The 144,179-nt window shown below is 38.7% G+C and overlaps 2 protein-coding genes across 6 annotated transcripts; one reads left to right on the top strand and one right to left on the bottom strand.

Annotated features, from left to right (window-relative positions):
* The first annotated feature begins 50,733 nt into the window (after positions 1–50,733).
* On the top strand, positions 50,734–124,409 carry KIF2A (kinesin family member 2A). 5 transcript variants are annotated; one of them, XM_055331603.1, is made up of 21 exons: positions 50,734–50,862; positions 93,691–93,785; positions 94,289–94,408; positions 96,785–96,839; positions 98,240–98,362; positions 98,938–99,038; positions 100,998–101,093; positions 102,749–102,803; positions 103,186–103,348; positions 105,682–105,772; positions 105,884–105,947; positions 106,501–106,592; positions 106,960–107,102; positions 107,475–107,679; positions 108,429–108,539; positions 110,013–110,080; positions 113,267–113,380; positions 114,268–114,418; positions 117,673–117,774; positions 120,005–120,140; positions 122,702–124,409. In XM_055331603.1, exons 1-21 carry the CDS (start codon positions 50,799–50,801, stop codon positions 122,785–122,787), a joined length of 2,235 nt encoding a protein of 744 aa, XP_055187578.1. In that variant the 5' UTR covers positions 50,734–50,798; the 3' UTR covers positions 122,788–124,409. The 5 variants fall into 5 exon arrangements, with proteins under 5 accessions (XP_055187578.1, XP_055187575.1, XP_055187574.1 ...); XM_055331600.1 differs by lacking the exon at positions 113,267–113,380 and having other exon boundaries at positions 98,240–98,305; XM_055331599.1 differs by lacking the exon at positions 113,267–113,380.
* A 1,447-nt stretch (positions 124,410–125,856) lies between these two features.
* On the bottom strand, positions 125,857–137,889 carry DIMT1 (DIM1 rRNA methyltransferase and ribosome maturation factor). The gene is made up of 12 exons (XM_055331604.1): positions 137,665–137,889; positions 136,992–137,065; positions 134,572–134,658; positions 132,938–132,999; positions 132,753–132,846; positions 132,618–132,667; positions 131,612–131,735; positions 131,393–131,485; positions 130,135–130,199; positions 129,183–129,246; positions 127,901–128,007; positions 125,857–126,382 (listed from the first exon to the last, which is right to left on the bottom strand). The coding sequence occupies exons 1-12, from the start codon at positions 137,741–137,743 to the stop codon at positions 126,340–126,342; spliced, it is 942 nt and encodes a 313-aa protein (XP_055187579.1). The 5' UTR covers positions 137,744–137,889; the 3' UTR covers positions 125,857–126,339.
* Between the last annotated feature and the right edge of the window lie 6,290 nt (positions 137,890–144,179).

Below are 144,179 nucleotides of genomic sequence, written 5' to 3'. Positions count from 1 at the left end.
AGATAACATAAATGAACAAATACCAAATAAATTAAAAGTTCAGGTGTATGAGACCTGCCGGCATCCATCTAACAAATGTTCTGCAAACATTTTTTTCCTATTGTATGTAAGGGAATTCAATATATCAATATTTCATAGTGTTAGAAACAGAGAACTTTGATTTTCTGGTAGACAACACCTAAAGAAGTCTGATATCATCTCCGTTAAAAGCCAGCATGTCCCTGGGCTATTTAGGCATGCAAGATTCTCTTTATTAGTTACTGTCTCATTGTAAGTCCCAAAAACCCAACTCAATTAATTTAGGGGGAAAAAAAACAACTACAAAACCGGTGATTAGTTCATGGAATCCAAGAAAGGATTGAATGACCAACGCACAGGAATGATAGCCAGCCTACTAAGTCCCAGAAAGGACTCAAAACCAAGGTGCAGAGCTGCCAGCACTCCAGGTGATTCTTCTATAGCTCTAGTCTCTGCAAGACCATGCATACAGTCTCACTAGCTCTCTCCACGCGGTGGGAAAATTGGGCTGGTCTGTTTTGGATGCTGCTTAAAGTCCACCATAAAAATCATATTTTAAAATATTTTTTACCTATGGAAATCTGTGTAAGAATTCTTAAAAATCACCTATAATTCCATCACTAATCACTAACATTTTGTTATCTTATTTTCTCTGCATGTGTGAATATATATATTTGTAATCTTTACAAAGTGATGTTCATATTATACAGTTTCATAGCTCAGATGTTTTTCATTTTACATTTTACCAGGAGCCTGTATCCCATAATCGCTGAAAATACCATTTTTAATGATAGTGTATTAGCCTATGGTTTACCATAATTCATATAACCATTCTTTTATTGTCAGACATGTAGATTACTTATTATAAAGTATTTTTAATGATATATATGTGGCAAATAGGTATATGCACAATTTTATAGTAAACACACCTAATCACCCCTAGGAAAGATGCACAGGCTCTGCCATTACTAAGAAATTTTCTATTCTTTTTTACAGAATCAGCCTTTTTAAAAATATTTATTTAATATTTTAGAGACAGAGAGAGATCTGGGGGGAGGGGCAGAAGGAAAGGGAAAAGGAAGGAAAATCCTCAAGCAGACTCCCCACGAAGCATGGACCCTGTCACCGCGCTTGCTCCCAAGACCCCAAGATCATGACCAGGGCCAAAATCAAGAGTCGGACACTTAACTGACTGAGCCACCCAGGCCCCCCAGAATCAGCCTTTAAAATGAAACAAAATCTAGGGATCCCTGGGTGGCGCAGCGGTTTGGCGCCTGCCTTTGGCCCAGGGCGCGATCCTGGAGACCCGGGATCGAATCCCACGTCGGGCTCCCGGTACATGGAGCCTGCTTCTCCCTCTGCCTGTGTCTCTGCCTCTCTCTCTGTGTGTGTGACTATCATAAATAAAAAAAAAAGTAAAATGAAACAAAATCTAAATAATCAGAAGGAACATACCAAAATGTGTGCAATTAATAAATATGGCCAGTTCCTATTTTCATATTGTCTCCTATATTGAAAAACTGCTCAGGTGCCTTGCATCCCTTCAATGTTTTAGACATCCTAGCTCTTGTTAAAAAATATTTGTAGAATTAGAAAGAGGAGATGTAACTCATACGTATTGCTATTTGTTGTTTCAGTGGGGCTGAAGAGTCAGCAATCCACTTGTTCCTGCTACTAATCCAAATTCTCATAGGCAGTTTAAATAAGAAATACATCCCTAGAAAGAGGCAGCCTTGCCACAGCTAGAATTAATGAGTGTGATTTGGTGAGAACAGTGGAGGGTTTATACTCACGACACCTGGGTGCAAATCCGGGCGCTGATGTTTCTGGGACCATGTCTGTGGGCAACGCAAAAGGGGTGAGTCAATTTATTATCCCTCAGATAAAGAAGAGGACAAGTTAACAGTTGTCAAGTCCAGATGCTTTACGTAAGTTATTTCACTTAACTCTTGCTAAAAAAAATTGTTTATTCCCTTTTAGAGATTAGAAAACAAGCTCAGATTGGTTACTGCTCAGACCAGCAAGGAGGCAAGTCAGGATTTGATTCCAAATCTAACCCTAAAGCTTCCTTAACTCACTTGGACTTGGGGGTTGTGGATTGTTGGTTTTGAATGTCTCATCTAGAATAGTGAGCACACCTACTCTTCCCATAACAGTTCTTATATTTAGTATACTTTGTTGAGACTGAGGATTGGGATCAAGGTCAGGACTGGGGGAAGCAACTGAAGACTGGGGGAAGCAATTTCGTCACCTCAGGCACGAAATTTAAGGGGACACAGAAACTCAGTAATGAAGATAAATAATAGTGTAATATAATATTTTTAAAGAAACTAAGTACAAAAAGTCTATGATGAATAGAATAACAAAATTTTAAATGAAAACGAGATCCGACAGTGCTATGCTACTGTTAGGTTCCATATTGGAACCTAAAGCAAAAAGAAAAATGTGTATCCCAATATACAAGTTTTTGTGTATGTTTTAATGTTTTAAATTACAGTATGAAGTGCAATAATACCTTATACACGTTTTTTTCAGAACATTACATTGAGAAATATTGAAAAATTGGAAAGTATTAAAAACTTCTAGCATTTTAAGTTTATGGTTTTTGTTTTGTTTTTAAATTTTTTATTTATTTGACAGTGAGAGAAAGAGCACAATCAGGGAGAGCAGCAGGCAGAGGGACAGGGAGAAGCAGGCTTCCTGCTGAGCAGGGAACCTGATGCGGGGCTCGATCCCTGGACTCTGGGATCATGACCTAAGCTGAAGGCAGATGCTTAAGCAACTGAGCCACCCAGATGCCCCAAGTTTATGTTTTATTTATATCAAAAATAGACTTTACTATCGTTTTACTTTGCTGGCTTTAATGGAAGCAAATTCATTGATAATATTTTCACTGAAGACATTAACTAGTTTTAAAAATACATAAAACCCTGTATATGGTTATACACAGTATATGGCGTTTATTCCTTTTGCCTCTGGCTTTGATGTGGCTCCACCAGCAGCCTCAAACAGTGTAGGGGCTCTGTAAACGGGAGCAGGACTCCAATAATATATGTTACACTTCAGCTCTCCTATCACAGCTCCTTTGGGAGGTAGCCTCTCTTTTCATAGAAAAATATCACTGTCAGGCTGACTTTTAGGATAACATCATAAAGGCCAATAAAGATAAGCTGTGTTCTCACACCGCCAGGCACAAATCGGGGTCATATGTCTGTGCATACTTCAGGGTTTTTCTGTGCCTTTCTATGCTTAGTTCCCTGCTTAAATAAGTTAATTACTTATCTCCTAAATACCTGAAAATTGAGGTTTTCTATAACTTTTCGGTGCACATTCTTTTAGCAAACATTGATTGAGAACCAGATCCCTACTAAATAAAGCAAATCATGTCTGGGTTTGTAGGTGAGTATTATCCAATCTTATGTTTTTAGACTCCTAGTTGATTATATGTTTTATTGTATATTTTATCATTAAAAAAGCATGTGCAAAGCATCTTTTAGTACTGTCAAGGCTACTTAATAATACCTTATACTTTTATGATTTTTCACTTACACCTGACATGAACATCCTATGAAATAGGTAGATACTATCTTTTATGCGAAATTAATTTATAATTTTATTTTATTTTTTAATTTTATTATTTTATTTTTATTTTATTTTATTTTTTATTTTATTTTTTATTTTATTAAGCCCCATGCCCAGCATGGAGCCCAACGTGGGCATGAACTTAAGACCCTGAGATCAAGACCTGAGTTGAGATAAAGGGTCAGATACTTAACCAATTGAGCCACCCAGGTGCCCCTATAAACTTGCATTTTTAAGGCTGGATTTTATCTAGGGACCACCCCTATGGTTTTTCATAGGAGGAAAACAAGCCTCAGAGCAGTGAAGGTTCTTTCACTCGGTCATCCAGTGTGGTCATCCAGCTTGGTCACCCAGCTAAAATTAGAATTACACTCATGTCTCTAAGTCCAGTGCCCTTTCCACCCCTCCCAGTTGCCTCTTCTAATGACTACAAAGCCTAACAATGTAAGTGAGATTCAGACAGGCAGGTATAGACAAATAAAGCAAGAATGTAAGATTAACTATGAGAAGGCCTAAAATTACCCAACTAATGTGAAATGATTTATCAAGGGAGAGGTGAATTTTCTGGAATGTGGAGTGATGAGGAATTACAGGGTTACTCAACCTTTATCACAGCACCAAGCTCTAGAAGGCCAAGGCCTGAAGGAGTGGGGAGATGTATAGATACCACACGACTGGGGTAGGAAGGTGGGCAGCTTAAGCAGATGTCAGTGGTTGGCCAACTTGACCATATGTTGAGTCACAAATCTGGCCAGAATCGGAATCAAGAAACAGACCAATGCCCAAGGTAGGTGGCACTGGAAAGACCTAGGAAAACTAGAAATAAAACACACTACATGATTTCTTTTAAAAAAAATATCTGGAGGAGAAGATGAAAATGTTATGGAGATAAAAATGCTGGTAATGGCTACACAGCAATGTGAATGAACTTACTTAAAATTCATTAAACTGTAAATTGTATTAGATGTATATTTTACCACAATTTTAAAAAATCATGATCCAATCATGATCCAGTAGTTCAGGTTGATCTCATTCTCTTCCCCACACAAGCAAATCCTTCTATGTCAGAAAGAGTCAGAATATGTTAAAACGGTGGTTGGGGTAAAGATAGAAGACATCTACTGCCCTAAAGGAACATTTTGTAATTTTGTGGGTATTTTGGTTTGCACAGTGAATGGGATACAACTGGCCAGGATCCTGGGATTAGAGGAGTCCAGTAATATGTGGGTCGGGCAAGCAAAGAGCTTTTGGCTATCAGAGACAAGCTTTGAATGTCATTGCCAAGTGAGAACCATGTTTACAAAGATCTGAGCCTAACCTTATTTTTATTACAAGAAAAACAGTATTTTTGAATAGTTCTAAATGCACTGTTATTTCCTAGGAATGCCATTACCATATAAATGCAGAAAAGGTCGGATGTTGTTTCACTTATAACTTCACCCAGCAATCTGTACCATTTTGGAAGATCACCTCACCAATGGTGATGCCACATATGGTATTTGAGCCATTAACACATTCCAGTGTCAATCTGCATTTCTAGCTGCCACAGTCACAATGATTCTACATGTGAGTGCAAGAATCTGGCTACAGTGCTTGCTTCTTTATCATAAGTAATTTTCTTAAGTTCTCCTTTATGTTAAGGTCACCATCTTTTACAATTATGTGTGGGGTTAGGTTATGCTATCCTTTTTATTGTAGAAAAGAAAATATTTGCAATAGGAGAGGGGTTGAAACTGTTGAGACATACCTACATCCAGCAAAGATTTTATGGTGTTCACAACTCTGGGTGCTTTTCCAAACACTTTGGGGGAATCCATGCATTCTATTGTCTGGACAGAGACCACGCCTCTATCACTGGCCTGCTATATTCCTTTTGCTCTGGTATCAAGAATCTAGCCTTGTCCAGACAAGCCAGAAATATCTCCTCCAAATCCTCTGCAGCATCTTCACGGGGGAAGAAGAATTTCAGCTGTTTGACTACTGGAGGCCTGACAAGGGCACCTAGCAGAGAGTGTAGTCAGTAGGAATTCTGAGGAAGAGGCAATGATCTGTCAAAAAAGGAAGAGTCTAGGTGCCTAGGTGGCTTAGTCAGTTAAGCATACGGCTCTTGATCTCAGCTCAGGTCTTGGTCTCAGGTTGTGAGTTCAAGCCCTGTGTTGGGCTCCATGCTCCTGTGGAGCCTACTTAAAAAAAGGGGGAGGGGGTGGGAAGTCTATAAGATGTGTTCTAGCCCCAAGCGCTCCTTCTAAATTAAGAAAAAAAATATTTTTAAATGTATGTATAGGACTCTTTGTATACAATCAAAAGGAAGTTGAACTTAACTAGGGTTGCAGTTATTTACAAGGCTGATCAATTCCTAGGTCATTTTGGATAGTTGATCACATTCAATGCTCCTTAGAGAGACGTTGATAAAGTCATTAAAGCAAAGGAATCCCATTAGGAAATATGGTCTCTGTTCTCCCTGAAAATAGAGGGTGATTCAACTCAAAAATAGTTTTCATTCCACTTCCTCTCTAATAGCCCCACCAATTTCCTGTGTAATTATTTTCCTCTAATAGGCGCTTACATCCATTGGTTCTCATACCTGAGAACCAGAGAACATTATCTATTTCTTTCAGAGCATTTTAAAAACAACTGTTCTTTGCACAACCATTTTATTAAAACATCGCATGCCCAAACTTGATTTCATAATCTAAATTGGACAATGAAAAAGTCAAAGATTAATTAGTAAATTTAAATTCTAATTACTGTATCATTATGTTGTTTATACCAGTAAAAAAATTACAAACGACCCAAATGGCCACAGCAGGAACACAGCAGTTCCATAAGATACAGCACATTCATAAATGTAATACCATGCAGTTTCCAAAATGATCTTGTAGAATTATTAATGTTATTGAAAAATGGGCAATATAGAGTCACGAGAATATTACTCAAGGTTTTAGGAAAAAAGTGCTCATACAGGGATCCCTGGGTGGCGCAGCGGTTTGGTGCCTGCCTTTGGCTCAGGGCGCGATCCTGGAGACCCGGGATCGAATCCCACGTCAGGCTCCCGGTGCATGGAGCCTGCTTCTCCCTCTGCCTGTGTCTCTGCCTCTCTCTCTCTCTCTCTGTATGACTATCAAAAATAAATAAATTAAAAAAAAAAAGTGCTCATACATATTTATATATGTATATACATATACATGGCTGGGGGGAAAACTGGATATATAAGGCAAAATGTGACAAGTCATCTTAAGATTGTATTTGGGTAACCACCATTTATTTATTTATTTATTTATTTATTTATTTATTTATTTATTTATTTATTTATTTTTTGCTTACCTGTATTTTCTAAATTTACTGCAACTATAATACTTTTGTAATAAAAATGGTAAGCCCTATCAAAATAAATAAATACATTTAATTTTTATTGACCACCAGTATTTTCTCTGAGGCTGCTGTACTTTTCATAAGGCTACAGTACACTAAGCAACTAGACAGAAAAGGAAGGCACAAGAGCTAGGATCCTTTTCTTGGCAATTCTTCTCTGAATTCATCATCCCTCAAGCTCCAAACTGCCACTTCTCTAGGATCCCTTTTTTCTGAGCCATCACCCAGCTAGCTGCTCAAATGAGACTTTGTCTCCTTTTCTCCCAAATCCTGCCACCACCTTCTGTTTAATGGTTTCTTCAAAATTGCCCCTGGTTAGAACTAACCCCCTCCTTTCCCATTCCTACCTCCCACTTGCCTGGGACGACCCACAAGCCTCCCTGCCTCCAGAGGAGTCCTGACCCAGACTTTCCACACCACTGTCCCTTTCTTTTCAAATTCCCATCTGATCATGTCACTCCGCTGAACAAAGCTCATTCCATAGCTCCCACCTCCTTCAGGTGAAGGGGTTTCAAGGGCCCTCAGAGCTGGCCCTCGCCTACCTCTGCAGCCCCTATTTCACGGCTCCTCTTAGTGCTCTCATAACGAGCTAATTACTATCCTTCCAACATGCTAAGCCCTCTCCTAGCCCCCTTCCTTAGAATACATGTGTGTTCTCATTTGAACCACCTTTCCCAGTTCCCTTTAGCAGGTCACTCTTTAGTCCTTCAAAATGCACAGCCCTCCTTACCTACCCTGTGCCTGTGGGCCACAAGCACATCTCTTGTGCCAGAAATCACAGGCCCTGGAGTCCATCCACCCTGGTTCTGTTCTGTTGCCCCTGCCTTGCAAGACTGCATGCTTTGGGCAAGGTGTTTTAGCCACTAAGGCTCAGCTTCCTCATCAATGAATGAGGAATAAACACACCCTTGTAAGGCCCTCCTGAGATCAAATAGGACCATCGATGTAAAAAATAAGTTCACTCCATATTTTAGCTAATTTTCTTTATATTCTGCTCTGTATGTTTCTTTTTTCTTTTGTTTTTCTGTGCACCCAGGGTCCTCCCTGGCATGCTGTCATTCTCGTGGGGCTGTACCCAGTTGGGTGTGAGGGCAGGGGCTGAGATGGGACCTCCAGAGCCGCCCAGCAATCCTGGTCCGCAGATCTGCCTCATGTCAGGGACGGTGGTCCAGCCCTCATGTGATTTGACCTCCTGGAATCCTTCCCTCCTGCCACCCTGCAGAGATCCTGTCACCTGAGCTTGCTGAAGGTGAGTTACTTTGTAGGGAATGTTGATCAACCTCCCCTTTTTGGTATTCTCTGCTCACCTTTCTGTTGGGTCCAGGTGTGTGTGTGTGTGTGTGTGTGTGTGTGTGTGTGTGTGTTTTAAGATTTTATTTATTTATTCATGAGACAGAGAGAGAGAGAGAGAGAGAGGCAGAGACACAGGCAGAGGGAGAAGCAGGCTCCATGCAGGGAGCCCGACATGGGACTCGACCCCAGGTCTCCAGGATCACACCCTGGGCTGAAGGCGGTGCTAAACCACTGGGCCACCCGGGCTGCCCTTGTTGTTTTATTTCCCATATGATCTCTCAACTACAATATTGAATGGAAAAGGTAAAAACTGGGTTTAGTTTGCTGGAGAAAAGCTTTCAGTAAATGAATATTAATTATATTGTTTTGTTTAAGTTCATGTTAGACAATCTTAAGATAAAAGAAGTTGCTTTATTTTTTATTCCAATTTTTTTAATTGAAGTGAAATTAACATACAATGTTATATTGGTTTCAGGTGTACAACATAGTGAGTCAGCACTTCTATGGCTAATTCAGCGCTCATCACAGTAAGTGACATCCTCACATTACAACAATTTACTACTCACTCTGTTCCCCGTGCTGTACTTTTCATCTCAGTGACTTAGCTCTTATCTCTTAATCCCCTTTACCTATGTCACCTATCCCTCCCATCCACCTCCCCTCTGGCAACCACCAGTTTGTTCTCTATATTTAGGAGTCTGTTTTTTGGACTATTTCTTTGTTGTTCTGTTTTTTAGATTCCACAGGTGAATGAAATCATATGGCGTTCATTTGTCTTTTTCTGACTTATTTCACATAGCATAGTATCCTCCAGGTCCATCCATGTTGTCCCAAATGACAAGATCTCATTTTTTAATGGCTCAGTAATACTCTATTGTTCTATACACATTTTCTTTATCTATTCTTCTATCGATGAACACTTGGGCCACTTCCATAGCTTGTGTATTACAAATAATGCTGCTATAAACATGCAGGTGCAAATAACTTTTTGAATTAGTTGGGCAAATACCCAGTAGTGGAATTACTGGGTCATATGATATTTCTATTTTTAAATTTTTTTGAGGAACCTGTGTACTGCTTTCCACAGTGGCTGTACTGATTTTCATTTCCACCAAAAACCCACAAGGGTTCCTTTTTCTTCACATCCTCACTGACTCCTGTTATTTCTTGTCATTTTGATTCTAGTCAGTCCAACCTATGTAAGGTGATATCTCCTTATGGTTTTGATTTGCATTTCCCTGATAACTAGTGATGTCAAGCATCTTTCCATGTGTCTGTTGACCATCTGTATGTCTTCTTTGGAGAAATGTCAGTTCAGGTCCTCTGCCCATTTTTGACCAGATTATTTAGGGGTTTTTTGCCATTGAGTTGTGTAAAATTCTTTCGTATTTTGGATATTAACCTCTCATCCAATAGATCATTTACAAATATCTTCACCCATTCAGTAGCCTACCTTTGTGTTTTATTGATGGGTTCCTTACTGTGCAAAAGCTTTTTATTTTGGTGTAATCCCAATAGTTTATTTTTGCTTTTGTTTCCCTTGCCTGAGGGGACATATCTAGAAAAATGTTGCTACAGCCTATGTCAGAGAGATTACTGCTATGTTTTATCCTAGGAGTTTTATGGTTTCAAGTCACACATTTAGGTCTTTAATTCATTTTGAGTTTGTTTTTTTGTATGATGTAAAACAAAGTTGTCCATTTTTATTCTTTGGCATGTAGCCGCCCAGTTTTCCCATCACCATTTATTGAAGAGACTTTTTTTTCTCCATTGTATATTCTTGCCTTCTCTTTGTAGATCAATTGACCTTATAAGCGTGGGTTTATTTCTGGGCTCTGCTCTGCATGTTTCTTAAGCTAACCATCATATTTCTTTTTTTTTTTTAGACATGCAGCAGGATGGACATAAGTAAATAAATATATAGTTGTTAAACTTTTGCTCACCTTCCAGAGCTCAGATTCTGTTACTGCCTGTAGAAAGTTTTCCTTAACCAGCTCCTCCTTTGTCCTGAGTCTCATTTAGATAATCTTGTACGTACTCACATATTATCTGCTCCTCTCTATGATTGTGGGTCAAAATCATGACTTCCTTCTTTGGCTCCTTTTTTTCATTTCCTTTCCTCAAGAGAAGGGACCCTGTCCTACCATCAGTAGATCCATAGGAATGCCTGACACATACTCAGCCCTCAGTAAATGTTTGCTTGAAGGAGTGAGTAAATGACCACTTGCACTTTATGCCTCTTACAAATTAACTCCCTTTAGATGCTTCCATAGGTAATTGCCTGGGATAATTTTGGAATTTTTGAAAATCTCAGAAGGGTCACCGGCTCTCTCCCTGAAGGATGATGTGTTTCGCATTGACACCTCTGTTCTAATTCACCCCATTTACCTGAAGAAGCCCTGCCTCTTGTTTTTGCCATTGTCAAGTTGGCTTTGATTTCACTGCCACTGAAAACCTTTCATCTTCCATAAATCCATTCTTCAATTTTTCTAGCTTATTGTGATCTTTTATCCTTCAAACTTCTTAAACATCTAGGGACTATGCCATTAATCTGACAATCACCATTTTTTTTTATATTGTTAGATTCAACCATTATTTAACGAGATGCCATTTAAGGAGCTATATTCTCTGTTTGCCACCCCCAACTCACTGATACCCTCCGTCCACTTACTGGCCTCTCTCTGCTCTTGTTTCTAGGGAAGCCAGCACCTTCCAACTTTCTCACTAGGGCTTCTTTGCCTTCTGGCTTCCTTTTGGGTTCCACCCTCAGGAGACTCGTGGTGGCAGGATAGGGAGGTAGGGAATTGCTTCTCATGCTTGGCCAGTCTGCATTGTTTGAGTCCTTCCAATTCTGTGACTTCTCTAGGGTCACCTCTTTTCTAAGGCTCTACCTCTCAACTGTGCTCCCATAACACCATTTTCTCCCTTTGCCTTTTCAGTCCTGGGGCCTCGGTATCCTTCGTAGATTCTCCTGCCCTGCCCACACTTTGGTAAATAGTCTCTTCCTTAAGATCTCTCCAAAATCCCAGTTGAATGCATTGTTTCTTTGCCAGGAACTTGACTGATGCAGGAGCTTTCAGTTTAGCTGGAGACAAGGGTAACTTTATAAGTTATCATCCCAACCAGGACATTTTTGAGAGGGAAAGGGGTGCTACTAATAATTATACCACGGCAACAGGCATCAAGCAGAGCTACCTCAGGCTACTTGGAATGGATGGGCATACTAGGAAAGTCAGACACATAAACAGATAACAGTTATAATGAAAAGATAAAACATTTCTAAAAGAGATAATATTTCAGAATAGCGTAAGATAAATGCCAAAGGGTGGAATAGACTTTCAGTGCTCTAGCTGTGCCAAGAAAAGAGAGATCATTTCTCCTAGGGGAAGACAGCTGAGATCAGCATGATGCTCAGTACTCCTTCTCCAACTAAATGAAGTCACGCAATTCATGTGTGCTTGGCCCGTTTTGCAGATTTTCTCCAAGAAATTTCATTCCCAGTTTAGACCCACCTCCACCCTCACACATACACCCAGCAAACCTCTTACTGTGCCTTTCTACTATTCTGGGTTTGTAGGGAAAACAGATTAATTTAAATCTTAGTCAATTCTTCCTTTTAAGAAACACCAATGCATTCCTGATTCAGCTGTAAATCACTGTCAGATATACACTATTTTTAATTTTTTAAACCATGGATTAGCTTCATTTTGCAAAGATATCTGAGAGGTGACTAATAAGCTTTACTTGGACACTCAAACATTCTTACTAATAATAGCATAAAGCCTAATAAGTAATCAAGAAGTCTTTTTTTTTCAGTGTACGTATGTGTGTATATTTTGCCTCTCTAAACAAAGGATTTGACACCTAACAAATATAAAAAGCCTTGTCACCCTCAGCAGAGGAAATCCAGACTCACTGCTCCCCCACTTGTAGCTGATTCAAAACCACTTGGCAAGGAAGTGTTTCTAATCCTCATGTTGCCAGTAGAAGCAAGTTGCCATGAGCCCCAGTGTGTCACTTCAGGCTTGCCAAATCACCCCTTTGTTCAGGCATATCACGCAAATGAGATGGTTCATAAAAACACCAGCACCCCTACCTGGGTGCAGAGAGTACCGTATAGATTGGTATCAAGAGTAGCTTTTTTCCTACTTGCCAGCCAGCCTGTGCTGGTTAGGATTAGACCAGGGGAGAGTTGGGGAAGATTCAGAAAGTATCTTAGGGCACCAAGACCCACCGGGAACTGGAGATAAGAAGCACAGAAGTTTAAGGGAAATGATACAGATCAATGCAGACAAGTGGGAGAAAAGAGAGAAGCAAAGTCAGGGAAGAGATGTCGGAGATGCCAGTCACATGGGCAGCCTCTTATTCCACGCCAGCAAGCCATTAAGATCTGAAAGGAGCAGGGCGCCAGAGCAATTTCAGCAGGATGCAAGCTACAGGCATGAGACAAGCAAAAGCTGCAATGTGCCTTTGATTGCGGAAAAACTAGAACTGACCCAAGTGGCTTTTCCAGTATAATCCATTTCAGGCCCAATTCAGAGTCTTCCAAGACACTTTGAGCCTCCTGCTCACCATATCACCAGGGAAGGTCTGTGATGGATCTTCTCTCGATCCTGGTACACAGTACACGTAGTATTCTGTAGGAGGAAAGAGAGCACTGGAAACTCCCTGATGAGAATATTCTGGGTCCATATGGGGTGTAACATTCTGTCAGCCTGTGAATTTTAAAAACCACCCTAAGGCCCAAAACTAATCCTTCAATTATGGGCCATTGCCTGCTGTGCTTTGCATGCATTATGTGAAATGGATTATAACTAATTTTTCAAAGTCAGCAGATTGTTACTTACCCATATGTTGACAGTCAGTGTGAAGAGGCAGAGATTGTGTATCAGCTATTCCATGAAAAACACTACACCTACTCAGAAGTCTTCATTAGCAACATTGACACTGGCTTTTCCTTTTAAAATTATATTAGCATAATTTTATACTATATATAAAATTATCTGTAATTTACATACAAATATTTTGATGGCATGCTCTAGAGCTACAGAAATGTGTATTAAAATTCAAATAAATATTATATAAAATAATTTATTTTATAAATGTATATTGTATGGAAATAATTTTATGTATAATGTGTATACATAATAAATACTATATATTATAAGATTATACAAATAGTTTTGTTATGATTTTTAAAGAAAAACTAGTCTAAATATTGCCAATCTGTGTGTGTGCATGTGTTCAGTGTCTAACATTGATAAAAAACCTTTTCTAAAATGTGCCAAGGATGCACATGGCACAGTGTCAATACGCGCATGTGCATTTTAGAAATCTACCATTATGATGATTTATAATGGATAAGTAATTACATTTTTGTACAAGTCCATTTCTATTCATCGCACAAACCACGTTGTGAGACCTCCTTTGCAACAGGCGCTACACCACATCCTGATAGAAACTCATGGAAGGTGGAACCCCTCTTCTCAGGTTTTTTGTGGACCCGTTGGAGAAGACCGGGTCCTTCATGGTACAATAAGTGCCCTGATAAGTATGTGCTCAGGTGCCGGAGGAGGGGATTCTGGGAAGAACTTTGCAAAGATGGTGTCAGCAGGAGTTGAGTGTTAAAGGATGATGAAGAGCTCATTGAAGAGAGGATGAAGGGGGAACAGAAAGGATATTCATGCAGAGAGAAGCACGTCTTGCTCAGGCACATGGTTCTGTCTGATGCCTTTATGCCCCGGCCTCAGGATAGACCCTGAAGAATGACTGACAGCGAGACTAGATAGACAAGGTCCATTCATTAAGGGCCTTGCATGCTAACCTATGAGCCATGAATGATTTTGAACAGTCACATAGCATGATCAGATGGTAGAGGGAAAAAATAAAAAGAGATGAGTTTAAGGAGAAGGGTTATAGGATGATACTGGAGATTTTAAGCCACCCATGGAAGAAGGGATAAGAGACAGTAGAAAGGAAGAGGTGAGATTAATCAAGCTGTTTAGAAGCAAGAATCTAAGGTCTTAGAGTTTGTTTGGATGTGGAGAATTAGAGGAAGAAATCTAGGTTGTCTCTCCAATTTCAGGCTAAGATTATGAGGTGAGCAGTGGTAAAATTTGTGAATACAGGGATCCCTGGGTGGCGCAGCGGTTTGGCGCCTGCCTTTGGCCCAGGGCGCGATTCTGGAGACCCGGGATCGAATCCCACGTCGGGCTCCTGGTGCATGGAGCCTGCTTCTCCCTCTGCCTATGTCTCTGCCTCTTTCTCTCTCTCTGTGTGACTATCATAAAAATAAATAAAAATTTAAAAAAATTGTGAATACAGGACTAATGGAGGATAAACAGACTGCTGTTGTTGGTTATTTTCATTTTGGGGTGTTGTCGGGGCAAAGACGTAGAGATAAAACATTTCATCTGAGGTATTCCTGTTTGAGAAACTGTGGCTCCGGAGCTCAGAGCAAGGTCTGCACTGTAAGCTCAAAAACTGAACTTGGCCAGCATGTGAGCAGATATGGAAGTGTGTGATGATGTCACCTGGGAAAAGTCAAGAAAGAACGAAGGCCAAGGATCGAATCTTGATTCCACTACCATAAGGGTAAATAAGCACAGATTATAAAGGAATAGCAAAAAAAGTAGAAAGAAAAAGTGTGTTTTTTCTTTGAAATGGAACGGGGAAAGGGGCTCAAGGAAAGAGGGACTTTTAGAGTGTCAGATACATCGAAGTCAAGAAAGATTTTTACAGAGGGGAAAAGTGCTTAATGCTTTAGCAATGCATTTCAGTGTACAGAGAAAAAATGAAGTTTCTGGCATATAGTTAATTGATGAACTTTACTGTGGCAGTTTAATACCAGAAGTCATCACTGGACTTCAACTCCATGTATAGTGTACTCTCAAAAAATGGAGAAAAAGATCACTCCCCTCAAAAAGTAAAACTGCTTTCAAGTGTTTGACTTTCCATGATGCCACCATTTGGGTTCTCTGGAAGCAGATTCTGATGAATGTTGAGACAGAGCTGGGTGTGAGATGTTTACGAGAGAGATCCAACACTGAGGAAGGAGAGGAAGGGGGTGGAGCAGAGGAAGGGCCAGAGCAGGCTAACGTGGCTGCGCCTTTGTACCCGCCTCACTCACTCACTGGGTGTGCACCGCCCCTGGAAACCATGGAACCAGGAGGTGGTCTCTAGAGCTGCAGCAGACCCTGAAGGAGGGAACAGCTGTCCCCTCCCATAGTGGGCGACAGGGGGATCTGGGCAGTGCACATTTGTGGGAACCTCACAGGGCTTACAGCATCTTTGGCCAAATGTGTTCAGCAGACCCCTATCCAGCGATGATTACGGGTGGTTGAAGTAGCCAGCTATTTGCTCTCTGCTCCATACTTGCGTTATAAAGCCATTTCTCTGTCATTACAAACATGAAACCCTTTTTGATGATAAACATTAAATTATGCTCCTACTTCATTGGTTATGTGGATGTAAACACCTGGACTAGACAAGAATTATATTTGCTTTGGGAATTGAGGGCTGGACATAGTTTATGTCTGAAGGAAAAGAAAATAAATTGAAGCTTAAGACAAAAAAAGCAATTGAGCTGGTCCAGTAATATCTCAAACAAAGTTTGGATTACTTAGGTTGAGAGGAACATCATTTATTAAATGCTGTGTAGAAGATGCTTTGTAATTGGACGGCCCTGAGAAAGTAGAGTGAAGCAATCATACTTGCTTCTGTATCGCATTTATACCATTTGACATCTCCTCCTTTGCAAAATAAATTTCCTCTGTGCCAGCTGTAATTAGGGGCTGAGATAAAGCCGCCTTAATATTCTGCATATTTGATCAGGGCTGCCAGCAGCTGTCGGATCACTGGCTCTGTTCTCATGTACAATGAAAACATCAAAGACATCTGTGGTTTGCCCTAAAATTAGTGCCAGAATTGCCCTTCTTTCCTTTATTGTGTAACCAGATTTGCTGTTTGCATAACTAACTAGGGAAGTTCCAGCCCCTGCCCCTGGAACTGTGAACGAGAATGACCAAGGAAAGCCTGGAAAGTGGTGGATAGATCCTGTGCCCGGCATCAAGGTTCCACGGGTGGGTAGGGAGTCACACAGACCTGGAGTTCAGACCTTGTGACTTCAAGTTATTTAAATTCTCTCAGCCCCGGTGTCCTTTCTGGTAAAATGAGAGTGTTGAGAGGCCCTATTTCACTGAGTTGTTTTGAAGGACAATGAGGATCCTGTAGGGAAGGTGCTCGGTGTATGCCCAGGGTTTGGCCTCCTCTCACTAAGCGGTGCCATCTTCATTCCCTTGTGTCGTGCCCTCTCGAAGAAATAATAACTGCGGTGGCTTTCAAATATTTATTCACTGGTAAGACAAAAGTGTGAGGAGAGCCCATTCACAAGAGTGTGAGAAGAATCCATTAGGTTTGAAGTCGTGGATGCCACACAGGCACATGCACACAACATACCGACCAGCAGTGCAGTGAGAGGGCTCCACTCCAGGCTGTCCTCTCTCTGACGACCCCCACTGCTTTTGTTCTTTGTATACAGTGCCCTGGCATGTTTTCCGTTCCTCCTCCTGCCTCCTAAGATGTATATTTTCAGAAACATGCGCTGGCTCTCCTCCAGTTGCCCCCCCCAACTCCCTCTGCTCTCCTGCTCTGTGTCCTGGAAGGCTGGCCTGAGTGGATGGTAGTACCAAGCCCCTTTCCTTCTGGTTTCCCACTGGGTCAGTGCGGAGCCTTGGCAGGCAGTAGGAGGAAGGGAGGAGAGTGAGGTCGGGTTATTCTTCCCCTTGACTCCCGCCTGGCTGAGCTGTCAGCATGGGTTGTGACAGCCCTTACTCCTTGCCCCGTGAGGCCTAGAGGAGGTAACAGCTCCCAGTTGTCATTAACCCTGGGGACTTCCGCATCTCTTGTTCACTTCTTGAAACCCTGTTCACCCCTTTGTAAACAGTCGCTTAATTAAGCTCTTCTCAGTGACCCGGCTTGAGTATGCCATCTGTTTCCTGCCAGGCTCCCTCAGGTTCCATCTCTTCTAACTCATTTTCTTCACCTGCACAACCAAGCACTTGAGTTCCAAGTAGGCAAAGACTTTTTTCATGGATGGGGGGAGTGGGGAATGTATAGGGAACTTGGTGACGATTGCTTCATAATTTTTTGTCCCATACAAGACATGAATAGAGATAGATACGTGTTTATGTCTACCAAGAGAATCTATAAGGGGTGCTTAATCCTGGGGAGTCAGGGGTGAGGTTGAAAGAGGAAGGGTGGCTTTTATTTCTTTCTTCATGTATACTCTTATATGATTTTTTTAATTAGAGTATTTTTTAAAGATTTTTTTGAAGATTTATTTATCTGAATGAGAGAGAGAAAGCACATGCAAATAGGGGGAGAGACAGAGGGAAAGAATCCTCAAGCAGACTCCCTGCTGAGCACAGAGCTCTATCTCACAACCCCAGGATCATGACCTGAGCGCAAAACCAAGAGTGGGATGCTTAACTGACTGAGCCACCCAGGTGCCCTTTGTGTGTAATTTTTTTTTTTTTTAGAGATATAGAGCACAAGCAGTGGGGAGCAGCAGAGGGAGAAGGAGAAAGAAATCGCCACTGGGTGTGGAGCTGGGCAGAGCTGATGGGAGCTGGACACAGGTCTCGGTCTCATGATCCTGGGATCATGACCTGAGCCAATATCAAGAGTCAGATACTTAACTGAATGAGCCACCCAGGTGCCCCTGATTTTTATTTCTATAGGCGACAGGTACTACTTTTGCCTCTAAAAAGTGTATATTGATATATATAGATTATATATTATGTATATTTATCATATACAAAAATGATATATATTAAAATATTTTAAATACATATAAAATATAATTTACATATAATTTTTATAAATGCAATTTCTTTAAAAAATGAAGGAACAGATACAGATTCCAGGACCTTCCCCCAGAAACTCTGAGTCACCGGTTGTCGAGTGGGGTCCCGGGATGAGAACACATAATGCGTTGGTGCAACCATTCTTGCAGAGACACCATTCATTTGTGTACTTGTGCAACACATGAACTCCATTCATGTGGGCTGATGACCAGCCTAGGATCCACTCACCAACACTTGAAACCTGACGCTGAGCCCCAGCTCCTGGAAGAATGGGTGGCTTCTACGGATGGACATCAAAGTGCCTTAAGACCAGGGGCAGCCCTCTCCTGCTTGTCTCGATCTGTGCTGATTTGCTGCCACTTGGAGCTTCCGGCTGCTGTCTTCACTGCCTCTAGTACAAAAACCTGAATTTGGAGCTTGAAGTAGGGCTCTCCTAGGGATACTTGGATCCTGTCTATCTTCTTTCCTCACCCCATTCCCAAACCCTGCTTTGACTAATGCTGTTCAAATCCCCAATCTCTTGGGTTTGTTCTAGGTTTCTTCACTAAAACATTTGTCTGCCCCTCAATTTTTCTCATCTTGCTCATTTCAACGTTCCCTGAGCCCTAGCTTAGAAACTTCAGTAATTCTCCTGGACCTTCTCTTCAATATTTAAATAGCTTCTTTTCCATTAACCCTGTTATCAGGAGTCATCTAATCTGAATTTAACTTGATTTTCAATCTCTATTCGTATCTAACCTTTCTTTTTTCTTGAGTAGCTTCCATTTAGAAATACACTGGAATGTTTTCTTATTTTTCTTGCCTTAATGGCCATGATGTATAATGTCACTAGATCACCTCAGCCATTTCTACAACAGTCCTGTCTACCCTCCAACACTGACTCAACAACCTGACTTTTTTAACAAGCCATCTTATTTTGAACCACAGGTTATAATTTTAAATTATTCATTGAAAATTGAATAAATGTGTGTGTGTGTGTATCCCCTAAGATCTCTTATTGTACAGTGATTTTTTTTAATGGTAAATATTACATACATGGCTCTCTCCAAATTTCTAAGGGCTTCTGAAGCAAACTGAGGTTCTGTTGTTTTTTCTACTGGCACTCTCTGGCGCAGTTCTACTAGACTCTCTCTAAACAAGGGGGTGGGCAAGGAACCAATCCCCTTGCTCCTAGTCAGTGATTCACCTGTAGAAGTTGCCTCATCACCTACCGAAGCTCAGACATCAGCTAATGAACTGAGGCCCCATTACTCTTTGGTCCAGCAGATTTGTATTCAATTATCTCTCCCTCCTACTCAGAAGCAAGCTTTGGTTACTCATTAATCTTAGGGGAATTTCCTTAGCGACACACCGGGAAAGATTTCCTGGTTGTGTGGGCTGACAGCTATGGAAGCCCTACCAAGGGAAGTAATAAAAATCTCTTCCTGGAGTCTTGAGGAGAAGCAAAATCAAATGGGTCTCATTGAGAGGCAGTATGAGTTTGTAGTAACAGATGGACTGCTAATTTAAAATAAGCAGCAATCGACAGGAGTTAGTGATTCCTACATTCCACAGATGTTTTAAGCACAGATTTATGCTAACTGTATTCTCACCTTCTTCAAGCTTAATACACTTTCCCCTCGAGTTGCGATGCAGAATTCACCATTACAAGTAGTGGAAGCTGAACTTGTGCTTTAATATCTGAGAGTGGCCGATCTTCCTCTCCCACATAGTTCCAATATCGGGTAGTGCAAGCATTTTTGATGGGGGTAGAATGTAGCCTGTGGCTTTTTCCTACTCAAGCTCCCTTCTGCTCAATCTCCATCCTTTTTGTATAGGAGAGAATGAGGAGGAACACAGCTTGCCCACATCTCTTATTAAAACAATCAGCTTTGACACAAGCACACTTCCCATACCTGTGTGTATAATATCACGCATTTCAACCAAATTATTGCCATCGTGTGAACACGGCTGAACATTACAACAATCCTTATCTTTGCCTGTGAAGTCAAGTATTTTTTTATTCTGATGTTTTACAGGCTTGCTTATGGTAACCCCATCAGCACCATGTATCAGTGCTCACGTAGAGCCATAGCTCTGTGACTTTCTTATAGGAAGCTGGTTCTTTTAGTACGGGTGATTTTAAACTATTCAAGTGGGAAAAAAAAGTTTTGTAATAGTTGATTTCCAAAAGCCAGGTAATTGCTGAGGAGAAGAATGAAGCCTCCAGTGCTGGAAACCAGAGCCCTTTGTGAGCCTCCCAGGACCTTAACCAGAACTCCTTCAGGGCCCCAGCAGCAATATGTGGCTATATTTATGTGTTTTATGCTGAGAATTTTAATCTTAAGATTAACAGTCAGAATAATATTCAATTACTGAGCACCTTGTATATGCCAACCACCAAGGGCTTTACTTGTATCTTCTCATTAGGTCTCACTCAACCCCGTGGGAGAATATGAGTAGCAACTCTAAATTACAATGAGGAAAGAGGAGCAGAAAGCTTGAATGACTGGCTCAAAATCACATGCAAAGGAGGAGTGGAGCCAAGATTTACACTACCCAACATCCACGTAAGCTTTTATTATCTCGGGGCATTTGTGTACAGAAAAGTATATTTACAATTATATTTTTTCAATTCATTTACATTATATTTTCAAGTCAGTTCATTAAAATATAACTTTAAAATCTATTTTTGATACATTTCTGTATCATCTAGGAACAATCACTTTTACTTCTTTGCTTAATGCTCAAAGATCTCTTACATTTGACAGCTCACACTCTTGTAAATATTTAGCTCTTTATACATTTCATTAATCAGATTCTCTCAGACATCCTAAATTACCTTGACAAATACTCAAATCACCTGACAAGTCAGTATAAAAGAAAATCTTCCTTCTGAGCAATTTTATACATCTGATGAACCACCAGGTCTTTAAATTTGGAACTTCACATCCTCTTAAGCGTAAAATACAAACAATATGCAAAAGTGACTTGAATGCAAGCCTACTTACTAAACTTGTTCTTAACTTTCAGTATTAAAGTACAGGTTTTTGGTTTGTCATTTCATTATTGTTTTATCTTTCTGGGTTTAAAAATAAATGTTTTTACCCAAATAAGTTTTTACCCAAGCAAAGAGAACAGTGTTACCTCTTCAAGACTACTTGTCATAGGGGTGTAGAGCCTTTTCCAGGACTAAGCCACTGAATGCTGGGGTGAGCCTCAGTTATGGCCAGATTTTACATTCACTGGGCTTTCTAAATCTGTCCATCCAGTATAAATAATCACATAAGTTTCAATTCCTTGTGATCTTATGACTTTCCCCAAATCCCCCATCCCTTAAAATATTGGTAGCTTTTCAGACCTTCAGGTTTTAATCCCCTATTAAATAACTGCAGACTGTTCCCTTTAGTGAAATTTTGAACATGTTACCCAGACTTCAATTTCCACCTCCGCCCTTGCCTTTTTATCTTTCTCATCAATCACCATTTCATGGTTATAAACAACCCCAAAAACCTTCCTGTGCTTTCTATAGCATCTCTACCTCTGGGAATGAGTTTCTCACCCTACTGTTTCCAACAGCAACATGTGTCATTGGAACACGTCTTCTTCATGATAGAAGTCTTACTGTAGCATTAGGCTCTGCCTCCAGGAAGTTCCTTTTCAGAGTTTCACATGGAACCAGTGTATTTTCCCCCATCATAATGTGGTCAGAGCATAAAAATGCCAAGAAACATTCAGAAAGGCCATGAATGTGACCCAGAAGTCCCTGGCCCCAGTTGGTGGTTACCAAATAAGGTAAGACCAATTTACAAGAGTATAAGACCCTCAAGCTTAATATCTAGAAATTAGCTATTTCCAGAGAAAGAGCTCCCCAGCTCCCTCTGAATTTCCCAAATACTGTCTTAAATGTGCGCAGGATTGCATCCTTGTATCTGACCTCTTTGTCATCTCCCATGCTGCTACCTCAGTGAAAGTAGCCCATTGAGACTGCACACTCCTCTGGGCACTGAGGAGTCCTCTCTACCACCGCTCTGGCCCCACAAGAAGAGGACACCAATTTCCTCCTTACCTAATACCCTAAGTTTAGGTAAAATGAGAGGGACAAACAACCTAGTAAATACTTCCACCTGCCATTTGAAGTAGCAATGAGAGCCTTTGGGGAAGCAACCCAAAGAGTATGTCACCTATTTCCTGTGTGTGGGCCAGCTAACATCTACATCCAGGGTTGATCCAAATATTTCCCCATCTTGGATTCCTGGGCAAAATGTCAAGTTCAAAAGATAGAACAGAGATTTTCTTCTGCCCCAATCCAATTCTCACCTCCCAAGCTCTCATTTTTTGACCTGGGACTATCTTCCCTGGGTGATCCATTCTCTTCAAGAGGGCACTGTTTTTACTGCAGAGCCTCCAAAAGAGATTAGAACCATCACTATCCCCCATTGTCACATTTCCCACAATCCATATACTCATGTCTTCACACCACAGCATCCATGCTGCCCTCACCAAGCTGTGCCAGCTCAGGCTGCCCTAGATCTCTCCCCCAATGAGAGGTGGACACGTCAGCCCTCAGTATATCCCCTGTGATTTTGGAGGGTTCTACTACTAGCATCCTGAGGAGTAATGCTTTGACGAGAAAACATACAAAGGGGGCATGTGGGTGGCTCAGTGGTTGAGCATCTGCCTTCAGCTCAGGGTGTGGTCCTGGGATCAAGTCCCCTATTGGGCTCCCCACAGGGAGCCTGCTTTGACCTCTGTCTATGTCTCTATGTCCACACTATCTCTACAAGAACAAAAGGTAAATAAATAAATAAATGAACACAGAGCTCCTAAATTGAAATTGAAATTGAAGAAAATAGGGGGCAAGATGGCGGAAGAGCAGGGTCCCCACGTCACCTGTCCCCACCAAATTACCTAGATAACCTTCAAACCATCCTGAAAATTTACGAATTCGGCCTGAGATGTAAAGAGAGACCAGCTGGAAGGCTACAGTGAGAAGAGTTCGCGCTTCTATCAAGGTAGGAAGACGGGGAAAAAGAAATAAAGACACAAAAGGCCTCCGAGGGGGAGGGGCCCCGCGAGGAGCCGGGCTGAGGCCGGGGCGAGTGTCCCCAGGACAGGAGAGCCCCGTCCCGGAGGAGCAGGAGCTGCACCAACCTTCCCGGGCGGAAAGGGGCTCGCAGGGAGTTAGAGCAGGACCCAGGAGAGCGGGGATGCCCTCGGGCTCCCGGGGACACTAACAGACACCTGCGAGTGCAGGAGAGTGCGCCGAGCTCCCTAAGGGCTGCAGCGCGCACGGCGGGCTCGGGCGGCGGCTCCGCGGAGGGGGCTGCGGGGCGGGAGCGCGAATCCCACAGCGCAGGCCCCGGAGCACAGGGCGCCGGGACACAGCCCAGGATCCGGCCTCCCCCGGGACAGGCAGAGGCCGGGAGGGCCCAGGACAGCGAGGACGCTCCTGCCCGGAGCTGAGCAGATCAGCGGCCCCTCCCGGAGCCTCCAGGCCCTGCAGACGGAGAACCGAGAGCCCCGAGCCCCGTAGTTCCTGCGGAGGCTAAATCCAGGCTTCCAGAGTTGCCATAGCAACTGCGGCTGTTCCTCCTGGGGCCCGACGGGGTAAACAACCCCGGCTGAGCCCGGCAGCAGGCAGGGGCAGAGCAGCTCCCCCAAGTGCTAACACCTGAGAATCAGCACAGCAGGCCCCTCCCCCAGAAGACCAGCTGGACGGACCAGTGATACTCCCCTGTGTTCCAATACAACTTGTTTTTGGCCACTCTGCACTGAGCAAAATGACTAGAAGGAAAACCTCACCTCAAAAGAAAGAATCAGAAACAGCCCTCTCTCCCACAGAGTTACAAAATCTGGATTACAATTCAATGTCAGAAAGCCAATTCAGAAGCACTATTATACAGCTACTGGTGGCTCTAGAAAAAAGCATTAAGGACTCACGAGACTTCATGACTGCAGAATTTAGATCCAATCAGGCAGAAATTAAAAATCAATTGAATGAGATGCAATCCAAACTAGAAGTCCTAACGACGAGGGTTAACGAGGTGGAAGAACGAGTGAGTGACATAGAAGACAAGTTAATGGCAAAGAGGGAAACTGAGGAAAAAAGAGATAAACAATTGAAGGACCATGAAGACAGATTAAGGGAAATAAACGACAGCCTGAGGAAGAAAAACCTACGTTTAATTGGGGTTCCCGAGGGCGCCGAAAGGGACAGAGGGCCAGAATATGTATTTGAACAAATCCTAGCTGAAAACTTTCCCAATCTGGGAAGGGAAACAGGCATTCAGATCCAGGAAATAGAGAGATCCCCCCCTAAAATGAATAAAAACCGTTCAACACCTCGACATCTAATAGTGAAGCTTGCAAATCCCAAAGATAAAGAGAAGATCCTTAAAGCAGCAAGAGACAAGAAGTCCCTGACTTTCATGGGGAGGAATATTAGGGTAACAGCAGACCTCTCCACAGAGACCTGGCAGGCCAGAAAGGGCTGGCAGGATATATTCAGGGTCCTAAATGAGAAGAACATGCAACCAAGAATACTCTATCCAGCAAGGCTCTCATTCAAAATGGAAGGAGAGATAAAGAGCTTCCAAGACAGGCAGGAACTGAAAGAATATGTGACCTCCAAACCAGCTCTGCAAGAAATTTTAAGGGGGACTCTTAAAACTCCCCTTTAAGAAGAAGTTCAGTGGAACAATCCACAAAAACAAGGACTAAATAGATATCATGATGACACTAAACTCATATCTGTCAATAGTAACTCTGAACGTGAATGGGCTTAATGACCCCATCAAAAGGCGCAGGGTTTCAGACTGGATAAAAAAACAAGACCCATCTATTTGCTGTCTACAAGAGACTCATTTTAGACAGAAGGACACCTACAACCTGAAAATAAAAGGTTGGAGAACCATTTACCATTCAAATGGTTCTCAAAATATACCCTAAAAACTACAGAACACTTCTGAAAGAAATTGAGGAAGACACAAAGAGATGGAAAAATATTCCATGCTCATGGATTGGCAGAATTAATATTGTGAAAATGTCAATGTTACCCAGGGCAATTTACACGTATAATGCAATCCCTATCAAAATACCATGGACTTTCTTCAGAGACTTAGAACAAATTATTTTAAGATTTGTGTGGAATCAGAAAAGACCCCAAACAGCCAGGGGAATTTTAAAAAAAGAAAACCATATCTGGGGGCATCACAATGCCAGATTTCAGGTTGTACTACAAAGCTGTGTTCATCAAGACAGTGTGGTACTGGCACAAAAACAGACATATAGATCAATGGAACAGAACAGAGAACCCAGAAGTGGACCCTGAACTTTATGCTCAACTAATATACGATAAAGGAGGAAAGACGATCCACTGGAAGAAAGACAGTCTCTTCAATAAATGGTGCTGGGAAAATTGGACATCCACATGCAGAAGAATGAAACTGGACCACTCTCTTGCACCATACACAAAGATAAACTCAAAATAGATGAAAGATCTAAATGTGAGACAAGATTCCATCAAAATCCCAGAGAAGAACTCAGGCAACACCCTTTTTGAACTTGGCCACAGTAACCGGAGAAGGACAAACAGTGTATGTTCTCATTCATTTGGGGAATATGAATAATAGTGAAAGGGAATATAAGGGAAGGGAGAAGAAATGTGTGAGAAATATCAGAAAGGGAGACAGAACATAAAGACTTCTAACTCTGGGAAATGAACTAGGGGTGGTGGAGGGGGAGGAGGGTGGGGGGTGGGGGTGAATGGGTGACGGGCACTGAGGGGTACACTTGACGGGATGAGCACTGGGTGTTATTCTGTATGTTGGTAAATTGAACACCAATAAAAATTAATTTATAAAATAAAAATAAAAAAAAAGAATGAAGCAATACAGAGGGAATCAAAGCTGGGAGCTGAAGAGGGGCAGAAGGCATTGCGGAGGCTACTGCCTGAGCCCCTAGATCCTGATGCATGCACCTGGACCTTTTAGTTACCTGAGCAAATAAATCCACCCTCATTTAAAAAAAAAAAAAGAAATTGAAGAAAATAAAATTTTCTAAAGAAGTGTTTTCTGTCATGTGACTTCCTGGGAGGCTTGTTAAAAATACTGATTTTTGGACCTGATGCCAGACCTTATTGTAAGAGAACATCTGGTGACAAGGCCCAGGGAATGTGTATTTTAAACAAGCCCTTCTAATAATGCTTTTGTATATGGTTTGGGAACTCCTGCTCTGAGGGCAGCCCCACCCCTAACATTTGTGGTGCCCAGAGCAAGAGTACAAATGAAAGCCCCGGGACCATCCATGTTCTCCTTCCACTCAGCTCCACTCCTTACCACAGGGGCCTCACAAGTGGTTACTCCTTTAAGTTCTGACTGTACACCTCTGGGCCTCAGAGCATTCTCAAGAAATCACAGTGAAGAGGCTTGCAAAAGAGTGTGGATGTTTGAGCAAGGAACTAAGGGGTCCTTGGTGCCCACGTTGTGGTCAGGGAGTGGGAAAACAGGCTCCAACTAGGCATATCCCCTTGGCCCTGGGACCTCTCACCCCCTGGAGAGTGGGAGGCTCGAAGAGGTCAAAGTGGAGGCCTAAGCCCCATTTCTAAGGGAAATAACAGTGGTGGAGATATAAGTTTCCTAATTGACATACTACACAGAACTGCTGTGTCGGATGCATCTCTTCCTGAATGATTCCTCTGCTTTAAGTTTTTTCCCCAAGAACAATGGGAAGGAATTTAATTTGCTTTGTAGTATAGTTTTTCCCAAAAATAAAGGAACTCTCTATTCCAGAGGTAAGTTTAAGTCTCAACCCTTAGTAAGAAAAAATGCTTACAACTGTAAAATGGCAAGTTTTTACAGCTGCCAAATCCAGTGTTTTCTCCCAAAATGCATATCATGAGAACCCCATTACGCCACAGCACTCTGTTATTTAAACTTAAAGCCTTCCTGAGTCAAGGTAGATTTAAGAAGGGGAAATGCAAGATGGATATTCTCCATCCTTGGTGACCTGAAGGGATGGTTACCGTGGATACCCGAGAACACCCACTGGATGGTGTACCAAAGGACATGTTCAAGGCAGAAAGTTTTGAAATATGAAACCATTCGCAACTCATCTTCAATACTCAGAAACTTTTTTCCCTAAGTAAGAAAAACATTCCAGAGCAAAGGCTCTAGTTCAATGCTTCCTTGATAGCGCCATTGCCTAGAATCCTGGGCATTTCCTCTTAGTGAAGGGCACCGTAGGGGTGTCTGCCTAGACCCCCTTTTCTGGGGGATTGAGCCCTAGCCCTGGATTATTTCCCAGAAGCCAAGTTTGTGTTATATAACTCTCCAGCCCTCAACAGTTTCTTGGCCCTTAGAGGGGGAGGGGGGAAGGGCACTTGACTCCAACTGGGTCAGCTTGCTTCCCTTAGAAGAGAAAGAGAGAATGTTCCTTTATGTAGCTGGACCTGAACTATCCAGATTTGGGAGCCATGGGCCAGCCATGAATTGTTCCATGTGAGTTGGAAGCCAAGGAAGCCCATCTGCACGGAGCCAAGTGAAACAGATGTTCAGAGAAGAAAAGGAAATGCTTCCTACGTTCCTATAGCAGCTGCATTCCTGGCTTTGGGTTCTATGGGTCACCCCTGGAGCCTTGCAGTAAATTCTTTTGGAAGACTTAAGTTAACTCATATATTATTTGCAACTGTTCTACCTAGAAGTGCACAACTAGTGATCCACTTGCTTTGACCCCTTCTCTGTCCGTTAGACTCCATCAAACACCTGGGAAGCCCAGTGCATTTTCACTCTTAGTACCTATTCAGTCCAACCTCTTCTATTTCCATAGCCACCACCTAAAGTCCTATAGAACTGAGTTTAACTCCCAGCCCTGCTAATAGTTGTGTCACCCTGTACAAGCTCCTGAACATTCCTAAAAAGGGGATAATCCTAGTATTTGCCTCATGAAATCGTTTGTAAGGATTGAATGATAGTGCATATAACAAAATGTATGGGTCATCATGGCCAAGAAATGTTTATTATCATTGTTATACCACTACTGATTGTATTTACATTATACTATATTTAAAGGAGAACATTAATTTACTCAGAAATCCCTACCTAATTGCTAGTAGACCCAACCATATTTTTTTAGGAATCCATGTTTATTTTAATGACTACAGTGATGTACTGAAAGAACATTTGCTTTACTAGACTATATCTAAAGTTTTTTAAATTTAATTAAGGTCTTCAAGAGATAGGAAAATATTAATATTCATAGTGGACTTGATGTATCAGGTACACTGATAAGCTTTTTATAGATATTTTCTTAGTTAATTTTAAAAAGACGATACTATGTCTAATTTAAAGATGGGCAAAATAGGGGATCCCTGGGTGGCTCAGCAGTTTAGTGCTGCCTTCGGCCCAGGGCATGATCCTGGAGACCCGGGATCAAGTCCCACCTTGGGCTCCCTGCGTGGAGCCTGCTTCTCCCTCTCCCTGTGTCTCTGCCTCTCTCTGTGTGTCTCTCATGAATAAATAAATAAAATCTTTATTTAAAAAAAAAGATGGGCAAAATAGAGGCTCACAAACATCAACTTACTGAGAGACAAGAAAAAAGGGACAGACCTCTAATGCAAATCCAAGTCTGGCTCTGAAGTCTATATTTCTTTCTTTCTTTCTTTCTTTCTTTCTTTCTTTCTTTCTTTCTTTCTTTCTTTCTTTCTTTTTCTTTCTTTCTTTCTTTTTCTTTCTTTTTCTTCTCCTTCTTTGTTTTCTTTAAGATAATAAAAAACAAATATCTGACTAGCTTGAACATTTAAAAGCTGGAATAATGACAAGAAATGGATTTTTTTGCGTAAAATGAAATAAGGTTGATTAAACAAAGGAGTCTTGGAGTCCAGTTGTTCTAAGGAGTGTATGTTGAAAGATTGTCATATTATATCTTCTTTTTTTTTAAGATTTTCTTTATTTATTCATGACAGACTCACAGAGAGAGAGGCAGACTTCATGCAGGGAGCCCGATGCGGGACTCGATCCCAGGTCTCCAGGATCACACCCCGGGCTGAAGGCAGCACTAAACCACTGGGGCCACTGGGGCTGCCCAATATTCTATCTTCTTTGTAGAACATCCTAACTCTCTTTATCATATTCCATATTTCTCTTTTTTGTGTCTCTCTCATGATGTGTTTTAATTTTTCTAATATTTTATTTGACAGAGCAAGTGAGCGTGCACATGGCATACAGAGGGGGAGGGAGGAGCAAGTTAAGCAAGGAGCCCAATGTGGGGCTCGATCTCAGGACCTTGGGATCATGACCTGAGCTGAAGGCAGGCACTTAACCAACTGAGCCACTCAAGTGCCCCTCATGAGGTGTTTTAAATTCTTTTTATTGCACAATATCTTTTCTGCGTCTCACTTTTGTTTATTTTCTATAATGCATTACTTTTATTTTTTTATTCAAGTATACTTAACACACCGGCTATATTAGTTTCAGGTGTACAATATGATGATTCCACAATTCTGCACATTACTCAGTGCTCATCATGATAAGTGTGCTCCTCATCCCCTTTATCTGTTTTACCCATCCCCCCAATCTGGCAACCACCAGTTCTCTGTATTTAAAGTCTAGTTTTGGGCAGCCCGGGTGGCTCAGAGGTTTAGCACTGCCTTCAGCCTGGGGTGTGGTCCTGGAGACCTGGGATCGAGTCCCACATTGGGCTCCCTGTGTGGAGCCTGCTTCTCCCTCTGCCTGTGTCTCTGCCTCTCTCTCTCTCTCTCTCTCTCTGTGTCTCTCATGAATAAATAAATAATATCTTTAAAAATAAATAAATAAAAGTCTGGTTTCTTGTTTTTTTCTTTGTTCATTAATTTTGTTTCCTAAATTCCATATATGAGTGAAATAATATAGTATTTGTCTTTCTCTGTCTGACTTATTTCACTCACATTTGTCCCAAATGGCAAGATTTCATTATTTTTTATGGCTGAGTAATATTCCATTGTGTGTGTGTGCGTGTGTGTCTATACCACATCTTCTTTATCCATTCATCTACGGATGGACACTTGTGCTACTTTCATGTCTTGTCTATTGTAAATGACGCTGCTATAAAAACATAGGGGTGTATCTATCTTCTTGAATTAGTGTTTTTGTGGGGAATTTTTTGGGTTAAATACCCAGAAGTCCAATATGGTATTTCTATTTTTAATTGTTTGAGGAACCTCCATACTATTTGCTACAGGGATGTGCCAATTTGTATTCCCACCAACGGTGTATAAGAGTTCCTTTTTCTCTACATCCTTGCCAAAATGTTACTTTTCTTGTGTTTTTTATTTTAGTTTTGTGACAGGTGTAAAGTGATATCTCACTGAGGTTTCATTAGCATTTTCCTGATTACTAGTGATGTTGAGCATCTTTTCATGTGTCTGTTGGCCATCTGTATGTCTTCTTTGGAAAACTGTCTATTCAGGTCCTCTGCCCATTTTTAATTGGCTTATTGGGAGAGGGAGTAGTGAGTTCTTTATGTATTTTGAATATTACCCCCTTATTGGATATATCACTTTCAAATATCTTCTCCCATTCAATAGGTTGCCTTCTTATTTTGTTGACGGTTTCTCTTACTGCACAAAAGCTTTTTTTGTGTGTGTGTACTCCCAGTAGTTTAATTTTGCTTTTGTTTCCCTTTCCAGAGGAGACCATACTCTTTCTATTATACTATTTAATCTCCCGATCCCTGGGTATATTTTTATATTGGAGAAAGAGCTAGAAAGATTCTTGACAATAATTGTGGATTACAATCTTATAAATTTATCATTTCAACCTAGTGTGATAGCTACCCAGAATCTTGTTTTGAGGAGTTAATCATCTGAGCATGCTGACATCCTGAAATTCTGCTCTCTCGATTCTAAACCACTAACACCACCTCGTACATTAAACTGAAATGACGGCACTAACCCTTTAGTTGGCATGTTGGGTTGCTTAAATATAAGCACAAATTTGAATTGCTGATATAGCAGATAAGAACCTGTCAATACACCAAATGTTATGTAGATATAGATATACAGATGGAAATATAGATAAGAGATTCACAAGATATTTAGCTTGATAAGGCTTTTGTACTAGGTGACTAACATGAGTTTGGAATACATACAATGTTTCTTGTTGGCAAGAAAATTTAGAATACTGTAATCTTTTTCAGAGGTTTCTTTCTTTTGATAGAAACTACCAATGTGGACATATTTACAACAACTCCCTTTAGTACTTGAGTGTGCATATTACCCTCAGGTAAAGTCAAGGAAAAAAATAAGCCCAAAGGATGCTTGATGCATAAAAAAAAATTAAAAATAAGAGAACAAAGAAGAATTTCTTTGCTTTTATCATTTCAAAGATTTCTGATGTTCTGAGAGTTATAAAAATGAGTTACACTATAAGAAAATATTGTCATCTTAAATACAAATTCATATGACGTTAAAATGAAATATTGAAAAACATGGGTTGGATGTTTAAAGATAACCATCATGTTTAATAACAAAGGTTAATTTGCTTCAATCAAAGGAGAAATATAGTTCATCTCATCCTTTAACTAGTAGGCCAGTCACCTGGCCTAACGTAGAGTATATTTTCTCCTGCATAGTGTTTTCTGATGTGTGCTGAGAAAGCCTGGGCAACACAGACCACCCTCTGTGTCTTCGCTAAACCAAGAAGTTTGAGAGTGCAGTTTTGCTGTGGGATTAAAATAAAGACTCAGGGATATTTTAAAATAAGGAAATATCTTTTGTTGAGCTATTACATTGCTTCTATTGGTATTTTATATCCTATTTCCCCCATCCATATGCTTCTTCGGTGTACATTTCCTGCTAAAATTGAGGGTCAAAAGAGAATCACACTTCTGGTTCCTGCTGATAATGTGAACCCAAAATAACAGCCAAAAAAGGCAAACATCTGTGAAGGCTTAGTCAGAGCACTTTCTCACTAGTAACTCTTCCTAAAGTGCTATTGCTCTTACTACCAGAAAAAAAAAAGGCAGGCAGATGCCTCCTCAGTGTCTTGACCAACCGTACCCTCTCATCACAAAAGCAATCTTCTAGGGAAACCATGTATACAGAAAAAATAACTTTCTCCCCAAAATGAAGTGGGAGCTAATGCACCCAACCCAAGGATATGAGAATTTACTAGTATAGGCATCAGGCAACAAAAGTGGGATATAGAAATTAGATTTTCACATTCAAAACATCTTCAAGTGATGTTTCAAGGCAGGGCCATGACCTTCATTGGATATAATTATAGGTACTGACGCAATTGGTGTTTTTCACTTGATAAATGTCAATTCTTTTGCCAATTATGAATAAATCACAACTAGTTCTGAATTCTTTTGTGTACTTCTAGCCAACAATTTAATAGTGTTACAAACATCTGTTTTCCTACAGCATCGATGTCATCTTGAACCTGAAATTATTCATTTGGATTTCATTACACTGTGAATAATTAGGATCACCAGAAGTCAAATGATGGACCCTCTTGGCTTTCGGACCTTGTTTTGATGCATTTTGCATGGCAAGCTTTATCAAGGTCAATTTCTTACAGTCTCTGCCTCATATCATTAAATCTGCAAAGAAATCTGCTTAGAATGTGGATGTGAAACTTTTTACTTGACAGGATGTTTCTCCACCCCCATTCTGTGGAGTGTGTATTTTCTGTTATATTGATACATTTTGAAAAACTTCACCTGCATTTTTCAGATTGAACTTTTATTAGAAAGTGCTCTTGCAGTTAAGAGAAGTCAAAGAGGCAGGTGACTGTTGCAAAAGGGTCTTGTGCATGGTAGGTTGAAGAATGGCTCCCCAATGGTCTGTCCACATGCTAATCTTCAGAATCTGTGAGTGTTGCTTTGAGATGAGATTGCCTTGGATTACCTGAGTGGGCTGTAAATGCCAACACAAGAGAAATACAGAGAGAAATTTGACACAGATACACAGAGGAGAAGTGGTTTAAAGACAGAGACAAAGTTTGCACCAATGGGACCACAAGCTGAGGAAGCTAAGGAACGCCAACAATCACCAGAAGCTGAAAGAAGCAAAGAAGGGTTCTTCTTTAAAGCCTCTGAAGAGAAGTGCTAGATTTTGGACTTTTGGCCTTGAGAACTCAGAGAGAATACATTTTTTCTTGTTTTAAGGCACCAAATTTGAGGTGATTTGTTATAGCCACTCTGGAAAACTAACTTAAGTACCTTTACTGAATTCACCATGGTCCTCAACCTTGTTGGTCCTGAAAATCCAGTTTCATTACTTTAGTCAGAAATGCCCTAGCCCTGGATGACTACTTCTCACTAACCAAATTCACAAGCAACAGATTGAAAACCAGATTATCAATCTATTTATTTACCAGGAAAAAATAACCATGTTCTAGTAATTAAGATTAATGACATGGTTAGAGCATTTAGAGGTATATTTAGAAGGAACAAGATTCCTCTTATAACCAGCCTCCGGCATGAGACTTCCTGGGACCTCCCCAACCTGAGCTGAAGACCAAAGAGAATCAGAAACAATGTGAAAAGGTTAGGAGAACATCGATGTTGCTGTAGAGTTGGTGCTAGCCAGGGCTACTGGAAAATGAAATGTGCAAAATTTCACAACCCAGGAAAGGGTCCATACAGCAGTCTGGAGGCAGACTTCCTTCCTCCTTGGGGGACCTCAGTCTTTGCTGTTAAAGTCTTTATTAGTTAGATGAGGCCCACCCACATTATGGAGAGAAAACTGCTTTTGTCAAAGTGTACTGATTTAAATGTTAATCACATCTTTAAAATCCCATCGCAGCAACATCTATACTGATGTTTGACCAAACATGTGGATACCATAGCCTAGACAAGTTGACACATAAAATTAACCATCACACTGTCTATTCATGATGGTATTCTAACCAACAGAAAGACAACACAAAATGCAAGAGCCAGTTCTCCAGAGAAGGAACCAGGGAATGCAATGAAGAACCCAGAAAAACCATGCCTGGGCATTACTAAAGGTTGTACAGAAAAGGGAGGACTTCTCAGAATTGGACCCTGAAAATATCTATAATATTTCAACTGGGGTAAAGTCTTAGAAGGATTTGTATTGAGCTTCACCTGAAAGTGTACTTGCCACCTCCTAACGCTTCTACATTTGGTATGAAGATGTTGATGGTCACCCAGTAAGTCTGGGAGCAGCTGGAACTTTCATTCTAACCAGCTAGATGGCAAACTGATGTATACATGGCAGCACATCTTCTGAGCTATGATGTCAACGAACACAGAGAGGATCAATATAAATTCCCAAAATCTGAAACCAGAATGACTGGAAATGAATTCTGAATAAGTAAGGTGATATTGCTGTCCAAGAAATCTAAACCGCACAGTGAAAACCAAATCCAGAACTTGGTCTTTAAGATTTTGTTGATTGGGGGATGCCTGGGTGGCTGAGCGTTTGAGGGTCTGCCAAAGGCTCAGGGCATGATCCTGGGGCCCGGGATTGAGTCCCGCATCAGGCTCCCCATAGGGATCCTGCATCTTCCTCTGCCTCTGTCTCTGCCTCTTTCCGTGTTGTCTCTCATGAATAAATAAAATATTTTTTAAAAGATTTTTAAAAATTTATTCATTCATGATAGAGAGAGAGAGAGGCAGAGACACAGGCAGAGGGAGAAGCAGGCTCCATGCACCAGGAGCCCGACGTGGGATTCGATCCCGGGTCTCCAGGATCGCACCCTGGGCCAAAGGCAGGCGCCAAACCACTGCGCCACCCAGGGATCCCTAAAGATTTTATTTATTGAGGATCCCTGGGTGGCTCAGCGGTTTAGCGCCTGCCTTTGGCCCAGGGCGCGATCCTGGAGTCCTGGGATCGAGTCCCACATCAGGCTCCCGGCATGGAGCCTGCTTCTCCCTCTGCCTGTGTCTCTGCCTCTCTCTCTCTCTCTCTCTCTCTCTCTCTCTCTCTCTGTGTGACTATCATAAATAAATTTAAAAAATAAAAATAAATAACATCTTTAAAGAAAAAAGGACTTTGTTAATTGGGAGGAGGGGAGAGGGTGGCAAGTATTCCTTGACTTGTCTGAAATATCACTTGTTCCTTTGGAGAGAACAGCCGTAGGGAACCTTCTGAGAATTGCTTACCAGATATGAAAAGCAAAGAGTGAAAGTCTGAAGGGTCAACTTTCAGGAGAGACTTGAGAGACTCTGGGCACAGGTAGGATTACCTTGGGCCCAGGTAGAAAAGAACATAAATCCAGGGTCATAGAGCAGATGCTGGCAACATCTGGAGGTGGAAAACAGACACTGTCACCAGTAGAAATTTCAGATACTTTCATATATCAATACAGTTGTCTTGGACAACTCAAAGTATCAGTATATTCATCACTACTTTGAAATTATGACAATTATTGAGCTTGATCATTTAATCAATGAATCGAACTCATGTGCTATTTCAGTTTTCAAAAATACTGTTTCTTCAATATATTTGATTTCCTTTGTAATCTTATGTACTTTATGCATTAAAAGCACTGTCTTGAGAAGGATCCATAGGATTCATTAGAGTGCCAGAAGGGTCTGGACACACACAAAAAATAAAGAACTCTTAAAGAATATATAATTTTGTCCTATTTATATTCATTCATTTAACAAATGTTATTTAGAACTTGCTTTGTTCCATGGATGAACTCTTAAGAAGTGTTTTGAAGGGATCTGGGGGAACGTATTTAAAAAGGAAACTTGGAACAGAGCGAAGTATTAATTTAAACCGCAACATAAATGCTACAAAAATAATGACACAACAGAAGCCATGAATTTAGGGACAAATCCATTTGAAGGATTTCTTAACACTATGTAATTTGTTACTGCTAAGCTTCTGATTACTGTATAATCAGGCTGACAAATGACTAATGCTGGGCAGGTCCAAACCAGTGAATTCTAGTTTTGTTTGGGACCCTGTCTCCCCATCTTTGAGTAGAGTCTTACAGAATTTAATGGTCCTACCTCTATTTGGGTTGTCTGTCCCTCTGTATGACTGACAAAAGCTTTATGATTTTTCTCATCCAGACTACAGACACTGGGTAATTACCCAGAAGCTTAGAGTACACTTTCTTTGTCTATCATTCATTTTTAAAAGTTATATTCACAAGTGGAGGGAACACACAGATTTTACAAAATGTGTGACATTTTGATAATGATATATCAAAAAAGAAAGAGAAGATAGAAAAAAAATGTAAATCTGCCACAATGTATAGAACTCACTTTTAGGAGCTAACCATTGGCTATTTAAAGGAAATAGAATCATAATAACAAGTAGTAAATGTTGGCATTGATGAGTTTTGAGATCATTACATCCACATTTGAAGTGAAAGTGGAAATCATATTTATGAATGACAAGGCTACAGATGAAGGCTAGACATTGATGGAAAGAACTGAGAGCATAAATCATAGTCTCAGCAGTGTGAAAAAGCCTGAAGCCAGGAAACTTGGAAGCCAGGGGCAAAAAATGAGCAAACCAACAGGCAGTGGAGGAGGTTGGTTTACGCTTCCTCCTCCATCAGCCCACACAAAGGCAGAAATGAGAAGACAACACTGGTGGTGTTGAGATCATGTAACCCTGGTTTTAATGCCGACTTGAGTGGTGCTATCTAAAAAGTGGTGAATGTAGAATATGATAAGTAATAAAATGGAATATTTGGATTGGGCTGTGTTGAAAAAGGGATTCGGAACAGCCTTCATTCTCACGAGTCCCCCTACCACCCTCAAGACCCACGTACAATATCCCTACTGATTAGAAGCCGTTCGTTTAATCGTGATGCCAATGGGTTGCTGTCTGTTCTGCCAAAATTCCTCTGTTGAAATCCTAACCTCCAAGGTGATGTTAGGAGATGGAGTCTTTGGGAGAGGATAACATCACAAAGGCAGAGGCCTCAGAAGTGGAAATTCTGCTTATGAAGGAGACACATTAAAGCTCCCTCACCTCTTCTGCCGTGAGAGGTTACACCAAAGAGACAGGCGTCCAAGAAATCAGCTCTCCCCCGAGGGCAGCGAATCTGCTGGCACTTGACCTTGGTCTTCCCAGCCTTCAGAACCGTGAGACCTAAAGGCGGTTCATTAGCCAGTCTCTGGCGTTTCGTTATAGCCGCCCAGATGAAGATGCTAATGTGTTACAGAGATAACGTCGTTCGGACCATAATTTCTCTTCCTTCTAAAAACTAGCTCAGAAAAAAAAATTAATTAATTAAAAAATAAATTAAAAAAAAATAAAAACTAGCTCAGGAACATAATCTTCTACACCTTCACACTCAATAGTCTTAAGTTTTCTGTTTTATGATCACAGCAACATTTGTGATGGCAGCTTTTACACCTTTCAGAGAATGTTTTCTTTTTTTTCTTTAAAGATTTTATTTATTTATTCATGAGAGACCTACAGAGAGAGAGGCAGAGACTCAGGCAGAGGGAGAAGCAGGCCCCATGCAGGGAACCCGACGTAGGACTCGATCCTGGGTCTCCAGGATCACGCCCTGGGCCGAAGGTGGCACTAAACTGCTGGGCCACCCAGGGATCCCCAAGAATGTTTTCTTTTTTGCCAAAGTACACAAAACAGAAAGAGTAGGTAGCATCGAGAGACATTTGAGTTTAAACATAAGCATTAAGCTCCCGGATGCTGAAGTCCATTATTAGCCAATCCACTGCTGTCACCAAAATCTTAGAAGGAGGTAGGTGTTGTAAAAGCCTTCTGAACCCTCCTTTGTGGCTAAATAATGTAGTCAAAGCTATAATCTGTAGTTTATCTTTTCTGAAACCTTCCTCAACACGTCAGCAAAGGAAATTAAAATCTTAATTAATACCTTTTCATCAGATGTCGCAGCGAAGGCGGTGCTTTCGCTGTGGCCAGGATAATGATGTGATAAAATGACTAGAGCTTGGGAAATGCTACCCTGTCTCAGACCAAGATTCCAACCAATCATTTCTCACAGTGCCACCGAGACTAGCTTGTGATTTCTTATCAAATTTCAGGGATTGTTGTTGGACTTTGAACAATGTTTGTGTTTTATGATGAGCATGTCTTCCCTTATCTAAATCTTCATTGAACATATACCTATTGTTTTGTCTACCCAGTAACTATTTTCCAGGTACTGCCCCCACCCCTTTGTCCACTTTTTAGGGTTACAGAAGGTTTTACAGTAGTCCTATAGTGTGACACTGCTCCCATGCAGGATCGGTTGGTCTGTAGAGTATTGGCCTCACACAGGTCAATTAATTCCTTCCTCAGGAATTTTGAAACTGGAATTGAGAAGAACAAATAATCTCTCTCTAAGTGGCTACACTATAAACACTACTTCCTTGGGACTGTTCTTACTGACATGTGCACTGCAAACGGGAAAGCAGGTCTGCATTGGAGCAGGGAAGCAGGTGTGGAGAGAGGGGCAGAGATACAAGTCAAAAGGAGAAGAATCTCTGGGTTTCCTTTTGTGCTCCAGTTGGTGGTTCTCTTCTTGAGCATCTGATGCCTCTTGGATTCCATTAATTACTCCATTTATTTTTAAATAAATCCTCTCATTTTTTATTGTTAAGCTAGTTTCATTGGGCACCTGTTTCTTGCACCAGCAAATAAAGCTTCTAACTAACATTCATTTGTTTAATAAACTTCTGCTTATTAATATTTAACATGTAAATTATTCTTTAGGTTGTTCTACCTTTTGAAGGTACAAATTTCATCATCTTTTAATTCATTTCATCTAAAGGACATGTCGTTCAAATGCCAAGAAGTGCCTTCTAGCCTGAGAGCTGATGTTAATTTTGTGTTCACCTTAAGCATACTCTTGATTATTTAAGAACCTTGTTCATATCCTCTATCTGTTTAGTTCAGTTAGATTCATGTATTTTTGATTGCCTGCTTTGTGCTGGACAATGAATGTACTTGGTAATGTAGATGGAAACATGAAGGAAGAGATCTCATAACCTAGTAGAAGAGAAATATTTGTAATTGATCAGTTGAGATGTAGTATACCAAGAGTTAGCAAACAAGTGTGATCAAGGCACAACCAAGGGAGTTATTAACACTCTGACTAGTAGCAGACACTAGTTTTTTCCCCAGCATGCTTCCCCTAATTTTTCTAGAAACTTCTTTTTCACCTCTGTACAAATAATAACTTGTTCACTCAGGGAAGTTGAATGTTCTCACATGAATTTATGTTCCATTTCCACTCTGGCCACAAAGACTGAAAACCTCATGCAAGCTGTGCAAATTACAGTGTCCTGCGTCTAGCCTCGAGGCTTACCTCCAACGAACCTCACCTCCTGCTTTCACACACTTGTGCATTCTTCTCCTACACTGAATGGGGTTCACCTGTGTAATTATTAGGATATTAAAGAAAAACAGAATATGACTTCCATATCCAGATCAGAGAAAATAGAGCTTTATAATCTTGGAAGACAACTATACCTCCCTAAAAGATAAAAATGAAAAAACTTAAAAATAACAATTTTTTTTAAAGAAAGAATACATTATGGATTCTCTCCTGCTGTGGAGCATTCACTCTGGGGTAAGCCACATGCCTTGTGGTGAGAACACTGAAGCAGCTCTGTGAAGATGTCCACATGTAAAATGGAAGTCCTCTGCCAACAACCGGCAGTAGCTTAGCAGGCATGTAAATGAGTCCTCTTGGAACTGGACACTTTGGCCTGGTCAAGTCTTCAAATGGCTGCAACTTCATCAGAGATTCCAAAGCCCCAGCTGAAGATAGAACCACCCAGCTAAGCTGCTTCTAAATTCTTGTTACACAGAAACCGTGTGAGATAATAGTTGTTCATTGTTGTTTAAAGCTGCTAAAGCTTGGAGTAATTAGTTATGGAGGAACAGATAATCAATACCATACCCCATCATTTGCTACGACATAATTGGTCCAAGGATGGATGACTAACCCAAGTTAGGCCAATAACTAATTTCCCCACAATGTTTTGATAACTATCACAGAAAACATGCAGACAATTTCTCTCTGGTGGCTGAACTTACAAGATATAAAACTTAAATGCTACGAATGACCATGTTTCTACCAAGTAAAGAAAACCAGTCTTAAAAAGCATGAAGTTGACAAAGAAAGAGACAGAATAGCAGGGAGAAAGCCATGACCATGTTAAGCTCTAAGTTCCAACTATTCCTGACACTTACATGGGTCTTACTCTTTCTTTGGCTTCAGTATTTGGCTCTTCTCCAGAAACCTCCATCCTGATACAATTGCCTTACGGCATATCTTGGGTCATTTCTCGTTTATTCTCTTGACCCAAGCCCTCACTTCAGTTGCTATGTACATATCATCTTAGCAATAAGACCACCTTGCCTAAAATAGATTAGCCAGTGTGTGGTGACTTCTTAATTTATCCATTTCCTAGAATTTACTTCCTTGCATGTTTCCAGGTACAGTGAACCACAAGGAAGATTCTTGAGAGATTTGGAGAGTGGTAGGGAAGCAAGGCTAGGCCTCCAACTTCTCTATTGTCCCCTGGATCCTCCTGTAGCTCCTCTAACTTCTGGTCCAAGCGAGTGTGCTTAGCTCTGTGCTGATGGGCCCCAGGTTCTGCAGGATACCCTCATCACCAAGGTCAGGGACAACAAGGCTGAACCCAGGTTTCTGTCTCTCCTGGTGGAGTTGCATCTCAAGCTTATGGGTTCCAGGCTGCCCTTAATCATCTTTTCCACTTTACATCCATTCTCCCCTCCTAGTATCATCAGACCCAGAGACAAGAGCCTTACAGGGATTGCTCAACTAGCTCCTGCTGTTCTGGGGCAGGAAGGTGGGGGCATGGGCACATAAACATTAAGTAGAGAAGAGGCTGAAAGAGGTCCTTAGCATCAGAGGGGGCGAAGGTGATTCTGAGAAGTACCATGGGAAATCCTCCCTCACCATCTACAAGGCAGAAGGCATCACCTTGGCAAAGTCCAGCCATGGTAGACAGGACCAGACGGAGCCAAAGGAAGACCGGTTACAAGGGCAATGCTACTTTCCCTCTTAGTGATCTCCAAACCAGTGAATTAAAAGAAAGAAGGGAGGAAGAGTGAAAGAGCTGACTCTGAAGATCCTTGGACCCTGGGTCAAGCCATAGGTGATGGAAAAGTAAGGATGTAATTAGATTTTTAAGTGGACTCACTGACTTTTTAGTAACCAAAAGGGTCCAACAAGTTGTGGGATCTCCTTGACACATCACGAAGAACCTACCTAGTAAGGGAGAGCTGATATAGCATAGTTGAGGACAAAGGAGGGAGAAAAATAAAATTTAATGTTTGTACTCCATCGAGTTTATCCTATTCAATAAATTGGTGTTCAAGTGGCCCTCTTCCTTGGCGTTGACGGTCCTGATATTCCCAATGAGTTCTATGGCCCAGTAAAGAATGCATTGTAATCCTGTATGAGAAGAGAAGAGGACTAAGGTCAGAACCCAGGCAGAGCATTAAAGGGTCAAGAATGGGAAAAAGAGCCAGTAAAGAAGACTGACCAACCAGAAGAGGCAAGACAATGAAGGACCTCAAGAAAGAATCAGTTCCATAGTAATTTATGCTGCATAAACTTGAGTGATCCCAAGCCCTACCAGCCTATGGATGCAAATCTGAGCACACTAATTTCCAAACTTCACAGACTCTACCTCTCATCTGTATAATTGCTTGTCACCCTTTTCCTCTGAAGGCTTCTTTTCTATAAGCTCTTCGAGAGAATATTGTTTCTTTACTACCTCTCAATTCCCCAATACTCCAAAGTACCAAATCCTGAATGAGCTAAAAGGACTGCGTTTTGCTTATTTAGGTGTGTGGTGAAGCCATATTGTCTTCTCTACCAAAATGAGGACTATGACAGTAGAGACTGCTAGGTGAACTTCTGTATCCTTTTGTTCATTTGCTATCCCAGGCCACCAAGCACAAAATAGAATATAAAAAACCATAACCTAGTTTTCCTTGGAGCTAGATATGACAATGTGGTGATATTCTAGTAATATGCTGGGAGCAGAAGTAGTGCATACAACTACTAGGATATTTCTTTTTTCTTCTTTCCCATCTTTCAGCTGGTGGGTATGCTGAAAATCATGCTGCAGCAGCCTTCATGGATCACAGGTGACCTTGGGAATGAGAAGGCCCCAGGGATTGATACTGAGACGTACCTCCCAGTGAGTCCTTTAATGAAGGCTGCTGAGAGTGATGTCAGTTGGCAGCTCACCGCTCTCAAACCCCTCAGCTAAAGAGAGCCACCTTGTTCAAGTTCACGGCCATTCCAGGGTGGTTCACATTCAGTGGCATATCACTGTGGGAGTATAAAGACCTGGCTATTTTTGTCTAACTCAAGAAAGCTCTGAGGAATTGGCCACAGCTATCATTGGGCCTGAATCAGCCTAACCCCTTCTGCTCACTCCTGCTCCCCCTCACGCCAATTAGACATGCTTCTGTGTGGCTACTTCCTGAGGCTGCAGTGTTCTTCACCCACAGAGTCTCAGAGCTGAACTCCTTTGTGTCCTTCTGGATTTTGTTCAGAACTCACTATCTCCATGAGCCTTGCCCTATATACCCTCCTAGACTATCTGCCCCACCAGCACTCCTGATCCTTGTCATTCTACTCCATTTCTTTTTCCTATATACTTATAATTCTCTAATACACTGTATCACTTATTTACCTATTTATGTATTTGTTTATTATGGTTTTCCCCCCTCTCCCTCAGTAGGATGTAAGGTCCCAATAGCATGAGGACAGGGATCTTGGTTTTGTGCACTGATACATCCCATGCACCTATAATATTGCCTGCCACATAGCAGGCATTCAGTGAATATTTGTTGAATGTGTGAATCATTCTTAAGGAGAATTTTACAGATATTCAACCTTCAGGACCCTCAATTCCAAAAACAGATTGGAAAGAATTCTTTGGCGGCAGATTCACTAATTATTACATACTCTGTATCATCCAGAGAATATTGGTCATGCATTTTTATGGACTACTCTAAGTCACTCCTTTTATTTTGTATTTATTTATTTTTAAAGATTTTATTTATTTATTGACAGAGAGAGAAAAAGCACAAACAGAGGGAGTGGAAGGCAGAGGGCGAGGGAGAAGCAGACTCCCCATGGAGCCGGGAGCCCATGCGGACTCATCCCAGGACTCCAGGATCATGACCTGAGCCCAAGGCAGATGCTTATCTGACTGAGCATCTGCAACTGACTGACCCAGGCGCCCTAAGTCACTCCTTTTATACTTTATATTCATCAATATCTCCTCCCTCCTGACACACACATCTCTAAATATTACAATGCCTATTTCACAGGTAAGGTCTATGATATCTGTTTCCAAGAGAGAGCTATTGGAGAATGACTTTTCCTTAGAATAGAAAACAGAAATCCTTAAGTGTGATGATCCGGGACAGCTTGCTGGGTCACATGATAGGGTATGGTTACTTCTAACAGGAACTGTCTGTTCTCAAGTACAATTCATCGCAACTGAGTTGTTGGAAACTTTGTTTTGCTTCATATTACCAGCTTCTGAAAGAAGTCAGTATTTGTGAGGTTTCAGGAAGTTTCCTTTGAAGTCAGCACTCCAGTAAAAACATGAACTAGATCAACTGAGCACCCATGGAGTCAGCCTGCGGATTTATTTCTGTATTCTCAGAGGGCTTTCTTCTCCTGGTCAAGTTCCGGCTTTTTCACTATTTGTCTTATGAGTGAGAAAAGGTTATTTAAATGTTATCAGTGAAGAAACAAGAATAATCATTCCAAGAAAATCTTGTCATTGAAGTTATATTCTTTGACATATTTCTATAAATTATCAATTATCTTTTCATCCTTTGACTTTGATTTTGCCTGGTTCTTGCTTTCCAAACTACATTTTATAATGATGCCAACATAGACTACTTCTTTCTGTGTGTAATTGTACTTGTACACCAGAAAAATTCTAACATCTGTTAGTGACAGTCTCCCCCATTCTTAAGAATCAGCAAACTGTCTGTATCACTGTCCTTTATCCTCCACGTTTCATATGTAATCAGTTTCTATTCTTAATGTCTCTTAATCTATTGATCTACTAGACCATACGAGATCTACCATTCATCTAGTATACTAGATGTACAAAATCACAATCTCTGGTGACAGGACCCTAGATCTTGCATAACAATCAGCCATATGAATTTTGTGCCTGATACGACTTGAGGATTACTAGATTATTATGGTATTGACAGGGATCCTCCCAGGCCAAGGAACTTGGAGGACTTAAAGTGATATGTTTCCCTTTCATTTCTTGTTATACTTTTCTGTATTAAAAACATAACATTTATGAGCATTTGTTACATATGTAATAATCTATATCTACTAGAGATTTTTGAAGTTTGGAAGACTGACATATTAAATATTGATTTCCTAGGTCATATCAATGAGGAAGTACATTACCAATTTCATTCATTTAGGAGAAGAAAAGACTATTAAGTCAAAGCCTGGAAAGTTTACGATACATAGTGCAGTTATAAAAATTTCCCTTCCTTTATTCAAGAAATATTTGCTGAACATCTGTGCTTTAGGTACTGTTCTCTGTGCCAAAGATATAGTGAAGAACATTAGACAAAGTTCCTACCCTCAAGGAGCTTACTTCAGATGGGGGAGGTGACAGACAAATAAACAAATAAATAATGGAGCAAGGTAATTGCAGTTGTGGTAAGTATTCAGGTAATGTGATAGTAACATGGGGGTAAGACGAGGTTGAGAAAGGCTTTTTTCCAGGACGTGATTTTTGACTGAGACCTGAAAGATTAGAAGAATCAGTCAATGAAAAGTTGAGTCAGAGCCTTGATTCTGATCTGGGTAAGAGTTTGATATATTTAAGGGACAAATAAAAGCCCAGTGAGGCTGGAGCAGAAGGAGCTAAAGAGTGGTCCCAGGAAAGATTGGAGAAGTAGCCATAGCTAGATTATGTACAGCTCTGTAAAGAACTTATATTTTATTCTAGGAAGCTGGTGGTGATATAATATCTTTTGCATTTTAAGCAATCACTTTCATACCCTTTGACCTGATGTTTTCATTTAGAGGAATTTTCCCACAACAAAAAACTTTTACAAAGATGTTCATGACAAGAATTTTATATTGGTAAAATATTGAAGACAACCCAACAGCAATGTGTAAGCAGAAAATGATTTAGAAACATGGAATATTATGTAGCTATTAAAAATTATAAGTGTTTAGTTTGAAACACACTGAAATAGTTATAAGAAATAAATTAAGCCAAAAAAATCTCTTAGCTGAAAACTAAATCTATGATGTAAAAAATGTCTTTAATAATATATTTCCACAGTTGGGGAAATACATTAACTCTGTCCTAGCTATGTTCCAATGGTGGTATATAACATATATTTTCAATTGAAACAAGGAATTCCAAACAGCCATCAAAAGTAAGTATGTATATTAACAAAGGTTAGGAAAATAAGACATGCTTGGGGGCTTAATATTTATTGGAAACTTTGCCTTCTATAAAGTTGCTTAAATCATTACCAAAAAATCAAGTATTATTTTTTAATAAGAAATATTTTAGTAAAAAAAAAAAGAAATATTTTAGTGAGACCAATTCTTTCTAGTTGTGCTTGATTTGGTCTGAATACACTGAGAAAACTAATACTGCTCACAGTTTTAAAAAATATGTAATAAGGGGCAGCCCGGGTGGCTCAGCGGTTTAGCGCCGCCTTTGGTCCAGGGTCTGATCCTGGAGACCCGGGATCGAGTCCCATGTCAGGCTCCCTGCATGGAGCCTGCTTCTCCCTCTGCCTGTGTCTCTGCCCACCCCCCTCTGTCTCTCATGAATAAATAAATAAAATCTTTAAAAAAATAAAAATAAAATAAAATAAAAATATGTAATAAGGATGTGTAGCATACCATTAATCATTTTGATTTATATCATCAGTGCCCTGTGATACATAAGAGTGTATTAAGCTCCTGAATCAATAACAACTATTATAAGGATATATAAATGATTCTTTTAGGAGGAGAGGCAGGGAGGAGCAGAGGGAGAGAATCTAAAGCAGTCTCCATGCCTAGTACAGAGCCTGATGTGGGGCTCGATCTTGCAACCCTGAGATCATGACCCAAGCTGAAATCAAGGCCACTTAACCCACTGAGCCACGCAGGTGCTCCAGGATACATAAATTATTTTTAATTTGGATATATTACTACAAATGGTGAAAAGACCATTTCCTGTTATTTCTGAGTTCATATTCATCAAATGACTGAAAATCTGGTATAAGGGGAAATCTTATATACTTCTTATATTTGAGAGGGATTGGTCATGTAAATAGAAATTAAAGCAAACATTATAATAATAAGTATAAAGAATAGGAATATCTCAATGTAGACAATAACTGAATGTGACACCACATTATTTGATATTTCTATACAGATTTAAGTCCAATGTGGACCTTAAAAGTTTTCGTACATTAGCTCTCTATCATTAATCCATTTCAATACACTATCGAAAAGTGTAAGTGAAAGAATTATAAGGAAGAAGGTGGACTAAGAAAATAATCAGTCTATTTAGTACATAATCCCTAAGTGGCCAATGTACAGAAAATATTGAATTATGGGAATTCAGAGATAATAAATCTCAACCAGTTATACATACAGATTTTAACCAGTTTTACTTATATTTCAGAATTTCCTTTTTTTTTTAAGATTTTATTTATTTATTCATGAGAGATACAGAGAGAGGCAGACTCCATGCCTGGAGCCGACACGGGACTCGATCCCGGGACTCCAGGATCACGCCCTGGGCCAAAGGCAGGCGCTAAACCGCTGAGCCACCCAGGGATCCCCCTATTTCAGAATTTCCTGATGAGTTTTTAGAAAGTGGGCCACATTAATTGCCCCCTCCATGGAGATGTTAAACTATTTGGTCTTGGAATAGAGTTTGTGCTTTTGTATTTCTTCAAAATCTTTCTTAGGTCCTTCTGATGATCATGATTTGGGGAGAATCACCCAGATGGGACAGTCATTATAGATTCAATTGAGAGGAGAAAGCTCCATAAAGAAGAGAGACTTCCACTGCACCATGCCAATGGAAAGGCTTTAAATGAAGAAAAGAGAAGAGCAAGTCATTTACTAGATGAGCAGAAACTCAGGCAGGAATGGGCAAAGTGTTATGGAAGAAAGTAGATAAGTCTTAACGAATTGAAAAAAAAGAAGAAAGTAGGTCGACCATTCTTCAGAGTTCAAGGCAAATGAAGATGGTAATGTCTGTTTAATGAGGTAATTGTAAGGTAATTGTTGACTTTAAAAATACAATTCTGTAGAAGATTGAACCTAGATTTAGCGTTTAGGAAATGAATGAGTGATGGCAAATGAAGGCAGTAAGTATTTAGAGCACTCATTTGAGAATTTGGCAGGGGAGGGAAAGTGAAAAATAGAATGGAATTTAAATAGGAAGTAAAGGATCAAGAGATTTTTTTCCCCCAGGAGAAAATTGCCTGAATATGTTTGTAGGCAGTAGAGAGAAATCCAGTGGAGAAGGAAAAAGTGGATATTTTAGAGCAGGTAAAATTGGGATTTGTATCTCCAGATTATTTTCAGTATATTTGTGTATGGACTAAAATTAATTACAGTGAAGTTACACCAGTTTAATTAGAGTTTAAATCTGAGTAAATTAAAGGGAAGAGGAATCATAACCAAAAGTTCTAAAAAAAAAAAGTCTCCAAGAAACTTCTGGGCAAAAGTAGTGGACAATACTAAAATCAAAGACAGTTTCTGCCAACCCTGCGTATTTTCTCCATTTGGTTGTAGATCCACAAACTGTGGGAGTAATTGAAAATAGATGCAAATATTAAATGGAAAATTTCAAGTTAGAAGATGTAGACAAGTACAGAAAATCTGAGCCAAAACTGGAGCCAAGTTGTACCTTTGCTTTTCCACCAGAGCAGCAAGTTAGTGGTTAAGGTAAGTGCTGGCTGCTGCCTCAATCTCACTAGTTTAACCGCCTCTTCCTCAGAATAAAACTCTTTAAGATTTCTGTACTAATGACCCCAAAGCAGAGGAATTTTAGAAAGAAATCCAGGCATAATAAGGAGACTGGCTTGGTTGGATTAAAATAACAATGTTTTTTTTAAAAAATAGTTCATCAACTCAGGATAGGGTAGGTCAACAGCAACCGCTCTTACTAGGTTATGACTTGGCAGAAATGATGATTGAGCAGGAGTATTCCGTCAGTGAAGGTAGGATGGACTGGAGGTGGTAAAAGAATACACAGATCTGTAAAGCTCTTGCTCTCTTGCCAAATGTCAGGTGATGAGGGCCAGAGCCAATGCCAACTGTGTTTAATTTTATATCACTGGACATAAGATTCTAATGAATGACTTCAGGATTAGAGTCTGGGTTTATTTTTTATAGGATGGCTTTGCTTTGTTTTTAAACTTGCATTATACTTTTTAAAAATCAAGGCCACTGCCATGTTTTATTATTTCATTTGACCCTCACAAAAATTTTCTGCAGTTGAGAGAATAGAGTTACTTTTCCAGGCTACTCTAAGAGGTAAGAGAGATTCAGAGCAGTTCAACAAGTTAACTTACTGGACAAACGTCCCTGTCTAGTGTGTGCCTGTCACTCTTCTAGTTAGGGTTGTATATTTTTCAAATGCCTGAGTCAGAGTCAGAATTCTTGATCTAGAATGTTGCTGGAAATATAGCCACATTGCATTTATTTATGACTGTTCTTTTGAAGGCTACTTGCACACAAAGCCCAAGACGCAAGTCTTGGTAAATATATATACTGGTATGTACCAAAAAACATACGCCTTTTGGGGATGACCTACAAAGGAAATGTTTTTATATTTGACATGTGGCGTGTCTCATACATTTTTTATGGAGCAGGATCATATACGTACTTTTAAAATACCTTTGTATACGGATTAAAGGTTTAGACTTCTTAATTACATAACCCACAGGGTACAAGGTGTGTGTGTCAGCAACCATGATAAAACATATTTTATGTAGCAGTTTTAAATTTAAAAGCTGCATAGCTTGATTTCTTTACATTATGTAAAGCATTTGCAAGCAAATAAAAAGATGCTTTATACGTCAGACAGAGACATCAGAGAATGAGTTCTACTATGCAGAACCCAAAGAGTACAGGTGAAGCTCTTAAGATTACTTAAAACAAAAAACAACCAAATCTTGATTTGGTCAAATCTTATGATGAAACAGAGGTCCTGCGGTGAGATTTATAGTCCTGTCATTTCTGGAATAGAAAAGAGGTTATGGGGCACCTAGGTGGCTCAGTCCGTTGAGCATCTCACTCTTGGTTTTGGCTCAGGTCAGGATCTCTGGGGTTGTGAGATAGAGGCCCAGGTGGGGGGCTCCCTGCTAGGGATCAAGCCTACTTAAGATTCTAAGATTATCTCCCTCCCTCTACCAGCCCCCCCCGCAAACAAAAAAAAGTAGACGTCATTTTCAAAGTTTTCTACCCAGCGCTGTTGTTTTTTTTTTTCTCTCATAGAAATGATGCTTCCTTTTAAACGGATTTCAGAAACTTCATTCTTTTGATAAGTATGCCTTCAATGCGTCCAAGCTAGATGAGAATCTGAGTCTTTCAGTACATTTTAGGGTCGGCCCGACTTGATTACCTTGGGTTGTGCGCGTGTACGCGCATAGGCACGCAACACGCCTGTGTCTAGCTTCCAATGTTTAAATCTGGGTATTTTTACTTATTAACAGGAGGGTTAACAATTACTCGAGAGAGTGAGGCACGGGAGGCGTGTTTCCCTCTAACACGTGTGAGCCCCGGCAGGTTCCTGCGCGGAGCTGTGAGGCCTCCACGTTCCACGCCCGCCGGCCTCCTGCTCCTCGGGGGGCGCGGCCTTGCCTCGCACGCACGTTGATGTGGGCCGAGTCGTCAGGGACGCTGCAGAAGAGGCACGTTCCTCAGCCGGCGCCCCTGTCTGCCCTTTGTCCCTGGATCCCGTCAGGGGCTCCGTGGGCCCGAGCACAGGGAGCCCCGAACCCTGCGAACAGCCGGGACTGCAGACGGCAGCCGTCGGGGCGCCGCCTCAGGCTAGAAGCGAGGCCCTGAGGCAGCGGGCGGCGGGGGGCACCGCAGGGGTGTGCCTGCGCCGGCCGCCTGTCCCCGAGCCCGAGCCCGAGCCCGAGCCGTCGACGCCCGGCCCGGCCCGCACGCACCCCGGGAAGCCCCCAACCTACAGGGCCGCGGGGCCGCATCATGGAAGCCGCCAGCGCGCGGGCTCCCGCCTCCTCTAGGCCGCGCGCCGAAATCAAACGCGACCCCGGCTCCTTCGGGGCGGCGCCACGCGCGCTCTCCCGGCGCGCGCTCTCCCGGCGGGGGGCGCCCAGGGCGCCGGCGAGAGGCGGGCCGAGCAGGAAGGGACGCGGGCGGCGCGCTCTGCGCAGGCGCGCGGCGCCCCGCCCCCCAACGTCGGCTCCTGGGCGGGCGGCGCGGGCCCTCCCACTCTCCCCGCGCCGCCGGACGGCCCGGCCCTCGCTTCACCCCGCGCCCCGGCGTGCGCGTCCTCCCGCCGGCCCGCAAGGCCCGGGGCCCCCGCCGGCTGCCCCGCCGCTGCTCCTCGCGGCCCCGGCTCGCGTCCACGCTGTCGCCCGGGCCGGCGCGGCCGCGGCCAACCGCTCCCCCCCCCCGCCCCCCCCCGCCCCCTCCCCGCCTTTTCCGCCCTCCGGTCCCCCTCCCCCGGCCTGCCGCCGCCGCTCCAGATGAGGTGATGGCAACGGCCAACTTCGGCAAGATCCAGATCGGGATTTACGTGGAGATCAAGCGGAGCGATGGTGAGCGTCGCCGCCGCCCGCGCCGGCCGGGCCCGCAGCCGCGCGTCCGCCGAGGGGACGCGGGCCGGCGCCCCATTGATCGCTCGGCCGGGCTGTGGGGGCGGGAAGGCGGCGGCCGCGGCGCTTTTGTGTGTGGCGCGTGTGGAGCGAGGCCGGCGTGGGGGCCGGCGTGGGGGCCGCTGCGGTGCGGGCGGCGGGGAGGGGCGCCGGCGAGGCCCGGGGCGCCTGGGCGGGTGAGGCGCGGGGTCCCGGGCCGCGGCCTCCACCCTCCCGGGCGCCGAGGGCGGCGGGCTTCCTTGGGGAGGGACGCCCGGCCTCGCAGCCTCGCAGCCTCGCAGCCGCGCGTCTGCCCTCCCGGCCGCATCTCTGAGGGGGCGGGGGGCGGGGAGAGCGCGGACATCATCAGTGGGTTCAGGCTTTGCAGAACCGACCGGCGGCCCGAGGGCGGGGGGCGGGGGAGGCCAACCCTGAAACCCCGGAGCTGATCAGGCTGCTTCGCCGGTCGCTTCTCGAGCATGCCTTTCTTTTCTTTTTTATTTCTTTCTTTTTCTTTTTCTTTTTCTTTCTTTTTTTTTTTTTTCTTCTGGTCCCCCTTCCATGGAAGAAGGATGCGGAGAAGGCCGGGCTCTCGGCCTTGCCTGTGGGGGCGGGGGGAGCCGCGGGAAGAAGTGCTCGCTCGGCAGGCTGCTCCGAGGTGGCGACTGAAGGGGAGGCCGAGGGGTGACCTCGTCGGCGCGAGGCGTCGCTGGGAGGCTGGGGGTGGGCGACCGGATGTTGATGTTTTCACACCGTGTAGGGAGGTAACCCGGAGAGCAGACCGAGTGAAGGGGTGGACGTGCGCGCTCAACTCCCAAGGAAAAGGAAAGGCCTGCGGCTAGTGTGTCTCTAGGGTATAGGCTCCTCCTGGGGAAGATGTTTTATGTCACTCGCTTGGGATGTGGAGTGAGATGTCAGCCAGGCTGGGAAATAATTTATATTGTTGGAGGAGAAAACGCATGGACAGAGAGAAGTACAGTTTTCTTTCAACTCGAGTACTGAAAGAACTAGGGACAGGTAGTACAGGTGTGCGGTGTGCTCGGCTCCATCGCCCTGACTCGCACGCACCCACCTTTGTTGATGGCTTATGATCCTCTAGCCTGTTCAGTGGTGACGTTGCTATCACATCCACACCCTCCTGGTTTCTAAGCAAGTTTGACCAAGTTCTGTGAAGCCGGATTGACTTCTCTGTTATCTGGTCGACCCTCTCTAGGTAATGTTTTTTTTTTTTTTTTTTTTTGAGATAATTGGTGTTAACGACTGGACACAACATTAACCTGGATGTGAAAAGATAATTTATACTGCTTAGAGCTTTAGAAGTTAGTTACCAGGCACATCAGTGGGAAAGCGGTGTCTCCTCTACTTGGGTTAGGGTTTCTTTTTGTTTTCTCTTCAAATTACTGTCCTTAAGCAGTGCTGTTACTGTCATTTCTTTTTCAGGTGAACTAGGGTTCACTGCATTCCAATAAAAGTAGGATTTGCATATTATTTAAAATCTGGGGTGCAATAAAATTATTAAGTTCTTTACATTCTAAGCCTTTATGAATATAGGTGTTACTACTAAATATATTAGAATCCTATGATACAGCATTTGAAAGCTTTTTTTTTTTAAATTATTTATTCATGAGAGAGAGAGAGAGAGAGAGGCAGAGACATAGGCAGAGGGAGGAGAAGCAGGCTCCATGCAGGATCCTGATGTAGAACCCTGGGATGACATCTTGAGCCGAAGCAGATGCTCAACCACTGAGCCACCCAGGCGTCCCTAGGATAGAGACTTTTAATAGTCTTTCAGCCTTTGCCTTTTGCCTTTACCAGAAACCCAAACATACATATATACATAAGAGGTTTATCTTCTTATGTAGGTACATTACAAAGGTGAATACATGGGCAGATATATTGTCCATGAAGTTGTAATGGAAATCATTACAACGTGTGTTATCCCAACCTACAGTCATGTACATATTTATGCTCCTTAGATGCATGATGGAATTGGTGGGAGGTAAAAGTAGACAACTTGAAGGGAGTGGTCATTTGCATTGGATAGTGGTGTGCACACTAGAAAACGCTGTCTGGGAGACTCCCCACAAGCTTTTTTTCACTTTAAAGAAGCTGTTTTGTTTTCTCCCACTTCTATACCACATCTGTATCGTATAAAACATTCACTAAAGTTATTGCAAAAAAAAAAAAAAAAAGAACTTTGTAGTTGAATGAGCACTAATGTAATGACTGGGACAATGGAAATCACATGAGTGAAGAAGGTCTGCTCCAGACTGCTGTTGACTGGTGACTTGATGTTCTGCATGTTTCCTAATGGTGATCCTTGACCTTATTCCAGAGCATGCTTCTCCAATCAGTGATGCTCATATATAAATAAAACCTATTCTGAGGGCCAACAGGTAAACTGAAATGAATTTATTCTTATCTTTCAAGGCCCTGCTCAAAAGTAATCCCAATAAGTCTTCACTGATTACTAAAACCAGATGGATAGTCAGCCTCTGAATTCCCAAGTCATTCTGTGTCACTCATGAGGCAGCATATTTCCTGAAGTATTAACAGTTGGGTGTTTTTTTTTTAATGTTATGTTTTCAGACTGCACTGGAGAAGAGGGGGTATAAAGAATCCAACTGAAGGATGGCAGGCTACCCACATGCACTTCAAACACAGGGTGCTGAGGATTAAAATACTTACTAATAGCCTCTTCAATTTCCTGAATTTATCGGTGTATCTCTTCCACATGCCTAGCAGAGGCTCTCGCGTATAGTTTTTTAGTGAATCATTCATTACTGGATTTTTGGTTTTTAAACATTAGAGTTAACCATTCTGATGAAATCTTACCTGGAAGGGAAACCCTTCTATCTAGGCTCATCCTGTGCTACCTACCACCTCCTCATTCTGCCCTGCTCCCTTCCTCCCTCCTCCATTCAGGCCTCTTAGTTCAACATCCCCAGATTATACTGGAATACAGTGATCTGCTAAAGCTCATCTGACATTTTTGGTATTCTAAAGTTAAAAATGTTAGAGGTTAAATGTATTGAGATTGTTCACTACCACAGGTGATGATGACCTGGTATGATATTAGACTTGTTTCTGGAAATGGACAGTCATGTATAATTTATTTATTTTGCATGTGACTTCCTGTTATCCTTCTGATTCAATTCATTTTTGGAATCCAGTGACTCTAAAACTTGTAGTCTTAACTGTTATATAGCTAAGTAGTCTTTTTATTTTTATTTTTATTTATTTGACAGAGAGAAAGCACAAGCAGGGGGACCAGCAGGGAGAGGGAGAAGCAGACTTCTCACTGAGCAGGGAGGCTGACAGGAGGCTCTGATCCCAGGACTCTGAGATCATGACCTGAGCCAAAAGGAGATGCTTAACCAACTGAGCCTCCTAAGCACCCGGTAGCTAGATAGGCTTTATTGGGAAATCTGAAAACTACTGTTAAAACATCTCTTACCTGTTTGACAGTTAATTATCCTTTGGGGACTGGGGGAGGGATGAGAAATGTTTTGAATATTTGAAACCTGCAACTATGATGGGATTGTTCTTTGGGGTCTCTTAAGTCACACCATTGATATATGTCATCTGAAGAGAAGGATCAACCAGAAAGATCCTTGAAGTTAACCGAGTTCTCATTTTTATAAATATGGATACAGAATCCCAAGTCATGGTAAGGGACTTGTCTAGATTCATTCAGCTTGTAGTGGTAATCAGGAACCTTTCTTCTATAGCATGGAAATCAGACTGTCAAGAACTGTGGCAGTAAAGGGAGAATTCTATTTAGGAACTATCTATACACAGCTTTCTACAGCCCAGTAAGGAGGATGTGTAGGAAATTGCTTCTCAGTCATAGGAAAGGCCCTAAAGAGCAGTGTTAAAGAGCCCAGTTGGATTAATCTGGTTAAAAGTGATACTGGTACAGCAACTAGAAGGTCATAAGAACAAAAATAATACTATTTCTTAATTAAGTGTTGCTAAAAAGAATGCTTTAATTAAGCATCTGAAATCATGAACTTAAAGATTTCAAAGGGTTTATCGGGAATCTTGGAGTTTAAAGTAGGAAATCTTTAGGAAAGATTTTAAATGGCCTAATTCTCTTACCTATTTTGCCACATTTATTCTTCTGCCAGTTCATCTTTACATGTCATTATGCAGACTCTCACAAATGGACTGTGAATGTAGGTAATAAAAATGAACGACGTAGCAATATTATAAGGCTCTGTGGAGTGGGTTAGATGAGGGAATTTGTGGTTTAATAATTTCCTTTTACTTGGTAACTATCATGATAATGGTTCCACGTATGTGTAGTTAGGCCTTCATAGTTTTCTTTTTTAAAAAATCAATTAACATATAGTGTATTATTAGTTTCTGAGGTAGAGTTTAGTGATTCATCAGTTGCTTATAGCACCCAGCGCTCGTTACATCACATGTGCTCTCTAACGTTCATCACACAGTTACCCTATCCCCCCACACTCCAACCCTCTAGCAACCCTCATTTTGTTTCCTATAATTCAGTCTCTTATGGTTTGCCTCCGTGTCTGGTTTTGTCTTATTTTATTTTACCCTCCCTTCCCCTATGTTTATCTGTTTTGTTTCTTAAATTCCACATATGAGTGACTTATTTCGCTTAGCATAATACCCTTTTGTTCCATCCACCTTACTGCAAATGATAAGATTTCTTTTGTTGTTGTTGTTGGTTGAGTAATATTCCATTGTGTGTGTATATACCACATCTTCTTTTTCCATTCATCTGTGGATGGACATCTGGGTTCTTTCCATAGTTCAGCTGTTGTGGGCATTGCTGTTAGAAACATTGCATGTGCTCCTTCGAATCACTATGTTTGTCTCCTTTGTATAAATACCTAGTAATGCAATTGCTGGGTCATAGGATAGCTTTGTTTTTAACTTTTGAGGAACCCTCATACTGTTTTCCAGAGTGGCTGCTCCACCAGCAGTATAAGAGGGTTCCACTTTCTCTGCATCCTTGTCACAATCTGTTGTTTCCTGAGTTGTAAAATTTAGCCATTCTGACCCATGTGAAGTGGTATCTCTTTGTGGTTTTGATTTGTATTTCCCTGATGGCAAGTGATGTGGAGCATTTTTTCGTGGAGGCCTTCATTGTTTTCAGTTTATCTAGTTGGATCCTCACAAGAAACTCTATAAGATAAATAAGCAGGGTGATAGATTCATCATTTTATAAGCAAAGAATCTGAGGTTGGATTATTTGCCAAGATCACATGTTAATTAGGGGCATAACTTCAACCAAACCCTAGGTTCCTTCACTCCTAGTTTTCTCTTTTAAGTGCTGACACATGCTTGTGCATAATAGTATGAAATTGGATACTATGTGTACTTTAGTGTTTTGGTTTTTTTTTTTTTTAACATACAGAAGCCCCTGTAGTAAATTTTTTCTGTTACTACCAAAGAGTCTCAGAAAACCTACAGTTGATGACATTGAATTAAATTTTCCTAATTGGTGAGATCAAATTGAATTCTGACATTAACTGTAAGCATGAAGATTCAGCGGTTTAAGTCTTTAAATTAAAGCCCTTTTCCATAGTCACTTGTTGCTTTTAGAATTATAAACAAAGTAACCCAGGAATCTATATTCATTGCCTAGTCCCTTCATTCTTAGGGCAAAAACTACTTAAGGAACTATGGGGAAAGGTTATGTATCAACTTGTTTTATGTGTCTTGATTTTTTTGAATCTAGAAAATAGCAAAGAGCCGGTTAAGCCTGTGTCTTGTTTAAGTGGAGAAGAGGCTTGAGTGTGGAATATCTTGGACAGGGTTCCTTGAGAGATCATCCAGACCCATTCTAACCAGTCACAAGATACTTGTCCTTAATATTACATTAATCTTTCACAAAGCTTAATTCTTGGATTCAGCGTCTACTTTCGTTTTAACACTTCTGTCCTGCAACCTAAAATAATCTTTCAAGGTGTTTATTTTTTTGAGATCATACCTCTGAGTTTAAGAATAGATATAATTTTTAAGCCTTGGGTACTACTCATTTTCACTCTTCTGGTCCAGTTGTTGACCAAATATAGGTTAGGTTGTTCTCACACCACATACTATCTCTTTTGATTAAAGTAATAGAAATGGTATTAGAGTGCCTAAGTGAACATAGGCATTAGAATCTAACCATCTTAAACATTTAGGGTCTTGATTACATGTAGTGGATGAATGGATACTGTGCCATGTACTTACATAGAGAGCTAAAAAAATTCAGGTTCATAGTTATTGGGATTTGTTTTGTGAAAACTTGCTTGACATGAAATGAAATGAAATAGCCTTTCATTATTGGTTAACCTTAAGTTAACTTTTTGATAACTGTCTCCTATGAGTAGAATGAGTAGGGAGGTGTCCCTTTTTAAAGTTGTGCTTGTAAATCTAGTCTTTGCCTGAGGCTCTTTCATTTTGGTACTACTTATTTTTCTCATCCACTACAACCAACTTTGCAGGTCAAGTGGGCATTTACTAGAGAGTGAGGATGTTTTGATATATAGAATAAAAATGATTATGCCATACCATAAAACCATGTGATCTTCTAGTTTTTTCTTATGGCAGATTTAAATACATTTTTATTAATAGTTTATTATATATCAGGCATTCTGATAGGTGTTGGGGATGCAGCACAGTTTCTGACTTCGAAACAATAAATAGACGATTGAGGTATAGTCTGATAAATATGATAGAACTATGCTGTTCTGTGTGTGTTCATTATTACTGCTTCCCTTTTTAGGTGTAGGCTCTTAATTTAGACTCTTGAAGTTAGGAGTCTTCTGGAAAATAATATGTCTTATATGCCTTTCCTTTCACCTCCTCTGCCCAAGACCAATATCTGTTATCCCTTATAGTGTGCTTTCTTAGTAAGCCCATATTCATCCGCAGAATTCTTCCTTATACAGTACCACCAGTCCTCGTAGCCCCTTGTCACTTTATTGAAATTGTCATTACTTGGTATTACTGGCCTATTTTCTCAAATACCCATCTGAGTTTTAACTTTATGGTCTTTTACCTTTGTTTTTGATATCTAAAGGAATAAGGATTATTCACTTTCACAATTCTAGTGGGGGAGCCAGTGGCATCAGTTTCTCTCTAGATATTGGGGTGCTTCAAAACACAAGGACCAAGGAAGGAGAGCATGAAAACTGACCGGATGCTGGTGCTTGTATGTAATTTGGAAACAACCCTTCTCACACATTGTGGCCAAAGGACTGTAAGAATCAGATGCCTCCCTGGGCTATATATTTTACTTACTTTCAAAGACTTATTTCTCCAGGTTTTTATTGGTTTTGATATTAATTTTAACCATGTTGCACTTACATAAAAAATTTTTGAAAAGAAAGGATCAGGATGGGACATACTTCTGGTAAAATTTGTGAGATGTCTACACTATACAGAATGACTTTCTGATTATAACTCTTGGTCAGCATCTATCCATTCAGCCTCATCTAGATAGCTTGTATCTTCTGTACTGCCACATGAATTATGTTCGTTTCTCAAAAATTTTTCAAAAATTGAATTGGAGTGATTATTCTTGATACCTCAAGGGATTTAACATTTGCACCCTTATAAAGTCATTTGCTTCCCTAAATGTGTTAACATTCAGTATCTTGCTTGATTTTCATGACAATCCTGCAAGGTAGACAGTATTTTATCCATTTTGTTGAAGAGAAACCCTATGCTCAGAGTATATAAATCACTGTGAATTGTTTAAGCCTTCTGAAGGGCAGTTTCACATATTTACATTATATGCATTGGTCAGGACAGTGTGGTAAGTGTATTTTAGTAGTGTGAGATGTAGATAAATTTAGAAATTTAGAGAACATATTGGATAAGTATAATTGTGGAGGTTCTTTTTCTAAACTGGGTAGAGTCTGTTTCACAACCCTGACTACTCATTGGAAACTCTTGTGGGGCTTTGAAGTGAAAAACAACCAAACCCCCTACCACCACCAGTATCTGCATAGATAGAGTCAGTTTGCATAGAGAGTCTGTTTTAGTTGGTCTGATATGGAGCCTGAGCATTAGTAATTTATTTAAAAAATTTAAAACACTGCCTACATTGATGGAACTAAAATTCACACATAAATTTTTTTTATTAATCCAGCTGATTTTAGCGTGCACTCAGGGTTGTGATCTGCTCGTTTAGAAAAAGTAGCATTTCCCAACAGTGATCTGACAAAATTTCATGGAGAGTGAAGTTTTAATGGTGGGAGGAAGTTGACCAGTGGATTGCCTTGGGGGGAAGGCACTCCAGGCATTGAGTACAACACGTGAGAAGTCCCTGAGCTGAAAATGGAGGGCTGTCAGGTAAAAGGCATTTAAAACAGGTAGAAAGGACAATGATAGAAGAGGAAAATAAGGAAGAAGTAATCTGGGGCACCTTGCTAAAGACTTGGAAACAAAGGTAAGGTAAGGCTTCTTGGAATTAATTTCTAGGACACTTGGAAACTACAGTAGGACTTAATCTCCTAAGAGCAGTAATAGGAGTTAGCTAGTGATTAGTGATAGATTAGAGAGAGAATAATACTGAAAATGAGAGCTAGCAAGGATAAGATTGCATCAGTCCAGGAGGGTGAGCAATGATTAAGGAACAGATGAGATCTAGCAGCCTGCAAAAAGAATTGTTGTTGTATGGTGGTGTATCACTTGTGCTGAATAAAGAACAGATGTGTTGAAAGGAATGGACTTAGCATTTGGAAAGTCTGAGTGTAGGTTATAAAATCTCTTCAGTTCTGTTTAATCAAGCTAATCCTATTCATGAATATTTTGCAGAGGACTGTAGAGCCTGTGTACAGTATGATATTAAAGAGAGCATCCAACTCGGGCTGTTTATAGTTTCCGCCACTAGTATCTTTAAAGTAAGTGAGTCTAAGGTATGAGTCACTTCCAATAAATGTTTATATGTAGAGCAGGAATTTATTTAAGCTATAACTAACTGCTTTGCCTACTTAAGAAGACTTAGTTATAGTGTATTAGCCAAAACCCTCTTAGAATTCCTGGAAGGGAATGGGAAGGAAAAACAATACTTAAAGGATCTGGTGTGTCACCTCTTTAAGGGATGAAGGGTTTTGATTCTTGAAATACAGCTGCCCTCTTTTACTTTTTCTTTGCTCTTATTTTTGCCCTATTTTTTCTGCCCTAGCTTTCACCTTACCTTTTCATCCTCAAGATTCTGAATGTCATTTTAGCATTTAGGATGTCTTATCTGCTATTTCAATTTGGGACTTAAAAAGAAGTAATTGAGGGGTGAATTATAGCACATTGGATTTTTAGGGCAGTGGAATTACTCTCTATGATACCGTAACAGTAGATACATGGTTTTTTTTTTTTTCCCCTACCCCCCCATGTTATACATCAGTTAAAACCCATAGAAGATACGACACCAAGAATGAGCCTACCTATCCATGTAGGTTCGTCGATTGTACAAGTGTACCCAGTGTGGGCTTTTGATGATAAGGAAGGCTCTGAGTATGGCTGGCAACAAAGGGTTTGCTCAGTTTTGCTCTCAGCCTAAAACTCTTCTAAAAAAATAAATTTATTTTAAAAGAGGGGTATGCGCACTTTAGGTGTTAGAAGTTAAATCTGCTCTTGAAATAAAGGACCAATTAATGGCAATTTTATTTTAGAATGAGGGTCAACTGTATAGGGTTGCAGTTAAGCTTAACTTTGGCTCTTCATTTTTTGTTATGCTTAGTCTGGTGGCCAACATGAGAGATTTAGGGTTTGTGGACACAGTTTTTAAAATGAGCTGTAGTGCAGTGAGAGGATTGAGATGTGCTTATCAGCTCATGGACATTTGTATTTATAGTTCAAATGCTGTAACAAATACCCAAGCAGTGTGTCTAGAAGCGTCATTCTTGAGGTGAGCCAGGGTTGAGTTGTTTCAACAGACATTTACTTGTTCTAGTTATAAAATAGAGAATTCTTTTGTAAGATAAATACATGAAATCTAATGATGTTTCATCATATGGAAAGGGAGTAGGGAGTGCAAACAGCATTAAACTTTTTTTGGAGGAGAGGTAGTATTTTTAAGCCTTTAGTTTACTATGGACTAAAAATAAATGGATATAATGATATACCTATATCTGATTTTTTAGGAATGGAGAGCAAATTAGAGACCCTAATTAATGAGGTAAGTCTAAGAATTTAACTGCAGACAACTCTAATGAAATACTGCTATTGGTCCTACTTGGTTGTATTTTTTACATTGAGGAAATTGACTTGTCTAAGGCCATACATAAAATAAGTAGCAAACAGAGCGTAGATTGCCTCAAAAGTCCTCTACACTAATTCCTTAAGAGCCTTTGGTGTACTATGGATGTTCCAGGCACTGGAAGTCAGATCCTTAATTAAGTAGTGCTTTCATTTTTCTTCCTGTGATATAGATTGCCTTCAGGTATTTTTTTTTATTAATCCAGCTAGCATCTGGTGCCTGGCCATCTGATGCCTTTGAGAAATAGGACTTCTCCGTAGTAAAGACTACTTTGTTAGTTACAGCAGACTAGTAAATAGCTGTGGCATTCATCGCGAGTGCTCTGCGGCTTTATGGTTTCTTTTGAAAAAGAAATGTTAGTGTTTGCCAGTGTCTCCGCCATTGCACAAGTTTAGGCCGTCCTTGCTGCTTTGACCTTCAAAATTTTAGACAGCGATAACGCTTCATTTGGAAGAATTTATTAGATGAGCAGCTATATTTTCTGGAAAATAAAAGATTATAGCAACTTGTTAGGAGTCCTTTGGCATACGTGATGAGTTTGGGGGCTTCTCTAGATTCAGTCATCTGTACTTTTATAAAAATTGTTGTTTGTAAAAAAAAAAATTGTTGTTTGCAATTATTTTTTGGAATAATGTATGGGTTGCATTTTTATAATCCACTCCCCCTAATAGCTGATACTGAGAGTTGACTACAGGATGACCCTAAATATCTGTGTATTTTCTCTATATGTTCTTTAGGGTACACCTTTTTTGGAAGGGTACACTTTTATTAAGATTAATATATTGCTTTTAACCTTACATGTTCTTTTGGGTTTCATTAAGAGCCATTCCTTAACTAAATTATTTATTTTTATTTCTTAAAGATTTTCCTTAACTAAATTAAAAGTAAAAATATTTTGTCTTCTTCCTAGCCCTCAGACTTTTCCTTCTGAATCTTCCAGGTGTTCTTTCTCTCTTCGTTTTCCAAAAGTTGATGTAGCCTTTCAAACATAGAAATTTGACCCCCTGATCATCTGCTTAAAACTTTTTGTCACATGGTCTCTCTATTGCCCTTTGGCTAAAACCCCACTCTAACATAGCTTACTCTAGACCCTGAGCAGCTGACCATCCTCTCCAGTCTGATTTCTTGCAACTTATTTGAGGCACTCCAGACACATTGAACTCTTAGAACATTCCAGTTCTACCTACCTAATCTACTTACTGCTGTTGCTCCTTTTTGTCTCTATTAAACATTCTACTTTTCTTTGATTCCTAGACTAGGATAGGTCCCCTGCTTTGTGGTTTCCAAGTACCCTCAGTTTATTCATCAGGACACTCATAGGATTGTATTATCTGTTTGGTTTTGGTCAGACTCAAGTTCCATTGTATCCTTGTGCCTAGTATAGGTCCCGTTCATGCTTAGTAAATTACCTATTTTTTGAACCAGTGATTTAATAGGTTCTAGCTGTACTGTTCTTTCACTGCTCTATTCAGATTTTCACATTCTGAAAAAATTGATTTGTATTCATCTTCATAGCATCAGGAGATATGTCTTTGCTTTTAATGTACACTTTTAGCTTGCTTTTTAAATTTAATTACCTGTTTTGAATAGTAATATAGTCCCATGATTAATAATTAAATTCCAAAGGATATGTATTAGAAAGTCTCTATCATATCCCTGTCCCCTAGCCACCTGAATCTTTTCTCAAGAGATAACCAGTATTTCCAGGTTCTTGTATATGTGTGCAGGGATTTTTTTTCATTTTCTAGCAATGTTTGCATATTTGTACTTATATGTAATATAGGTATTTGTAAATGCATATTTATATATGTGTGTGTGTACTTGTAAATATGTATATTTTCTCTACAGTTGGTATGTTGTACACACTGGTCTCCTTAACATTTATTTTCATTTAATAACAATGATATCTTGGGAAGAACCTTTGAGTAAATAAATAATAGTCTCTGTGGCTGCCTATTGGTTAAATATACCACAAATTAGATCGTGCCCAGTCTGTAGCTCTTATACAGCCAATACTGTATTGGTTAATCTTGAACTTTTGTCTTTTTTTGCATACTGATGACTATATCTGTAGGATAAGGTCTTAGAAGTAGAATTGCTGGGTCTTAGAATCGTATTTTTAAAATTTCAATAGATCTTGACAATTTGCGTCTATAGAGAATATGTGAATTTACCTTCTTACTTGCACAAGTGCCTCTTGGTTCATATCCTTGTCCATGCAATGTGCAACATATATTTTTGAGATAGAGTTATAGAGTTCAGACTGTAGAATGTTTTCTTCTGAAGTTAAATGGCCCAGAAAAGATAATGTACTTAATTTATAAAGTGTTTATGAGGTCCAGACATAATGAAAAACATTTAAGTTCTAGTGTTATGATAGCTAGTATAGAAAACAAGATGCCATGTGTTATGTCTGATAATGAGAAGAAAGTGATGTTTTTAATCAAAAGTTTTTGAAAAATACACATTATGGTTTTTAACCTAATAAACTTGAACTGCCTTACCAAATAATAGATTGGGATTTTTTAAAACTCTGAACACAGTTAAATAAATTTGTGCTAATGAAATTACTTCCCTGGATTTTATCAGTTTGTAGTTGGTTAACTCACTTAAGTTGATTGCCTTGTTATTTGGGGCCAGCTGAAGGAACTAAATCTCTTAAAGACAGTTACATCTCTGTTCTTTTACTGTTCAAAATGCCACCTTTTAACTGGAAGAGTGGTTGGGTGAGATTATGTGTATTGTTTATTTGTTCATTCAACCAATATGTATTGAGTATTTTAGGCAATGTACTAGTTATTGAGTATAAAGCAATGGGAAAAACCCACAAAAATGTCTCCACATGGAGCTTTCATTCGTACAGAGGACCTGGAAGGTGCCACTTAATAATTTGTTCTTTTATTAATGGAGACAAATCACATCAGCATATTTATTGAAGGGAAGAAGCAAGAGGGATGAGAAGAGATTGAAAATAAAGAGCAAGGAAATACCAAGATTTTGGAGAACATAGATCAGGTGATCCTTAACATGATCATTGAAGGCTTTATGAGATCAGGCTCTTACTTTCTCCTCTGGCACCTTAAATAAATGCTTATCTCCTTGCTCTCATTGTTGAGCCTCGTTTTCTTTTAGTGATTTTCCTACCTCAGAGCTTTCACACAAACTCTGCTTCACTTCAGATTTTCTTACTGCCCACTCTGTCTGACCCAACTGTTTCTTTTAGTTCTCAGCTTACGTATTATATCTGCACTTGTCAAAGGGGTCTTTTCTGACTCTCGAATCAAAATTTGATCTCCTCTTATTCTTTCTCAGTGCACCTTTCTTTTCTTTTCTTTTCTTTTCTTTTCTTTTCTTTTCTTTTCTTTTCTTTTCTTTTCTTTTCTTTTCTTTTTTTTCTTTTCTTTTCTTTCTTTTTCTTTTTTTCTTTTCTTTCTTTTCTTTCTTTTCCTTCCTTCCTTTCCTTTCTTTCTTTTCGATTTTAATTTACTTATTTATGAGAGAGAGGCAGAGAGACACAGGCAGAGGGAGAAGCAGGCTCCATGCAGGGAGCCCGACGTGGGACTCGATCCCGGGTCTCCAGGATCACACCCTGGGCTGCAGGCGGCGCTATAAACCGCTGAGCCACCCAGGGATCCCCACCGTTTATATTTTCTTAACCTTTGTCATACTTTGTATGTGTACATTTATTTATTTAAAGCCACAGACGAGGTCTGTGTGGTTCTCTACTATAAACTTAGCATCTTGATGCACCTGGGTAACTCATTCGGTTAAGTGGCTGGCTCTTGATTACAGCTCAGGTCATGATTTCAGGGTCCTAGCATCGAGCCCCTCATCAGGCTCTGTGCTCAGTGGGCAGTCTGTTTCAGGATTCTCTCCCTCTGCCCTTCTCTCTGCCCTCAAATAACTAACTGGCTAAATAAATCCTTTAAAAAAGTAAACTTAGGGGCTCCCTGGGTGGCTCATTGGATTGGCGCTTGCTTTCGGCCCAGGGAGTAATCCTGGAGTCCCGGGGGTCGGGTCCCACATCGGGCTCCCTGAATGGAGGCTGCTTCTCCCTCTGCCTGTATCTGTCTCTCTCTATGTGTCTCTCATGAATAAATATATAAAATCTTTTTAAAAAGTTAACTTAGCATCTAATATGGTACGTGGCACATAGCAGGCATTCATTGAGTCTTGACCAAATGGATTACCAACCTAACACCAGCAATGAATAGATTAACTGTGTCATCGCATCCTCAAAAGTTTAGGTTTTAAAAAACCTTTTCCGGGTTTTAAGGGTTAAGAGTGGGGGAAGGACTAAATAGGCAGAACTTAGGAATTTTAGGGATACCCGGGTGGCTCAGCGGTTTAGTGCCGTCTTTGGCCCAGGGCATGATCCTGGAGACCTGGGATCGAGTCCCACATCGGGCTCCCTGCGTGGAGCCTGCTTCTCCCCCTGTGTCTCTGCCTCTCTCTGTGTGTGTGCGTCTCTCATGAATAAATAAATAAAATCTTAAAAAAAAAACTTAGGAATTTTAGAGCAGTGAAAATACTGTGTATGTTACTATATATAATGGAGGGTACATGTGTGGCGGCAGGGAGTATATGGAAAATATCTTCTGCTTAATTTTGCTGTGTACCTAAGACTGCTCTAAAAAAAAAAATATAAGTCTTAAAAAGAAAAACAAAAAATGCTGTATTCTAGGCATATACCCAAGAGAAGTAGAAGCAGCTGTCCATGTGACAACATGTATACTAATGTTTATAACGTTATTTGTAGTAGTCAAAAAGTGGAGACCCCCAGTGTCCATCAGCTGATGAATAAACTGATTATAGTTTATTCATGTGATGGGATATTACAATATTGAAAACATGCTTAGTGAAAGTAGTGCAAAAGACCACGTTACCTGATTTCATTTATATGAAATGTGTAGGATAGGCAAATCTCTAGAGACAAAGTAGTGATTGCTTATGTTGGGGAGGAAGATATTGGAGGAAAAGTGATGGCTAAAGAATATGAAGTGTCTTTCTGAGGTCATTAAAATATTGCAAAATTGGTGATTGCAAGTATCTGTGAATATACCATTAAATTTTATACTTTAAATAGGTGAATTGTATATTACTTGAATTCTATCTCAATAAAGTTTTTTTTAATATTATTATTTTTTTAAGATTTTATTTACTTATTCATAGAGACACAGAGAGAGAGAGGCAGAGATACAGGCAGAGGGAGAAGCAGGCTCCATGCAGGGAGCCTGACGTGGGACTCGATCCCGGGTCTCCAGGATCACACCCTGGGCTGCAGGCGGCACTATAAACTGCTGTGCCACCAGGGCTGCCCCTCAATAAAGTTATTTATTTATTTATTTATTTATTTATTTATTTATTTATTTATTTATTTATTTATTTATTTATTTATTTTTTTAAATCTTTTTTTTTTTTTTTTTTTTTTTTTTTTTATGATAGTCACACAGAGAGAGAGAGAGAAAGAGAGGCAGGGACATAGGCAGAAAGAGAGCAGGCTCCATGCACCGGGAGCCCGACGTGGGATTCGATCCCGGGTCTCCAGGATCGCGCCCTGGGCCAAAGGCAGGTGCCAAACCGCTGCGCCACCCAGGGATCCCTCAATAAAGTTTTTTAAAAAAACTTCATAGGCCACAGTGGAGAATTTTATTTAAACTTGCTTTATTATTAATAGAAGGTGAACATTTTTCATATTTTTTGTCAAATGTACTACATTTGTTTATTTATTTATTAAAGACTTTTATTTATTTATCAGGAGAGGCAGAGACACAGGGAGAGAAAGAAGCAGGCTCCCCACAGGGAACCTGATGGGGGACTTGATCCCAGAACCCCGGGACCACACCCTGAGCTGAAGGCAGATGTTCAACCATTGAGCCACCAAGCCCTCTTACTTTTTAAAACTGATTCCCTGGGGGCACCTAGGTGGCTTAGTCGGTTGGGCGTCTTGATTTTGACTGGGGTTGTGGTCTCAGGGTTGTGTGATTGAGCCCTGTGTCGGCTCTGTGCTCATCGGAGAGTCTACTTGGGATTGTCTGTCTCTCTCTACCTGTGCCCCTTCCCTCATTCGCATACATACACTTTCTTTTTTTTTTAATTTTTATTTATTTATGATAGTCACAGAGAGAGAAAGAGAGAGAGGCAGAGACATAGGCAGAGGGAGAAGCAGGCTCCATGCACCGGGAGCCCGATGTGGGATTCGATCCCGAGTCTCCAGGATCGCGCCCTGGGCCAAAGGCAGGCGCCAAACCGCTGCGCCACCCAGGGATCCCTGCATACACTTTCAAATAAATAAATCTTAAAAACCTTCCCTGGACTTTTTAAAAATTTATTTTTATTTTTTATTTTTTTATTGGAGTTCAGTTTGCCAACATACAGTATAACACCCTGTGCTCATCCCATCAGGTGTCCCCCTTAGTGCTTGTCACCCAGTCACCCCGTCCATCCTGGACTTGATTGTACTGCGTTATCTGAGTTTTCTTCCTACTTACTGATCTATGCTTCTTAATCTCTTTTCTAAGTTCTTGTTCTTCGTCCATACCTTAATGTTGATGTTTCCCAGTGTTCTGTCACTGGTCCCTTCTGTTTCTGTTTTCCCTAGTTACTGTGATTTACTTTCCCTTTTAAATTGAGATAAAATTCACATGTCATAAAATTAACCATTATTAGTCAATAAATGTAAAAATAAGTGAGACTACCTTAAACTAAAAAGCTTCTGCACAGTGAAGGAAACCATCAACAAAATGAAAAGACAGCCTATCAAATGGGAGAAAGTATTTGCAAGTCATATATCTGGTAAGGGGTTACTATCCAAAATGTATTAAGAATTCAGTATCAGAAAACCAAACAATCGGGATCCCTGGGTGGCTCGGTGGTTTAGCGCCTGCCTTTGGCCCAGGTCGTGATCCTGGAGACCCGGGATCGAGTCCCACATTGGGCTTCCTGCATGGAGCCTGCTTCTCCCTCTGCCTGTGTCTCTGCCTCTCTTTCTCTCTCTCTCTTTCTCTCTCTCTCTCTCTCTGTATCTCATGAATGAATAAATAAGATCTTTAAAACAATCTGTTTTAAAATGAGCTGAGGCCCTGCATAGACATTTTTCCACAAAAGATGTACATACACGTAGCTATTAATCAAAAAAGATAAGAAATGACACTTATTGGTGAGGATGTGGAGAAAAAGGAACCCTCCTGCACTATTGGTGAGAATATAAATTGGTACAGCCACTGTGGAACACAGTATGGAAATTCCCCAGAAAATTAAAAATAGAACTACCATGTGATTGAGCAGTTCCACATTTGAGTATTTATCCAAGGGAAATGACATCCTATCTAGAAAAGATATCTGCACCCCCATGCTCTTTGCAGTATTATTTACAGTAGTTAAGACATGGAGACAACCTGAGTGTCTATTGATAATGGATGAATGGATAAAGAAAATGGAATGGAATATTTTTAGCCATAAAAAGATAAAGGGAATCTTGCCATTTGTGACAACATGGATGGACCTTGAGGGCATTATGTTAAGTAAAATAAGTCAGAGAAAGACAATGCCATATGATCTTACTTAAATGTGGAATCTAAAAGAAACAAAAATGGAACTCAGAGATACAGAGAACAGATTGGTGTCTGAATGCCAGTGGCAGTTTGAGGAGTGAGCAAAACGGGTAAAGGCAGTCAAAAGTATAAACTTCCAGTTGTAAAATAGGTCTTGGGGATGTAATGTACAGCATGGAGACTATAGTTAATACTGTATTGTGTATTTGAAAATTGCTAAGAGTACATCTTAAAAGTTCTCATAAAAAATGTGTAGCTATATAATGATGGAAGATGTTAACTAGACTTTTTGTGGTGATCATTTCACAGTATCTACAGATACTGAATCCTTATCTAGTACACCTGAAACTAATGTTATGTATCAATCTTTTCAGTAAAGAAAAAGAATCCAGATGAGGAAAAACTCTTTTCACCCTTTTAAAATAAACAGTTGAGTGATTTTAAGTTTATTCACAAAGACGTTCAATGATTATCACAGTCTAATTTCAGAACATCTTCATTACCCCAAACAAACCCATACCCTTTAGTAGTCATTGTGCATTCCCTTCTCCAGTCACTGGCATCCACTCCTTAATTTTCTATCTTTGTGGATTTACCTATTCTGGACATTATTAAGTGGAATTATACAATATGTAACCTTAAATGCCTAACTTCTTTCATTAACCATGATTTATGCTTATAGTTTATCCATTTTGTAGTATGTTTCAGTACATATTAAATAATACTCCATTTTACTTACCCATTTGTCAATTGATGGGCATTTGGGTTGGGTTTTGTTTCTCTTTGGGGGGTTTTGTTTTATTTCTATGTTTGTGTTTTTGTTTTTGTGTTTTGCTATTATGAATAGCTTTCATCTACAAGTTTTTGTGTGGACATATGTTTTACATTTTCTTAGGTATATACCTAAGAGTGAAATCATATGGTATCTCTGGTGAACTTTTTGAGGCGCTGTCATACTGTTTTCCATGGTTACACTATTTTACATTCTCAGTGATAATGTTTGATGGTTCCGGTTTTTCCACATCCTTGCCAAAACTTATTATTGTCTGCCTTTTTTACTATGGCCATCTTTGTGGTTGTAAATGTGTTTATTAGCTATTTGTATATCTTTTTTTGAAAAATATCTCTTCAGATTCTTTGCCCATTTTAAAAATCAGATTTTCTTTTTTTGTTGAATTGTAAATGTTCTGGATATTATTTCCATATCAGATAAATGCTTTGCAGATATTTTCTCCCATTCTTTGGATTGTGTTTTCCCTTTTTTGGTTAGTATTCTTTGAAACACAAAAGCTTTTAATTTTTTTTTAAGACTTTGAGAGAGAATGTATATGAGCAGAAACAGGGAGAGGGACAGAGGGATAAGCAAACTTCCTGCTAAGCAGGGGGCCCAATATAGGGCTCATTCCTAGGACCTCAGATCATGAGCCAGTCAAATGCTTGACTGATAAAGTCACCCAGGTGTCCCCAAAAGTTTTTAATTTTGTTGAAATCCAGTTTATTCATCTTTTATTGCATGTGCTTTTGTTGTTCTAAGAAACCATTGTCTAAGGTTTGATCTGCTTTTATGTCATTTTACTTTTATAGTCCTTTCTGTGAGCTCTGTCACCTAAAATATTTGCATGTCTTTGATCTTAACACTCATTCTTGACCTGTCAACACCGAAAGCAAATTAATTTGTGGAAAATACACTGCAGTTTGATAGAGAATGAATAAAGTCTTAGAATATAATGAAATCCTAGTCTTGAAATTGGCTGTCTTTGTTAGCAGAATTGAAGGGTTATGGGAGGTTGCCTTTTCTGCGTGTAGGTGTGCTTATCTAGTATAATGTGTCTCGGATTTGGAGGAATCATAGTAAGCACAGCATAAAACCAGGCGTGAAGGGAGAAACAGGAAATGGAGTTTAAACTTGAACTATGGTAAAGATTTGGTTACTTTTATGATCCTCTATCCTTAATTACCTTTTTTTTTTTAAGATTTTATTTATTTATCCATGACAGACAGAGAAAGAGAGAGAGAGAGAGAGAGGCAGGGACACAGGCAGAGGGAGAAGCAGGCTCCATGCAGGGAGCCTGGTGTGGGACTTGATCCCGGGTCTCCAGGATCACACCCCAAGCTGAAGGTGGCGCTAAACCGCTGAACCACCAGGGCTGCCCTCCTTCATTACTTACTTACTTAATTAATTAATTAATTTATTTATTTTTTCCTTCATTACTTTAAAACAGATCCGTGGCATGGTTTTCATTTGATTGAAAACCCTTTCTGTTGTACTAAAACATCTGCGAAAAGAAGAAAAATAAATGCATTAGAAGGGATTGTATTTTAAGATTTATTTTTTATTTATTAATTTGAGAGAGAGAGAGAGAGAGAGAGAGAGAGAGAGAGAGAGAGAGAGAGACAGTGAGTGCATGCTCATGTGGGAGCACAAGAGGAGGAGGAAAAGAATTTCTCAAGCAGATTCCATCATAGAGCCCAGTGTGATGGGTCTCACAACGCTCAGCCACCCAGGTGCCCTAGAAGGGATTTTTTTTTTTAAGATTTTATTTATTCAGAAGAGACACGAGAGAGACAGAGACAGCGACACAGGGAGAGGGAGAAGCAGGCTCCATGCAGGGAGCCTGAAGTGGGACTTGATCCCGGGTCTTCAGGATCACGCACTGGGCTGAAGGCGGCGCTAACCCGCTGAACCACCTGGGCTGCCCGGGGAATTTTTTTTTTTTTTTAACAGAATGTGAAAAACGCATAAAATGTAATCTCTACATATTGCAGTAAATATGGATGATTGATATCTGAGATTTGCTTCAAAATAATTTTGTGGGAGGAAGGGCAATAGGACTGGCCTTGTATTAAACATTTAGGAAACTGAATGAAAGGCTTTTGGTGTTTATAATATATTGTATATGTTTGTAATTTTTCCTAATATTTAAAGTTTTTATGGGACGCCTGGGTGGGGTGGCTCAGCAGTTTGGCATCTGCCTTCAGCCCAGGGAGTGATCCTGTAGTCCGAGGATTGGGATTGAGTCCCGCATCAGGCTCCCTGCATGGAGCCTGCTTCTCCCTCTGTGTCTCTGCCTCTCTCTCTGTGTCTCTCATGAATAAATAAAGTCTTTAAAAAAAAAAGAAATTAAAAAAAATAAAGTTTTTAAAATAAAAATACTTCTTAAATGTTTCTTGAGACTTTATCTTTCTCTTGAGTCTCAGGTCTCCCATTTAGGTACTTCCACATGGATTACCTGCCCGTATTTCAAATGAAACTCATAAAAAATGGAATCTATTGCCTTTTATCTCTCTATTTTTTCTTTTTTAAAAAAAGATTTTATTTATTCATTCATGAGAGACACACACACAGAGGCAGAGACACAGGCAGAGGGAGCAGCAGGCTCCATGCAGGGAGCCTGACATGGGCCTCCATCCCAGGTCTCCAGGATCAGGCCCCTGGCTAAAGGCAGCACTAAACTGCTAAGCCACTTGGGCTGCCTTCTATATTTCTGTATTTACAGTATTCCTTATCTTGGTTAATGGAAACACCATATACCTGGTTTCCCAAGATAGAAATCTCAGACATTGCCAACTTTCCTAATTTGTGAAGATTTTTGCTCTTGACTCACTGTTACTGTCTCCTGTCCTATTCCTGTCATATTTCTTGGTAATTGCAACCTTTATATACAGGTGATCCTTCCACTGCTCTTGCCCTTAGCTCACTTTCTAGGTCCTTACATTTTCCTGCAGTATCTACATAATCTCAGCTTCAGGCACATTCCACTTTTTCAGTTACCATTCTGTCTTTCCAGCATATTCCTTCTAGTATCCTGATTTCCCTAATCTTTGGGCACCACTAGGATTTACAATTGTACTGATTTTTATTGTTTCTTCTCATGTCCTTCCTTCCATATAAGTATATGTGTGTGTGTGTGTGTGTGTGTGTGTGTGTGTGTGTATTTTAAACCTCCTCGTCCTTTCCTGATTGTCTGAAATTGATTGAAGAGGAGAAAAATGTACTTAAGTTGACTGACCACAATTTAAAATGTGGTTGCTTTTTTTGAATGAGCAGTTATATTTCTAGCCCATTTGCTCAGAATATAAGCGCTCAAAAAAGAGCTTCTGCAAATCTACGCATCTGCCCAAGTATCGACAGCTGCACCTGTAGCTCTTCCTTATTTTTCCATGGGTAAAAACTATTCTGGTTCATATTTTAGGCCATTCATCTCCACTTATGTACTAGGTCCAATCCGCTGAAGTTACCACTTCAGTCCATTCTTTGCATTGCATCATCAATATTTTCTTCTCTCCAGAATCACTGTCATCAACATTGTAATGCTGTTGATTTCAGTCGTCTTACTTAAAAAACAAAAAACCAGGCAGCCCCGGTGGCGCAGCGGTTTGGCGCCGCCTGCAGCCCAGGGTGTGATCCTTGAGACCTGGGATCGAGTCCCACGTCGGGCTCCCTGCATGGAGCCTGCTTCTCCCTCTGCCTGTGTCTCTGCTCCTCTCTCTCTCTGTGTCTCTCATGAATAAATAAATAAAATCTTAAAAAAAAAATAAAATAAAAAAATAAAAAACAAAAAACCCCACAAAGCCTCTTTGATCTCACTTTATCTTTTAGGTATTGCTCTTATTTTATTTGATATGTTAATGGTATTTTAACTGTTGATTCACTCTCTTTTCCCTGAAATACCTTCTTCATTTGCCTTCTAGAACTCTATTCCTGATTTTTCTTGATTTCCTCATGTAGCTGCTTCATCTTTTTTTGCTGGTATCCCATTATCTTCTTGACTTTTGTACATTGAAGACGAGGTCTTCCATGCACATTTTCTTAGTGATCACATCTATTTTCATTGCCTTAAATACTGTATCCGTAGTTTCCAAACCTCCTCCAATTATTTCCCTCCTCCAGAGAGCTGTTTTAAACTCTTTTCTCTTATCATACCCTCACATTAAATTTTAATACCATATAAACTATTAATGTGCTATGGCCCTTTGAAGAGCCACAGGGTATTGTAATATCTAAGATATCCACTTTCAGAGAACCAGTTTTTGCCTTCTTAGGCTCAATATCACCCCTATAGAGAATGCATGATCTATAAATTGACAGTTCTCAAGGTTTTATCTTTAGTCTGGACCATCTTAGTATATCTTAGTATACTATATCTATGGACAATACTCTGGTTTCTCTTCAGATCGAATAAATCTTTTGCCTTTTACTATATACATGGACATCCCATATCTCCGGTAGATGCCCGATAGATCTCTCAAACTTAATCTATACAAAACCAACTAATCCTCTGACTTTAACCTATCTCCATAATGAGCTTCTGTGGGTTTATTTTTCTTTGCATACCTTTTGTTGTAGCCACATTTGCTATGTGGAATTTGCTATTCTATATTTTAACCTAGTGGTAAAAGGGCCTATAAGTAGTTATAACCTATTTTCTTAATCCACATTGATTGAGCACTGAAAATAGAAATATTCTTGGCTCAGAGCCTCTGTCATTGTAGGCTTCCATGGATAGAGTGGAACAGAGACTGTAGTAACAAATTCCTGGGAGAAGTAATGACATTGCAATCAGGGATTGAGAATTTAGCACAGAGCCCAGAATGTGCCTTATCTTAATATCCCTTTTTCTTTTTAAAAAATTCCTTGTGTAACTTCAATTTAGTCAGCATATAGTGTATTACTAGTTTCGGGGGTAGAATTTAGTGATTCACCAGTTGCATATAACACCCAGTGCTCATTACATCAAGTGCCCTCCTTAATGCTCATCACCCATTTACCTCATATACCCATCTACCTTCCCTCCAGCGACCCTCAATTTGTTTCCTATAGTTAAGAGTCTCTTATAGGTTTGCCTCTGTCTCTGTTTTGTTTTGTTTTTTTTTTTCTGTCTTTATTTTTCCTTCCCTTCCTCTATATTCATCTGTTTTGTTTCTTAAATTCCACATGAGTGAAATCATATGGTATTTGTCTTTCTCTGATTGACTTATTTCACTTAGCATAATACCCTCTCATTCCATCCACTTCATTGCAAATGGCAAAATTTCATTCTTTTTGATGACTAATATTCCATTGTGTATATATATACACCACATCTTTATCTGTTTATCTGTGGATGGACATCTGGGTTCTTTCCATAGTTTGGCTGTTGTCTACATTGCTGGTATAAACATTGGGGTTGGGGTACATGTCCCCTTCAACTCACTATGTTTGTACCTTTAGATAAATAGCTGGTAGTGAAATTATTGAGTCATAGGGAAGTGCTATTTTTAACTTTTGAGGAACCTCCATACTGTTTTTTCAGAGTGACTGTACCAGCTTGCATTCCTACCAGCAATGTAAGAGGGTTCCCCACTCTCTGCATCCTCGCTGGTACCTGTTTTGTGAGTTAATTTTAACCATTCTGACCAGTGTGAGGTGGGATCTCATTGTGGTTTTGATTTGTATTTCCCTGATGCCATGCGATGTGGAGCAATTTTTCATCTGTCTGTTAGCCACTTGTATGTCTTCTTTGGAGAAATGCCTTTTTATGTCTTTTGCCCATTTCTTGACTGGATTTTTTTTGGGGGGGTGTTGGGTTTGATATGTTCCTTATAGATATTGAATACTAGCCCTTTAACTATAAATCATTTGTGAATATCTTTCATTCTGTGGGTTGCCTTTTAGCTTTTTTTTAAGTATTTTTTTTTAAGATTTTATTTATTTATTCATGAGACACACACACACACACAGAGAGAGAGAGGCAGAGACACAGGCAGAGGGAGAAGCAGGCTCCATGCACGGAGCCCGATGTGGGACTCCATCCCAGGACTGGGATCACGCCCTGAGCCAAAGGCAGAAGCCCAGCTGCTGAGCCACCCAAGCGTCCTGGTTGCCTTTTAGTTTTGTTGATTATTTTGTTTGCTGTGCAAAATTTTTTTATCCCAGTGAAGTCCCAGTAGTTCATTTTTGCTTTTGTTTCCCTGGTCTTTGGAGACATGTCTAGTAAGAACTTGCTGGGGCCGAGGTCAAGTGAGGTTTGCTGCCTGTGTTCTCTAGGATTTGGATGGATTCCTGTCTCACATTTAGGTCTTTCATCCATCTTGAATTTATTTTTGTGTATGGTCTAAGAAAGTTGTCCAGTTTCATTCTTTTACATGTGGTTCTCCAGTTTTCCCAGCACCATTTATTGAGGTTTTTTTTTTTTCCATTGGATAGTCTTTCCTGCCTTGTTGAAGATTAATTGACCATAGAGTTGAGGGTCCATTTCTGGGTTCTCTCTTCTGTTCCACTGATTTCTGCATGTTTTTGTGCCATACCATACAGTCTTGATGATCACAGCTTTGAAATATATCTTGATGTCCAGAATTGTGATGTCTCCAGCTTTCGTTTTCTTTTTCAGCATTCCTCTGTCTATGCAGGGTCTTTTCTGGTTCCATGCAAATTTTAGAATTCTTTGTTCCAGCTCTGTGAAAAATGCTGTTATTTTGGTAGGGATTGCATTGAATGTATTGACTGCTTTGAGTAGCATAAACATTTTAACAATATTTCTTCCTCCAATCTGTGAGCATGGAATGCATTTCCATTTCTTTATGTCTTCCTCAACTCCTTTCACAGTGTTCAGTAGTTTTCAGAGTACAGATAGAGATCTTTTACCTCTTTGGTTAGGTTTATTCCTTGGTATCTTACGATTTTTGGTGCAATTGTAAATGGGATTGATTCCTTGATTTCTCTTTCTGCTGCTTCATTGTTAGTGTATAGTAATGCAATAGTTTTGTGCGTTGATTTTATATCCTGTGACCTGGCTGAATTACTCGAGTTCTAGCAATTTTGGGGGTGCAGTCTTTTAGGTTTTCTACATAAAGTATCATGTCCGCTAAGAGTGAAAATTTGACCTCTTTGCTGATTTGGATGCCTTTTATTTCTTTTTGTTGTCTGATTTCTGAGGCTAGAAATTCCAGTACTATGTTGAGCAACAGTGGTGAGACTGGACATCCCTGTCACGTTCCTGACCTTAGTGGAAAAGCTCTCAATTTTTCCCTGTTGAGTATGGTAATTGCTGTGTGTCTTTGTTATATGGCGTGTGATGTTGAGGTATTTTCCGTCTGTCCATCCATGGTGGAGGGTTTTTATCAAGAAAGGGTGCTATGTTTTGTCAAATGCTTTTTCTGCATCTATTGAGAGGATCATATGGTTCTTGTTCTTTCTTTTATTAATGTGGCATATCACATTGATTGATTTGTAGATATTGAACCACCCCTGCAGCCCAGGAATAAATCCCACTTGGTTGTGGTGAATAATCCTTTTAATGTACTCTTGGAGCCTATTAGCTAGTATCTTGGTGAGAACTTTACGTCCATGTTCTTTAGTCATACTGGTCTGTAACTCTCCTTCTTAGTGGTGTCTTTGTCTAGTTTTGGGACCAAGGTTGTGGCTTGCCCCCTCAAATGAGTTTGGAAGTTTTCCTTCCATTTCTATTTTTTGGAGCAGTTTCAAAAGAATAGGTATTAGTTCTTTAACTGTTTGGTAGAATTCCCCTGGGAAGCCATCTTGCCCCACACTCTTGTTCCTTGGAGATTTTTGATTGCTGATACAATTTCTTTGCTGGTTATGGGTCTGTTCAGGTTTTCTACTTCTTCCTTTTTCAGTTTTGGTAGTTTATATGTTTCTAGGAATGTATCCATTTCTTTCAGATTGCCTAATTTGTTGGCATTTAATTGCTCATAATATTCTCTTGTAACTATTTCTTCAGTGTTGGTTGTGATCTCTCTTCTTTCATTCAAAATTTTATCTGTTTGGGTCCTTTCTCTTCTTGATAAGTTTAGCTAGAAGTTTATCAATCTTGGTTATTTTTTTAAAGAATCAGCTCCCAGTTTTATTGATCTGTTCTACTGTTCTTTTGGTTTTTATTTCATTGATTTCTGCTCCAGTATTTATTATATCTCTTCTCCTGATGGACTTAGGCTTTATTTGCTTTTCTTTTTCCAGCTCCCTTAGGTGTAAGGTTAGGTTGTATATTTGAGACTTCTCTTGCTTCTTGAGGAAGACTTGAATTGGTATATAGTTCCCTCTTAGGACCGCCTTTGCTGCATCCCAAAGGTTTTGAAGTGTTGTGTTTTCATTTTCATTTGCTTCCAAGGCTTTTTACATTCTTTAATTTCCTGGTTGACCCATTCATTCTTTCGTAGGATGTACTTTGACTTCCATGTGTTTGTAGTTCTTTCAAATTTCTTCTTGTGGTTGACTTCAAGTTTCATTGTGTTGTGTGCTCTGAAAATAAATAGTATGGTATGATCTCAGTCTTTTTTTTTCTGGTTGAGACCTGATTTGTGACCCAGTATGTGATCTATTTTGGAGCATGTTCAATGTGCACCTGAAAAGAGTTTGTATTCTGCTGGTTTAGGATGAAATGCTCTGAATATATCTGTTAAGTTCATCTGATCCAGTGTGTCATTCAAAGCCCTTGTTTCCTTGTTGATATTCTGCTTAGATCTGTCCATTGCTGTCAGTGGGGCTCTGAAGTCTTCTACTATTATTGTATTATTATCAATGAGTTTCTTTAATTTTGTTACTGATTTTCTATTTGGCTGATTCCAAGTTAGAGCCATAAATGTTTAGAGTTGTTAGATTTTCTTGTTGGATAGACCCCTTATATATGTCCCTTTTCTTGATTACAGTCATTATCATTTTGAAAGAGAATGTTTTAGTCTGTTCTGGCTGCTACAACAAAATACAGAGTGAGTGGATTAAACACTAGACATTTCTCACAGTTCTGGAGGCTGGAAAGTTCAGTCAAGATAAAGATGCCAGCTGATTGGGTCCCTGATAAGAGCCTACTTCCTATCTTGCAGGTGGCCTCCCTCTCGTTTTGTCCTCACTTGGCAGAGAGAACATCTCCTTCTTGGAAAGCCTCTAATCTCATCACGAGGGCCTTACTCTCAAGAACTTATCTAACCCTCGTTACCTCTCAAAGGTTTCACCTCCAAACACCATCCCAATGGGGGTTAGGACTTCAATATCAATTTGTGGAGGCCTGGGGGACACAATTCAGTCCATCACAAAGAAGTTAGGGGTAAATGTTCTGAATTTGGAGTTCTACTCAAGCAATAGAATAATGCATGAAAGAATGCATTTTTGTATAGTGGTTACGAATGTGACTTTTTGACTTCTTTAAAGTTAAACTAATTGATTTTCAGTGATGGCTGGTTTGACATTGTACTAACTAGTATGACTAAAAACTCAGCATTTCCAGTGAAGATTTCATCTATGTAGCAGTTTGATTTTGAAATGTATCATTACTTGGCTTGGTAGACAATTTCTATATTCTTCATTTTTTTGGTAAAAAAAAATGCTTTTTTAGAATATGTGTTTTTGAAAATCACTTACGTGTTTATAACACTCTTTAAGGCTTCCAGGGAAGCTTTTCCATCCCATTATCCTAGAAGACAGGAAGAGGCGATAGGCTAGATTTTTGAATACTAGGGATTTGTTCTTATTAGTGATGGTATATATTACTATTTCTATAGACAGCAGTAAGTTTCTCTTGTAAGTGTACACAGTAAAATTAATCTCAGTAGAATAATTTAGATTGCTTTATCAGTGAGAGGTATTTTTTGAAAGATTTTGATGTTAACAGTCGTCTTGGTGTCCTCAACACATCTGCAATGAAACAGTATTGTGTTCAGTCACTGGAGTTCAGGCCTTAAGTTTCCTTTTTTTTTTAATTTTTATTTATTTATGATAGTCACAGAGAGAGAGAGAGGCAGAGACACAGGCAGAGGGAGAAGCAGGCTCCATGCACCGGGAGCCCGACGTGGGATTCGATCCCGGGTCTCCAGGATCGCACCCTGGGCCAAAGGCAGGCGCTAAACCGCTATGCCACCAGGGATCCCTGGGCCTTAAGTTTCCTAATGAAGGTTAGGAGGGTAGCTAAAAACCAATTGAAATAGCCGAATATTTTATAATATTTTTGGTAGTTTTGTGAGTTATGTTTAAATTTTGTCAATAGGGATCCCTGGGTGGCGCAGCGGTTTGGCGCCTGCCTTTGGCCCAGGGCGCGATCCTGGAGACCCGGGATCAAATCCCACGTCGGGCTCCCGGTGCATGGAGCCTGCTTCTCCCTCTGCCTGTGTCTCTGCCTCTCTCTCTCTCTGTATGACTATCATAAAAAAAAAAAAAATTTTGTCAATAAATGTTCACATTACCCAGTTTACTATTGTTGAAAGCATTCCAAAAGATCCCTATCTCCTGTTACAAAGTGCTTAAGCATAAGAGAAGATGTTATCTATGTGTCACTATGAAAAGTTCACAAAATAGCACAGCTGTATTGGTATAGAATTCCCTTTTGAGAAATAAGAATTTAAGCTAGGGAGCAATTAGATAGTGTTGCTTAATGTATCCAGCTGAACATCTGTGAAAGGCAGTTCTTCAAATCTTTGGACTATCAGCAATGTGTTATTTTAACTCCATCGCTTGTAAAAATGTGGTATTCTAGATAGCAGATCTTTTATTCTAAATAAATGAGGAAAGATACATTTTGGGTATTCTATCACCCACGGGATTGTATATATGAATGTATATATTTTTAATTAAAATGTGTTTAGATTTATTTAGTTAATAAACTTTATGAAGTTTTTAAAATGTAATTTTATGGTTTGGAGATTTTTAAAGAAATTCTGTTTTTGTGTTCCGTATACTAGTGTTTTTAGACAACTTTTAATCTTCTCACCCCAAATATGGAAAATGATATCAGGAAACTTCAGTGATTTAATACTTTTTAATGGCATCATGCCATGCCATATTTTATGGCATATTCTTTATGGCATATTTCTTACTGCCTGTGTGAATTCAGAATGGACTTTCCCTAAAAGGCTGCACAATGGGTTTTTCTAAATGACTAATCTGCCCAGATTGTTAGTGTACAGTGTGCTTTATTCATCACAAAAAACCCCAAGATCTGTTCCTGTCACCCCAGAGAAACTGAGCAGTATTTAATTTTTAACATCCCTCTTCAAAACAATGGATAGATGAGGTAAGAATCTGAAAATTTGTGGTTTGTGTACAATATGAAATTTGACCTGTATTTTAAGTCATATTTTCTTCATGAAAATTCTTAGCTGTATCCTTTCCAATTTTTTCTTCTAGTATTAAAATTCCAGCTTTGTGCTTTTAAAGTCTAAGAAGAGAAATGCTAGAACTTTTTAGTTTAGTTATAACAGTAACATCTTAAAATGTGATAAAGCAAAACAAAAAGGTCTCTATGTTTGGCAAAGTCACATTCCCCAGGGGTTTACTAAACAGCAACAGCACTGTTACCAGTGTCAGCTGAGGCATTATTTATGTCCTTCTCTAATGGCTCCTTGTTCCAGCAAAGCTATTGAAGAAGGTGTGACGCTTACATAGTCCTCATTAAATATTCTTTTCATCACTGCTTAGATTAGCTAACAAAACCTGGATATCAGAGTTTGAAAGTTTGACTTCTGGATCTGCTGTAATCATCTCTGACAAATGACCACATTCTTTTCTGTCCTCATTTACTGGTTAGGGGTATCTAGGAACAGATTGACATTTACTTTTGGAGAGAGAACATAAATAATAAATTATAAACTGCTTTGAGGTAGTAGTTGGCAAGACAAATGGTGTATGAATATTGTATAGTTAACAATGTTTTTTATTTTTTAAATAATGCTTTTAGTAGTGTCCTTTGGTTGTCATATTTAGTCTATTTTGTTTTTTTAAAGATTTATTTTAGAGAGAGAGAGAGAGAGAGAGCGTGGGGGGGGGATGGGGGACAGAGGGAGAGGGAGAATCTAAAGCAGACTCCCCATGAGCATGGAGCTCATCACAGGGCTTGATCTTACGACCCTGAGATCATGATCTGAACTGAAATCAAGAGTCCAGGCTTTAACAGACTGAGCCAGGCACCCCTAGTCTACTTTAAAGCAGCATTTTGGCAGTCTCCATTTTCCCGTTTTCCAATACCACTGTCAGAAAATTATATTGTAAACATAGTAAAGAGGTGGATTTTTTTTTTCATGATCTTGATGGAGCATTCCTTTTATAGTCTAAATTTTAGTAAGTTGACAAAAAGGAATTATACCTGTTTTAAAAGACAACTGTAAAACTTCTCTAAGACAATGAAAGCTAATATAACATGTCTTGCTTTGACTCCACTTGGAAAATTCCACTCAAATTGTTGAATTTGCATTCTACATTGGCACTTGGTTCCTAGAACTAAATGTACAATTGATTTAACTGGAATCACTATTTTATACCAAATTTCAGAAAAATGAGAGATTTGTTATTTTAATCAGTCACATGATTGAAATCACCAAAGTTTTTTTTTTAATATATATTTTTTTATTTACTTATGATAGTCAGAGAGAGAGAGAGAGAGAGAGAGAGAGAGAGAGAGAGAGAGGCAGAGACACAGGCAGAGGGAGAAGCAGGCTCCATACACCGGTAGCCCAATGTGGGATTCGATCCTGGGTCTCCAGGATCGCGCCCCGGGCCAAAGACAGGTGCCAAACCGCTGCGCCACCCAGGGATCCCCTTTTTTTTTTTAATATATATATTTTTTTATTTACTTATGATAGTCACAGAGAGAGAGAGAGGAAATCACCAAAGTTTTGAGGTCAATGTGTTTTACAATAATTTATCAGGATTCTCTTCTAGAAGGTTGGAACTGAGTTGGAAGAAAAGTGCTCCTTTCAGATATCTATTACCAGCTATTTGGAGTAAGCATATGTATTTTACTCACCCTCTGGAAACATTATTCTGCCAAGCTTGTTCTAAATGTGTGATTTCATAATTTAGAATAGTATTTACTTCTTTATTCTGAGAACAGATACTTATGATTGCTTGTCCTCTTTGTCTCTGCAGAGGTACAAAAGGAGAGAACTAGATTTCATTACCTTCTTTTTTTTTTTTTTTTTTTTTTTTTTTTTTTTTTTTTTTTTTTTTTAAGTAAGCTCTACACCTGACTTGGAGCTTTAACTCATGACTCTGAGATCAAGAGTTGTATGTTTTACTAACTGGACCAGCTTGGTGCCCCCGTCATTACCATTTTTTTTAAAGGTCAAGAAAAAAAGAGCCTATCAAATTATGCAGTGGTATTCTGGTTGAAAATTGAGCAGGTTACTAGAGATTTTATTAAGAAGAGAGACACTAGAGTACTATGTATTTTAAATTTATTAGCATATAAGCTAGATTTTTGTATTAGTTTTCGTTACATGTCTATATACACGTGAATGATCAGTGACGACTAGTTTTTTCATAGTTTGTGTAAATTTTTTTTTGTATTTTTTTATTGGAATTCAATTTGCCAGCAGCATATAGCATAACACCGAGTGAAAACATTTTTAAATAGTATTTTTAGCTAATGATATTTATAAGTGTATTACTTTCTGTCATTTTTAAATTTATGAAACTTTAAACAAAAACATACTTTAACAACCTCAGAGGGTTTGGAAATTGCTATAATAAACATTATAATTCAAGTTTTCACTGATCATTTTAGTTATATTATTCTTGAATGTTTCAGTTTTGAAAGTATGATTAAGATCTTATTATTTTAGAAGTTTGGAAAGAAGATTTCATAGAAACAGCTCAAGAGGAACTGATAAAAATAATATTTACTTGTGGGGAAGATTTGTCACATGTATGCTTATGTATACCTCAACTCTGTGATTAGAGTAATTAGAAAAAACATGGAGTTTGTAATCCTAGGTATGCTAGGAACAGCTGCAACCTTTTTAAAAATGGAGTGAAACTGAAAAGAATTGATTATTGCTTTTTCATGTTTTTCCTAACGTTCCACCACTATAATCCCTTTAATAAAATACATAGATTTGTTAGCTTTTTAAAATTCATTCTTTTAAATACTTGTAATGATATTTTATTAGTATTCTTGGCTCTTTTATTTTGGCTGTTGTCTTATGCATTTGCAACCAAATTATACTTTATATGCTAGACAAGGTTTATGCCAGCCTAATTGGTTGCTGGCGTTTCTAAGCCTCACAGCTGCTGTGAATTCAGCTGTGAACTAAGAAACATATAATAGGATCCTGTTTTCAGAAACCAAAAGCCAATTGTCAACATGTAAGACTTGTTTTTGACAGCTCAATAAATACAATATTTTATAGCAATCTTAAGTAACCACCTTAATTTAAAAGATTTAGAAAGTCCTGAAATATATAGAATCTGTGTTATTTTTGTTCACTAGGGCAAAATGTTACTTAAATTCAGGTGTGTGTTCTTTAAGCATTTCAAAAAATAATTTGTCTTAATATTTACTAATACATTTAAAAGTTGAGATCTGAATTTTCTCTTTGATTTCACTTAAGAAAAAGTTGAGACTTAAATGTTGCAAAGATACTTCTTAAAATGCACTAAACCTAAAATGGCTTGGAAGTAAAAATTATGTTTTCAAGATATTTTATATATTTATGTTCATATATATATGTATGTTTTATATATTTAGCAGTTAATAGTTTTGTAAATTATCCTGACATCTAAATTTGGGGTGAAATATACATTCTCTTGAGTTGAACTGGATGAAATTGACCTTTTTAAGTTAAAAATGGTCAAATATAGGGGTGCCTGGGTGGTTTCGGTTGGTTGTTTCTGCCTTCGGCTCAGGTTATGATCCCAGGATCCTGGCATTGAGCCCTGAGTTGGGCTCCCTGCTCAGCGGGGAGTCTGCTTCTCCCTCTCCTCCTGCCCCTCCCCCCTGCTCAGGCTCTGTCTTTTCTCTCTTCTCTCAAATAAATAAAATCTAAAAAATGGCCAAATATAGACTTTTTTCCTTGTTAGTTATCATATGATTTAATTATATAATTAAAAGTCTATTCTCAACAGAAACTTATGAGGATCCTCTTTTTAAACATAAACAGCCATCTCCCATTTAAGGTCAGTGTAATCTGTTCTTAAATCAGATGCTGTGTGTGAAAATACTGAGTGGGAGCCCATTTGCCTTTATTTTAAATGGGAAAAAAATCACAGCATTCATCTTTGACCAAATTCCCTAAACTATTGCATAAATGTAATGACACTTTAAAATCACCTCCATGTGAGTAAACTATATGTTTTAACAAATAAGAACTAAGGGCAACAAATTATTTTATATGCAGTAAACTTTTTTTTTGTTGTTACTATAATTGCAGTTTGCTCATCCTCAGTGTTTTTTTTCAACATTTTCTTAAATATTTTGGGAGTTGTTCAACACTGGGCAAAACAAGGACTCAGTAAATATGAAAGATTGTGGAAAGGATAAGCACACAGTGTCAGAAAATGGCTCACAATGAGTATGATGTAAGCCGTTATCTTGTGCCTACATTTTCATACTCGGCATTACTTTTTTTTTTTTTTTTAAGATTTGTTTGAGAGTGCAAGAGAGCACAAGCAGGGGGAGCAGCAGGCAGAAGCAGACTCCCTGCTAAGTAGGGAGCCCAATGAGGGGGGCTCAATCCTAGTACCCTGGGATCATGATCTGAGCCGAAGGCAGACACTTAACTAAGCCACCCAGCTGTCTCGACCATACTTTTTTATATGTGATTCTGACCATCTATGAATTATATTTGGAATGTAACTCAGAACTTTTCTAGATAATCTTTTATTTAAAATGTGAGTTGAGTTTCAGCATGTACAAATTTAGATCTTTTCCTATATAAATATTGGCCACAGTATCTTACATTAAGGAGAAGTATGTTTTATGAAGTTTGGTTATTAAACATGAAGAGATGGACAGCCTGGGTGGCTCAGTGGTTTAGCGCTGCCTTCAGCCCAGGGCCTGGTCCTGGAGACCCGGGATTGAGTCCCACATCAGGCTCCCTGCATGGAGCCTGCTTCTCTCCCTCTGCCTGTGTCTCTGCATCTCTCTCTCTCTGTGTGTCTATCATGAATAAATAAATAAAATCTTTAAAAAGTAAAAATAAAAAAAATAAACATGAAGAGATGTTCTACAGGGAAAATAGGGAGAGGGAGGTTCTGTAGAATTTGCCTGAACTTGCCAAAACTTTCCAAGTAATTTTTTTACTTCCCTCTCAAAAGATGACATTGTCAACACTGTAATTTATTTTTACAAGTAGTTGAAATAAAGCTGAAAACTTCTAAATCTCTTGAGTTTTGAGATTGTAAGTCATAATTAATTTAAATATAATAGCAATTTTATGATTGTGTGAACTGATGGCAAGTGATGCAGAGCATTTTCTCATGTGCATGTTGGCCATGTCTATGTCTTCCTCTGTGAGATTTCTCTTCATGTCTTTTGCCCATTTCATGATTGGATTGTTTGTTTCTTTGGTGTTGAGTTTAATAAGTTCTTTATAGATCTTGGAAACTAGCCCTTTATCTGATACGTCATTTGCAACTATCTTCTCCCATTCTGTAGGTTGTCTTTTAGTTTTGTTGACTGTATCCTTTGCTGTGCAAAAGTTTCTTATTTTGATGAAGTCCCAATAGTTCATTTTTGCTTTTGTTTCTTTTGCCTTTGTGGATGTATCTTGCAAGAAGTTACTGTGGCCGAGTTCAAAAAGGGTGTTGCCTGTGTTCTCCTCTAGGATTTTGATGAACCTTGGCTCACATTTAGATCTTTCATCCATTTTGAGTTTATCTTTGTTCAAATCTGACTCATTTTTTATAAATATGATATATAGAATTAAAGATGGATTGGGACTTCTGGTTAAAATATACAATGAAGTTTATGTATTGACATCTTTCTGCCTTAGATACATAAGAGAAAACCAAAAGGTGTAGCTGAGCAAGAACAAGATATCATGGTGGAGTAGAAGTAGATCAGAAATACTAAGGGATGGTAGAACTATTCAGGCAAGGATGGTAAAAGTTTGATTCCTGTAGGAAGATGAGACTTTAAAACACATACAATCAGTAAGATTCACTGTTTGAAGACAGACTGGTGTTGGCTCCTCTTTAAAAAAGGAAGTAGTTTCAACTCAACAATAACAAAAATACTAAATATAAAAATGTGTAAGATGCTAGTAAAGCAGTTCTTGGAGAGAAATATGTAGCTTTAATTGCTTATCAGGAAAAAAAAAAGGAATAAAGATTAATAAACTCAGCATTCGTCTGAGGAATTTGAGAAATAACCCAGCAAAGTGTGCCCAAAGTAAAAGGAAAGAATAATGATAAGAACAGTAATTAAGCATTTAATTTTTTATTTTATTTTATTTTATTTATTTATGATAGTCACAGTGAGAGAGAGAGAGAGAGAGAGAGAGAGAGAGGCAGAGACACAGGCAGAGGGAGAAGCAGGCTCCATGCACTGGGAGCCTGACGTGGGATTCGATCCCGGGTCTCCAGGATCGCGCCCTGGGCCAAACCGCTGCGCCACCCAGGGATCCCTAATTAAGCATTTAATAACAATAGAAGGGCTCAACAAAAGCAAGTGTTCTTGGAAAAGACAAAATTGACAAAGCTGATAACTTTTGCCAAGAAAAGAGGTGGAAAAATTACAAATGAGAAAGTGATTATGGTTACAGATGCCACAAGCATTCAGCATAATTATGAACAACTTTGTGCCCAAACTGTGAAAACTTAAATAAATCTCCTAGAAAAATATAGTTATCAAAACAATCAGGAACAGAAAACTATAATAATCTTATAATTGTTAAGAAAATTGAATCTTTTCACAAATAAAACTGTAAACCAAGATGGTTTTAACCAGTGCATACCAGATGCTCAGGGTTCAAATAATTCTAATTTTACACTATTCCAGAATAAGGTTGGTATGAAAAAGGAAAACTCTTAGCAATTATTACTTTTGGTCAGTGATGTAAAAATCTAGAATGAAATATTTAATGTAGTTCCAACTAGAATCCTAACGGTTGTTTTTTTAAATTATTAGTTTATTTGATTTTTGACACTTAACAGACTGATTCTATAATTTATACAGACATGCAAAAGGCTGAGAAGATCAAAGAAACTCTTAAAGAACAAATAGGAAACTTTATTTTACTGGCTAGCAAGACTGATTGCAAAGCTATAATAATAAGAGAGTGTAATTTTGGCTCAAGGATAAAGAAACAGGCTGATGCATGCATGCTTGAAATTCGACAGGTCATAGAACAGGTAGGAGAGAAGGAAGGACCTTTCAGGAAATAGTGTTAGATTAATTTGTTTTTCATGTCAGGGGGCAGGGGAATGGGAATTGTGTTACCATGCACAAAAATCAAAATGACAGTGGATTGCAGTCTTGAATTTATTTATTTATTTTTAAAAGACTTTATTTATTCATGAGAGGCAGAGACACAGGCAGAGGGAGAAGCAGGCTCCATACAGGGAGCCTGACATGGGACTCGATCCCTGGACTCCAGGATCAGGCCCTGGGCTGAAGGCAGGTGCTAAACCCCTGAGCCACCCAGGCTGTCCGCAGTCTTGCATTTAAAAGACTTTGTAGGGCAACCCCGGGGGCCCAGGGGTTTAGCGCCGCCTTCAGCCCAGGGTGTGATCCTGGAGACTTGGGATCAAGTCCCATATCGGGCTCCCTGCATGGAGCCTGTTTCTCCCTCTGCCTGTGTCTCTGCCTCTCTCTCTCTGTCTGTCATGAATAAATAAATAAAATCTTAAAAAAAAAAAATAAAAGACTTTGTAGGGGATCCCTCGGTGGTTCAGCGGTTCAGCGCCTGCCTTTGGCCCAGGGCACGGTCCTGGAGTCTCGGGATCAAGTCCCGTGTGGGGCCCCCGGCATGGAGCCTGCTTCTCCCTCTGCCTGTGTCTCTGCCCCCCACCCTCGCTCTGTCTGTCATGAATAAATTAAAAAAAAATCAGTAAATGACTTTGTAAAACTTTATTTTTTTAAAAGATTTATTTGAGAGAGAGAATGCATATGCATGGTGTGAACAGAGGGAGAGAATCTCAGACTCCCTGCTGAGCACAAAGCCTGTGTTGGGGCTCTATCTCACCACTTTGAGATCATGACCTGAGTGGAACTCAGGAGTCACAGGCTAAACCTACTGAGCCATCCAGATGTCCCAAGACTTTGTGAAACTTGAGAAGAAAATGTCAGAACCTATTATAATGACCTGAGTCTCAGGAAGAATTTTAGGGCATAAAAAACTGTAATTGAAACATATATATTTGATGATTACGTTAAAATTAATAAATTGAAGTTCATGAAAAGACATCATAAAGTGAAAAGCCCCCAATTTGGAGAAAATATTTATGACACGTATAACAGAAGAGTAGTACCAAGAATACATGGAGATTCTTCAGAGAAGTGGGAAGAAAAGAACAAAGTTTCAAATGGCCAGCAAATACAGTGATAGGCACAGCCTCATTAAGTCAGAGAAACGAGAGTCACAGTATGATATATGATATCTGACAAATATTAAGTGTCATTGTGAGGTAATTGTTAGTAGGTTACAAATCATTCTAGGGATTGCCACTCCGGAAACATCATGGCACTAACTAGAAAAGTTACATATGTCTCTGTACTCTGTGCTTCTAACACATCCTAGAGAAATTCTTGCATAGTTTTATCAGTACACATGTATAAGAATGCCTACAGCACCATTGTTCCTAATAGCAAAAACATGAAAACACATGTCCATCCACAGAATAGATTAAGTTTTGGCATGCTCAAATGTTATGAAAATAAGTGAACTATACTTATTTATAACCATATAAATGAATCTTGGGAAAAAATAGTGTTGCACAACAAAAACAAGTCTTAATGTCAGTCCATTTATATAGTTTAAAATTAGGCAGGGTGTTCAAGGTTTTTTTGTGTATTACATTTATAGGTGATAAACTCTTAAGGAAAGCCACAGTATGATTATCTCAAATATTAGGTTGTTATTAGTGGTGGTGGGGAAAAAGAGGAGAGGGAATATGGTAAAAAAATTTTAAAATTTTTTAAAAAGAGAGGGAGATATACCTAGGGGACATATAGAGTTTCAAAGGTATTATTTGTTTTAATATTTTATTTATTTATTCATAAGAGAGAGAGAGGCAGGCAGAGACATAGGCAGAGGGAGAAACAGGCTCCATGCAGGGAGCCTGATGTGGGATTCAATCCCGGGACTCCAGGATCATGCCCTGGATAACATGCACTTCCTGAAGGCAGGCGCTAAACCACTGAGCCACCCAGGTGTCCTTGTTTCTTTCTTTTTTAATGATTTTATTTTTAAGTAAACTCTACACCCAACATGGAGCTCGGATATCAAGAGTTGCATGCTCTACCAAATGAACCAGCCAGGTGCCCCTCAGACATTTTGTTCCTTAACTTGGCTGGGGTGGATACACAAGCACGTGCTCCTTTTTTTTTTTTATTTTTTTTTATTATTATTATTTTTTTTATTTATTTATGATAGTCACAGAGAGAGAGAGAGAGAGGCGGAGACACAGGCAGAGAGAGAAGCAGGCTCCATGCACCGGGAGCCCGACGTGGGATTCGATCCCGGGTCTCCAGGATCGCGCCCCGGGCCAAAGGCAGGCGCCAAACCGCTGCGCCACCCAGGGATCCCCTTTTTTTTTTTTTAATGTAGAAATGTATATGATACAATTTACAGTAAAGTAAAGGGGGAATCAGAGGGTCAATGGGCAATTAGTGAGGTTGAAATACAGGAATTTACTCAAACCAGAGAAATGAGATGATATTGGAAGGGGCTATGTAGGAAGATTGTACCAGGTTCTAGCAAAAGCTATATCCAATTCTGATTTGTCTCTGAGCTGTAGTTATGTATCTATAGTTGTCTGACACGAGTGCATGTTTCCTATTGACAACTGAGACTTAGGAATAAAGTACCTCTTTCTGATTAAGTGGTAAAATGATTTTTTTACTTTGAAAAATGTATATATTCCTCTTTTTATTTTGTTACTTAACAGGTACTTCTTACTTGGTTTTGGAAAAAATAAAATTACATTTTTATTAAATATATATATTATATATTATAAATATATATTATATTATTATATATTATATATATTATAATTATATATATTATATATTAAATATATATTTAATTAAAAATGAGAAATTTGAGTATCTCACTTGAACTATATATAAAACAATTTTTTAAAGAGCCTTTAAAGGCATGTTGGGTCAAGTTAGAACATTTTTTTTAGAGACAGCTTTTGTTTTTTTTAAGATTTTATTTATTCATGAGACACACACACACACACACACACACACAGAGAGGCAGAGACACACAGGCAGAGGGAGAAGCAGGCTCCATGCAGGGAGCCTGACGCGGGACTCGACCCGGGTCTCCAGGATTACGCCCTGGGCCGAAGGCAGGCGCTGAATCGCTGAGCCACCCGGGCTGCCCTAGAGACAGCTTTTGGTAAAAATAATCAAAACCCCATACTGCAGATATTTCTGCTTAGCTTATCCACTGGCAAAAAAGCAAACACTTAAGAATTGATTCATTCATTCAGCTCTGGTCTTTATTTATTTATTATTGGAATTTCATATTTCTTCCTGCTTGCTGAGTAAGCTGGACCCTGGTAGAGATAAGCCAACATTTTCTCAGGTCTGCCTTTCTAAACCTCTAGAGCTTAGTTTTAACTGATGGATTGGCTGCTTTGGACTTTGCTAGCTTGTGGCTTAAGGCTTTCTGGGTGTCTGCATTGGTAATTGAACTTCTGGAGGTACCACTGTTGAAGTTTGCTGATAATGGGTTTTGAAAAGAAAATCTTGATTTTCTTTATCATCTTTGTTGCTCATGTCTCTAGGCTGTCTTTGGAGATTAAGATCCCTGTGGGATTTTGACCTATGGTCCTATAGGTCTTGGAGTCTACTCCTCCTTCCCATGGGAAGTTGGAATATTGTAGTAGATGCTTAATAGTAGGAATGTGGTATTGGTCTTGCTTTTGCAACATGATAGGCTTTTTGTCATTCTCATTATTGTGGTAATTCTGTTGGTAATTGTGTGGATACCCCTTATTTCTACTCTGCAGCAACCTCAACTCTGGCCTTTCCATTTCCTGCCTAAAGTTACTCTTTATGGTAGTCAAGTCTTTAAATACATTCCCTTTGGAGTCATTTCTTATTGATGAAATCATATCAATATCTTATATTTAACTGCTTTATTTTCCTCCAAACCTTTGTTGCAGTGATCTTGTTCCTGCTAGTAGGTATTACTATTTTGAGGCTGTCAGGGGTGGTAGGGTCAGGAGACGGTAGCTGCTGTTCTTAACCTCACTACTCATGTTGTGAAGATGGTGATAAAGGTGGAGTTTGTTGCAGCAGTGGTAGCTCCTCCTAGATTATAATAGCGATCATCAGTCAGCTCATGGCTTTCAGGGGTTCAGTCTTCATTTCTGCTACCAATTAAACTCAGTCTCTCCTTTTTTCATATCCTGTGGCGCAGCCATCTATGGAGATATGTTGCTTGGATCTCCCACTAAGGAGCTACCACTCTGGGAGTACATTTAGCTCATAGTCTCTAGGTGTTAGCACCTTTAGTCTCCTTAGATTTTGAGCTGAGGCCTTGTGTTTTCTGGGAACCCTCTAGCCAGTGACTGAGCATGGTGTGGGTACTAGGGTATTTCCATTTTGGCTCAGTGTGGGACTCTTCTCATGGGCAGTCTTTGCTTTGGAGCTCCCTGCTGGTTTGGCTAGCACTTTGTCAGATCTGTGTCAGGGTCTGAGGCTCTGCCCGGTCCTGCTTTATATCTCCTCTCCTTCACAGGTTTCAGATCTGTATCATGGTTTGAAAGTTTTCCATGCACAGTCCTGTTTTACCCCCCTTTTATCTTTCACAGTAAAACTCTTATCCATCTGTCTCAACATCTTCCTGGAGGACCCTATTGACACCACTTCTTCTGGTTGTCTACCTAATTTTTGTCCATATCAAATTGCAGTGAATATTAATCTAGTTTCCCCTTTATTTAAAGTCTCTTCCTTGAATTCTCCCAGTAATTTCCAGCTTATCATTTCTTTCTACCTCCAACCCGTAATTCTCTAATGTCCACTTAATCTCAGGAAGTGCCTTATTATTACAGTAACATTTGTTTTATATACTGTATATCTGGGCTGTTTTGTGGGTTTTTTTTTTTTATATTTAAAGAGCTAAAATCTACAGATAAATTATAGATGTCCCAAGGATTTCATTCAGGAAATACATATAAAAATTCCATATGTTCAGTGTTTTACTAAATAATATAAAGATGCATATTTATAACAAATAGTTTCTACCTTTCTTTAATAATCAAATGGGTGGGTGAGATGTAAACAAGTAAAAAATACACACACACACACACACACACACACACAACCTATTGATATGCTTCTAGGTATTTGTCCCAAAGAAATAATCTGACAAGTGCAGTAGTATTCATTACAGTGTTTATAATAGTAAAAAATTGCACATAACTTAAGTGAGCATCAATAGATATTAAGTAAGTTGTGATAAACATAATGGACTATTCTGTAATAATTAAAAATAATTACTTAGTTCCATGGTTATTAACTAGTAAGATCCATAGTCTGTTAAGAGAGGGAAAACAAGTTTAATACATTAGATATAATGTCCTCTCTCTACAGATGGTAAGTACTAGAGCTGACAGAGAAGGTAAGGTATAGAATGGATTTGGATAAGCAGTATGCAGAGAGACAACATTTTAGATTACATTTCCCAACCTTTTTGGACTTAGAATCTTTTTCTCAATGTTATAAAAGTAATGTCAGTTTATATGGTATATAATAATGATTTTTACATAAAAGTGTTTTATATTAGTATAAGGAATTGTAGAGTATCAGTTCATAGTAAGGAAACTTTCTAATGATTATAACTATATAATGGTTTAAAATTTCAGGCATTCTCTGCCATTGTGTAACCATTTTTCATTTTTGTTGAAAATAAACTTTCAGTCTAACCCAGTTTCTTGAGTTCTGGTCTTGATGTAGCATACTGATTTATGATCCTATCGACAAAATTCATTCTGTAATCATGAGAGTCTGCAAATCCCTTGGGAGAAAACTAGTATCATAGTCTTTAAAAAGTTTAGAAATTATAAAAAATTATATTTGACATTATTTAGGAATACCATAATTTATGGCTTAAAAATGTATATTTTGTTCTCAGGCCGAATACATCAAGCAATGGTAACATCTTTAAATGAAGATAATGAAAGTGTAACTGTTGAATGGATAGAAAATGGAGATACAAAAGGCAAAGAGGTATGATCACTGAGTTTAAAATTTTTTTTTTTTTTAAGATTTTTAACTAATCTCTATACCCAGCATAGGACTCGAACCTATAACCCTGAGATCGAGAGGGGCATGCTCCACTGACTGAGCCAGCCAGGCACCCCCGATCGCTGGACTGAATTTTATTTCTAGCCTTGCAATCGAAGTTCCAAATATAAAACAAAACTGAAAAGCATATAATTTTTTATATAATACATGTATTCTTTATAATTTCTAGAAAAACTTTCAAATGATTAAAAAATTTCACTCAAAGAAAGGTAGATTCCTCCTGCACATTGCTGGTGATGGATCATATAATCAAGACCACAAAATGCTGTTTTAATATGTAGGTTATAATTGTAGATAATTTTGTTATCAAGGCAGTACTGTTCATGAGGCTGATACCATTTAATGGTTATTCTCCATGTGTAAATTAATACAATAAAAGGTTAATTGTCAGAATATACTCTAAGAAAAATGCATTTTTAAAACAGATTGACCTTGAGAGCATCTTTTCACTTAACCCTGACCTTGTACCTGATGAAGAAATTGAACCCAGTCCAGAAACACCTCCACCTCCAACATCTTCAGCCAAAGTAAACAAAATTGTAAAGGTTAGTCACAAAAATACAGAGCAGGGATTGTGTGTGTGTGTGTGTATGTTCTGGTTTGAAATGGACAACCTGTGACAAGTATGTTTTTAAGTATTTGTTTGCTTTTTTTAAAAACACTGTTTCTCTTTCTGCCATCTACATGCCATGTATATGTATGCATTCTTTTAAGAATTGAGGTTCTCCAGTTCACAGTTATGATAATCATTAGGTAAAATCCTAGGAATTGGGCAGCCCAGGTGGGTCAGCGGTTTAGCGCCGCGTTCAGCCCAGGGCCTGATCCTGGAGACCCAGGATCACTCCCGTGTCAGGCTCCCTGCATGGAGCCTGTTTCTCCCTCTGCTTGTGTCTCTGCCTCTCTCTCTCTCCTCTCTGTGTATTTTCATGAATAAATAAATAAAATCTTTAAAAAAATAAAATAAAATAAAATCCTAGGAATTCCTTTCCTGGTTAGGAATTTTCCTGAGACTAATAGCTCCGCAGGAGTAATGGATGTCAAAACCATTTGCTTGTCAGTATTTGTTGAATGAATACATTTGACTTAGATAAAGAGAGAATATTAATTATTCCAAATAAATTCTTATTCCAGTAGTCTTTGGAAATAGTAATTCTGCTATTTATATGTATTAGAGAAATATGGGAAATGATTGAATATAGTTTAACTACTGTGATATCTGTGAAGATAAACGTTAAGACCATTCTATATATCCTCCCTAATAGTTTTATTTTTACAGAAACAAAAGCCATGCCATTTTTATTTTATTTATTTATTATTATTGTTTTTTAAGATTTTATTATTTTTTTGACACAGAGATTGAGAGTATAAGCAGGGTGAGCAGCATAGGGAGAGGGAGAAGCAGGCTCTCTAATGAGTGGAGAGCCTGATGCAAGGCTCGATTCCAGGACCCTGGGATCATGACCTAAGCTGAAGGCAGACACTTAACTGACCCACCGAGGCGCCCCCATTTTTATTATTTTAAAAGATAATACTTCTTCCTGCCTATTGAAATTTTTCACTGTTAAAGTTGTGTATCAAAGTGCAGCTCTTTTGAAACCAGGTAGTCCCTCACAGTTGCTGAGTCTGCAGTTCTGTGTGTTTAATTCAACAAACATTTGTTAACTTTTCTACCTTGTTGATTGTATCATGCACAAAGATGAATGACAGGACTTCAACCCTATAGGAACTTGGTGTCTTACAGGGAAGACATAAGCATCCAAATCTTGTACATTAGAAGCTTCTAGAAGAACATTCTGCTTTTTAAATTGTATATGTGAATATAAGGCAGATTTTCAATTCATATAATTCAGCATATTGAGTGTCACTGCTTAGATGTCACTAGTTGTGACTCATAGATGAATTATTTTTCATATTTACCTTCACAACCTTGAAGGATCTTCATAGTTGATCTTTCCTTGGATGTCATTAGCAGCCTTTGCTGTGCATTAAAATCAGAGAATTTTTCAAAATACTGATGCCTTGTTCACTCTTAGAAATTTAGTTTTATTTTCTCTAAAGTGAGGCCCTGGCATCAATATTTTTTTTTGTTTTTTAAAGATTTATTTATTTATTCATGAGAGATAGACAGAGAGAGAAAGGCAGAGGGAGAAGCGGGCTCCTCACAGGGAGCCTGATGTGGAACTCGATCCTGGATTCCTGGATCATGACCTGAGCTGGAGGCAGGCACCCAACTGCTGAACTACCCAGGCGTCCCCCAATATTCTTTTAATAGTACCCATCTGATTTAAATGTGTAACTGTTCTCTCTAGTGTTAAGAGCCATGGCATTACTTGATATTGAATAAAATGAAGTCTTGGTAAATAAATGAAAGAATAAAAAATTTGCTGCCCTAGTCTGTGCAAGTGCAAAGTCTAATGAAGTCTTTTAGCAGAAATGATAACATTTCATGTATTTTGATGTTTAATAGTAGACTGTAAGTTGTCTAAAACCAATATTTTACTGATTACTCCGACATCCAAAGATGAGATACATACTTTTGAAACGTATTATAGTTTTACCATGGTGGCTAAAACTATGCCCTTTACTGAAATAACTTTTCTTTACTTCAGTTTTCTCATCTTTGAAACCAGAATAATAATAGGGTCGTTGTGAAGACTGAGTGACTTAATATGAGCAGTGCTTGCCTCATGCTAATTCCAGAATATTGGGAATTTTGGGGGGTAGGTAGTGGACAATAGTCATATAAAGAAACTTGATTATTGGTAGCATTGTAGTAATTATTAGGTTATTTATAGTTTTTTTAAATTTAGTTTTATATTATTGTTATTCATCTACTTCTGTTTAGTTAAAGGAAGTCAAAATTAAGATAAATATATGACAAGAAAAGAAAGTAAAATGAGCTTTTTGTTTTTCTCTTATAGAATCGACGGACTGTGGCTTCTATTAAGAATGACCCTCCTCCAAGAGATAACAGAGGTAAACATTTATCTATTAATTTTGCCCACCAAAATAAATCAAAAGTAAATATTCCCCTTGACATTATTATTCATTTAAACTTTTCATGGTTCATTTGAAGATTGGTATCTTCTTGATTTCCTAATACAATAATGTCAATAATATAAAAAAAGACTTAAAAAGGTAAGTGATGAATATGAAACTCTGTTATAGACAGTTTTTTAATTCATCTCTTTTACCCAGTAAGTTTATAGATTTTCTGTATATTTTCAGCAAGGAAATGTAAAGCACAGTTAATTTCTCTTCGACTCTTCAACAATTCAGAATTGTAATTTCTAGTGATGCTATTTCTCTGTATGTGGGGATGATGGGGTAGAACAGGCATATATGTATTAGAAGAGAGATTGAAGGTTAGAAGGGAAGTCCTGCACTTTAAACACTATCTCTATTTTTCTACTTATATAACACACACATTGGAGTATGCAAAATCTTCAGCAGAAGATTTGCATATTTGAGGGGCAAACGGATTTGGAATTTATAGGGAAGGTTGAAGGAGTGTGTTTTATGTTATGTACTTTAGAATTGTGTAAATTTCTCAAAATGAATGCATTTAAATTTATTTATTTATTTGTTTATTTCTTTATTATTATTTTTAAAGATTTTATTTACTTATTCATGAGACACAGAGAGAGAGAGTGAGGCAGAGACACAAGCAGAGGGAGAAGCAGGCTCGATGCGGGGAGCCCAATGTGGGTCTCGATCCCAGATCTCCAGGATCAGGCCCTGGGCTTGAAGGCAGCGCTAAACCGCTGAGCCACCCGGGCTGCCCTGCATTTAAATTTAAAATTTATATTTAGCACACACATATATTTTTTGTTTTGTTTTGTTCTTTTAAGATTTATTTATTCATTTGAGAGTGGGAGCACAAGTTGGGGCAGAGGGAGAGGGAGAGAGACTCCTCAAGCAGATTCCCTGCTGAATATGGAGCTGGACTCAGAGCTCAATTCCAGGACCTGAGATCATATGACCTGGGCTGAAATCAAGAGCCAGATGCTTAACTGAGCCACCCAGGCACCCCTGCACACTTATATTTTTTGAATGATTATTAAAAGTGAAGCTTGGAAAAAAAAAAAAAGTCAAGCTTGGCTTTGGTTTTTATGTAAATTACTTAGATTGATTTTTATAGCTAAAATTACATTTATGGAAACTAAGTCTGTATACAGAGTCTTAAAAACCTCTTGACTTGTTAATTTATTGAACAGAATTGATTATTACATATTCTGTTTACCCACATGAGTAGGAAACTGACAGTTTGCTAATGCAACTCAAATATCAGTTCTTATGAGATATCTGTTCCTTTTACTAGGGTTCACCTTTACTAATTTTCTGTTCTGAATTTAAAAATTTCATTTCACTTACAGTGGTTGGTTCTGCACGTGCACGGCCTAGTCAGCTTCCTGAGCAGTCTTCCTCTGCACAACAGAATGGTAGTGTTTCAGATATATCTCCAGTTCAAGCTGCAAAAAAGGAATTTGGACCCCCTTGTATGTAAATCACGTATCAAGGATTCAGTCATTTTAGGCATACATGTATTCTCTCTTGGTCATCCTTAGAAGTCCCCAAATGGTAAAGAGTAATGATAAGCTCGATTGCAGATTTCATTTTACCACTGTGGAAATTTTTTTTCTTGTTAGTTTAGTCTGTTAATTGGGTTTTGAAGTGTATATTTTGGAGAGAAATTATAAATACAAATTATAACAATCTTTCACTTGCTTTGAAAACTTAAAATTCTAGTCAGATGACAGTTTGACAGATGTTATGGAAGAAATTCTTATTTCTCAATCCTTTCCAATTCAAACATCTGTGATTGTAAACCAAGAGATGACATGTATCAATATGTTAAAGTCATTTTTCTTGACTATTTTTTTTTGACTATTTTTGTATATTGTCCTGTTCCTGGTTTTGTTAAAGCAGCTCATAAGTAAAGTTCACGTAGTTGTTAAAGCCATGCCTTGTCACTGTGTACCTTTATTTGGTGTATGTGGTGAAATTATACATTAAATTTTTGTGTACTATAAAGAAGAAAGCTCTACTTCTACAGCTCCTGTTTTTCTTTCAGCACGTAGAAAATCTAATTGTGTGAAAGAAGTAGAAAAATTACAAGAAAAACGAGAAAAAAGGAGACTGCAGCAGCAAGAACTTAGAGAAAAAAGAGCCCAGGTTTGTAACAGAAGCATTTATCTTTATGCATGAACTGAAGATGTAGACTGTGTCAGTGAAAATAATTTGCTTGTGCAAAAGTAGTTGAGGCATTCAATTAAAGATTTCAATATAGTTCCTTTGATATCTAAACTGATAATGGGAAATAACACAAACTGTTGTGAAAATACATTATTGTAACAGATTTTTACCATATGTACTTTTCATGTTTTAGTGGGTATGTGTTAGCCATAACATTTGTTCCACTTTGAATATTAAGCCGTTGTGTTACAACTCTAATGCAACCATCATTATACCTTTCAAGAATAATAAGATTCTGACTTTCTGAAAATGTCTACAAATAATATTCAGAAGAATTATCTAGTTAGAGGATTAAAAAGTAGATGATTATACTACAAATTTTATTATTTTTCCATGGTTAGTAAATTCAGCATATCACAATGAAAGGGGAAATTTCCTTGTGTTTAGATTTATGCTAGATATTAAAAGTATATCTCTTGTGCCTCTCATGTTCCCCTTAGATGGTAACAAAACTTTTTACTAACAATGGGAAAATTATATAGAAGACTAGTCTTTTTTATCTCTCTACAGGTCTTCGCCTATTGGAAAATCTGTTACTGTACATGTAACTTCTATTGTGCTTGTATTATATCTATCATATTCTTAGAACTTGTTTCTTCTAATAAAACATCAGGATTGTTTATTTAGGGGTATATTCAAATGCCCTTAATCATAGAGATGTTGTGTTATGGAATTGTGGAGCCAGTATAAAATTCAACTTGAATAAATCAGGTTATATCTTAAAAGTGATCTGAGAATGGCCAGTTGGGTTTTGAAATAAGTAAAATGCAATACAGATAGATCTACTAACACTTAGCATTGATGCCACCTGGTGTTTCCTTTGGGAACCTCATAATATTTTCACATTTCTTTTCACTGTACATTAAGTTTTTCCATTGGTATAGTTGGTATTATTTCCTAAAAGAAAGTTAATTGATAGTTTCATTAACAGTTTTGAAATTTATATTCAAAGCAAATCTGTATAAGGTGCAAGAAAAAAATATGACAGAATATTTTATCATTTATTGCTCATGGCTAGGAGAGGCTGTTAACTATTGGTATGTGTATCTTCATCTGAATTCTCTCAGTTTTGAAGCAAAAACACAAATTGCAGTCAGCATTCAGTAATTTGAATTTTAAAAATTTCAAAAATTATCTTGTCTTTTGATTCCTTTAAATCCTGTCCATTTGAGGTCATTTTACCATGCCTTAGCGGGTCAACCAAAGCAGAAAATGAACATAAATGAATTCATATTTCTACTCTGCTGACTCACTGCATTAAGCATGGGGAAGAAAAATCTGATTAAATGAATTTCTATAGAATTTTAATTGGTGCATAGTTCTTTATTGATATTTAAGATGAGCACTATTTCTCTTTAGCTTCATTTTCTAGGTTTAAGTTTTATGTGTAACATGAATTTTTGGAATAGTTGAGTGGTTTTAATGAGGAGTGTTTGGTTTACAGTTAACAGAATATATAGAGACTAACAGTTGTGTATTTAATATGAAAGTGAGTACTAGGCATATTTTTAATTCTGAACTCTGAAACTGAATTATGTCATGCTTTTAGTTTCAGTTTGGGTTTGGCTATAACAAATGATGCAATCTCCTAATTGATCTTTTTTAAAAACTTTAAAAAAAACAGACACTCTGCAATCTATGAATTTAATTTAAATTTGTAAACCATATTTAATTTGCAACAGGGTTGCCTGGGTGGCTCAGTCATTTGATACCTGAGTCTTGATCTTAGCTCAGGTATTGATCTTAGGGTGGTGAGTTTAAACCCCACCTTGGGCTCCACTTTGGGCATGGAGCCTCTTTGAAAAACAAAAACATAAATGCAACAATATCCATTATTGTAATGATAATAAATGATGAATTCTCTCTGTTTCCTTGTAGGATGTTGATGCTACAAACCCAAATTATGAAATAATGTGTATGATCAGAGACTTTAGAGGAAGTTTGGATTATAGACCATTAACAACAGCAGATCCTGTAAGATTCTTTTTAAACTATTGCTCTGGAATTTATTATGCTGTAAATTTTTTAAAAAAGACTTTTGATGCCCACTCAATACTAGATTTAGCTGTATAGTTTTTTCTTTATTTATGGGTGCACATTCCCCATGTTTTAAGGTGAAAATTTAGAAATCATTCCCATTTATGCTTATCTCCCATAATGTGATTTATTAGACTCACTTTTCACAGAGATGTTCTTTTCAAAGCAAAGCCTCTCTGTCTTTGGTAGAGCAGAACAACAGGTAAAGGAATGATGTAAGAAGACCCATTCTCCTTTCTGACCATGACTTAAACTTTTATCCTAGTTCCAAGCTTATTTCCTCTTTGACTTGGGCTATAGATTACACTATCAGTTTACTCTTAATTTGTAATTTAAAATAAATGTGAGGACATCCCCGGTGGTGCAGTGGTTTGGTGCCACCTGCAGCCCGGGGTGTGGTCCTGGAGACCCGGGATGGAGTCCCGTGTTGGGCTCCCTGCATGGAGCCTGCTTCTCCCTCTGCCTGTGTCTCTGCCTCTCTCTCTCTCTCTGTGTCTCTCATGAATAAATAAATAAAATCTTTTAAAAAAATAAAAATAAAACAAATGTGAGTTTGGCTTTTAAAACTAAGTGATGGTTGTTAAGGACTGTACTAGACCAGAAATTTAGTACTCAAAAAATATTCTGCTGTCTTATTATTCAATTACTTTCCTTTTGAAGAATGAGAATTTTTTGGACAGGGAATAATAGTTTGTGAGTAACTGATACTTAAGAAAAATAATCCTTCTGACCTAGCCTGTACAGAATACCTTGGGTACATAAAATACATTTGTGTCAGGCTGTTGTATTGCTTAGGATTTCATAGAGTTGTTGGTCATAATACTTGTATGTATGTTTTAGTCTTTGCTATCCCTACATGCATTTAACCTAAACTGTGTCTGAACTCAATAGGACAGGGATTGGCAAACTTTTTCTTAAAAGGCCCTGCTAGTAAATAATTTTGGCTTTGTGAACCATATGCTCTTCACAACTACTCAATTTTGCCTTTGTAGTATGAAAGCAGCCATAGATGATACATGAACAAATGAGTGCAACTGTCTGATTAAAACTTGACAGATGCAAGTAGTGGGCTGGATTATGCCTGCAGACCATACTTAGCCAATTTCTGTGTTATGTATTTAATTATTATTAAAAGGCAAGTATTGGGAAAATATTTACGTGTAAGAATTGGCCTATTATAAAATTACTGAAGTTATTTTGCTCACTAATAATGAGAATTGCATTTCTTGCTATAATTAGTATACGTGGTATGAAATTTTGCTTTTGTTATATGCCGTGTACCTTGAAGGTGTAAGTCAGCTTCTTAATGTGAACTTAATGCTACTAAGAACAGTAGTGCCATCTACAAAATTATTTCCTAATTATTTACCAAATAACAAAATGAATGATTTTCCATTAGGCTTAGAATTTTAGAAATCGTTATGTCTGTTAACTATTAAAATTTGTACATTCTAATTTGTTTTTTGAACTTTTTATTTATCCTATTTGTGCTATGCAGAAATTTCTAAAACCTTTAGGAAATACTGCATAACTGACTTTTCAGTGTTTTACATAACACTGATGAATATTGAAATAAAATATTTTACTTCTAGATCGATGAACATAGGATATGTGTTTGTGTAAGAAAACGACCACTCAATAAAAAAGGTATGCTGCTTTTTGAACTCTTAATAGAAGTTTGACTTTTTCCAGTTTGTAATTTATTTTGATAGAAATTAAATTGATTTAGAAGAGTTAAATATGAATCACTTTATTTGTACATAATCATTATGCAGATTTCTTTGGTTAGATCTGCTGATTTGTTATTGCTCTGTGAATCATTGCCATTCCTGGTTATTGCTTCACAGAAATTTTGATAGATTTTTTTTTACTTAGTTGTTGGAATATGTCTTCTTGAATTGCATATTTATAAGATATTTATATTTATAGAGCTTAATACTTGTACTAAAATTCTTATTTTTAAAAAAATACTTATTACATTCAAATGCTATGAAAATTACTGGGCATTGATTTTTATTTATTCTTTTAGAAACTCAAATGAAAGATCTTGATGTAATCACAATCCCCAGTAAAGATGTTGTGATGGTACATGAACCGAAACAAAAAGTAGATTTAACAAGGTACCTAGAAAACCAAACATTTCGTTTCGATTATGCCTTTGATGACTCAGCTCCTAATGAAATGGTTTACAGGTAGGTAAATTTGTTTTAAATAATAATTTTGTTCATATACTGTGTATTTATCACTACCCTGAACCTTGCCTTGATGTTGGCATCTCTCTCCAAAAGTGCAGTATGCTTTTTATTCTGAATTTGAGCAAAGGTTATGTAATAAGCACAATATGAATATTAATACTTAACTCCCTTTAATGTTCCTTCTAAATCATAGTTTTTATTAATAATTATATATGTATCATACATTTTACATATACATATATATTTATATGTGGACAGGAAATTTCTGAAAAATGTAGGCATTTCTGTATTTCTAGGAATGTGATGTGGTTAGAAGGGGGCTTTTACTTTTGCTTTTTAATCTCTGTATAGTAAAGAATCTCTACTAGTAAGGGAATATTTATTATATATCGGTTCTTAATTTTTTCAGATCTTTATTTCACGTTACCGCCACTTAAGGCAAAAGAAAAACCTTTGTAAACCTACTTGTAGGGATGCCTGGGTGGCTCAGTGGTTAAGCATCTGTCTTTGGCTCAGGGGCATGATCCTGGAGTCCTGGGATCGAGTCCCACATCGGGCTCCTTGCAGGGACCTATGTCTCTGCCTCTCTCTGTGTGCCTTTCATAAATAAATAAATAAAATACTTAAACAAAAAACAAAAACAAAACCTACTTGCATTTGTCTAATTTCTATCATCTTTAAGCATTGGAATAGTTTTAGTACATGAAATTCTTTATATGTTCACATATTCAACTTATAGACACCTCAAACTTATTATTATAAGTTTTATGCCAAATTTAGATTTTTATACATAGTTTGTAAACATTTCCTTCTAATTATAATAGGTCAGTTCTAACAGCAGTGCTATTTTAATCTATTTAGAACTTTCTTGGCAATTACTTGAATGCTTTTTCATTGCCCTTTCATGTTATAAATATGGCTGGAAAACAGAAAATTAAAGCTTTAATAAGAGCCCTAAGAATTGAAGACTTATTAATGAAATATTATTGAAGTCAACTCCATTGGGCTTAAGCCTTATAAACTGGGAGTTCAGTTGTAAAGAAAGAGGAGAAAATTAAAGGATATATGAACGCTAAATGGTATTATGAAGAATTTGTTTTAAAAGGGAACTATAAGTATAAATTGCATATTTTTTACCTTTCTGAGCATGGAGTCCTCTCTTCACCCCTACTCCCTTTTCTGCTTCCACTCCTGCCTCATAAAATATGTCTGTTTGACTTTATAAGGTATGTTTCTATAAATATGTAGGATCTAGTAAACATTTGTTTTACCTTGCTTTTTTTTTTAAATTGTTATTTATTTATGATAGAGAGAGAGAGAGGCAGAGACACAGGCAGAGGGAGAAACAGGCTCCATGCACCGGGAGCCCGATGTGGGATTCGATCCCGAGGCTCCAGGATTGCGCCTGGACCAAAGGCAGGCGCTAAACCGCTGCGCCACCCAGGGATCCCTGTTTTACCTTGCTTCTTAACTTTACCAATATTGATGCTGTCTCCTTTGTGTAGCTTTGAGGGAGTGTGAGTTAGGCCTTGTGCTCTCTCTCTCTCTCTTCTCTCTCTCTCTCATGAATAAATAAATAAAAATCTTAAAAAAAATCAGAACTATGTAAAGTGTTCCATGTACATTATTTTGAAGCGTACATAAAAAGATTTGTTTCCTGTTACACTTTTTAGCGCTCCACTCAGTGAAGTATTCCTTATCTCTCCTTTTAATTTTAACTCTAGTGTGATTATGATATTTTGAAAAATAATCTAGACTATAATATTTTGGCATCCTTCTCCTAAGACTATCAACTCTAAACTCATTGTCTTATTAAGTATTATTTATTGTATTTATTTAGCTACATTCAAGTAAATCCTGTTAGTTTGCTACTTGTGTAAATGGTCTTAAGATAATCACTGTTGATTTTGTTTCCGTTAAAACTTTTACTCCTGGTGTTGTGGGTTTTTTGTTTGGTTGGTTTTTTTGCTTTTCATTTTATAAGCCTTGTCTGCCTAATATTATGATCTTTTGTTGTTATTTTTTAAAACTTTCATGGTGTCTTCTATTTATAAATGTCTTCGTTCAGTTACTGTCATTTTTAATTTTTTGGTCCATTGTGACCATCGTTTATTATGGAATTGCTTGAAATTATGCTTTAAAGAGCTTTAAGCAATTTTAGAATAAGGTAATTTAAAAATTTTAAACAAATCAATGGACTCAATAGTAGTCTGACAGTTGAGCCCATTGATATGTTTAAAAATTTGGTAGGAGTTTTATTAATAACTTGATATTGTATTTTTAATTTAAATATTGGTGGGATATTCTGACTAATGCATTTTATTTTTAAGATTTACAGCTAGACCACTAGTGGAAACTATATTTGAAAGGGGAATGGCTACATGCTTTGCTTATGGGCAGACTGGAAGTGGAAAAACTCATGTAAGTAATTCATTTCAGTTATATCCTGCTATTTTCCTTATAGCTTAATTCTAAAACCTATATTCTTAAGATTTATTGCTGTGTCTATTATTATTTCCTTTTAACATACAGACTATGGGAGGTGACTTTTCAGGCAAGAACCAAGATTGTTCTAAAGGAATTTATGCATTAGCAGGTAACTGTCTTTTCTGCATATCATTTATAATATTCTTGAATATTACTCAGTTGTCTTTGAAATAAAACTTGGAAATATTATTCAGGACTTTAAGGATAATCATAAAGCTAAACATATTATGTCAATTTTAGGTTGTCAGACTGCTTGAAAAGGATTGAGCTTATTAAGCTTTTGGGACAGAAATCTTGATTATATTTGTGTCATTTTATTCTGGCATATTATTGAAGCTTAGTATTTGTTTTGAAGCAGTATTTTTTGAGTAGCTGATGAAAAGCTTCTTTTTGGTATGATTACAGGAATAACCTTACTATGACCACCTGTAATTTTATGTTATTTATAAGAATAAGTAGTAACATTTTTCTTTTGAATATGAGAGTGACATCTATACTTAATGTAAATAAATTATTACTATTTTCTTGTAAAATTAATGTTTAGTCTTCATTTTTATTGTACTGTTATTCTAGGTAAAGATTAACTGATTCCTCTAAATCCTTTTTAAAGATAGTATTTGTAACATTCTTAACGAATTTTCTCCATATGAAATTCTTGACAGCTCGAGATGTCTTTTTAATGTTAAAGAAACCAAATTATAAGAAGTTAGAACTTCAAGTATATGCAACCTTTTTTGAAATTTATAGTGGGAAGGTAAGTGGAAACTTAAAAAAAAAAAAAAAACCCTGATGGGGGGGGCGGTGTTTAAATTGTGGTTTAATATGTGCATAACATAAAATTTTACACTTTAACCAATTGTTGTGTACAAGTTCAGTCGCATTAACTACTTTCATGTTGTAAAACTATTGCCAGCATGTATTTTTATATACTCACATTTTTTGTTAGCATTTTGTTGAGATTTTTAAAAATTTCCTTTGAAACTCTCAACTTAAGTTTTGAGCATTATTCTAATTATTCTGATTTTCTGAAATAATGTTTGGACTCTGATTCATTTTTACAGAACTGAAGTTTTTTTTTTCCCCTTAAAGCTAGTTTTCTAATTTGGCTTTTTTTCTAACAGGTGTTTGACTTACTAAACAGGAAAACAAAATTAAGAGTGCTAGAAGATGGAAAACAGCAGGTTCAAGTGGTGGGATTACAGGAACGGGAGGTCAAATGTGTTGAAGATGTACTGAAACTCATTGATATAGGCAACAGTTGCAGGTAAATTTCATTTTAATTGGGAAAGGAAATTTTAATTTCTTAATCAGTTGTAGGTAATTTGAGTATCTAAAACAAAGCAAAGGTGTTACTTAGTACATCTTGGTAGTAAAAGTTTGTTCATAAAAACTTAACATTAACTTTGAGTGACATCTACTATATTGATAATCGTACTACAAATAGACTATAAGTATGCCAGATTAAAGTATATAAATCTGGCTGTGTTGAAGTGTTGTAAGTCAGATTGTCCCTTTTGTATTTAAAAGATGAGAGCTGGATGGTTTTTTGCAGGTTCTTTCATGAACTACTGTGGTTTAAAACATAAAAACTGAAGTTTTTTTATTTTAATCTAAAATATCTTTAATCATGTTGTAGAACATCCGGTCAAACATCTGCAAATGCACATTCATCTCGGAGCCATGCAGTGTTTCAGATTATTCTTAGAAGGAAAGGAAAACTACATGGCAAATTTTCTCTCATTGATTTGGCTGGAAATGAACGAGGAGCCGATACTTCCAGTGCAGACAGGCAAACCAGGCTTGAAGGTGCTGAAATTAATAAAAGCCTTTTAGCACTCAAGGTAAATGACATGTATTTAATTATGAAAAGTCTTTTGCTTTTTGACTTTAATTTTGTTTAGAGTAGCTACAAAGTGATAGTACCTGTAACACCTAGTAAGTAAGAGATGTTACCAAATTTGTTTATTTATAGTTGTAGGTTTTTATTGTACCAGAGATTTTCTTTACACATAATCATTTTTTTAGGGTGAATAAGGGATCTGTTAGTTGGCAGACAAATTCTAATCCTACTTAAGGAGATTGCACAGGGCTTTAATCAGCCATATTATTTTTGAGGAAGGCAAGGAACCATAAAGCTTAGCCAAAAAATACTGTCCCATAGAAATGCAGAATGGCTTTCAGAAATATAGAGCGGCAGTATTATATCCCTTGATTGACTTGAAAAAAAAAAAAAAGGATTGTCAGGACACAAGAAAATACTGTTTTTTCTTTTGTGATGTGATGCTTAAAGTTAGATTATTATCCTTCTACCTTTTACTTCTAAATACTAGAGTATTTAGTTAGAGTCTCCTGAAGAATTTTTTGGAATAATAAATACTTTGTTGTTGTTCTTGTTATTAGTTTCAATTTCTTGAGTTAGGATTTATGAGACCATTTCCATCTTTACTATGCTCTAAACCTGTCACTAGGATTACCAGAGCTGATCAGATCTTAAATGTTAGGGTTATGGTAAAAGGCTTTTCAAGTATATTAATTAAGATTACTCTTTATTAGTAGCCTAATCTGTGAAACTTACTTTCTTAATTTTCAGGAGTGCATCAGAGCCTTAGGTAGAAATAAACCTCATACTCCTTTCAGAGCAAGTAAACTCACTCAGGTGTTAAGAGATTCATTCATAGGTGAAAATTCTCGTACCTGCATGGTAAGTTTGTGTTTGTTTGTTTTGTTTTAACCCTGATAATGAATTAACTCAAAATATATATGAAAAGATTCTAATGTACATTAACAACAATCATTTAAATCCTTCTATTGTGAGAGATACAGTGATACTTAAGATGTGGTCCCTACCAATCTGATAGAGAGGATTATATTGCAGTTATAATGCATTCTACTAATTCCAACATCTGAGTCTACTTGAGGTTGTTCTTCATTGATTTTTATTTTCCTTAAATATGGTTCACACTTTTCTGTTTCCTAGTATATCTGGTAATACTGGTTTATGATTTTCATTATGAATAAATACCTTATAGACCCTCTGGATTCTCTTATGTTCTAAAGATTATTGATTTTTTGTTGTTTTAGCAAGAAGTGAACTTATTTCAAACTTTGGTCTCCCGTGCTTTGGGAGGTAACTGAAATTGGAAAAACTGTCCAGTTCTTAAGAGTTAGTTATATTGCGTAAGCCTTGTGTATGCTTGGTTCAAGAATCAGCTAGAGGTTGGGCAATTTATATGTAGAGTTTTTGGTTGTCAAGATTACTTCCCTCTGTGATTATCTCTCTCTTCTGGGAGACCTCACTTTTTAGCTGCTTTAATTCTGCTTTTCAAATTTTGTTCTTTAAACAGTGAAATTCCAGTTTTCTTTTTTTTGGTAAGGATTTTATTTATTTATTTGTGAGAGAGAGGAAGAGAGAGAGAAAGCAAGCAGGGGAGAGAGGCAGAGAGAAAGAGGAAAAACCCGACTCCCCACTGAGCTGGGAGCCCAAAGTAGAATTTGATCCCAGGACCCTGGGATCATGACCTGAGCCAAAGGCAGGCATTAACCAACTGAGCCATCCAGGTGCCCTGTGAAATTCGTTTTCTTTTTTTTTTTTTTAATTTTTATTTATTTATGATAGTTACACAGAGAGAGAGAGAGAGAGAGAGGCAGAGACACAGGCAGAGGGAGAAGCAGGCTCCATGCACCGGGAGCCCGACGTGGGATTCGATCCCGGGTCTCCAGGATCGCGCCCTGGGCCAAAGGCAGGCGCCAAACCGCTGCGCCACCCAGGGATCCCTGAAATTCGTTTTCTAGTGAAATTTTAGTTGCCCTGTGTGACAGCAGCAGGGCTTGCCCTTAGGCAAAAAAAAAAAAAAAGAAAAAACCTGGATGGAGAAGACAAAATGGGAGCACTCAGTGCTATTCCCTTCTAGGTTTTGACCTCCATTTTCTGATTTAAATCTTTTTCTGCTGTTTTCAGAGAGTTGCTTATATTTCATGTGGTTTATGATTATTATCTGATTTTTGGTATGGTATAGCAAATTTTCTTGGAATTTGGATATCATAAATAAATTATTTATTTTTTATAATTTTTTTAAATAACCATTTTAAGATTAGATCTTAATGAGCTATATGTTGGTATTAATGTGTCCGTCATTTATAACATTTTCTTTACCTTTGTGTTTTTCTCCTTTAGATTGCCACAATCTCTCCAGGAATGGCATCCTGTGAAAATACTCTTAATACATTAAGATATGCAAATAGGTATGTGAAGTGGTTATTCAGTTTGAAATTTGAGGGGAAAATAAAAAAAAAAAAAAAAAAAAAAGGGATCCCTGGGTGGCGCAGCGGTTTGGCGCCTGCCTTTGGCCCAGGGCGCGATCCTGGAGACCCAGGATCGAATCCCACGTCGGGCTCCCGGTGCATGGAGCATGCTTCTCCCTCTGCCTGTGTCTCTGCGCCTCTCTCTCTCTCTCTGTGACTATCATAAATAAATAAAAATTAAAAAATAAAATAAAAAAAAAAAAGAAATTTGAGGGGAGTAGAACAGTATTAAGGTTGACTTAATATCTGATAGAATAAATTTATTATGTTTTTCTTTCAATTTTTAAAAATTTTTTGCATATTATTCATTAAGATATGGTATGTAGAGTCATTTGATCAAGTTCTGAAAATAAATGGAAATATGTAATTTGGAAGGAGATTTAGGCCGTTAGTAGAATTGGCCTTTCTATCCTAGAACCTGATTACATTTTTATGTTTTACCAAGATATAGTTCATATTTTTTTACTGCATTCGAATCATGCACATTTTTCCTATTAAGAATCTGAGTGAATTAGAGGGGACCTGTCTATATTTCTTACGTAGTTTTATCTGTATGTTAAAAATTATTTCTGGTAATATTAAGTGTTGTATTAAGAATCTAGAGTTTGAATAAGTAATGGTAGCACATTTCTCTGGCATTCTTTGAGTTATATTTTATTATTCATATACTGGTGTTACAAACTTTAATGGATAATGGTGTTATTACAAATGAAAGGACAAAAAGCGTACTTAAAATAATCATTCCTTATATTCATGAAATGCCCTTGGAATTTTGGAGTATGATGGACATATTTATATTTGTTCCATAAATTATTCCTATTGCTCTTGTTTTTAAAAAACTTGACTATATATTTGAAATTTCTATTATCACATATTGCATTTGTGATTTTAATATTTAGAGGTCAAATTCCTCTTTGTATTCCATTTTTACTGTGGACATTCTCTTAATTTTGCTAAATACAAATATTTGTCCTATATTTTAATTACTATGGAAATTTTTATCTTTTTTTAAAACAGGGACTACACATGAATACAGAGAAGTACCAAAAACTTTTTTTTTTTTTTAAGTACCAAAAACTTAAGTGAATCATCTAATAAGTATTTATACAGTGAAAATTCCTTTTGTCAGATGGGGAATAGAACATTTCTACCTCTCTCGAAAGTTCCCTATATGTTCCCTCCTGATTATAAATCCTGAATAACATGTCCAAATTCATTAATCTCTCCTTCAAGATAGACATTATCTTGACTTCTGTGGCATAATTTTTTTGGTTTTTTCTTCATCTCTTTTTAGAGATAGTTTTACTACCTATGACTTCTATCTCTGAACAACATTAGGTAGCTATGTTTGAACTTTACATAAATGGTCATGCCCTTTATTCTTTTGTGATTTGATTTGTTTCAACTGGATACAGTTTTTTTTTAATGAGAGTAAAAACTATTGGAAAGTATAAGCCTTTTGACATTTTGTAAAAAGATACCCAAATAACTTCTTTAAAAGTATAATGGAACTTTATTTCTAAATGTAGTCTCTTTAAACTTTGAATTAAGGGCTCTGAGCTGCAAACATTTATGGTACTTTTAACTCATTTTTATAATGAACACTTTTGGTATGTGGTGTTTTTGTCATTAATTTAAAATGCTTCTTATTTCAAATTGTTCACGGGAGAGATGAGCAACAGCTTAGTATAGCAGAAGATTGCCATGTTATAGAATTAAAAGAAACATAGCCCCTCCTTGTCTTCAGACTTCTGACTGCAGAGGAATCTCCCTAATGTGAAAATTCTTTCTCTGGCCATTCCTGTAGTTCATTTAGGTCCAAGTAAATGTTTTAATTTATTATCATGTATTGTAATTCATCTGCAACATGACTAACCATCTGGGACAAATAATTCTGTCTTTTCTTTCCAAATCTCTAGGAATAAAGATTTTCAACCTCCCTTGATAACTCATCTGAGGAATATAATTTCCACATATAGTATTTACTGTTTGAGTTGGACAAGAGTGCTTGGAATAGAGAAAATATTAGCCTATTAGGGGCTATTAGGGTATCTAAATTAGGAGATTCTGAAAGAATTCTAAATGGAGCTGGGAGTAAAAAGAATGATGTCACTGTTAGAAATTTAGATTATGTCAGTCTCTGTATGGTAAATAAACTTTCCAAAGTAACTATGAACAATGAAGGGCAGCTGAATATAGTATTGAACCTGTGATAACAGACATTACCAACAGATCAAAGAAAGATTGTAAGTAGAAGAAATATATTAGTTTGATCTATATGTAATTATTAGTTTGATCTGTATATTTATGACCCAACAAAACAGTAATTTCATTTAGATCAAATCTAAAAGAAGTAACGAGAAAAACAGACGGTCCGTATATTGGATATTTAAGTAACATCATGTTTGTACTCAAAGTTAGGTGTATCTCACTTATGCATGCCACATTCTCATTGAATGACCTTGGGTAAGATGCATTATTGCTCTGAACCAATTTCTTATCTGCAAAATGGCAAAAATAGTATCATGAGAAAATATAACTCTTTAGAGACGTTAACAAAAGCAATTTAAAATCCACTACTAAATAAATTTTTCTTAACCAGGGTTCTTCATCTGAACCAAACATAAAATTATTTGAGTGATTGATTTCTCATTTTATATCAAGGATGAAACTATTCTAGATGCATAGGAAAGAAGTTAATTCATTACAAACAGCGGATGCCATTAGGACTTAATACTCCTGTTCTCTTTTAAAAGACTGCAAGAGTATTGAGGGCTCATTAATGTTAACAAAATATTTGTAATACTTACTACCCAAGGAGATTTGATTAATAATCGTGTAGTTCAAGAAGAAGCATTTCAATTATAGGTGGTCATCTAGTTAAACTTCTGGAGAGGATGAGAAAAAGGGAAAGCACACCAGAAAGGAAGGACTGTGGAGTAAGGAGTCAAATAGGACAGAGAAATTAAAAATTATTATTAAAATAGTCTAAATACAGTAAGTCACAACAATGTTGATACCTTTTTCTGAACAAATTAAACTGAATATGAAATAAAAACTTGAAATATGGATTACTGTCTTTACAAGAGCATTTTCTTTTAATTTGTTGCTGTTTTGGTGCTGCAGAGTAAAGGAGTTTGGAATTAGTCCATCAGACATTCCCTTCTCACAGGGTAGTGGCAGTCGCCCTGATCTCTCTCCTTCTTATGAATATGACGACTTTTCTCCTTCGATTACCAGGTCTACTTCCTTATATGCATAAGATGTTTATTTTCATAGTTTCTTTTGAGTTGTGTTACATATAAATATTTCATTTATACTTTTGTGCTTATTAGCCTTTTTATTTTTCATTTTCATTTCATTTGGCAGGTGATGATTGTACTGCATGATCATTTGTGTGTACTTTATTGATTTATTTGCTTTAACATGTTGATTTAGAATTCAAGCTTCCTTTTTCCCCTCATTTTTAAGGATGATGTCATCTTTGCATATTTATGGTTGAAAAGTAAACTATCTTGTTTAAAATGAGAAGTTTATCGTTACTCTGTATGTTCTTATAAATTTCCTTGTCTGCAAGGAAATAACAAGAATCTTCTTGATTTACAATGTGTACCCTCCCACTTTGGAAATTGAAGTATAATAAACATTTTTTAAATAATAGAACTTTATAACTTACAATCTTTATATATTAGAAATATGATTTCACAGGTAGCTATTTTAATAGACATTATAACAACTAAATATCTACAAAGTGTATTAAAAGTTCTGTGATTTTGGCAACAATCGATTTACTGATCTAAGTGCAGTTGTTAGCATTCTTCTGTTTATATGATTTAATTGCAAAAACCGTTATTTTGCTTTGAAATATTGAATTTAAATACTTTGCTAATTGTCATTTATTATGGAACAATAATTATATTTGAAATAATTATAAAGTTACCTCAATAAATTCTGAAAGTTAATCACCAAATCTCCCTTTAGTGTTTATGCAGATTTCAGGTGAACTTGATCTGGAAAGCTGACATCATCAATTTTAATATGTAGTTGAATTGCCTTTTTATTGAATAGGGTGGTAGTTTTTTTGTTCGTGTCCTTGTTAATTTTAGGTGTCTCTCATGTATTTATAGGGTGAAAGAATTGACTGTGGATCCAAATGCTGCTGGTGATGTCCGTCCAATTATGCACCATCCACCAAATCAGATTGATGACTTAGAGGCACAGTGGGGTGTGGGGAGTTCCCCTCAGAGAGATGATCTAAAACTTCTTTGTGAACAAAATGTGAGTGACTATATAATTACAGTTATTTGATTATAGTACATTTCATACATCACCAAACTTAATAGTTAAAAACTACTATATAAATTAGAAAAAATAATTAATTAATTAATTAATTAATTAATTAGAGGTCAGTAGACTGCAGCCTATGGGCCAGCCATCTGTTTTTACACATAAAGTTTTACTGAATTATGTCCATACTTATACATTTACGAATTGGCTAGCTGCTTTCTTGCACAAAAGCATTGGCAAAAACTATATGGCTCACCAGCCTGAAATAGATACTGTTTGCCTTTTAAAAAATTTACTGACCCTATTTTCCAGATTTTCTATCAGTATTAAAATTTGGGGGTTTCAAAAGTAATATAAGGAAAAAAACAAGTTTAGGAATTATGCATATAATATGCACATAGCTTAAAAACAAAATTAACTGTGGGCACATGCATATATATTAAAAGGATGCACGTACTATGTCAAACATGGCAAAATTTAACATTTGTTAAATATAGTTGAATTCTATGTGTTTAAATGGCTAGTGACATTTTATAATTTAACAATTTAATTCCCAATTACTCAAAAAATATTAATGTACCCATTCTATAAGGACAGCAAGGTCTAAAGAAGTAACCAAGAAAGCACCAACAATACACGTTTTCACATAATTAACATATTGAGGAAATTTCTATCTGTATGTCAGATGTAAAAGTATATATAACTTATTTTTTAAAATATCTATGTAGTTTTCTCATTTTCTTCTCAGTAAGAATCGCATAGTAGTACTTTCTCATGATAAAAGATGGTATTTATTAGTTGCTGACTACATAATTTATATTTGCTAAGCATTTTACTTATTACCTAATGTAATCCTTACAACTCTATGTGGTAGATACCATAATTATTTCTGCTTTTTAACTGATTTTCTAAAAGCTGAGGGAACTTGAGGCTCCTGGTTAAAAGTAAGAGTTCTAAGCTTTGAACCATGGAAGTGAAAAACTGAAAATGAGATCCTGCCCTAGTCTATCTCCCCTGTCTCCAAAAGTTTGAAGGACAGTATAACAGTTTTTTGGGTTTTTTTTATAAAGATTTTCTATATTTATTCATGAGCGAGACACAGGCACAGACACAGGCAGAGGGAGAAGCAGGCTCCATTCAGGGAGCCCGACGTGGGACTTGATCCTGGGTCTCCAGGATCACACCCTGGGCCGAAGGCGGGCGCCAAACCGCTGAGCCACCTGGGCTGCCCTAGCAGCTTTTTATATTCTTGAAACAGACCATGCAGTGTACCTAGATATGGTGTCTCTTAAGAATGTGGAAAACAAAAACAGAATAGCCCCCTCTATAGCAGGTCTTTTCTTTTTTATTCTACTGTTGTTGGGTTGGATCTTGGTAGGACTTTAATTTGAAGAAGTTGGCTAGGACCGATCCAGAGGCTTAAAGCATAACATGATAAGTTCTTGTAGTCTCCATATCTGAGAGTGAGTGAGTTTCTTTGAATTTTTCCATTCCCAGGGAACTATCTTGAGGTGGTTCAGCATTAGCATCTAGTTAAGTTTACTGGTACATGTGTATATATTCTTATTATATTAAGTCTTAACAAGGTGAATTAAAATGGGATAGTATCGAAGACATGTCCTACAGATAAAACCAACAGAAGTACACAAAGTAAAAGGTAATAAAGAGCATTAGAATTCCAGAGATAGTTGTATAGACAAAAAAGTATTCTAGGTAGACTGCATAGAAGTGATAGGAACTTGCATAATATCTTAAAGCAAAAAGGGATACCTGGGTGGCGCGGCGGTTTAGTGCCTGCCTTTGACCCAGGGCGTGATCCTGGAGACCCGGGATCGAATCCCACGTCGGGCTCCCGGTGCATGGAGCCTGCTTCTCCCTCTGCCTGTGTGTCTCTGCCTCTCTCTCTCTCTCTCTCTCTGTGTGACTATCATTAAAAAAAATTTTTTTTTTTTAAATATCTTAAAGCAAAAGAAAGAGGATATTCTGGGCTTGACAGGGAGGTGGGCAACCAAATGAGTAAAGTTGGTTGAATGTGTTTATCAGAGAGGGTGGGAGAGAGAGAGAAAGAGAAATACCTGCCTGCATGTCTTAATATGAAAACAGATACTTGTTTCACAAAGAGAAGAGAAAAAGTTCTTTGGCCAACTTGATTATTTTATTATTTATTATTTTAAACTTTTAGGGTTGGTAGTATACTGATTGAAATCAAATGTCTACTTAGACTATTTAACCAAAATATGTATATACATTTAGACTTGTGTATTTTGTTTGAAACACTGCTTTTTTTGCTCATATTTTATAAAACAATTTTAAATAAACCTCATCACTAAAGCCACATTTTGAAGAGATATAAATCATCAGATACTGGAGTTGGGAAAGAAGCTCAAAAAAGAAAGCAAGGCTAGAAAAATTTTCACTTGATGTAGGACTAAGAATATATTGTATTTATGTATGTGGGGTTTTTGTTGATGAGGTGAAGTTGTCAATTGTCAATTAAGATTTCTGTAAAAACTGGCAAGCATATTGTATGGTGTAATTCGGAAATTAATATTTAGTAAGTTGAAACCTTCAGAATACTAATTTGATAGGGTCATAAAAGACATTATCTTGAAATCTCTTTTCTGGTGAAAAAGATATTTAAGATGTACGTATGACTTAAATTGTTAGTGAAAATTATTTTTTTTTAATTTTTTTTTAATTTTTATTTATTTATGATAGTCACACAGAATGAGAGAGAGAGAGAGGCAGAGACATAGGCAGAGGGAGAAGCAGGCTCCATGCACCGGGAGCCCGACGTGGGATTCGATCCTGGGTCTCCAGGATCGCGCCCTGGGCCAAAGACAGGCACTAAACCACTGCGCCACCCAGGGATCCCTGTTAGTGAAAATTAAATACAGAGGAAATACTTTAGCATATTTACAGCCTAATAATAAATGTATTCTTGAAAAATTGCCTTATTCCAAAAGAGATTGGTTTTTTAGGGTTATTCTGCGGTGAAGCCTGGACTAAGTGAAAACTACCCCTTATGATAGGCTTAAATTTGGGGTGTCTTAGTGCTACATCAAATATTTTTGACCCATAAAAAGAAGTTATGGCTTTGCCTTTTGTATTTTAGTAGTCTTTATCTTTCAAGCTTCCTCAGTTTCTAAATGACATTTTTTATAAATGACCTAGAAAAACTACTTTATGTAATATTTAAAATGTAAACCTTATGTCCTAATTTTTTAAACTGTGTTCATCTTAAGGAAGAAGAAGTTTCTCCCCAGTTGTTTACTTTCCACGAAGCGGTCTCACAAATGGTAGAAATGGAAGAACAAGTTGTAGAAGACCACAGGGCAGTGTTCCAGGTAAAGTAAGACAGGACCTTTCATCAAAGTGTTTCTTTAGGGAAATTAAGAACTTTCATAATACTTTGAGTATTATGCTAATCTAAAAAAATACTTGTGCATATGGGTATTTGTAGGGTATATGGGATATTTTGAGAAGAATGAATGATGGTTACAAACAGTGGTTTTTTTGCACTATGGTGAAAAGATCTAGTTTATTTACTACTGTTCTGCTTGTTTTGCTTTTGTTAGTTGTCCATTTTTAGAGAAGGATTGAACTTCTGCCCTTTACCACCCCTTTGTGTTAGGCCAGTTTTATTTGACAGCAGTAAGAAAAATTTCTAAGCGTTACCAGAACAGTTAAGGAGGTAGCTTTCTTTGCAGAGGAGGAAGATTGCTTCAGGAGAGGGACAGTTACTAACAGTGGCAGATGAGTGGGGAGTGTTAAATCCCTGCCTATCACAGTAACTTCTGACATATTCATCCCATTGTACCATTCAGCCTATTAAAAGCACTGTATGATTTACTGTATGATTTCCTTCTCCCCTGCTCCCTTTACTAACAAGACGATATCCTGGAGGGTGATACCTTTGAAGTGAAGGTAGACATCATTATGGAGACTATAAATGCATTCTAAGAAAAAAGTGAATAGCTCAGTCTTTCTATTGACCTGTGTTATTTCTCTGATGTTGAAGAAATATTTATTTGTAAACAAATATTAACATGACTCCAGTGTAGGATATTTAAGCACCTTGATAAAAGGCTCAAAAAAATAAGAAAACTGTTTATTTTATAAATTGAGAAAAGAATGTACACTCATTCTATTACAGCTACAGTTTAGTCAAACCTTTATTATTAGAATTTATTTAGAGGCGAAGTGTTTAGATTAAATCAAGAGGGGACACTTGTAATTTAAGAAAATAATCTGTGTCCTTTTGGAGCAAGGTGTCTGTCATAAAGACCATCATTTCCCACTCTGCCATTTTATGATGAAGGCTAAAAGGTCTTTGTATTTTGGCAGAACTGGGTATTTTTCAGTTTCAATTCAGTATTCTTTTTACAGTTCCGTTTGTTGTTCCTTTATACTGTGATCTGCCATTTCTCAAAATGGGGTTTTGTTTTATTTTTTTATTTTTATTTTTTTTTGGGGGGGTTTGTTTTAAAAGATTAAGTGGATAGCAAAAAGAAAGGAAAAATACGATGGTGTGTATATTTGTTTTAATTATTACGTATATAGTTTTCTAATAGATGTCTGTAGCTAAGTTAGCTAATTCAGCCTGATAATACATAGTCTAGTTATGATTAGCTGTTAAATTGCATTGAAAGCTAGAAAGTTGCCCATGTTAATATCCAAAACTTCTTTAATTCAGAATGATCTGAACACGTTAGTGATCCATGTGATCCAGGACATTGCTGAAAAATGAAACTTATAAATTCCACATTATCTAAAATCACTTAAGAATGGTTTCCTTTAAAGCATTTATGAGGGATGCCTGGATGACTCAGTGTTGAGCATCTACCTTTGGCTTAGGACATGATCCCAGAGTTCCGGGATTGAGTCCCACATTGGACTCCTGTATGGAGCCTGCTTCTCCTTCCTCTGCCTATGTCTCTGCCTCTCTCTCTGTGTATCTCTCATGAGTAAATAAATAAAATCTTAAAAAAAATAAAGCATTTATGAATAGTAAGTAGCTACTATTTAGTGGTTTGTTGACTCTTCTAAAATTGGCTGTCCATCGGTCCCTATAGTTACAATAATTTTGAAGAGCTGGTGTTTAGAATTTCGAATTAACTCTTGGGCCAACCACTGTGAGGCCCCAAATGGATTTGTAAATTCTAGATGATATGTGAGTTCTAGGCTACCATAGATTATTAGATTGTTCATTATCTTTATTATATCATTCTTCCCCAGTTTTAGGGGTAGCTACTATACTAAAGTTTTGAGAATTAACGTGCTCACTTATTGATACTTAATGTGTTTGATTCATTCCCTTCCCCAAACCCTTACCCAGGGTACAGTAAAAGTAGAAAAATGAAGTTACCTTGCTTGGCTTATTGTATTTCTGTTTGTGTTAGAATTTAAGGAGATATTTCTTAATTTTACCCTGTAAATAAAGATGTTCTATACTTAGTAATATTTTAGAGAATACCATCTTAAGTATGTTTGATTATATTTAACATACTTGAAATTTGTAAATTGGTTTCTTTCTTCAGAGAAACTTATTGGATTGTTGAATTTTTGTCCTTTTAGGAATCTATTCGATGGTTAGAAGATGAAAAGGCTCTCCTAGAGATGACTGAAGAAGTAGACTATGATGTAGATTCATATGCCACCCAACTTGAAGCTATTCTTGAGCAAAAAATAGACATTTTAACTGAGCTGCGGGGTAATTCCTTTTTCATTTTAGTGTTTGAAATCTTCTTGATCTTTGATTGTAATTGGTGGGAGGATTTCATATTGTAGGAGGACATCCGAAATAAAAATTATGAGTACCATTTAATGTATTTCCAAAGGTATAAAGACAGACTAGTCATTCTGTTTTTTGTAAAAAAGAAACCTGGAGCATCCTTTCAGGTGCTCTTTAGTTTTTTCTCTTTTAGGCATTTGAAAAGATAAATGCATCTTGTAATTAAATAGGGAAAATGTATTTTAGCAAATTTGTAAATTTTATATACCCATTCAGATTTTTGTTTGTTAGATCAGTGCTTTTCAGAATTATTTGCTTAGATTAGGTCTATTCAGAACCATCCCTTCTATAGCCTCCTGTCTGCATCTCTTTTCTGTGTATCTCTGTCATGTTTTTCCTTTGAAGACTTGTTTTAAACAATCAAGTGGAAGGTTTCAAGACCTTGAACAACTGAAGACCTTTTGACAGTTAATTCTTCCTACTTTGCTAATGGAGGGAAGCATGTGACTTGCCCACATGCCAGGTCCTTGGCTTTTTAATTAGCTTATTTGTGTAGCCTCACATACGCATTTATCGGACATGCTTGTTTCTTAGGCACTGGCACTGGCAAATTAGTTGTCTCCATTTATATGCGAATGGACATCTGTGTATGTGTACATGAAATGCAGTGTAAACCAGATTGAAATTGCTAGTTTTTAGCACCAAACTGGCTAATTTTTGAACTAGGTCCTTTGTGAAATTGGTTGTTTGAAATCGTATCCTATAGAGCCAGCAGTGACCATTCACCCAATTCAGAATTGTTTGTGGAAATGTAGAGTTTCCAAAACTTAGTTTTGTTTTCCATGTTCTTCATATTCAAGCCTTGATTTAAAGTATTGTGATCATTTTTCTTATTTCTTAGAACTGACAAGCAGCTTTTATTCAGAACAAATCATAACGAATTCTAATTTTTTTCTTTGTAATGTGGCATTCAACTTAGTTGACTTTCTTTAATTTTTTCAGGATTACTGTCTAGCAATTGTATTATTGTATTATTCAGTCCTTTTTTAGGGGAGGAAAAAAACTTTTTTACATCCAGAGATCATTTTTGTATTAATATAAGAAGTTTGAAAGCTTTTATCTTACACTAACAGGTATGAGATCCAGAGGTCCTTAAATTCCTTTCTAAATTTCAGAATTTAATTTTTTAAATATTGTCCTTCTGAAGAGTGGAAAGAAATTGAGATTCCAGGGATCCCTGGGTGGCGCAGTGGTTTGGCGCCTGCCTTTGGCCCAGGGCGCGATCCTGGAGACCCGGGATCGAATCCCACGTCGGGCTCCTGGTGCATGGAGCCTGCTTCTCCCTCTGCCTATGTCTCTGCCTCTCTCTCTCTCTCTCTCTCTCTCTCTCTCTCTCTCTCTGTGTGTGTGACTATAATAAATAAATAAAAAATTAAAAAAAAAGTTACTTGAAAATATTTTTTAAAAAAAAAGAAATTGAGATTCCAGCTAATATATCTTTCTTTTCTTCCAAAGGCCATAACCTTTGTGCCATTAATACATTTTAAGTTGAGTAATTGTTTGTAGAGGGTGCTGTCCTGTTCATTGTGCATTGCTTACCATCATCTTTGGTCTCTATTGACAAGATGATAGTGGCCACTACCCCAGTTGTGACAGTCAAAAATGTCTAGCTATTACAAAACGTCACGGGGTGGTAGGGGAACATCACCCATGGATAAAAATCACTATTAGAAATGGAGAGGAGATATTTCTCATCTTCACAGATGACTTTTATTTACCTCTGTCAATTTATTTACCTATTTCTTATTCTGATGGGACTCTCAGTTAATACCTAATAGTAGGAATTGTAAGACCAAGAAATCTATCATCCTAGAATCCCCTTTTCCTATCCCCTTTTACAATCACTGATAAGAACAAAATGACTTTGTTTTAAAAATGCAAACATCTTTTGAAATTTCATAGCTTAAAAATGTAAAATAGGCATTGGGATTAGAAGTTTCTTAATATTGAGGGAAAGAATGTCTATAAATTTGAGGGAAGAAACGTCTACTTTATAGTTTAGTAAGATTCAGAGGCACCTGGCCAGCTTAGTAGAGCATGTGACTCTTGATCCTCAAGGTTGTTAAGTCTGAGCCCCACATTGGGCATAGAGATTACTTAAAAAAAAGAGAGAGAGAGAAAAGACTCAGTCTTCTTTTGAACATGACTGTACACATTAACACACATATATAGCATGTCTACACTCCAAAAGGAATTCAAATAAACTAAAATTCAACACTGTAAAATGCGCCAAACAGAACAGAAACCTGTTGAAGATAGAGAAATAAGTTATTTTTATGAATCTTTAAATAATGAAACTGTCGCTATAGTTACATATTATTGCATTTAGTTCTGAGTTTCTGTACAACAGAGAACAAAACGAAAAATCCTGAGTTCGTATTTCGAAGTAAGGTTAACTGATTTGATAGGACCCATGAAGTTGTATACTGTATTGTGTGCAATGCAGTACTTATTCTCTTGTTCTTTTTCTTTTTTCCAAGATAAAGTGAAATCTTTTCGAGCAGCTCTACAAGAAGAAGAACAGGCCAGCAAGCAAATCAACCCGAAGAGACCCCGTGCCCTTTAAATCAGCATTTGCTGCTAAAGGATTCCCAGAACCCACACTGCTGTAACATACAATGGTTCAGCTGTAAGGGCCATTTGAGAGTTTGAAATTTTAAGTGTCTGTGGAAAATGTCTTGTCCCTTCACCTGAATGGCATTTCAATTTTATGAAACACTCCTTTGTCTACAAAATGCTTCTAGTCCAGGAGGCACAACCAAGATTTGGGAACTGAAGCATTTTGTTTCATTTACCCAAAGAGTGATTTACTTTTGGAGATCGTTGCCAATTTTATTTTCTGTATGATGGAGTAAGGTTGTGAACTTGATCCAGAGGTGAATAGTAGGGGGAAGCCACAGCATTTCCTTTTAACTTGGTTCAATTTTTGTAGCAAGACTGAGCAGTTCTAAATCCTTTGCGTGCATGCATACCTCATCAGTGACTGTACATACCTTGCCCTCTCCCAGAGACAGCTGTGCTCACCTCTTCCTGCTTTGTGCCTTGACTAAGGCTTTTGACCCTAAATTTCTGAAGCACAGCCAAGATAAAGTACATTCCTTAATTGTCAGTGTAAATTACCTTTATTGTGTGTACATTTTTACTGTACTTGAGACATTTTTTGTGTGTGACTAGTTAATTTTGCAGGATGTGCCATATCATTGAATGGAACTAAAGTCTGTGACAGTGGACATAGCTGCTGGACCATTCCATCTTACATGTAAAGAAATCTGGAATTATGATTTTAAAACCATATAATGTGGCTATAATTTTCTTAGCATTTTCTTTGTAAAGAACTAAAATATAAACTAGTTGGTGTATAATAAAAAGTAACGAAATTCTGAGAAGAGTTTTATCTTAGGATAATACATATATATGCAGTGTGTGTTCCAGTGTGGTATTAACAGGACTAATAGTGCAATTTGATCCTTACCAATACCATTACTTAGTGAAAGTGTCCATTAGCACCCCAAAATGTACCTTCTAAATGTACTGATAAAGGAAATTGGCTTCTGATGCATGAATACTTACATGTACACTGAAAGTAGTCCATAATAGAACTGTTAGTTTAAGCCAAGTGTAGACAGTACATAACTCCCGTGAAAAAGAATTAAGCTAAAAAAGAGTTGACTTTGCCTTAAAAGGCAGATGGAACCCAAGCCCCATCCATTACCTAATGTGTGATATTTCATCATTATTTGGTGAGAATCACCACGTTCTCGCCAATAAATTGGTTTAGGGTATGCTGCTTTTTAAATGGTGGCACTTATTTTTACAGATTGCTATTCCAAGGAAGAAAACTGGCCACTTTTCATGTAAATATTTTGTTAAAAGATTTATATATCTCTCTAGGAGTTTTCCCTTAGTTCCTAGGATAGTCCATGAATAGATTAACAAGAAAAAATCTCCCAAGGATGTCTTGGTTAGATTTACTCTAAGGAACTCTACTGCTCATTCATTTGGGCCAAAGGGAAGCTATGAATAGAGAGTCACATGAGCCAGATTCCCTACTTCATTGTTCATAGCACCCCGAGGGTAGTTGTGGGAAATCCTAACACCACGGTGAAATTCTCCTCTGTAAACTTGAAATCTAGAACAAATGTAGATTTTCACAATGTGCTTATCAATAAATGATATCTATGGAATTGAGTTTTAGAGATAATTTACTTCAGTACAATCACCTTTGTTTTGGAAGGGACTCAGGTTTTCTTGCAGTTGTAAGATATGTTCTATTTGTGTTTATTTTGGAGAGAAGAGGAAGAATGGAGCAGATACTATTGACCTTGCAGAGGATGCTTTAAAAGGGTAGTTTTTGAGGCTAACCAACCTTCAGAGGGCAATAAAGAGATGTGAACTTGCTCATTTTAAAGCACAACAGATTACTCTTATTAATTAAATAAGATGGGTACTATCTGTGGAAGGTCTCCTCATGTTCAAATAGGCTGCCTTACCCTATAATGGCTTCATTCTGATCAGTATCAAGGTCTGTCACCAGAAAAGATGGTGGTGGTATAATCCAAACCTTCAGTTTTACAGATAGGGAAAACTGAAGGCCAGAAAAGGGACTGAAACTCAGTAATTCATACAGGAAGAGGAAATAGAGGGAAACCTGAATTAATTCTTAAAATTTTCCTGTAAGGATAGAGATGGTACAAATGAATTTTGCAAAGTAGTTTTGTGACATAAAAAAAACCTACTCTTGAGGTATATTTAATATTTATGTAACAAAAGCAGCTCAAAGCTATTATTTAAAGAAAAACTAATTTTTTTGGATCTGGATTTAACATTCTTTACTTTCTCAGACTTCTTAAAAGCTGATATTCCTATTAATAAGTAATTGTTTATATAGGAATGTTTTACTATATCACTTTGAAGCCAGATTTCAAAACAATGTTTAGGTAAACAACGTCCTTTCTAGGTTGACTCAGTGTACCTTTGTTAAAATAATTTGGAAGCTGTCTTTTTATTAATTTAGGTTTTAAAAAAAGTCATCAATTAAGATATTTTTATTAATTTCCTTATATAAATAATCAGGTACTATAATTCTTTATTAAAAGACATTAAGAACACTTAGTATTATATTGATAATGGTTTAAATGTAGTAGCTAATTAAGACTTGTTTAGGGCATGTATTGAAACTCTCAACCGGCCATTTTAAAAATAGCTTAAAACTAAGCATCAGTATATGAAAAGACACTGGAAGTTTCAGTTTTCCAGAAGTCACATGAATACCAAGAGCCTGAAATCATAAGAAAATGGATGGTTGAGATGTTTGTTTTAAATAAGTTGAAGGGCAGAATTTGAACTTTAAAGCAAGTTTTGATTTACAAAACCCTTTGAAAACCTTTTGTTAAACCTATGCCTTTCCCAAAGAAAAAGCATATTATCTTAGAGTTCATTTTATTCTAGTTGAGCATCCTCATTTCACTTAAGGAACCATGCCCAGAAGTCTTAGGCTGGCATCACCTCATGGTGGCAGTAGCTGACTCATGTTTACCCAGAACCCTGATGGGAGCCTGTGATGCTACAGGACAGCTTGAAGGCATAGGCAGTGAGTGACAGAAGCTGTAGAAGATAAACAGAAAAAAACGAGAGAAGCAAAATAAAGCAGTTTTATTGTGTACATGAATAAAAACAGTATGGGAAATACATTGGAGTTAAGCATACTTTAACTTTTTTACTATTTGAGGGACAAAAGCCTACAGAGGTCCTCACAGTAATATACAGAAAATAGAACAAGTAACATCTTTATACAATAAACTGTTAGAAATGATAAGTTTAAGTGTAAAGTTGTGCGTGCCTGCGGCTCATAAAGATTATCATGTATAGACTGGACCCTTCCCTATGTTAGATATTAAAAACACAACACAACCAAAAAAACCTTGGGTACTTAGAATTGTCTGATTGAGTACTGTAAAAATTCATAGTAATAAATGATGACAGTAGTAGTATTAAATCAAACATAGTCAAGCATATAGTGTTCCATTGAAGCAAAGGCATAGTTCATCTTCTCAAATTATTAAAAAATATATAATTCCAGTTTCTTTTTCTTGAGTTTGGAAAATTGTTTGCCAGATAGCTAAGAAAAATGTATACCTTCTGCATTGAATCCATGTAGCAATCTGAAAAACCAAAATGAAATTAAATCAAAAAGGTAATTTAAAGCATGTAACAATGCATAGCTCCGGTACCACAAATTCTAAAACATCAGCAAACCTCTGAAGCCCACCCACTCCTAACACTAATCATTTAACTTTATTCTTCACCTAAATTTGTAAAACCTATAATGGTTAAAATCACATATTTTGTTGCCTCTTTTGTCACAGCCTATGTATCTTAAGCTATGGTGATTTGACCAAATTATCTTAGACCTCCACTATGTAGACCTAAGAGCTCACTGGAGCTTGTTCTGTTTCAACATGGTAAGTGAACAAGAAGCTATTTTGGAACTGGAGACAGAAGAGAGATGAGTGGTTAATCTTACATGTTCGTTTTTCCCCTCTGGGCTCACTATTACTGAGGTTCAAATACTTAACACATTGCTTTTCTCTGGATACCTATGTACTTACTGGATGCTAGTTAGCAAACTGCATATGCTTAAAAACCTTGAAGAAATTTGGTGAGAATGAAAGAAAATAAGATGAAATATTTCTAATTTGACCTGAGATGATTTTCAGGATGGCCCATAGGAACAGTTCAAGATGGATTAGAATGTTTGAAAAAGGAAGATAGGTACTTATGAATAATGTTCAACTCCTAGGATTAACCTCTGATAAAGACTCAGTAGTACTGCTAGCCTGCCAATATAAAATATAAACCCCACCGTCTTCTACAGAACTGTGTTGCCAGCTTAGAAAAGCCATAACAATTACTTTTGTAACAATCTACCCTCATTTTTTATTCAGCTCCTAGAACATAGTTTTAAACACAAATTGGCTAAATAGGCAAAACTGTTTAGTAAGTGATGGTTTATTAGGAAACCAAAGTGTTAGTGCTTAAAAACAGGGAGTGTAGGTTAATAACTGCCTGGTTAATTGAAGACTTACTCTGCTTTCATAAGATTAACTTGGTTAATTAAAGAAAAACAAATTTTGGTCTGCACTGCCGTTAATTATGACGCCATTCTTTTATTTTAGGTGTGTAGAACTTGCCTCGGTCTACAAAACAAGTAATTATTATTAAACCAGTTAGAAGTGAAAACCAGGTATGATTGTAATTGACATTATTTCATATGTAGGATCTGTTTAATAGCTCTTCCCATTACAGAAAAAGAGAATAAGACCCATCTTACGTGTATCATGCTTGCTTCTACCTTACAGGCTACTTTGAAGACACTATTAAGACTAACTACGAATGGGAGTTGGGGGAGGAGGGTGAAGGGGAGAACACATACCACAACACACATTGACACAGAGGCTATCTCCAGGCTCGGACTGTTCTTTATTACTGTTCTTAAAATGTTCATCTGCTGCAGCTAACTAGCCTCCATCTTCTACACCAAATACTATTCCATGCCATGGAAGTGCTATGCAATAACTCCAGGTAGCACCTTATACCGCTTAAAAGCCTTTAAATCTCTAAACTGAAGGTGTCACAGTAAAGAAATGTAAACACTTAGGAAAAAAGAAAAATGTAATTACCTGATGAAGTCATCTATGTCCATGGAGCGGGCCCGCTTGTCACTAAAACCTGTGCTGGTTAGGATTTGCTGTATTTTATCTGCTATGCTGAAATCTTCTGGTATTATCTATTAATATAAAATTCAGAATAAATGAACAACATATCTTTAATGAAGTCACGCTGACTCTTTTTTTTTTTAGTTCAGTAACTGACAGTCACCTTTTTCTGTTCATGACAGTTTGAAAAGCCTATTTGTGCAGCTCAGACTTTTAGACCTCTAATTAGTTAAGTTAATCTTCACATACCAAATACTCAGAAAACCTATATACTGCCCTTTTTCTTATACATTCTGAAATAGTTAACAGTTTCAGGGTTAAGGTACTTTATATATCACAAAATAGTTTATAGCTTTAAAATTCAGTTTATAGCTTTAACTGAATTTTAAAACAACTGTTATTTCTTTAAAAATACCTAACATTTTTTTTGCCCAAATTCATTTTTATCAGCAAATCTTTCTCAAAGAGATGACCTCCAGCCCTTGGGAATATTCAATATTTCATACCTCACATCTTTTCTCCAAAGATTATTCTTAATCCAGTTTAATATTTTCCTACCTTAATATTTTCCTAGGCAGATGTTTAATACCTTTGTCCATAAAAGAAAAAATGAAGGTAGCAATATGATATATTAAGCCATTCAAGATCCGAGTCATAAAATACAGTGGAAATTTGCTCTTCTCTTTCTGCTCTGCGTAATTAATTCGAAAGAACTGTATGTGTGCTGACACATACAAAATCGGTTGGAGAAAATGTTGCAGAGTTAATAAAGAGGCATGAGGCCTACAACTAAAAATTCCTATTTGGCCTATGCTTTATTCTGATAATCATTTCAATTTCTGAGTATTAAAAAAAAGTTACTTAAAAAATGGTACATGAGCAACAAACAAGGAATGGTCACAATACAGACTTAGCAAATGGTACATAATTTGAGCTGAGCAAGCTACACATGCTGCCTAAAGCTTCGAGAAAGTCATGACTCAACTGAATCTCTTTTTACGTCTAAAAACAACTGTCTAGTTAAAGAAGCTCATATGTAGTAATTGAGGCCACTCAGATTGATTCCAAGAATATACAGTAGTATTGACCTACCAGAGTTCAAGTTAAGGTTGTGCTAGTTATACATCACTTTTAAGGATCCTATGGACTGTACCAAATTAAGAATCAAGTGATAATAGATGGAAATAAGTAGAGGAGCATTTTAAAACACAACAAATCCAAACCCCAGAAATATTTTTTTGCTTACAATATTATGGAGCGAACAGTGGATTCTGTAGTTTTTTTCCAATAGCTGTTGCACTGCGCTTGACCTGTACAATAAATAAGTGATGTTGCTATTATTATTCCCAAATCAGAGATAATTTCCTTTAAGTTGATTATAAAGTTAAATGTTCTACATAGTAAAATTAAGGGGCTAAAAAGGTGTTGAATATTTAAACTTAAGAAACAATCATTAATTATACTTAAAAAGTACTCATAAATATCTCTGAAATTCTTAAAGGAGTTGTAGACTCGCCACAAAACATCACCAAAAAAAAGGTTAAATTAAGGCTTTCAGAACCTCTCTTTTGCCCTTGGGCTTCAAACTGCTATTCAGAAATGTTTCTAAGTTAATAGAATCGCATGAATTTTTCACAAGTGTGGAAACGTTCCACTATCAACCCATTTTTTCCAAGGAAAAAAATCAGATGATTGGTCAGTTTTTGGGTCCCCCCCCCCCATTTTGCTAAAAAAGTCCGATCTAATTCCAAAACTCTAGGAACTTTTTGTGAAAATTTCCTGCCCCCCAAAATACAAAGGAAGTGAAAAAGGTATAAAGTGTGTCTGAAAAAAAAAAAAAAAGTGTGTCTGGACATGGGTAATCTTTATGCTTTAGGATATCTGTTAAGAGGGATCCCCGGGTGGCTCAAGAGGTTTAGCACCTGCCTTTGGCCCAGGGCGTGATCCTAAAGACCCAGGGTCGAGTCCCACATCGGGCTCCCGGCATGGAGCCTGCTTCTCCCTCTGCCTGTTGTCTCTGCCTGTGCCTCTGCCTGTCTGTCTGTCTCTCTCTCTCTTTCATAAATGGATAAATTTTTAAAAAAATCTTTTAAAAAAATGATATCTGTTAAGGATAACAATCAAATTCTATCACATTCTGTCACACAGTTTGTACAGCACTGGTCTTCATACATCATATAAATGAGTAAAATACTCACTTAAATGCAGCAGAGAGTGTCTTGTTCTTCCTAACAAAGGTGATCCTTACTAGGCCATCCCATTCCTGAAAAAGATGATGGATCACTTCTTAAAAATATCAAATCTTGGACACCTGGGTGGCTCAGGTGGCTTAGTGTCTGCCTTGGGGCTCAGGTCACTATCCCAGGGTCCTGCATCCCCGCCGAGCAGGGAGCCTGCTTCTCCCTTTCCCTCTGCCTGCCACTCCCCCTGTTCGTGCGCTCACTCTGCCAAATAAATAAAATCTTTTAAAAAATTAAACCTTGCCTATGTTTGCTAGGTATTATTTTGTCTTTTAATATATAAAACTGAAAGAACCTTCTGGAATGATGAAAATGTTCTGTATCTTGATCTGGCTGACCCATGCAAAAAGTAAGACAATTCTGGCACTTCTGTCCGCCTCACTGAATAAAGTATCCTTAATATTAAAAATCAGAAAAAAAATTGTTCCACATCTGAACAAGGAACAACGTGACATTTATTTAAATCAAAGTACCATTTTCAAAAAACATGGTTCAAAACAGACATGATTGAGAAATAGCCTATGCAACATACCCAGAATGCCCTGAAGGAGTGATTAACAAACCACTCCATACTGACCACACAAGTAGTCATGTTTTTATCCAAAGCGACTGCAGTACGGTTACATCATGTGATGCAACTTCTCTTTTTAAATTGCAAAAACATGAATTATGATTAAAAAGTTCTTCATAGGGATCCCTGGGTGGCGCAGAGGTTTGGCGCCTGCCTTTGGCCCAGGGCGCGATCCTGGAGACCCGGGATCGAATCCCACGTCAGGCTCCCGGTGCATGGAGCCTGCTTCTCCCTCTGCCTGTGTCTCTGCCTCTCTCTCTCTGTGTGACTATCATAAATAAATAAAAACAAAAACAAAACAAAAAAAAAAGTTCTTCATAATATTGCTCTAACAACCATTTTCATTTTACCTTGTTTTCTAAGTCTTAACTCAAATAGGTACATGTTTTCTATGGCTATACGTGCTAGCGGGACACAGTGGCATTCTATTCTGTACTTTTAGCAAACATTTTCCTTGCTTTTTTGTGCTCTTCACAATGATCTTCCATCCAATTTTTCAATCTACTCCCAACACAGGTCATAATGAGCATTTTCCTTAATGTTTGGACATTAAGGTCAACTCAGTATTTTTCTGCTGCTATAGACACATTTTCTAGCTTGGTTTTTGTTCTGCCTTTACTGAATAACCTGGTATTTTAACCTCACCTGAAAATTGATGGGTGGTGGTGGATTCTTAGGTTCTATTCTTACCACACTGGATTCTACCTTGGGTGGTGGCCGGAAGTTATTCTTTCCAACCTGTTAATCAGAAAATAAGGAGTCCTCTGAAAAAGTTTTAAATTAGTAATCAAAGACGCTTTCCTCAAGAAGATACAACCAGACGGTCATGGCTGAGGTAAGCCACATTATTTCACAGTCACTTACTTTCATCAGATGGTCCACACGTGCTAACAGCTGTGTATTGATTGAGAGTCTGCAGTATAATTTATCTCCAGGCTTTGCAACTAATCGGAGAGCAAATTCTCTTTGAAACATAAGTACAGCACATCTAAAGAGACAGTAGAAAGGAATAAGGAAAATGGTCACTTTTAACTATAAATTTATTTTTACTTCATTCTATTAGGGGGAAATGGAGCAAAGCAGTATCGGTGGTTAGTGAGAATTTGTTCAGCTTATTAGAAGTCATGATACTTTGAGCTTTAGCTTCGTTGTCACAAAATGACCCAGTTGGCTTTTCATTTTATTTTCTGATGGCTGCACCACTGACTCCTTGCATGTGTGAGGCCTCAGTGTTCCGATGAAAAAGCATTTCAGAGAAGCACTAGTCCATTACCCCTTCTAGGAAAAAAAAAACCCAAACACACAAAATTGGCTCAGCAGCCCAATGGTGTTTATGGGTTAACATCTGACATTGCAACCCACACTACAAATATCTACGTATATGTGTTTATGTAATTCAAGCAGAGGTTTCACAAAGCTATAGTCACCTGGGCCACATGCTGTGAATGCCCTCTGATACATCCTAGTCCATGTCATTTTAAAAAAATGACGGTCAGGACTCAATAAATTTATACCCATTTAAAGGGTTTTTGACTTGCAGTTTGAAAACCTGTTACATGATGTGCTAGTGACAACTAGTTGGGAGACCATTTCAACTGTCTAGACGTAATAATGAGTCTGACCGAGGCTAATGGCAAGAGTATTAGAAAACAGGGAAAGGCCATTTGGTCTCAAAAGCAGGACTTATGCTGCCCCTCCCCAAAAACCCTGTTGAATGAATAAAAAAGAAAGACCTCCAGACAAATAGGTATTTTCTACAAAATACACTCTCCAATTCTCCAACAGTTTTTTAAGTGAATCAACTTTTATCTTTGGCTGTCTGTGTTCATGGCCCAAGATCTGCCAATACTTTTGGTCTTTTGTCACAAACCTGAAAAAAGGTCGGTGCAGCAACAGCTTGAAGACAAAGGGGGAAGAGATCTGTAAGAGAATTAACTAGTTATTTCTGGGGATGACGCACCACAGAAACATTCTATATGATGTTCCCAACCATCTGAACATATACCTGATATGGCAAATTTGCCACGCAAGCATCAAAGAATGGCAGATCTGTTTTCAACACATCACCCACCAGTACCTGAAGTTTGCTGGCCAGAGGCCTAACGGCAAGAAAAAAAAGCAGTTAAAAAAGAGCACTGTTTCTTGAGACTGGAAATGCACTTTAATTCTATCACATACACTCATACTCACGTGCCCTGAACTCTTTTGTGAAGTTCCGCTACTAGCCTTGGGTCAAGTTCACAGGCAATTACCTACACGGGATAAAAAAAAAAAAAAAGTATTTGGGGGTTAATTATGGAGTATAAATCTTATTACCTCAATCCTAACTCATACACGATTAATGGGAATCAAACTTTTTTTCCCCCCTAATTCTACCTTCAATTTTCCTTCAGTTTTCCTCTACCATTTCAAACCACAAGGACACCTTTCAGAAAAGCAGACTCTGGTCTGAGTGGCCCCTGTTGGATGGTCCCCACTCCTACTTGGTCCCCTGATGCCTTCTTCAGATGGTAACTGTTTCATGCTGTTGCCAGCCCATGGGCATTCAACTAACACCTACTGGTTCCCTTTATCCCATTTCTACATTTTGGATCCTTTTACCTGGAAACTGTGAGCGACGACACAGAGAAGCTACCAGCAGCGGCCAGGTGGCCTCCCACTCTTTATGGTGCAGCTCTTCAGATTTCACCGTCTAGGTTCCAACCCTCCAGCCTCCTCGTTTCATCCCCCTTCGAGCCTAGAGGTGCCCTAGAGGTGCACTTCGTAATCACTAATTACTAAGTGATTAGTAATAGAACACTAATAATCTGCCTAGAGGTGGTACTGCTCTTTGCAACCATTATTTTTGGGTTACAATAGTGTTCCCCTTTTATTCTTTTTAGTCATCTACAACCATGTAACCAACTCCCTCTATATTAAATACCCTGTATTGAAAAACCGAATGTAGTTTCTGTTTTCCTAAATAATACATCCCATATTTTCTTTTTTGTAATCCATTTTCTGAAAATCGAGAGACAGTTGACATCTTAGTTTCAGGTGTACAACATGATGTGTATATACTGCAAAATATGTATGTATTGTCGAAACAGCCTAGTTAGCATCCATTGCCACACATAGCTACAAAAATTCTTGTGTTTTGTGATGAGAACTTTTAAGATCTACTCTCTTAACAACTTTAAAATACACATCTAATACACGTTAACTATAGTGACCATGCTGTATATTCTATTCCTAGGATTGACTGACTCATTTTATTACTGGAAGTATGGATTTTTGACTTTTATCTGTTTTGCCCATATTTTAAAAGATAAAACTGTTAGCAAAGTATCAAGGGTTGCTGTTAATGTAAGAGCAATTAATACAAATAGATTTCTATTTGTAAACCAGGTGAGCTTGCTCACATAGTCTTTTTTTTTTTTTTTATGATAGTCACACAGAGAGAGAGAGAGCGAGAGAGAGAGAGAGGCAGAGACACAGGCAGAGGGAGAAGCAGGCTCCATGCCCTGGGAGCCCGATGTGGGACTCGATCCCGGGTCTCCAGGATTGCGCCCTGGGCCAAAGGCAGGCGCTAAACCGCTGTGCCACCCAGGGATCCCCCATTTTTTTTTTTTAAGATTTTATATATTTATTTATGAGAGACAGAGAGAGAGGCAGAGACACAGGCAGAGGGAGAAGCAGGCTCCATGGAGGGAGCCCGACGTGGGACTCGATCCCGGGACTCCAGTATCACGCTCTGAGCCAAAGGCAGACGCTCAACCGCTGAGCCCCCCAGGCGCCCCACACATAGTCATTTCTGATACCAAAACACAAAATTCCCTTTTTACCTTTTTTGCCTTTTCTAGCAACTTAACAGTCATATTGCCAGTTCCAGGTCCAACTTCCAGCACCACATCAGTTGCTCTTAAGGCAGCCTACAAGCAAGCACAACCACTGTAACTTTACTGGCACATCTGGACACATCATTTGATTTACACCTGACTATCTTTGCTCAAAAGCATGTGGTTAAGAGATCTTATTCTGAATCCATTTTTATGAGATCCCTTCATGATCTATGTGCTTAACAAAATTTCCTCATTAACGTTAGGTGCAAGTGGAAACTATCATGTCTAAGGTGGGGCAATAGTTAGGAGTCAGAAAAGCAGGAATAGCAGTTCTTTCTGGGAACAGCTTTCTGTTTTCTAGCTTAGAAATGATTCCAACAGCATCTTTTTACCAACTCTGTTATTATCAATAAGTTCAAACAAGAAAGGACTGCATATGAGACGCTGTCTATGGGATTTCCCAATTTTCAACCCCGGTATGGTTTCAGGATAGGAAGACTTAGAAATTGTATGCACAAGGCTGCAGTGTTCTGGGTGCACAGCTTTTATCAGATGCTCAAAGGGGATCCATGAGCCAAAAAGTCTAAAACATTAGGCCCTCCTCTGGCAAACAACACGACAAGATGAGATCCTCGACATGTGTAATGCTCTCCCTGTAGCCGCAGGATGCCTCCCTTTGTAGCCAGGAGAGTAATCTGTGCTATATACCCTTCACCTTCCAAAACTCCATCACCCAAATAGTAGGAGCGCATCCACTACCCCTGCAAGATGAACTTCAAAGGGGTTTATGGGATGCACTGCATCGAACCATAGAGGTTTCTCGGCAGAAAAAAACTTCCTAAGCTGTCATTACGACATCTTTTTTAGACCCTGGTTAGTAAATAAAAACTCAGTGACAAACGGTGCCTAGAAAAAAAGTGATTATGTATGAAAGATCTAAATGTGAGACAAGATTCCATCAAAATCCTAGAGGAGAACACAGGCAACAACCTTTTTGAACTTGGCCACAGTAACTTCTTGCAAGATACATCCATGAAGGCAAGGGAAACAAAAGCAAAAATGAACTATTGGGACTTCATCAAGATAAGAAGCTTCTGCACAGCAAAAGAAACAGCAAAACTAAAAGACAACCTACAGAATGGGAGAAGATATTTGCAAATGACGTATCAGATAAAGGGCTAGTATCCAAGATCTATAAAGAACTTATTAAACTCAACAGCAAAGAAACAAACAATCCAATCATGAAATGGGCAAAAGACATGAACAGAAACCTCACAGAGGAAGACATAGACATGGCCAACATGCACATGAGAAAATGCTCTGCATCACTTGCCATCAGGGAAATACAAATCAAAACCACCATGAGATCCCACCTCACACCAGTGAGAATGGGGAAAATTAACAAGGCAGGAAACCACAAATGTTGGAGAGGATGCGGAGAAAAGGGAACCCTCTTGCACTGTCGGTGGGAATGTGAACTGGTGCAGCCACTCTGGAAAACTGTGTGGAGGTTCCTCAGAGTTAAAAACAGATCTGCCCTATGACCCAGCAACTGCACTGTTGGGGATTTACCCCCAAAGATTCAGATGCAATGAAACGCCGGGACACCTGCACCCCGATGTTTCTAGCAGCAATGTCCACAAAAGCCAAACTGTGGAAGGAGCCTCGGTGTCCATCGAAAGATGAATGGATAAAGAAGATGTGGTCTATGTATACAATGGAATATTACTCAGCCATTAGAAACGACAAATACCCACCATTTGCTTCAACGTGGATGGAACTGGAGGGTATTATGCTGAGTGAAGTAAGTCAATCGGAGAAGGACAAACATTATATGCTCTCATTCATTTAGGGAATATAAAAAATAGTGAAAGGGAATAAAGGGGAAAGGAGAAAAAATGAGTGGGAAATATCAGAAAGGGAGACAGAACATGAGAGACGCCTAACTCTGGGAAACGAACTAGGGGTGGTGGAAGGGGAAGTGGGTGGGGGGTGGGGGTTGACTGGGTGACAGGCACTGAGGTGGGCACTTGATGGGATGAGCATTGGGTGTTATTTTATATGTTGGCAAATTGAACACCAATAAAAAATAAAGTCATTAAAAAATTTTTTTTGTTTCTTTTTTTATGGCCCATTAAAAATTTTTTTTAAAAAAATTGCAAGCTGATTATTAAGCACAACTGTTACTAAAACTTAATTTAAAAAAAAAGTGATTAGTAATAGAACAGTAATAATCTGCTGGACAAGTACAAATGTCCGTGGACGGAGTAAACGATCTACAGGAACCCAGGCCAAAGCCCACCACGCCCAGGCCTATGAAAACTAGAGCATTCTTGTCTCCAACATCTCGACGGCGTCCTCTGGGCCCCAAGTGCTGCTGGAATCAGGTCGACAGCCCAACGCCCCTCCCCGTCCGCACCCACCTTGTCGATGATGCTGTTCACAACGAGAGGGTTTTTCAGTATGTGCTGCCCAATCCCCGTGTTGAACGTCAGTCCTGGAAGAAAACACGGCAAGAGCCTCAGTGTCCCACGGAAAAGCGGGCAGCGGACCGTCCGGGAGAGGAAGGCGGGGCGGGGGGGGCGGGCGGGGGGAGACTCCCGCGCGAAGCGGAGCCACTGGCGACACCAGCTCCCGCGGGAGGGGAAGGCGGCGGCGGCGCGGGGCCCGGTCACGGCCCTGAACCAGATCCCCGGCCTCACCAGATCCCCCACCTCACCGCCCCGGCCCAGATCCCCGGCTCCAGATCCCCCACCTCACGGCTCCGGCCCAGATCCCCGGCCTCACCAGATCCCCGGCCCAGATCCCCCACCTCACCAGATCCCCCGGCCTCAGGTCCAGGGCCTCACCAGATCCCTCGCCTCACCTCCCTGGCCTCACCAGATCCCTGGCCTCACCAGATCCCTGGCCTCACCAGATCCCCGGCCTCACCAGATCCCCGGCCTCACCAGATCCCCCGCCTCACCGCCCCTGCCTCACCAGATCCTCGGCCTCACCGCCCCAGCCCAGATCCCCGGCCGCGCCCCCGACCCGGTCCTGCCCGACGTTGGGCCCCGACCGCAGCCCTCCCCCCCCCACCCCCCCGGCTGTCCCCACCTCCGGCGCTTTTCAGCTCCCGGCTCTGCTTGAGCCGCTCGCGGCGGCGACCGCTCGTCCCCGCCTTGATCTTCGGCATCGCGGCGGGCGCAGACCCACAGGCCTCCCGCACGACAGCGGCCCCAAGGCGGAGCCCCCAGGGCCACACGTGGGCTCTGCCCCGGGTGCGGCGCGCACCTATCCGCGCGGCAACCCCGAGGGACGAGGGCCCGCCCCCTCGCGCCGCGGGCTCCGCCCCCAGGAAGGGGCCCGACGTCGGAGCCCAGGGCCCGCCGGGAACGGTAGTCCCGAGGCGAGGAAGCCCTCCGCTCGGCCGACCACAGGTCCCAGGAGACAGCGCGGGCGGAGCCGGCGGTCGGGATTGGCTGGGCTTCCGCGTCGACGCGCAGGTGCTTAAGTAAGGTTCGCGGCGCTCGGTGCTCTGGGCGAGGTCGGGGCGGCTCGTCCCCCCATAACGCCCTTGGGGGATGGGTGCTTCAGCGAGCCAGGTCCTGGGACCCGCGAGATCCAGAGAAGGTGTCTGTGTCCCAGCGAATCCTGGGGCTCGCTCATCCTTGGGGACCCAGGACGCCGGGCTCGGCGCTCGCTCCTGCGGCCACGCGGCCGCTGCTTGGCTCGCGGGGGCGGCGCCCGGGGTGTGGCAAGTCTTTTTTTTTTTTTTTTTTTAAAGATTTGATTTATTTATTCATGAGAGACACAGATCGAGAGGCAGAGACACAGGCAGAGGGAGAAGCAGGCTCCATTCAGGGAGCCCGACGAGGGACTCGATCCGGGGACCCCGGGGTCACGCCCCGGGCTGAAGGCGGCGCTAAACCGCTGAGCTCCCCAGGGATTCCCCAATGTGACAATTCCACCAGGCCTCCGAATTGCTTTGCTTCCTTTTATGCCATTCATTCATTCATTCATTCATTCCCGAAACGCTTATGGGGCTCCAGCTGCAATTCAACACGACTGGGCGCTGGGGATTGAAAGTCAAATAGGAAACTGCTCTTCTTGGAGTCTGTTCTCTCTCTCTCTCTCTTTTTTTTAATTAAAAAAATAATTTGTTGTCAACAAAGGAGAGGTCTACAACAGGAAAATAAGTGAAAAGGAGGGAGTGAAAAAATCCCCGGTGGTCTGCTTGGGCCTCCTGCAGGGATGGAGCAGGAAGAGGTAATGGAGATGGAGGCCTCCTGGTTTAGGAGCCTGAACAGGTGGGGGAGGAGAGGCGTCCCCCGAGGCAGTGGGGCTCAGTTCGAACCCCATCGTGACCACCCCTGGTGTAAGGCACTGTGCCAAGGGAGAATGGTCGGGGCTCCGAGGGGGGAAGGAAAGGGAACGGAGAGGTCTGGGTCAGCAAAAGGATTGGGGTAGGTGTTCTCCACAGGCTCAATGCCCTGCCGGTCGACAGCCATGAGGCCAGCCTTGCCCTTCCCACGGCCTGGCCTTGTGCTTTGCCAGGGGTCAACATCTTCCATTGCCCCCAAGTAACAGTGGATGCTGCCCCCCCATCCTCTCCTCCATCCTGCCTTGGCACCTGGTTTTACTCTCTCCATCAGGTGGCCAAGCTGGGCAGCTCCGAGTGATAAGCCAAAGGGGGACCTTGCCTCCTCTCTCCCTTCCTCCCTCCTTCCCTCCCCAGGAGAGAGGTCTTGGTTGTAAGCCTGTCTTGGGTACTGTGCTAGGACAGCGTAGCCATAGCCGACTGTAAGCTCCGCGAGGACAAGGTCCACGTCGATTTTGCCCTCAAGCATAACGACTTTTCAGCTTTTGCTCTGTGGCACTCTTATTTTCTTGGAGAAAATTTCTTCTGTTTGGATTCCTGAAACTAATACGGGTGCATCCCCAAGCCTTGGTCTTTCTTTGCTGTAATTCTAACTCAGGAAGAAGCTCATAACCTTCGTAGCATCTTCAACCACTTACTTCTTTCCATTAATCATTAGTTTATTACACAGTTCTGGAGAATCTACACGTCCCAGCTCCTGTGTCAAATATTAGGAATGAAAACATGAGCATGACGTGAGCCCTGCTTTTTTTTTTTTTTATTCATTTATGATAGTCACACAGTGAGAGAGAGAGAGAGGCAGAGACACAGGCAGAGGGAGAAGCAGGCTCCATGCACCGGGAGCCCGACGTGGGATTCAATCCCGGGCCTCCAGGATCGTGCCCTGGGCCAAAGGCAAGCGCCAAACCACTGCGCCACCCAGGGATCCCCGTGAGCCCTGCTTTTTAAGGAACTTTCTGTCAAGAGTGGGAGATGTACAAGGTCGTGTAATAATAACATCCTTTGCTGTCCAATCCCACTGCCCGGTACTTTGGGTACATTATTTCATTTCATCTTTTCAAACAGTTCTCTGAAATAGGTCTTATCATTGTACCCATTTTACAGATGAGAAGGCTGAAGGACAAGAATGTTCTAATACCTTGCTCAAGATCACACAGTAAATGACAGCTGCATCTTGAACCCCGGTCTTATTCCAAAGATTGTAGCCTTTTAAGAAAAGGTACCATGATGATTTGCATAACAGCTAATATTTGAGGAAATGGGGGCACATTTTCAAAACACAGTGTTTGGAATCTTTAAAGGACAAACAAAAATTACCCAGGGGAAACTGGGGAATTCGGAGGAAACCATACTCACAAAGACAAAAGTATAAAGATGTTTAAGGGAGAAAAAGAAACTTGGTAGAGCTGAGGAGTGAGTAGGAAAGGTAAATAGGGCCTTGCTATGAAGGGCCTAACATTAGTTATGCCAAGGGGCAGTGGTGGCCACTGAGGAACCAGAGGAACCATTTTGCATTTTCTCCTCTCCAGGCGGTGAGAATTCCTGGAGATCACACAGTAAGGTAGGTAGGAGACATCCACATTTAGCTCTTGCTCTCTTAGCTATAGCACTCTTCTAGAATTTCCTGGAATCTCTCCCATTCTCCATAAAAGATCTTCAACCCTTCTGAATTCTTCTCAGGCCTGTTTCCTCCAGCACCTCCCCAGGTCCCTCTCAGAAGATCTTATGTCATACTTTGCAAAAAAAAAAAAAAAAAAGAAAGAAAGAAAGAAAGAAAGATCTCCTCAAGGACATGCTCATCTTCCTGGGTTACTGTTCTTCACTCTGGGGATGCAGCGGTGAGCAAGGCAAAGTGGAACTTACTTTCCAATGGGGGAAAAATAGACATGGCACATGGTGGTGAGCTTGCAGGAAATAGTAAAGCTGAGAAGATAGGTAGAGATCAACAGAGTGGGTGGGAGAGGCTATGTTACATAGCAAGGTCTGGCAGGGCTCCCAAGATGGGCATCATTTGGCCAGAGACCTGAGGACGCAAATCTAGAAGTGACTCCCAGCGTGTCTGCTCACACCCTGGCAGTTTCTGCTACAACTAAGGGCTGGATGGTAAGTGAGGAAAGCGTCAAGGTAGGAGACATTGTGAATGGAAGTACGGTGGTACAATAGAAGGGAAGAGGGGTGTGGTTTTCATTAGGAGAATTCATATCTGGACGGGCTAGGGAAAGCTCGAAATCTTGGAGTGGGAAGGTAGTTCTACTAGTTGGGGGGGGGGAAGAAAAGGTATAGCATTAAACTCCTAGGGGAATCTGTGTCCTAGACAGAATCCCTCTTTTCTTGGTTTAGGGTACTGTGAACTCTTAAGTCCCCTTTGCTTTTGCTAAAGCATGAATAAGGGAGGTGACAAGGATGGAAAACCAAATGATACTTTTTTAGGAGTAAGATAGCAAAACCCTCCTAGAAGAGGCCACATGTTTTAGGACACAGAAAACTAAATGACTAAGGTGAGTGTGCACATTTAGCCTAACCTAGAAACCAAGTTGGTCTTTGTCTGTATGTGAATCCTGGACCACCTGCATCAGAAACACTAGGGCATGATGATGGCTGAATCCTCCTAAAATTTATCTGTTGTTTATTTTTTTTAAAGATTTTATTTATTTATTCATGAGAGACACACAGAGAGAGAGAGAGAGAGAGGCAGAGACACAGGCAGAGGGAGAAGCAGGCTCCATGCAGGGAGCCCAACGTGGGACTCGATCCCGGGTCTCCAGGATCAGGCCCTGGGCTGAAGGCGGCCACCAGGTTGCTCCAAAATTTATCTGTTAAATTTCATACCTCTCATACCTCAGGATGTGTCTCTATTTGGAGTTAGCACCTTTACGAAAATGATTAAGCAGGAAGGAGATCACGAGGTTGGGCCCTAATCCAGTGACTGGTATCCTTATAAAAGGAGGAAACACCAGGGGCGAGTGTGCACAGAGAAGACCCCATGAGGACTCGGAGAAGACAGCCGTCTACAAGCCAAGGAGAGAGGCCTTAGGAGAAACCAACCGTGCTGACACCTTGACCTTGGATTTCTAGCCTCCAGAACTGTGAGAAAATGAATTTCTATTCTTTAATCCACCCAGTCTGTGGTCTTGGATATGGCAGCCCGAGCAAACTAATATAGCACATAATGAAAATTCACATTTGCAGTCTCCACCTCAACATTCCAGATCAGAGCAGGAATTGAGCCCTGGCAAATGCATGTGTAACAAACCCCCTAGGAAATCCTGATATATGCCACAGGTAGGGACTCATTACTTTCTGCACTAAAATAAAGTCAATTGAGGAACTTCTACAGAAATAGAAAATATGAGGGGCTACCGTCATTAGTATGGGAGATTTGTTCTTATAATTGGGACCCCTTATTCTGCCCATAGTCACTTTTTTTTTTTCTGTTAGTATCAAGGTGGCATTGAAGTGAGACAATATTAGGTGCTCCATGGATCCATAAGTCCTAGGAAGTTGTGTGACATTGGGTTATGAGCTCCATTAAAAACATGAGCATTGGGACTTTATGCTGGAATGTATTTGAGTTATCTTTGCAGCCACAGATTTTAATTACAATAAATAATTTTATGCTTCTCAGGTTCATGTGTATCTCCTTTGTTTTTTGTTTTTTTGTTTTTTTAATTTAATTTAATTTTATTTATTTATGATAGGCACACAGTGAGAGAGAGAGAGAGAGGCAGAGACATAGGCAGAGGGAGAAGCAGGCTCCATGCACTGGGAGCACGATGTGGGATTCGATCCCGGGTCTCCAGGATCGCGCCCTGGGCCAAAGGCAGGCGCTAAACCGCTGTGCCACCCAGGGATCCCCTATCTCCTTTGTTAATTAAAAATAATTATTTTTCAATTTGGATATGCAATGGATTCATTGCCATTCTTGTATTTTTTAATATAACTTGAAAAAGAATTATAATGGCATTTGCTTTGGTAGAAGAAGAGGCTTATTTAAATCCACAGCATGCTTGAAATGATAACATTTTAAATGTGCCAGGGAATATAATAAAGAATAACAATAAAATCTTGTAAGCATTTTCTTGTATAGAATATGGTTCCTTAAAGACTTTTAATGTATTGGGAAGTCATAAAAACATTAAGAATGTTTGAATTTCACACTTTAAACATAGATTCACTAACAAAAATACTGCTTTTTTATGAAAAAAAGGAATATAATTCACTTGGACAAGATAAAATCAAATTGAAATCTAATATCAACTGTTCAATTTGATTAGAACAATGGAACATTATTATTATTATTGTGCTAATATTCAGTCTACACGGTGAAATGAAATTCTTCCGTACAAAGCTGGATAATTTCAAAGAGTACCTAGCATCTTAATCTCTACTACAGTGTCTAAATCTTAACAAAAATATGATATTTGTCTGAAAGAAATTAATTTTTTTAAAAGATTTTATTCATTTATTCATGAGAGACACACAGAGAGAGGCAGAGACACAGGCAGAGGGAGAAGCAGGCTCCACGCAGGGAGCCTGACATGGGACTCGATCCCGGGGTCTCCAGGTACGCCCTGGGCTGAAGGCAGTGCTAAACTGCTGAGCCGCCCAGGGATCCCCTGAAAGAAGTTATATACTGTGAATACTTCGGGCAAGATTCTTCTATAAACATATTCTAATTTTTCTTCAGATCATTATAAATACTGTTTTAAGGTAACAAAAAAATTTACCTATAATCACTCTATGATGGGATAACCTCTCTGAACATTTTGACATACATTGTTGTCTTCTGTTGTTTTAGCAACGCATATTTTTACATAATTGAAGTCATACAATTTGTTATTTTTTCATAAAATAAAAATAAACTTTCCAAAGTTGTTATACAGTCTTGTTTATCAATATTGAAAGCTGATGAAGATTTCATCTTGTGAATGCATGAGTTTACCAAATCATTCTCATACCATCGTTGTAAAAAATAGAGCTATACACATTTTAGTGCATAAGTGAAAAATATTTTCTAGGGCAGCCCTGGTGGCGCAGCGGTTTGGCGCCGCCTGCAGCCTGGGGTGTGATCCTGGAGACCCGGGAACGAGTCCCACGTGGGGCTCCCGGCATGGAGCCTGCTTCTCCCTCTGCCTGTGTCTCTGCCTCTGTCTCTGTTTGTCTAAGAATAAAGAAATAAAATGTTTAAAAAAAAAAAAAAGAAAAATATTTTCTATATTTTGATTATGTCCTAGTACAAATTTTCAAGATT

This window comes from Nyctereutes procyonoides, unplaced genomic scaffold (genome assembly GCF_905146905.1).
Source record: "Nyctereutes procyonoides isolate TBG_1078 unplaced genomic scaffold, NYPRO_anot_genome, whole genome shotgun sequence".
NCBI lineage: Eukaryota > Metazoa > Chordata > Mammalia > Carnivora > Canidae > Nyctereutes > Nyctereutes procyonoides.
Note: the sequence above shows the minus strand (reverse complement) of the source record. Positions and strands in the feature narration are given on the sequence as shown.

Bases quoted from the DNA above. Each gene is read 5' to 3' on its own strand.
- DIMT1 (XM_055331604.1), bottom strand. From the start codon at position 137,743: ATGCCGAAGATCAAGGCGGGGACGAGCGGTCGCCGCCGCGAGCGGCTC. The intron at 131,736-132,617 runs GTTTGTGACAAA...CTGTCTCTTTAG, and splicing joins CTGCACCGACCTTTTTTCAG to ATGTGCTGTACTTATGTTTC. The intron at 129,247-130,134 runs GTGAGTATTTTA...TTTATTGTACAG, and splicing joins ACACTCTCTGCTGCATTTAA to GTCAAGCGCAGTGCAACAGC.
- KIF2A (XM_055331603.1), top strand. From the start codon at position 50,799: ATGGCAACGGCCAACTTCGGCAAGATCCAGATCGGGATTTACGTGGAG. The intron at 93,786-94,288 runs GTATGATCACTG...TTTTTAAAACAG, and splicing joins GAGATACAAAAGGCAAAGAG to ATTGACCTTGAGAGCATCTT. The intron at 106,593-106,959 runs GTAAGTGGAAAC...TTTTTCTAACAG, and splicing joins TTGAAATTTATAGTGGGAAG to GTGTTTGACTTACTAAACAG.